At 38.4% G+C, this 109,164-nt stretch overlaps 2 protein-coding genes and 1 long non-coding RNA gene across 6 annotated transcripts; 2 read left to right on the forward strand and 1 right to left on the reverse strand.

Annotated features, from left to right (window-relative positions):
• The first annotated feature begins 6,024 nt into the window (after window positions 1–6,024).
• On the forward strand, window positions 6,025–60,650 carry SLC9A3 (solute carrier family 9 member A3). 4 transcript variants are annotated; one of them, XM_027743905.2, is made up of 17 exons: window positions 6,025–6,719; window positions 29,562–29,864; window positions 34,438–34,598; window positions 36,595–36,673; window positions 37,512–37,689; window positions 38,557–38,777; window positions 40,688–40,890; window positions 41,690–41,779; window positions 43,517–43,587; window positions 45,494–45,623; window positions 48,439–48,554; window positions 49,103–49,232; window positions 49,773–49,949; window positions 50,516–50,591; window positions 52,284–52,397; window positions 53,721–53,964; window positions 56,311–56,611. In XM_027743905.2, exons 1-17 carry the CDS (start codon window positions 6,530–6,532, stop codon window positions 56,312–56,314), a joined length of 2,487 nt encoding a protein of 828 aa, XP_027599706.1. In that variant the 5' UTR covers window positions 6,025–6,529; the 3' UTR covers window positions 56,315–56,611. The 4 variants fall into 4 exon arrangements, with proteins under 4 accessions (XP_027599706.1, XP_027599703.1, XP_027599705.1 ...); XM_027743902.2 differs by lacking the exon at window positions 53,721–53,964 and having other exon boundaries at window positions 56,311–60,650; XM_027743904.2 differs by lacking the exon at window positions 56,311–56,611 and having other exon boundaries at window positions 53,721–53,968.
• Window positions 60,651–64,939: 4,289 nt separating this feature from the next.
• On the reverse strand, window positions 64,940–67,036 carry LOC120323844. Its single transcript, XR_005564739.1, has 3 exons — window positions 67,006–67,036; window positions 66,791–66,904; window positions 64,940–65,770 (listed from the first exon to the last, which is right to left on the reverse strand). It is a non-coding gene; the product is annotated as an uncharacterized LOC120323844 (long non-coding RNA).
• Window positions 67,037–87,688: 20,652 nt separating this feature from the next.
• LRRC14B (leucine rich repeat containing 14B) lies at window positions 87,689–91,400 on the forward strand. Its single transcript, XM_027743907.2, has 2 exons — window positions 87,689–88,593; window positions 90,109–91,400. The coding sequence occupies exons 1-2, from the start codon at window positions 87,689–87,691 to the stop codon at window positions 90,752–90,754; spliced, it is 1,551 nt and encodes a 516-aa protein (XP_027599708.2). The 3' UTR covers window positions 90,755–91,400.
• The last annotated feature ends 17,764 nt before the right edge of the window (window positions 91,401–109,164 follow it).

Raw genomic sequence — 109,164 nt, forward strand, 5'->3', positions numbered from 1 at the left:
AAATCAGAACCATATTAAAATCTTCCAAATCATGATTACGGCATTCACCTGAAATATATGAGATTCAAGGTTATGTCTTTGCATTGAATTAGGCAGATTATTGACATTGTCAGGTCTGAAGTTTTTCCTTCCTTAGTGGCTTTGGCCAGGAATGCCATTCTGATCATGTGAAAACTTCATAAAGAAATATTCATAAAAATATGTATGTTCTGCTTAAATGTTTTGATTTTTATAAGCTGGAATTAGCTAACAAAACTCCCCACTACCTCTGATGCATCATTCTTAAATAGCAGCAGCTTTTAAACTAAACATCAACAACAAGGAAGTACCACCTGCTATTTATGTATTTTTTGTTGATAAAATTGCCATAATCAATACCTCAAGCAATAAACTGTGTTGGCAGATTTTGTTTATATCATAATTAATTATTTGACTCTTTGGTTTATGTGATTTAAGTTCAAAGTAATTGTTAATTATTACATGATTATTGCTGCATATCAGCCAAGGTTCACTCTTTTTGTTACCACAGTCTAGATAAAGAAAAAACGTGCTCTCACAAAATCTCAACTGCCTTCTAGAAATATGTCAGAGGAAACTTCCTTTATGTGCAATGACAGAGGAAAGGCTTACATTGGGCCCTTTGGCATTGAGAAGCATCCTGAAGGTGGGAACAGCTTTAAACTATCAGCAAATCCAAGATGCTTAGAGAAGCTCTGTCCCAACAGGTTACTGAGTGCCCTCAAGCCCAGGCACACTACAGGGTCACTCCTGCTGGAATAAGCTTTGTACTGCAAAAGGTAGGTTAATTTACTCGTGTTGCTGAGTAAACACTGGCTAAATCATCCACATCCACTCCACGGCCTACCAGTAGAAAAAAGTATGAATTGTTACAGGGCAGTGGCTGCTGCCAGCTGTGCAGAATTCAGCACTTAATTCATGGAGGGTAGAGAGAACAGGAGTCAGTTTGGAGAGGCTGGGGGTTGTCTCCACCTGTCGGTATCACAGCTGATTTTGAACAATCAAGATATGTGCCTGCCAAAATAGGAGTACTGGGGATGGTGTATTGACTCTATAGCTGCCTTAGGTGAAATCAACTGAATTTCTTCCTGTGGACATGCACATGTTAAACTAGGCAGTGAAGGCACAAACAATGGATTTCACAAAGGCAAGGTCTATGGAGAATTTAGGAAAAGAAAAGATTCCCACTCCATAGGCCAGCCAAAAATTACGATGAAGAAGCATCTGAGCCTAGATAGAAATCTAAAAAATAAGTGTAAAATTATCGTGCCAGCAACTGAAATTATTCTACTTAGCTGCCTTTGTTATTTAGGGATCATTTGCTTTTTACCTGAGAAATTCCTCTGTTTTGGTTTTCTTCTCAGGTTAAGCTACAGAAAACTGAATACCTGTACACAGAAACAATTCCAAGATGCAACTTTACTTTCTTTTTTTTTATCCTCTGAATCTCTGAAATCTGTGGTTGTGGTCTCTGTCAGTCTTCCCCCAGGTTTTTTTAGCACAGAGCAAAATGACAATTGATTTTTAATGATCAGCAAACACACTCTCCCTTATGACTAGGAAAACCAGGAGTCACTTGTGTCTTGAGTCTAGTATAAGCATTTGTGTTGGTCAGGCTAATGTAAGTACCTGGAAGAAGGATGTGTAGTGAAAGATGACAAAGCTGAATTTGAAGGGATAGAGAGAGAGTCATTGTGGGACCATAAGTATTAGGGTGAAACATCACACACAAATTAAATTTTGAGTGTTTCTTAGGTCTCACTATTTGGGATTTTTGGTGAGTGTTGACAGAAGACATGCATGAAAAGAAAGGAGGGCAGAAATAGAGAGAACAGAGAAGTAAGAATGGGATACCAAAAACATGGGAATGAGAAGAATACAACAGGGAAGAGTGGAAGATGCCCAGAAAAGTCCTAATATACAACAGAATAATTTTCATTGAAACTGGAACTGAAAGAGTACTTTTAATACACCTATCATTTTATAAAAGGTTTTGTTTTTTTCTCTGAACAGAAATGATAAAAAGTATCAGGTGTCTGGTGCTATGTAACAACTTATCTCCCTGTCCCATTCCTTTTTCCCTTCTCATTAAACTGCCAGCTCACACAGACATATAGTCCCTTATAGAGTGGGCTTTCCTTAATGGGGGTCATAGGTGGTATCAGTGTTTGTGTTAGTACCACCCCACTCCTACTAGATTAGATTCTAATGTAATATAAGTGTGGGAGCTCATTAGAAGCAGTAATAGCAACAACAACAACAACATCAAACAAGAAAAGTATCACAAACTGCCTGAAATGTCTGCCAATTTCAAAAAAATTGACTGAAAATGAGGGTTCTGGTAAAAATGCCCTCCACTTACTCTCTTTAAATTCAGTCTTGTCTTGAAATGAGCCATGAAAAATCCAGCTAATTTCCTCCGCCACTCTACTTCTCGGCCAAAACCATTTTCACCTACCTCTTTGATTAATTCATCCTTACCCTAGCCTTCATTTTGTTCACTTAAACTGGTAGTAATGTGTGAGGGATGAATTAATACATTGCTTCTTAATGTGATTTCCAAGGCTTATATTAGTAATACTGTAAAATAGTGCTCTGTAACATCTCTTAGTCCAGCAGTTATTTGTACAACTCCTTGCAGTTTAAAATTGCACAGCTGCACTAATTTCACTTGGAGAGTGGTTGGCAAAATGCCAGCTATTGAATCAAATAAATTCATTATAAATTCATATAGTTCTGCGTTCATCTGCATATAAACCACATTAATTTTCACCAAATCATAGTTATACTGGTACAATGCTATTCACAAAAATTACTGTTCTATTTATACTGTTTTATTTATACTATGTATACGGTTGTCATTATGGCATAAAAATATACACTGGAACTATATTCCTTTCAAATCTTAACCTGCTTATCATTTAATAGATATTAACATAAAAAGTGTACATTTCCTTGTAGAAAGACAGGAATGACAACAAATGATTTATGATGGTTTGTATTGCATCAGGAGATTTTTCAAAGTTCACTTGCCAAATCTTTTCTGTTTAGATTTATTTATTTTCCTTCATGAAAATTCTCAGTTTGACAGGGTTGTGCTTCTTAATTTCATTTCAGCTTAAACAGATTTGTTTCAAATGCTAATATTGAAAGTTAATTGTAACTTCTACCTCTAAATTAACACAACTGAAATATTGTGTGTGCTTTCTAGAGGAAACTGATATAATTTTAAGGATTTCTTTTATTTTTTTTAGGAGTTGTTTTAACTTTGTCTTTTACCTCAGCTCTGAAAAAAATTCCCAAGAAGAAATCATTACAGGACACAGAATACCTGAAGGGTATGTATAATACTAATATAACACTTATAGTAAATAGAAATCTTCCTTGTGCAATCTTTCTGAAAGTCGGGAAATAACAGCTGTTGTGTGATATGATATCTTTATTGCAAACATAATACTCAAGTTAGTGCTTTTCATTACTGATACAGGATGAGGTCATGGGAGACTACATAAGGGATTCCATAAAGAACACACAAGAAAATGGAATCTATTAATAAATACATAAATGCAAATGTCTTCTTGTACAACTACATATTTTGTACAAGTTTGTGTGTGCTCAGTAAACTCTTGGTATAGCATGTTTTGATGTATCTACAGCAGATTCCTGATTGTCAGTTCCTACCTCTGTCCTGTCTGTGTCCTACTGAAATATTAATGAATTGCACAAGAATTCCCTGATATCTACAGTCATTTGATACCAAGCTGACTTAAATTCCATAAGCAGTCACAGGTACACTTTGAACTACTAACTTGTTGTTGTTAAGCAAAAATAATGTGTTGGCATTTTAACAGTGTTGTAAACCTTGTTTTGGAAGGTTTTGTGACAAGCAAAATTATATACTTTTGTAGCAGTTTAGACCAAGGCCTTAAAAAAAAATCTTTAGAAATGCTAAAATTCCCACAACGTCTCTTTGAGGTAGATTGATGGGCGTTATACTTTCAACTCAGGGGCATATTAACAGCTTTTCTGTGCTTATGCGGTACCTACCACCTTTTTTTTTTTCTCCTAGTAGTGGTCTATCTACACCAGCAAACTCTGGTTCCTATTGTCATGGGTAGAACCCCGCCTAAGGGCAATCAGAGGCGTGATCTCAGCTGCAGCTCTTCCATAGGAAGTGTAAGCCTTTGCTTATCTGTAGAAAAGATCCACTAGAGAAGGCTTTCTCATTTTTGTAGCTCTTCGGCAGGTATTCTTGATCTATGATATGTTTGTCTAAACATTATGGTTAGCTTCAGCACTTTCAATAGAAAGATTTATTTCCAACCCAGTTATCATTTTGTGGAACTAGATTTAGGAAGAAACATGAATATAAGATAGGACACTGGCAGGTGTGGTGCTGTTTTATCATCTCAAGCTGAAATGTTTGATTGTGATGTGATGGTACTTGGAATAAGTTGTGACAATAAAAACAGTGCTGACAGCTTGTCGCTGTTCATGGTTCATGGTTCTCTTAATATCAGCAAACAGAATTGATAATAACAACTACTACTATCGACAGGGCTCAGCAAAAGGTTACACAGATGATCAGCTGCTACTTACTTCCAGCTGTAGTTTTCTCTGTCTGATGGCTATGCACAAAAATGTTACTCTCACATTGGCTAAAACCATCTATAGAACGTTTACAAAACTTAAGAGCAAATCTAAAAGACATTTGAGTGCCCAAGTCATGCTCTGGAAAAGATAAAAAAAGTGTAGATAGGATTTAAGTTGTTAGACACTGAAGTATTTTTCAGGTCTTTGTCTGCCACATTTACTGAAGGTAATGAAGGTATTTTGTTGTCTGTCATGCTTCCTAAAAAGAGTTGCCAATTCCATCTTCAGATTGGTTCCTACTTCAAAAAATTCCTGCATAATTTCCTTTCCCATAAGTAATGAAGAAGTGGAAATAAACAACCCAAGATGTTTCATTATTTGAAAAGAGATCCAGTCCAATTTGAGGCCCGCACTTGCTTTGAGGTAATAATATCAACATTTCATGGAAATTTATAATTTTAATTAATCAGTTAATTGATTTATAGAGTGTCTGCACAGGTCACTTAGACTATGAAAAACTATTTAGCTTTTCTCCCAAGTGACTGAAATAATCAAAATAATTTCTCAGTCTTTCAATCACTTTAAATGAAAGCTTTATCCTGTTCATTTTTGACCTCCTGATAGAATCAACCACCATTTAAGTAAAAAAAAAGGTAGTGTTTTTCCACAGAAAGTCACAGAAGCAGTAGACTGCACGTGAGGCCAGCTGGGTTGTTTTGGAGCACACAGTAGAGGAGAGGAGCTGCTTCTGCAGTCTGTGGAAGGGTACCCTCAGATCTGCCCACTGGGAACACAATGGTTTGCTGCCTTTTTACCGCAGAGTAACGATTATTATGGGTCCATCTGCCTACAGCACATAACATGGATCATGCATGGTATCAAACAAACGCTATCAGCAAGAAAACAGGTTTTAGAGGGAAAGTGAGAACCTTCTAAAAGGTCTCACGGTGTAATCATTCGGAAAAAAAAAAAAAAAAGACAAAAAGAAGAGGAGAAGAAGCCAGATAGTGTTTTTAATATAGCACATCTCAACAAGCAGCTCCATGCAGACCTAAGTGGAAAGCCAAACCTTGCCTGCTGGTGTCCTTTCCCGGAGCACCGTGGGAAGAGATGCTCTCTGGTGGACAGAAAGAAAAGCTAGTTTGAGAAACCTGCTGCTGTGCCCTCGGTGAGCTAGATGACGCTCAGGAGGGGACTCAAGGCTGAGAAGCGGCAAAGAGTGCATTTCATCTGTGACAACCTGCCGGGAGAGTGAGATTGAGGAAGGGAGTCTGACCCATTGCCCGCTCATCCAAAGCGCCCGAACGGAGATCTGTGGATGTCCTGTGCACCCGGCTGCGGACTAGGCGCGGACCCCGGGCTCCCATAGGACAAAGTGGCGGGAGCGCCTCAGCCTTGGCTCCGAGCGCCAGCAGCTCCGGGCAGCTCCTGTCCGCTCCCGCCCTGCCCAGCGCCGCGCTGGGACGGCGGGCACAGCCCCGATCCCGCCGCCACCCTCGCACAGCTCTCCGCCGATCCCGCCGGGTGCTCTGTCAGTCAGGGCATCGCCGTCCCCGCACAGCAGCCTCTGCGGGAGCGGCGGGAGGCTCCGCCTCCGGCCGTCCGGGAACAGCCTGATAAAGGCAGGTGCGGGCAAGCAGCGGGACCCCAGCTCGAAGCATCTGCCTGTGCGCGGAGCCCCTGACCCGCCCTTGGCCACCCCGCGCAAGGCGATACCCGAGCCCGCCGGGGCAGCCGGTGCGGGACGGGACGGGACGGGACTGGAGCCTCCCGACGCCGGCCGCGAGCGCCGCTGTCCCGCCGCCTTGAGCCGTCGGGCGCGTCTCTGCGAAGGGACAAGGACCTCGCCCCCAAGGACCTCCGAAGAGGCGGGATTTCTCCGGGAAGGGGAAGCAGGATTTTGTTGTGTGGCTTGGAGATGAGGCAGGTATCTGGAGTGGGGCTCCTCTTGGGGCTGATGGCTCTCCCAGTGGCGCTGGGACAGAGAAGCTCGGAAAGCGCTAAAAATAGCAACCAAAGCTTTGCCATCGTCTCTTTCAAATGGGATCACGTCAAGGAGCCTTATATCATTGCACTCTGGATACTTGTGGCCAGCTTGGCCAAAATCGGTAAGTCCGGAGTTATATATTAATACATGTCCTCTTCCTTTCCCTTCCCCCTTCCCCTTCTTGCACCCAACGTAAATGAGGAAAGCTTGTCATAAGTCCACTGACCCGTTTTCAGGGGGTTTACTGTACTCTGTCCTGATTTCATAATACAGCCTTACACAGTGCTTAGTAGGGTGATTTTCACCTGCCTCAAGGTGTTACCTAGTTCATTTTCACCGCCCAGACTGTGTCTTCTGCATCTGTCTCCTTGTAAACCCTTGCAATTCCTAGAGACCTTTCATTCCTGTTGCTCCCGGGAAAACTTTTTGCAAAAGTGAAACAGAAATCGAGGCTTTTAGCTTACACAATACCTGTTCCACTTTACGGTGTGCCATTCTCCTGATTATGATTGTTAGCTCTATCAGCTAGTAAAATCAAAAATAAACACTATAAACTACACGTATGAACGTAGCATTCTCAGCTTTGAAGTGCATTGCTGAATTAGTGAAAGAGCATGGTTTATAAAGGTAATATGTATTATCAGACCATTTGATGTAGGTGAAAAAATACAAGCTTTCGAGCACACAGAATTTTCTTCAAGAAATTAGAATCAATGAAAAACAAGGACTTAGCCTAAATTCAGTATAGTTTAAATGAATTTTTATTAATGCTCTAACTCTTGTGTCCTGAACTTTGTGACTCTTCTGAAAGCAATTTTATATCAATAATGCTCTTTGCTGAACTAGAAGAGTCATCGTTCAATTGGAATGTATTTTATTTCATATATGCTGTTGTTTTCAGACCTTTTACCTTGAAAGTTGAAAAGGTAAAAAGACTTCCAGTTTGGCTAACACTGTAAATGTAATTTCCATTTTCAAGAAATCTTCTCTATAATCAGTTTCAACTCAGAAGGTCAGCTGAAAATCCTATTAATATTTTTCTGAACTTGTACTCTTAGTACTAATTTGATGTACCAGAATCACATTCTACAGATTTTACATGTCACAGAGAATGAAAGATGTAAAAAGGTATACTTAGATATATTCTATCTAGCACAAAAGACAAGCACAGTAAGACTTGCGTGGAAAATGCTGTTTCCAAATCCAAATAAAACATTTTAAAAATTAGGATTAAGTTATGTAAAAGTGATACCGTACAGCACTTTTCAGCAATATTTGCATCTTGGGTTTCACTTGATTAACCATAGATACATAACTAAATACCTTTATCTGAACCTTTATCTAAACCATGCAAATAGTTTGTGTTCAGATGGTTGCTGCAGCACCTAGATTACATAAGAACCAGTTTTGTTTTAATTGACTTTTATTGATGGGTTATAGCAATTAGAAAGCTGGGGAAACTGCATACAGGAAAAAACTGACAACACTGAGTCACTATAAAATTGTGCAGACTAAACTAATAAACAGGCTACTCATTTGAACCTTCTTTTTGTGATACTTTTCTAAATAAGCATAGTTATTAAGGCAGCTTTGTGTTATTTAGCCTTTGCTGCTCTGTACATGTGCCACAGTTGTACAGAGTAATATTAGTACTGCACAGCTATATCAGTGTGTCTCTGAAACCCAGTGAAGCTAACAGAACAGTTAGATTGTACTCTATTTATATTACAATGGCCTGGATTGAGATTCATTGTGATTAAGATGAACCATTTTACCATGAAGTCCTCAATATAAACTCTTAATAAAGTACTAATTGTCAGGAGCTGAATGGTACTGATTCTGTTTTAAAGTTCTTTGTACTTCTTTCAGAGATGCACAGAGCATGTCACTTACTAGTAGATAGTACCTATCATCAACTCCATCACTTTTCTTCCCCGAAACTCTCAAGCTTCGTTCCTTTCTCTCTTCACATTTGTGTTTGTGATTCTATACTACTCTGGACATTTTCTCTGAAGAAGCAATGGACAACTGCTGTATTCCCCTGAGAGCCTATGAATGCTCCTGCTTTCCCCACCGGTCACAAATAACACATAGACAAGCAGGAATGTACATTCCCTTTCAACAGCTTATTAATGGAGAAAGCCTGAAGGTGTTCATAAAAGTCAATGAGAAAGGGAACTGAAAAAACACAGCTTGTCACCTTTCTATCTACCTTGGTGTGTCAAGGGTTCTGGAAAGTAGGTCAGAAATCTATCAGAAGATTTTGAGTGGCAAGAATCCTCTGCTTGTTCAAAGAAGATTTACATATCTGAAAAGGAGACAGAAAAGAACAGAGAAAGAAAATACAGAACAGCTGCCCTTCAGTCTCTTGCTTTACTACCTGAAGGAGGGCAAAGGTAGTGCTGTCAAAATGCTGTTTTTGCTCTGGGTTTTTCAGCAGGGGAGGAGCTGATCTTATATACTCAAGTTCGCTTTTCCACGGCTACAGAGATTGAGAGAGCTGTTTTACTAGTGGATGATAGGCAACTGGGTCAGCAGAGAGTGTTCTGGGAATTGCAGTTGGTAACTGGGGATAAATGTATACAAGAATACTTTACCTTCTCTTGCATTAGAGTAGCCTTAGGTGTTCTGTGTTTGTTTTGTTTGTTTGGTTGTTTTTTTTAGTTTTGTTTTTTTCATTTGTGTGGAAGTTTTTTTTGAAAAGTTTCAGTTCGTGGTGTCATATGGCTTGGGGCTGTATTTATTAGGAGATTCTTACAGATTTTCTGAGGTTTGATGTTTATGTTGTGTACATTCAGAATGCAAATTAGTGCTGACAAGGTATTCTGCAACATAAACTATTGTGTGTGAAACCCCATAAGCATCCCAAATACATGAAGAAGTGGCCTAGTGTTTTGGGCTCTGTGGAAAGGAAACTGCTATTATAGTTTACTTTAGTTTAGTTTTTGGTCAAGTCTAAGTATTGCTACAAATGAAACTGTGGAAGAAGAGTCTTCATACACTTGGCTTTCATGCATAATAGGAAATAAATTAATTTGTATCTCCTATGAAACTGCTGACGCATCTTGGTGTACTGTTTTACATATTATAATTGATTTGATTTGACCCTCTTCATTTGAAATGTTCCAACTCATCATTCTTCCACTTCAAGTGGAACTTTCATAAGGTTCACAATGTTCCATTTTGGCTAATGGTCTTTATTTCCTCTTTTGATAGGCTTTCTTATCACTATAGATGTGTATCCACATGGGATAGGGCCAAATAAACTACTCACAGGTGTAAATCTAAGCCAGAAAAACATCTTATCTATGTGAAGAAGGTACATGAGGTACAACTGAGAACCCTCCTAGTGGACTTTATGTGTCCACTTCCTGATACCTCAGCTTTCCAGGTGAAATAAGAAATACCACTGAAAAAAACCCAAACAAACATGCATTTATCGCTATAGACTAGGGCATTTCCTACCAAAACTATGCAGGTAGAGGGTGTACCATTTTTAACCAACATGCGTACAGAGTACAGTTCTAAGACGAAAGACGTGTACACTGACCAGACTTGCATATGCTTTCTGAATTCACTTTGTCATGTGCTCTCCTCTTTCTTTATATGTCTTTCATGGAACATATCTTGAAAATAATCTTTTAATAACAGACCTGTAGAAGATACAAAGAGTGTCTTGGCAGAAAAATCTGCTACAGAAAAAGCCAGAAGTAGGCAGGAAATCAGAAAACAGCTGTGGAAACAAGTGGAAGAAGGAAAGGAATAATGAATCCAGGAGCTAAAATTAGGTAAGAGAAGAAATAGTTTAAACACTAAATATTGTAGACAATTTTTTTTCTTTTCTGAGGATATCTCTCGATTGCAAAAAAAAAAAGAAAAAGGAGAAAGAAGAATGCTTTCTACTTGGGGGTTATCCAGTGCATGCTTCTCTACTTGTTCAAAATCCTAGGTAACAGAGAAAGATTGTATTTATATTTTCAATGGAGGTTATGTTGGGGAACTTGGAAAATTCCTAAATTCCTTCTTGTAGTTTAAATCCTTTTGTGTACTATAACATTTTTATGACATTTTTTCAGAAGGATAAGCAATTAGTCCCAAAATAGTAGTAGTAGTAATAATAATAATAATAATAATAATAATAAACTTACAAAGCAGTCTGTCTGTCTGTCTAGCTCCCTGGATTTGCTCAATATGTGCAGATAAACAACTAGAAGAAATGGTGGGAGAGTGAGTGACTGTGAACAGGAATGAAGAAGGGTACAAAGCCTTTTCACTATTTGAGGCAAATGTCCTGCCAGCAGTTTTTGTTGGTATAGTTTATGCTGCATCTAAGAATGCCACAAAAGCTTGGGGTTTTTTATAATTTCTGTGTATTTGTATGTATATTCTAAAGGCTTTTATATTAGAAATTTGAAAGTGGGAGCAAAATGTGAATCCAGGACAGTGGGTAAATCCGTCTTCAGGAATGCCACAATGCTTTGGAGGAGGGGGAACAAGTGATTCAATAACAATGAACAAACATTTAGGAGAAAGCTGGTGAAGATACTGTGTCAGATGGACTGGTTGAGTCCATTAGCTCTTGAGACTCCAGGAGGGCATGATCTGCAAAGCACAATGCATCTCTAAACTTAGAGATATGGATCCCTACAAACACACTAGTTTCTGCATGCCTAGGCTCCTTCACATTGTCTCAAAGTACCCTGAGAAAGGATCTGTTTAGAGTATTTTGTGAACACAAACAATTGCTGTGGAGAATTTTAAGCATGTTAGGGATGGGCTAGGGAAGGAATTGTGAAATGCAGGTCTAACCACCCATCTAATTTCGACTCCTGGGGCAATATTTTCTTTGAAGAAATCAATAACCCTCCCTCCAAAGCAAACTGTCAAAACAAAAGCCCATTTGACTCCAAAGTTTCTCCTCCTGGCATTCTAGGCTACTGATAAGTGTCAGTTACAAAGCGAAAATGATTTAGGGTATTGTTTTAATGAAACAAAATGTGAGAATTGCTCTTCTGTTGCCAATTCTTCAGTAAATAACATCTTTAGGAAGAAATGTTAAAGGATGCTTAGCAGAACTTTATTGGTTGTATTCAACTGAAAATGGAGTCAGAAATTAAAACGGTAAAACGGTGTGGATACTATCAGACCCTGTAAAGTTTAAACTACCAGCCTTTCCCTGATTGTAGTGCTTGTTAAAAACTGCTTTCATTAGCAAGTGATAATATGAAAAAAGGCTTTGCATTGTGATTTAGGAAGTCTGAATTGGCTACCTTCCCCTGTTCTGAACAAGATAAGGGAACATCTTTTACCTTTATTGTGAAGTCAGTAGAAGCTGGAACAGGTTAACACACTTCTAGTGGAGGCATATGCATTTCCTTCCTGGATATACATAGAAACACTATAAATTTGTGCTGGCAACTGTGTTATATATCTGTGATATATATATCTGTGATATATTGGAAAATGCTGTATGTCCTTTTGCAAAGTGCTGTCTGGAATACCCGTGATCTAGGAATGTTAAGTACTGTAAAATCTCTGCCTTCTAAGGAATTATCTTTTGTATCCGACATTTTATATATCTTAGGCAGCTGAAAAGAACATTTCCAACATAGAATAATAGCTTTGCATTTCCAATGCTAGGAACAACTGTGTAAGCCATATTTTTATTGAGTTTAAGAACTGTAAGTGCATGCCCATTCCCACGCTTTATTTCCATTTTACTCTTGTACCTTACTCATCCTTTTCCTCTACTTCCTATCTCTCTGAAACACACATCTCTCTTCCTCCCCCTCCCCCTCCAAGTCTTGCAAGTCTCAAGTCTTAATTATTTAGAGCAGGGAAGAAGATATCAGGATAGTATAATTTGACAAGATTCAGATTACATCCCCTGACTAATAGCAAATGTACAATGGCAACTTGTGTGAATTACATAAGAAAACAATGGCATTTTGAGAATGGCCCTGAATTGAATACAGTTCAGGCATGCATACCTAAGAAAGGATCTCTGCCATCAATTACTTTCAGGCACCTGTGTGCAAAGTGCTCGGCGTACTCTGCAGAACAATGGAATCCTTTTAATACTGTAATCTTGGGATTTTTGAAACCATTGATTTACTGTCTTCAGAGCTAAAGCCACTTATTACTAAAAGTGATCTACAGACCCCCGAAGTGACTGTAAATCTCCCATGTAGTAACGCAGCAGACCACAGTCCTGCAAGAAATAAGGGCAAGCAGTATATCCTTTCAGGTGTACACAGGTTCTTCAAGCAAAAGGGTCTCTCTTTGTTTTTGTGGGCCTTTTTGAGATGCTTAGCAGGGAAGCTGCAATGTAAATCCTGAATTATTACTTTGTTTAACTCATACAACCAGAAGCCAATAAAAAAATCAGTGAGTTTCACCACCAGTTTGCTTTAAGAAGTGTTTTGAATTCAAATACAAGACTTCTTTTCCCCCTGTTTACCAGAGTTTTAATTGCTCTGAAGTAAAGGGGTAATGGATTGCTGAGTTCTTCTGTATCTTTCTTATGTCTTGCTCTATTCCAAGAGGAAGTGTTCAGTCCAAAGTCATAGAAGAATATTTCTTATCCGAATATTCCGTTTCCTTTCAGGAAAATGTCTCTGTGCTCTGTGTTTTCTCATCTCTCTGTAGCAGTGCAGTTAAACTAATGTCCCAAAGAACTAGAGGCTCTAATTGTTCTTCAATTTGCTAACAAGTGGCAGCCATTTAAAACTAGAGACCATGAAAAGAGTCCTGGAAAACCACGGAGCATGGCAGATTGGCTGTGGTTAATATTTTGATTGCTTTTTGTAAAGCAGTTTGCAGAGTATTCACCCCTATGAAAGGAGTGACTTGATACCCCATTGGCTGCTATGTAAAGCACTGTAAAGTCATAAATACTGAAAGTACAGGCTGACAAGGAAGAGCTGACTGAGTTGGAATGCAAGACATCAAGTGGAAACACTTTTAATTAAGGCGCGAATATTTAATGTTCATTCATGGAACAAGAAAACTGGAAGGTATTCTGAAAGGCCTGCACAAAACCAGAGTTTTTAAGTAGATGGATCTGGAGAGTTTTTTCCTTCCAATAACTGAAAATAGAAGCACTAGTTCTGGATTCACTGATATGCGCCTAGGAGAGAAGTTCTGCATTTGTCTATTGAAAGAAAAAAAATGCCTTGGCGTTTTGTCAAAGCTGAATGTTAAAATAGCAGTAATCACACACCAGGAAAGAAAATCTCAGTGTAGATTGTATACTGATTTTCAAAAACATGTGGTTATGATTTTTATTTTCTTCAATTACAGTTTTTTACAGATGGAAAAAAAAGTAGAAAGGGAAAACTTTATGGATTCATTCATTTCCATAAGCTGGGCTTTGAGGAAATATTAAATATTCAGAAACCTGCAAAGGTCTTGAACAAGTAAGATTTCATGATGAAAATCTCCCAGGTGCGAACAGATTGTAAACTGATGGAGAAACTTGTTAAACACAAAACTCATAGTTAAAATATTCTAACTCCTTTATTAAAATAAATATTGTTACATTGTTTTGATGGTACAGTAGCATTCCAGGGACTAGGTGACACAGATTGGTATAATATGGCTTTTTGTTAATATTATGTTATGCGAATGTTAATACTGATATACTAACAATTGTACTGGAGGTATAGTTGTTATGTGACCACATATAAAACTAAATATAGTTGTAGTATGGAGGTGTTACAATCTTCCTACTCCAGTGGAATATCAGAACTGCTGAATATTTGGAGGAAGATTTTCAGGCCTTGGCAGCATAGACATTCTGGGGATGACTTTGGGACAGTAGTGAACTGGGGAAAAGCGATCTTTTAAATTGGGTTAGTCTGTGTTTAAAGCTGAAGTCAGTGATGCACTGCTCATGTGATGTAACTTGTCTCTGAAGCTGATGGATAGGGAAAAAGAACACAGGACTACATGCATTGTGTCCTTTAACACAGACATCAGCTTGATATTTTATTGGATACTGGAACTCCTATAGATTTCACAGAAATCATGGAATAACAGACTCACAGACTGGTTGAGGTTGGAAGGCACAACATCTGGTTCAATGCCCCAGGTCATCTAGGGTGACTTACTGCTGGTTGCCCAGGATCATGTCCAGACAACATTTGATTATCTCCAAGAAAGGAAACTCCACAATGCTTCTGAGCAGCCTGTCCAGCGTTTGGTCATGCTCATACCCTCTGCCAAGCTGCTGTCCAGCAGGATGGCCCTCTGCATATACTGGTGTATGGAGTTGTTGCTCATCAGGTGCAGGACCTTGCATTTCTCCTTGCGAAACTTTACAAGGTTCCTGTCAGCACATTTCCCCACCCTGTTGAGTCCCTCTGGATGGTGGCCTGACCCTCTGGCCTATCAGCCACTCCTCTGAAATCTGTGTCATCAGAAAACTTGCTGGGGGTACGCTCTTCCCCATCATTCAGATAATTAATGAAGATGTTAAAGTGGACTGGACCCAGTACAGACCCCTTGGGTACACCACTGGTTAACAGCCTCCAACTCTACTTTGCACCACTGATCACCACCCTCAAGGCCCAGACATTCAGACAGTTTTCAATCCACCTCACTGTCTGCCCATCCAGCCCCTACAATACCACCTCGAGGGGCTGCGAGGCTTTTGCAGAAGACTGTGCCAAAGGCTTTACCTTATTGATGGCTCAGTAGACACTAGTCGATTCTCTCCTCTCATCTTCCAGGTGCATCAGTTCATTGTAGAGTTTTATCAGATGGCTTTATGAAGCCATACTGACTACTCCTGAGGAATTGCTTGTCCTTCATGTGCCTGGTAATGGTTTCCAGATTTAGTTGCTCTATCAATTAGTTCTGTAGATCCTAGTCTTTAAATTAGCAGTGTTCACACGTGGATGGACCTTTATCCACATCCTACGTGGTTGAAGTAAGCAACACATCTGCATGCCGTAGGTATACTTTGATTAACTGGTGCAAAATTGCACACTACCAGAAAAGAGAAGAATACATGGTGGCCATATAGTGGCCACAATAGTCATGCCATCATGAATTAAAGAAAGGAATGACAGGGTACCAGTATAAGGTTTATCTATCCTGTAACCTGGGTGCTTTCTGGTGAGAATGGCTTCAATTTCCTGTTCCAAATGGCTTCCACTCATATGTCATCCACTCTTCTCTCTTTCCTTATCTGATACAGTATAAGTTTCATCTCTTATTTTAGCCAAAGCTTTTTCCAGGATGAACTGATATTCTAGTGAATAGTACTACTTGATGGAAACGTGCAGTGAGATCTATTAACTGGAAGTACCAAGCTCAAACAGAAGCTAAATAAGTCAGCAGGAAGATGTGTAAACCTGGAGTTGGTGGTTGTAGTGTACAGTGTTTCCTACAAATCTCTCATCTGCACACAACTGTATGCCAGAAAACACAGCTCTGTAGTTCTCCTCTGTACTGTGCAGGTATTACTTCTGGGTCTTCCACTTGCAGCACTGGCACTTTGAAATCCTATTTCAGTTTCTCTATTTCTAATGGGATTTTTCTCAGGAAGGCTGCCCTTGTTCTTCTAAGAAAAGAACCCTAAAGCAAAAAAAAAAAAAATAACACCAAACCAACCAACTGAAAAAAAAATTTATTAGAAATAAAGAACATAGCAGATTCAGAAACTACACTATTTTATTATTTCACAGTGAGATAGATACGGCATTGAAGTCAGTGAAAAATAAACATTTTGTAATTCACCTTCACTCCTTCCTTGCTCAAGTTAATTTGATCCTCTGCTCTGAGGATGAGGTTATTACACTTCACACGAGTCTGAAAAAAATGGACTGTCACATTTTTCATGGAGTTAAGGGGAGCAGCAATTAATTGATATATAATATACTAATCTTATGTTCTCTAGCTTTTCACTAAACAGAAGTACATCTTGTTTTCATGTCTTGAATACTTGTACTGAAGAAAATGGTAATTAAGTGAAAAGCCAAAGCTTTTTCTTTAGGAAAATCTATTACTTTTGAGCACTTAATAAAGCAACTTAATTTTTCAGCCTTTCTTAAGGAATAAAACATGTTTGGCCTTACTAAACCCCATAATTTTTAAGGCATGTTCACTTGAATCATGCTGTTTGGTGTTTGAAAGTATGAGGATATAAAAACACCAGGAGGAAGTATGAAGTTTCCTTCTGTTTATTGTGATTTATGAGTAAAGATTAAAAGTAGTCCAAGATAAACCTGCCACTGTAAGTGGAAATTCAGCTCCTATGTGGGTACGGAAGTACTTATGTCAGGAAAGACCTACGCAAATGTAAGGATGAAGGGTATTATAGCTGTATTTTCCTCTTGGTGCCTGGTGTAACACATGTTGTTTATCACATAATGGAGGATCCTAATGTGTTGAAAGTCAGTGTATCTTGTCTATATGCCCTCATCTGATAAATTTTTTCTGATTGTAGGCAAGTGAAGAAGTACTGAAGCCAAGAGTCGGGTTTGTTCTGTAGTACCTAAAACACAGTGTCCTGGTTCTAGCCAGGACAGGGTTAATTTTTGCGGTAGCCAGGAGGGGGCATAGCTAGGACCTGGAGGTTATCCTCTACCACCTCACATCATTTTCCAGGATGGTGGAAGGGCTTCCATGTAGGGTTGCAGAGGGAGCAGTTGGGTGTTGTCAAGGGTTTTCTGTGGGGAGTGAGCAATAACATTTGAATCATTCACCTTTTTTCTTGTATCCTCTTTCAGTAGTATTGTTGCTGTTCATTGTCTCATTTTATTGCTGCTTTCAGTAAATTGCTCTTATCTCAACCTATAATCTTCACCTTTTGTGCCTCCAGTTTTCCTCTCCAGCCCACCGAAGGGGGAATGAAGGGGGAGTGATGGAGTGGTGTGTGCTTTGGAGTGTTTCAGTGGGAACACTAAATTGGGGAATACCATTCCAAAAACACAACACACAGTATCCATACCTGGCTTGGTAAAGAGCCCCATACTTTGGGAACTGCTTATCAGTTAAGGATATGATAGAAATGTAGATAAATCATCAAGCAGGTTCAGCTGCTGAAAAACTAAACACTCATAACAGAAATGAAAATTCTAAAATATATCCTGTATATCACATGCTTACTTAAATGCTAGTGAACGTGGCAGAAAATGGAAAATCCATAAATTTAAGGAAAATTCAGCTGAAAATTGCCTTCTGTCTTGACACTTGTTCATCTTTTTTTGCCTTCCTGTCAGATCTAACAGCATATTCAGGTGCACAATTTCAAGAGATTATTGGAAAAAACAATATTAGTAGAAAATTGTGGAGTTTGACTTTTCATAACACTTTATAGTTCAGAACAAAAGAAGGACTTAATCCACTAACATTTTTTATTTCACAGTTGGTATGAAGCAGTATCACTTCATCTAGGTCTTTCTCTCAGATTGACGCTTTTCCATTCCAGCACTCTTTTTCCAGAACTGACCCTGGCATTTACATGTACATGAAGATGCTACACTAATCCCTTCAGAATTAAATCCACATATAAAATTTTTATTCAGTTATAGGCTTTCTCTCATTTATGATTTATCTATGTGTAAATAATTGAACTCCTTTTATTGGACATGACTCATCAATGTGCATTCATGGCCCAGAAAGCCAATCAAGTCCTGGGGTGCATCAAAAGAAGCGTGGCCAGCAGGCTGAAGGTGGGTGATCCTCTCCCTCTGCTCTGGTGAGACCCCGCCTGGAGTACTGCATCAAGGTCTGGGATCCCCAGCACAGAAAAGACATCAGTCTGTTGGGTTGGGTCCGGAGGAGGGCCATGAAGATGATCAGAGGGCTGGAGCACCCCCCCTATGCAGACAGGCTGAGAGCGTTGGGGTTGTTCAGCTGGAGAAGAGAAGGCTCTGGGGGGACCTCATTGCAGCCTTTCACTACTTAAAGGGTGCCTTTAAGAAAGATGGGGACAGACTTTTTAGCAGGGCTTGCTGTGATAGGACAAGGCATAACGGTTCTAAGCTAAAAGATTCAGACTACATATAAGGAAGAATTTTTTTATGGTGAGGATGGTGAAACACTGGAACAGGTTGCCCAGGGAGGTGGTTAGATGCCCAGTCCCTGGAAACATTCAAGGTCTGGTAGGATGGGGCTCTGAGCAATCTGGTCTAGTTGAATGTCCCTGCTAGTTGCAGGAGGATTGGATTAGATGACCTTTAAAAGTCTCTTCCAAGCCAAATCACTTTATGATTCTACTGAGGTCTAACTCCTATATACTTGGTAATAGAAGTCAAAAAGAGACACTAGTGTGGATAGTTTAGTTACATTTGATTCATACTGAATTATTACTGCTCCCAACATTTAATTTTTTGCATAGATATTTTTAGGAATCTATGCAAAATCTTTTTACTATGTTGGAAGGGATCTGACTATATAAAGGACACTTACTTGTACAAAGCAAAGAATCCCATGTATCATAGAACAGAATCGTGTTTCGTTTATGCATGTGACCTCTGGGATGTTTTTTACTTAGGGAGGGATTTGTATCTGGTTTCTACCCTCCCTTTTTTACTTGAAATAAGCAGTCAAGTAAGCAAAAGGTTTGAGTTGTGAGCTACTTCAAATACAACTTTAGCCTGTTTTGTTCCCCTCCTTTTTCTTTCTTCACTGTGGAAAATCTAATCTCCTCATGAACTTCCTTTTGCATGCTAACCTTTCTCATTTTGCCTGAGTATGCACTACAAAACACAAATGCATAACTGAAAAAAGAGCTGTCTTACCACCTTCCTTCTCCATTTCAAAACATAGGAGCTATTTTTGATGTACTACCTTTTGCAGTATAAGGACACTAATTAAACTATGGTTCTTCCTGCTGTTACCATCATGTACTTCACCTCTCAAATGAGATAGTGAAGGTATGAGAGTTAATGTATTACTTAATCAGAGAAGCTGTAAGGACAAAAATCAAAAGCCATGTTAAAGCACATTGAATGATAGCAGTATTTCAGAGCCTTTTGCAGGAAAAAGTTAGATGATATAAACTAAGTCCACCTTGCTCTTCTTAAATCTGAGGGAAAATAAATCACGTACCTGGATTTCTGAGCAAATTTACTTTCTTATGGGCAGGAATGAGTGCATTCAGTAACAAAGCATGTGATGTCTTCTGTTCTCTACTTCCAACACCCCTGCCATGGGCAGGCACATCTTCCACTAGACCAAGTTACCCATGGCCCTGTCCAACCTGGTCCTGAACACCTCCAGAGATGGGAGTCCACAAACTCTCTGGGCAACCTGTTTCAGTACCTCACCACCCTTATGGCAAAGAATTTCTTCCTAATATCAGTTTAAGGCCATCCTCCCCCTCGTCCTATCAACATACTTGAGTTTCTGAAATTACATACAAGAGTTGTAATCCATCATGAAACTCTTCTCTTAGTTGATGGAGACTCCTCCAACATGAACTCTCCCCCCACATAAGGCTCTGGAAAAACTTCGAAGCTTTTCAAGGTGCATGGTAGTATTTACTTTCAATGAAAACTAACCAGGCATATTTTGTTAGTTCTCTGAAATTAAGGTTTTTTCAGTTTTAAGCAAGAGCTGCTTGACATGCTTACTTATTTTACTGCTATAATCAGGAATACTTCCACTGTAATTCCATGCTATTGCAGTTGTACTAAGTAAAATCTTGCCAGGGTGGAACAAAGGGGACAGGAATGTTGCCAGTGCTTGAAAAAAAAGTACTGTCCTATGCCATGACTTGGAGCAGCCCTCATAGCTATTCCCTCTAGACCCTAGGCTTTAATTATGTCCCTCTTGCCCTTCTTAACAGGAACAATCCAATGCCTTGCTAGAAGCAGTACAGGGGAAGAAGAGGAAGTCCCTGTAGTATAGGGACGTATTCAGAATACCATATTGGTATTCGCTAAATTATTTCTTCTTCATCTTCTTTTTCTTCTTTGTACGGTAGACATGAATCAGGGAGAAGAACTGGTTCTGTTTTCTGTTCAGACTTTGGTAATTCCTTACACAATTTATCATGACACCAGAACAACTGTTTCCATATATTACTAGTACCGCATTTCATTGCAGTTTTTAATCTGCATGAGCAAATGCCAAAATATTCCCATAGGGAGACCTATATTTCAATTGATTTATCATATTAAAATGAAGGTTAAAAGGAAAAAAAATCTAAAATTCATACTGAGAAATGAGTTAACTCATTTCTTTATTTAAGTCATGTTAGTGGAAAAAGGTTTGGCATTTTAAAATAAAAAGATTGCTTTCACTATATGTCAATAAATTTCAGTGAATTTTGAAGACAGTTTTAAAACTGGAGCAGTTGCAATATACACCATTAATAGAAAGTAAATTCTACCTTGTTTTCATGCCCCTAAATGCTTTTTCAATTTATACTGTAATATCAGCTGGATTTTTAGACCTCAGACAATAATTTTTGTCATAACTACCTTAGTGATCAGAAAATAAGTACTAAGTCCGCTTACAGTTATTGCTGACTCTTTAACATGTAGTTGGAAGAAGTAATGACAGAAATATGCTGGTTTTATTCTTTTGTATATAGAATAGTTCTAGTATGTAACATCTTGAACTATACTTCTTTATATTTGTGTTCAGTATGGAATATCATGCACTGACAGCAGCCTAAACACAGAAAATTCATAGTAACCCTTAACTGAGTTCAGTCTGTGAGGAATATTAACTTGAGCAAGAAGATTGTCTTTCAGACTTTAATACCTTTGGATAGAGAGTGAAGCAGTTTTATGAATCTTTTGCTGTCCTGTTTTATATCCTCTACTATACTTCAAGGTGTTTCTAATGTGTACTTTGCTCTCATTTTGAAATATTATTTTTGACTGTTCCCATTTTTCTTTCAGTGCCATTCAGTTCCATAAGGGCCAAATGCTACCACACTTGCACTGCAGTGGGACTGCTCCTTCAAAAAAGAACTATTTGGCATAATTATGATAAACTGTACCTGACTCTTTTAACTTCATTATGTTCTAAGTGCTTATATAGGTAATAGTTGCTTACTCACACACTTCTTTGAATTTGACTTGAGGCTATCTTATTATGTTATGACCTATCAGCTGAGAACATTGACCTGTATGTTGGTTGCATTTTTAATTGCTAACATATTTTGTTAATCGTTGGCCTCCAAAGAACAGCAACCTAAAATCTCCTGCTTAATGAGCTCATTACAATGCTGTATGCTTTGTAAATGGTGGTCATTACATATGTGACAAATAAAGCAAGCTTTCTTGAGCTGGATTGAACCAAACTCAAACCAGTTCATCTAAACAAGTTAAACATGAAGGACTTTTGAACCTTGCTTAGGAAAAATATGTCCAAGACTAAATATAAATAGTATTAATAGTCATGTTCATGTAGTATATTTTAAGACAGTACCCAAGATCCAATACCAAAAATGTTTTTTATAGCTTGTTACATAATACATGTATATTATACCTCTGAATTTCTTCAGATATAAAATAACTCCAAGATTTTTCAATAAATCTTTCAATTTTTGCTAGATTTGGTAAAAGTCTAAGGTACTGATTCATAAAATAATTTTGAATTTGCCTAAGTAATATTAATTAGAAGAAATTCATAAAAACTCTTAAGGGTTTTTTACCACTTGTATATAAACAATTCAAAATGGTAACATCTATTCACAGTTCTTGCAGAATACTGTTGTTGCAAGGTCCACAGAACAGAAACTAAAGGAGTATAAAATATGCTAGCAGACTCCTGACCAGGAAAAAATACCCCAAGCACACTTTGTTGATAAAGATTAGAAAGGCAAATATAGGCAATAATGATCAGCTTCAGTAATGACGAGTCTGCTCAAACACTTCCTGGACAGACTAGAAATGCAGTTTCCCTAATGCTTTGAATCCTTGCTTCAACTGAATCCCTCTTAGGACACAATAGAAGATTTTTTTCCTTGATTTAGGCCTAAATTCATCCACTAATAAGATAGAGGGCATAACAGTTTCCAGGTGGGTAATGTAAGGATGAGATAAAAGTATGAAGGATTATTTATCACTCATAGGAAGTCACTAGAATTTAGCTTTTGGACTGATCTTATGCAGGGTTTTGGTTTTGCTCTTTTTTTAATTTACCACTGCATAAAGAGGTGGGGCATCTTACTGAAGGTTTCTGATGACACATTTTTGTAGGCATTACCAGTATTCATGTAGATCTGGCTATTGTACAAGAAAAAACATATAAACTTGAGGAGTAGGGAAGGGATGAAATTCAGTAATACCATGGGCAGTTTCACTCAGGGGCCAATGACAGGAACTGGCATGAGGTTGTGAATGAAAAGAGAGGTGCACATCTGTACAAAGTGAATACACGGTGACTATGAGTCACCCACGTGATAATGAATCCAGGATGTAGCTGAACTATAGATTGTGATAGGAAATTATTAATGCTGTTGGATCTGCTTCTATGACTCATGCAGAATGCAGTCTATATTTCTGATGGCTCTGAGTCCATAAAAGTGAACTCAGATTGAAATAGAGAGCTGAAGACTGAAAATAAGTGGTTTGGTTTAAAACAAGCAAATACAGACAGTGTGTTTTTCTCTGTGCTTATATAATAGGAAATGAAGGAATTAATAGTAGGGGAAAATAGCTATTTAAGAAAATTGATATCACTCTCACAAAGGAAAATGGATATAAAATAGCTGTGAACAAGCTCAGGCTAGAAATCAGAATGAAGTCTCTAACTTTGCGATGAGAGCTGGTGGTGTGCCTTCACATGGACTTAGCTGGAGCAAAAATCCTCGGAAATGAGGATCATTAAATAATGATGGTGGGATAATGAAGGCCTGGCCACACAACCAAATACCTCTTCTAGTACTTATGGTCCTAATTAAAATTCCTAGATACTCTGTGCAGGCTACATAAGCAACTGTTATTAGTTGAAAGGTATGCCTACGGCTATGCAGGCAAGAAATGTGATGTTTGGTAATGTACAAAACTTAGGAAGTCAAATAATGAAAGAGATCTTTAAAAAGAGATCTAGTACAACTGAGGTCAATGCACAAAAAATGAAAAACTGGTGCGTCACGTGAAAATAATAAAAGTTACGAGGATAAAGCAGAAAATGAAAGATCTAAGAGTATAAATAAATCAAGGATAGCAAGTCCAGGAAGTTTATCAGAGGACTAGTAGTTGTAGGTGGGCATGACTGTTGAGAAGGGAACCATAACAAAAGATAAGAGAAATAAAAATACATCAAACTTCATTAAACAGGAAATTGTATCAAAAACTTTCCCTTAGTGAAAATTGGAGTAAGTAGAGATTACACTTATCAGCAAAACTTCTGGAGAAATTTGATCTTAAAGTGGTAGCATGGAGCTATGGAGCAAGAGAGTGGCCAGGCATGCATGCCTTCTAGGGATGGTGGAAGCAAAATGATCCCTTCTTGAAAATGCGTGCTTGGTGTTATATTTTAGAGGATGTGCCCATTCTTTAATCAGGTAAACCAATACAATAGGAATGGATTGGGACTTTCTGGAGTCTTTTGAACTTCTTTAATGTCCAACTACAACTGATTACAGATGATACAATTTAGGTTACAAATTGACCTATACATACACTTTGAGCTATTATACAAGCAAGATGAAGCAGATTTTTTGCCATGTCTACTCTTGGATTTTTTTTTTTTTAATAATAACATATATCTGCAGAAGACACCACTGAAAAAGCTGCAGAAAGGGTAGAGCTAAACGGTTTTTGAATGGAATTCCCTTGTTATAATACTGATAAGATAAGAAAAATTTCATGCTTGCCAGTCAGAGTCCAACTGCCGGAAGATGTTTAGAAGAAAGAGTTCCCTTTGGGCAGAATATTCTTCTGTGAAACTTATCATGTCTTCTATAAGGAGGTTTCTATGTTGTGCCGTTACAAAAATCTGATTCTATACTGCCTTGGAGATACTATTAATTGTATATCTGAAAAGTGAAGAATCACAAAGGAATTTGCAGCATTTTGTTCTCACTTTGGTCAGCGGAAGGGTTTTCAGCAGTTACAGAGAATCAAGTCTTGGATCTCAAATTTAAAGCACTCATGGCTTAGTTTAGTACAATAACTTTACCTGCATAAAATAGACTAATAGCGTGCTGTCAGTGGATATTTGACCCACTAACAAAAATACAAAGACCACACAAGAAAATAACAAAAGACCACATACCTCCCTCTAGCAGTGATAGGAGGAGCTTAGAAATGTTTGCAAATTCATATCTATGCTTTCATGGAAACTATGGAAATTATAAAGCTGAGAATCTTTTAATTTTCTAAATTATTTCGCGACTCCTTGGATTTTATCCAAAGATACATGGAAAAGAAACCTCAGCAGAGAATTACTGTCATTATTCCTGATTTTTCTGAATGACATGTTGTGTACTGTGCATGTGCAGTAGGTTTTGTGATGGATTGGAACAATGATATTAGCTGAAAAAATATTTCGTGTTTTCAGGGCCTTGGTTTTACACTGTCAAAGTTAATGGAAATGTAATTATTCACTTGAAATAGTGCTGAAATGACTGCATAAATCTTGAAATTTAGCAGCATTTTTAACAGGTGGTTTCAGATTTTCATTTTTGTAGTGCTGTATTTTCTAAAGGTGGTAAATATACCTTGAATTGTTCATTTCAGCTGGAAACAAAGCAAAAAAATCTAGAACTAAAGCATTAAAATGTTTCATTTGATAAGTAAAAATCAGTATTATCTAAAAATAGGTTTCATTAGAGACAATTTGGAAATAAATATGTGAAAACTCTACTTCAGAAAATTTTCTTTGTTTGTCTACAAATATTACATTACTTGAGAATGAATTGTACAATAACTTTTCATTAGTATTTTTAAATTTATTTCCCTTGCTATTTAACCAGTCTTTCTGTCTTCATTTCATTGAGTAACTGAGAAAAATCTTATTTTGTTGAATCAGATCTTGCAAAGCAGTCTCAGACAGCCTTAGAAAGGAAGAGAATTCACCGAATACTGTAAATTCCAGTGAAGAATTTCATCTAAGTTACTGTATTTTTAAAAGACCATAAACCCCAGCTTACTTCTTAAAGTATGTTTCATTCTTTGGCTCAAAAGAAACTGGTTCCAGCCAACAAATAGATTGCTGATTTGTTTGGTATTTCTCATCAGATAGGTTAAATGCCATAGTACCTTTTTGTGGATCTCAAAGCAAACATCTGAAAAAAAATCACAGAATGTTTATACCATGCAATTGTTTCTTAATTTTGTAGAAAGCTTCTAATTAAGCAATGCTCAGCCTGAATTTAAACAGTTTAACCACTAGCCAGTCCAATCCACTTTCAAACCAGGTTTAGCATGTACTGGATGGAAGGCATATGTTTAAGTTTTTCATTAATACTGTGTCTAGACTTATGTAGATGAATTCTAAATGCTAAATGTTAAAATGGTAAATGTTAAAACTTATAGATCACAAAATTGTCCTGTGCACTGTTATTCCTCTTACGCCATGGACTGGCTACAATTTTTGTTTCTTTACCCTTTCCCTCTCCTCATTAAAACATATTAATGTACTTTTCCTTATCAATAGCAGTGAAAATAGACTTAATTTCATCTCTTGGTTCCTTACAGAGTAATTTATATGAGCAGCACTGTATGCTATCCTTCCTGATATTTTTAATTTCTTTCATAACAGAATCAAACTAAACTCCTTGTCTATTAGGAGTTTTCAAACTGTGTTGGATTGTATTTTACCCTTCGGTCAGGTGAAATACCTCCTCATGCTATACATTTAGATGTAATTAAAGCTTCCAATTCTACTTTGTCATGGGGACATAATTCATTTGGTGGGACTATTTTTGGATCTCTTCTAGGCAAGTAAAGGCAAACTTCATGAAATGAAAGTACTATCATTAGGTGAGTTTGTAACACACTCAGAATGTATTAGGGACATCACTTCAGGATAATGAATTGTAAAAAAACATTAAGGAGTGAATTTGGAATTAATCTCTGTCAATTTTCATACATGTAATAATTACTCATCATGCACAATCTTGATTAAATATATTTCATGCGCATAGCCAAAAAACCCCATTAGTTATTGTAAGTGCAAATATGAACTCAAACATCAATATAAGTTCCAAGTGCATCTTAGTCTAAAGCTATTTTATTTAATTTCATCAGTTGTGGTATTTTCCTTTTATCTATTTCTATGTTTATAGACATGTTTCTGTTAATCATATGGCATGCTATCTGCCTGAAGAGCTAGCTAGGCAGTTATCTTAAACGAAAGAGAGTCTAGTTTTCAGATTTTGCTTGGGTCAAATGCAATAATGAAAAGAATCTTCTTAGAGGCTCATTCATGCAATGACTTTCCTGTCCATGGCCCTCATCCCTAAACTAACAGAGTGGAAGAATTTATGGCTGCTAGTATTAAAATCTGGTACAGATAATCAGTCAATTTGAGTTAAAGGGAACACAGAAAGATATGATAGAGCTGATTCCTGGGGAACATGTGATTTATAGGTGGAGACAATGTTATAACCAAAATCAGATTGGCTTCCCAGCATTCAAAACTGGTTTTGGTTGTAAAGGGGAGAATTCTATAGAATATAAATTTTTAGATGGACAAGCTTTCCCCCCTCCCCAAATGCCTAGTTCTAAAAAATCTTCACAAGTTTATTTTAATTTTTTAACTTTAACATCTTGTGGTCATGGCTTATCTGCTGACATGAGAGTAGGAAAAACAGACTTTAGTTAGTAAGACTAGCTCAGCAACATTCATTTTCAGGGATAAGGAGATAATCCCTACTCTGTAAGGTGATAAATTAGTTGATAATTCACTGACTGAAAATTCAAGGAATCAAGAATGGCTAGTAGGAAAGATTTTTGAGAAGTTAAATGCTGCAATTTATACACATGGAGTAGTAGCTAGTTTGTTTTTCTTTATTTCATTTCTTCTCTCTTTTTCTTTTTTTTTCTTTTCCTTAATGCAAACCCAATTGATTTTATAACAAAGAGAAGAGATGAACTGAGAAAACCCACAGTGTTTGTTTCTGTGAAGTGTTATTCATCTCTTGATTACATGACACAGATGACATGGAAAACTGGCATGGTTTAGTCTGCTTCACTGAATGCAGTTTGTTTTCATGTCTGATTGCTATTGTATTAATCCTACTTTTTAGCTGTGTTCTAAGATGGCTTCGTTTTCAAGTCTTGTCTACAAACACTCAGGAGCATCTACATTCATGCTCATTGTTGGTGTAGACAGGCTGTTATCATTTTTCCTTTTATGTTTTATATTCTGATGAGACCAGGGAGGTTATACAGCTTACAGGAACCATGTTATTGTGGGGTTGCTATAATGATGGATGATGCGTCTAACATTGACTGTATAGATGCAGCCAAGACGAAAGCAGACAGTTCAGGAATGGGGCCCTTAAAATCTAAAGGTAACTAGTAAATGTTTGACTAGGACAAATACTTGGGTGGGAAGAAAAACAATGGTCTTTCAGTAAAGTAACCCGGTCTAAGATCTCTACATGATCATGGGAAAGATTCTTCCACTATGGCTTAAGAGTCTGGAAATCTTAATGATAGGTTCTTGTCCAAGCTAGTTTTGAGCTAAATTGCATTAGCATTGTAACAGCTTCAACACAGCTGATGTTCAAACTAGGAGAAAGTTCACTAAAGTGAAACTCACATTTTCAACACAAAGCTATGTAAGTGAAGTCGCATTTATTGGGTCAGTATCACAAAGTGGGTTCAGGGTTCAGGTCACCTGGGACACATCATTACTTAAGATAAACTGAAGAACAAGCTCACAGAAATCCCAAGAAAGTCAATTAAACCATCTGTGCTTCCTTATTATCAAACACTTCTGCCACTTCCTCCTATTTCATATTCCATCTGTTTTTGTAGAATTGACTTCTCTCTGTTCTTCTTTCTGCTTTCTTTTTTCTTTTATCTGACACCTAACAAGGGCATTTTAAATATATGTTGCTACATGTGTTTGCAGTCTTAGTGGTGTTTCTGTCACTTTGAAAAGTCTGTTTTTACTGTCTGGTTGTGCCGTCTTTCTGTCTCTTTAGATTCACTTATGGCATTCAGTAATATTCCCTCCCTCTGATTATTGGCTATATTAATAGTTTTACCACATCATACCATTACATGTTTTTCTATGAGAGATACCATTGACTGCTTGTCTCTATTAACAGATTTGACATATTACTGTAACACACAGATTTTGAGACACTTTATACAAAAGAAAGTAGGCTGTTGCAGAACCATTTTGCATGAATATATCTATATTTGAAGGCACCACTAAAGGCCCCATTCCCTCAGAAAGCCTTTGAATTAACTGAAAACTGTATTACGGAGGTTTTGAGGAAAAGGCTCAAAACGGATCTCCCAGGATATGAGCTTCATTTTGCTCCTGCTGAAGGCTACATTATCAGAATAGTCTATAAATCTAAAAAGAGTTGTCTTGAAACTTGTTCTTCTGTCAGCATTCTTCTCCCAGCTTCCAGTATGCCTGTTAGTACACTGATCATTTCTAAACAAATTGTTAGGTCAGATGTGTATTTTTAGATACAAAAATAAACAATAAAGTCATATATTTCTAGCATTTCCACCATTTCTTTTCAGTCTTGCACTTACTGCTTTGCATAGAACACTATCTTTCCCTGAACAGATCTTGTATGGAGAAGATAACCCAATAAAGGATAATAAATGTTAATGAATATTGTTTTCATATAAGTTAAAATACACTGGATAAAATCTGAAAATCAATCTTTATTTTATTCTGTAAGTGGCTTTTTACACCGTCTGTATCTCATGCATTCCATACACGCTTTTGGGTCTAAGAACAATGAAAGCAAGAAGTTTGTGTGAAGTCAAAACTGCCAGCTAATAACAGTTGTTGCTCAAATTGTTTCTCCATTTAATTTCTGACTCATTGTTTTCCTTTTTCTTTGCAGTTTTCCATTTGTCCCACAAAGTCACTCGGGTGGTTCCAGAAAGTGCTCTGCTGATTGTCCTCGGTATTGTTCTTGGTGGCATTGTATTGGCAGCAGATCACATTGCCTCCTTCACCCTGACACCAACTGTATTTTTCTTCTATTTGCTGCCCCCCATTGTTTTGGATGCTGGATATTTTATGCCAAATAGATTGTTCTTTGGAAATCTTGGCACAATCCTTTTGTATGCTGTCATTGGGACAGTTTGGAATGCTGCCACAACTGGTTTATCTCTCTATGGTGTCTATCTGACAGGAATAATGGGTAAGTTTGATCTATGAAGGCACTACTGTATACCGACTGTTAGATGGGTGATGATTTACAACTTAACAACACTTTCCAGCAGAAAAGTTCAATTTTGACAGGAGCAATTTGTAATATCTTTACGAAATTTAACAATGACCTGAGAAATCTTCCCTGGAGACAGCACAAAAGCGGCTTGAATCCATGTCTCTCATGCTGTCCTACTCTAAATGTGTGTGTACACTCTCAGGGTAAAGCTCAGGATTCTTTCTGCTAATGGACGTCTGGACAAAAATACACAATGAAGGGCTTGTTTCTTTCTGCTGTGATAGAAACCTCAAAAGTTACTGTGAAACGGAAGTACCTTCCTTCAGTCAGCTTTAATATTAAGTAAGGAATGGTTGCTGAGTGGGTATATATGTGTGACACATTTCCACATCTCTTTTTTGTCTTCTGAGCCTGGAAATTGTAACTGAAGATTTAGAAATTTTAGACTTACAGAACGAGGTAGCAGATGTCTTACTGACAGCAGATGTCTTACTAAAAAAAAAAAAAGGTCATTTTAATGAGAGCAGTCCAATGGAGTTTGAAAGGGTGCAGAATTTCCCAGACCACAAATCCAAAAAGTGAAGATTCCCTATTGCTTGTGCTTTGCCCAAAGAAACTGTGGATGCCCCATCCCTAGAAGTGTTCAAGGCCAGGTTGAATGGGGCTCTGAGTAACCTGGTAACCTGATCTAGTGGAAGGTGTCCCTGTCCCCCATAGCAGGAGGGATGGACTGAAGGGCGTAAGAGGTCCCTTCCAACACAAGCTGTTCTATGATTCTAAGATGCACTCTATCTCAATTATTCTATAATAAAAGGGCACAGAGCTGATAGAACAGGCCCAGAACAGCAGTGCTTAATCTGTAAAGTCTTGTTCTTTGGAGACATGTTATTTAACTGCAGATAGTTGTAATATAGACAGCTATGGTAAATTTAGCTTACATTTTATATATTTACCTTACTATAACTCACATTTTGGAAGGAGCATTTTTTTTCTTTAGAAGTTACAAAGGTGAGAGCTCAGATACAAACACTGTTGACTCTTTATACTGTGTCTACAATATCACATTTATAAATAAAATCAGGTTTTCAGGAACAAAATATATGACAGAAGGATGTTGCTATTGCAACATAGTGGAAAGGATTTCTTTATTTAAATATCCAAGATGCTTCAAATAATTTTAAAAATACCACCAAATTTATTTTCTTAACATTGTGTTCTGGGAAATATAATGAACGATAATTACTTTGATATAAATCATTAAAGGAAAAGGGATTGATCGCTTTATAACGTGAAATGGAAAAGTCAGGTCTTTTCAAAAAAGTTTGTTTTAATTGAAAAATTCTCCTATCTCTTCCTCTCCTCCCAATGAGTAAACAACTCTGATCTAACTGCAAAAGCTGGATTTGGTGTCTACATGTTCTGCTTCATCATTATGCAAATCTTTTAGTGGTAGTGTTTACTAGAACTCTGAGCTTACAGTTAAACAGTAGAATCAGCCCTTACCACAGGTCACAGATAAAGCTCTACAAGACAAATATAGGGATGTTAGCAAATGCAAACAATAAACTGACATGGCTGATGAATTTAAGTTTAGAAAGACCATTAATTGGTATACCGTGGGGACCTGTCTTTGCCACGACAACATAGTATAACCTACTAGAGTTCTAATTTCAGCTATGAAAAAGGCCAGAGGAGGCTGTCCCTGATTCAAACTGTGCCATTCTCCAGCAAAGCTGAGCAGGACTTTAAAATACCTACATGACACATACTCGCTAATCCACTAAATACATTATGTTGACCTCCAAGATGTCAATAAGTTCTAAGCACCATACTTTGTGATAAACCTTGCTGTTGTTACTTACTTGCTGAAGCTAGGAGAATGCCGAGTTACTCATTTTCTAGTAGAGTCTGTAGTAGCTTCTGGTTGAAGTTCTATGTCGTATTTTTGTTTCTATCCTACTTTTTCTATTGACGTGAATAATGCTAAAATATTAATATCATTAAAATGTAGAAATGTAAATCCACTACAGACTAAGATTAATAAAAACAAGCGACTTTCAACTTTGCCATTCAATGGGCTTGTAGTACTGTCCAGCAATATAAGGGTGCATAATCCAAATTAGATTGCTTAGATTTCCTACATAAATAAACAAAAGCAACTCTTTGTTTGCATTCAATACCCTTGTAGAAAAATAGAGACGGTGATAAGGACAAAAAAATCCTTCTTTAGAAGTGAAATGAAAAGATTAGCACCTTAACTGTTAACTAATAGTCATATCAGTCTGCTTTCCCAGAATAGGAAGAGTTACCTCATCCTAAACCTTTCTGGCTGATTGTACTGAACTGTTCCCCATCTGCTGGAGAACTAACACGTGCAGTATTGTGGAATAATTGTGACTGTGACTAATGCTTAGAGTAGTTTTTCCTGTACCATCTAGGCCATAGCTGCAACATGCTGAGTGTGTCTAGAAGTCTTAAACTGAGCCCAGCAAACTTATCTTGCTCAGGTGTCGCTGCTGTCAGCAAGTCACTTGGAAATTACTTGTGTTATTAGTCTAAGTAAAAGTCTGATTCAGAAACTCCATGCCTCCTGACAGTGCTTTGTAGGAATTACAGATGTGTCCTAATCTCCCCATAAATATTTGCTCACTAGCTTTGTAAGTCTTCAAAGAATGTACCAATGATTATAATTGGTAACACATAAAAAAGATAAGCAATCTCAGTGAGCCAATTTATTTTAAAACCTTACATTCTATTATACCCTGACCTCTGATAGTTATTGTCATTGGACTTGTTCCTTCCTTAAGCATGCCAGAGAAGGACAACATTTGGTGGAATCATTACTTAGATTCAGGTTCAAGGCTATTCTCAGAATTTTTGGCACAGACTTAAGATCACTCCTTCAACCCCACTCTCATGCTGAAATGGGTAGATTCAGTCCTTCTTCACGACCCAATATGTCCAAGAGTGAACAAGACTATTTATATTTTTGAAAATATGAGGTAGTCATATATCTGTGCAAGCTATGAGTTTCTGTTTTCAGGGCCTTACCAAGATTCCCATACATTTTATGGAAGACATTGTAGATGCTCTGATTGGCGGATAGCAGCTAAGAGAATATATACATCTGCAGCTCCATCAGATTATTGGCCATTGTCACATATAACAGGCTGTTGTCTACTCATGTTTCTGGCTGCCCATATAAGTATCCTTTCCTTGAGTAAATATGCCCATATAATTTTGTATCAAAAACATTTGGAATCTAGTTTCTCTTTCAATTATGATCTAAGCACAAAACATTTTGAATTTGAAAAATTACTTCATAAGAATACTTTCTAGAGGAGTGGCCATGTTGTTCTGGAAGTACCTTACAGGCAATATTGATCCTGTGGCTACGGTTACTGACTATCATTGCCTGACTCGTGCTTCCAAACCATTTAATCAGATGAATTTCTTCTTTACTTATAGAAATCATGCCTAATACAACTATAGATTAATTTTGGGCATGGGCCTCTGCACTGCATTCTAATGAACAAATTCTCAATATGTTCCTTCTTTGCTCTTCCTCATATAATTTTAGCACCGTTACTTCTTAATGAACCTTGCTTACTCCTCCATCCATTAATGAACACAAAGGGAATTTTACTGTTCTATACTATTTCAGAAATCTTTTCCCCAGAAAAAATGACTGGGGATTCTACTACTCCTGATTTCATGAAGAGGGTAAGCTAATCAAAGAGATCTTTGTGGTTCTCCCTTTTCTCCTTCTTTTAAAATGACAGTGATGTTTGTCTTGGTCTGTTTGCATAACTGAACAAAATAACATTAATAACTAAAAGAAGGTTAAAAAAAAATACCCAGTTACACTGTTGCCAGAGTTTTGTAGTTCCAAAACATTGTCAAAATTCCTAAGGGGCCACAACACAAAGATATTGAGGTACATTTTGGTCCTTCATCTGTTTTTATGGTCGACTTGCAGAAAATTTAACAGTGACCTCATGAATCCTAATTTGGAAACAAGTGGCTTAACTGCACCTATCAATAAATGCCTACTTGAATAAGGAGGCCACAATTGGTGTTCAACTGCTCTGAGTGTAATTAAGCCCCACTGAAGAAGTCAAATTTGACCTGTGACATGAACAATCTTGTAATGTTCACTTCAGAAGTACTGGTATAGTCCTCTTGACATCTTGTGAGTTCTCAGTTACCCTACGATAATTTACTTAAGTTAGACAAACCATACCACACACAGATACAAACTCAGTTTAAATATGGGAGCACTTTGCTGTAAGAACAGGCCTGTACTGGTCCTGCTCCCAGAAACAACTTTGATCCACATGGGCCAATGCTGGATCCAACAAATTTGTAGGAAACAAGATGGCACAGTACAGAACTTCTTAAATAATGTCTGTACCATACTTTCCAGTTGATACCTTAGGATCCCTATTTTGAAGGATTTGACATTATCTGTAATATCACAGTCTGTCATTACTATAGATAATACAGAGCTGATTCTGCTTATTATTTGTTTGCTTTGTTTTTGAAGGCAAACTGAACTCTGGAGTGCTGGACTTCCTCCTCTTTGGCAGCTTAATTGCTGCTGTGGATCCTGTAGCTGTTCTGGCAGTGTTTGAAGAAGTCCATGTCAATGAAGTTCTATTCATCATTGTTTTTGGAGAATCACTTCTGAATGATGCTGTAACTGTGGTAAGTAAATTATACATCCCCAAGTCACCCAAACTCTAGGGCGTTTCTTCTGAAATGCGTTTTACCCTTAAAAGAAATACTGTAGTATCTGTGTGTATCTACTCATGGGCTATTGTAGTGTAGCTCATGGTGTCTTCTGTCTTACTTATGAATCCTATATTGTGAAGATTAGATGTTTCAGCATGAAAGCTATTTGGAGCTGGTAAGTGACATAAAAATACACAGTCCTGGGCTGGACACTTCAAATGAAGTTTTAGGGACGCATGTTTTATTTGCCTTTGCTGTTCAAGTAGGGTTTTTATGACTTAATGAAATTAGTTCCAAGGATTTTAAGCCTTTCTTTGCTGTTGTTTTTTAATGTACATAGTCTTTTCTGCATATTTGTGTTATGCCTATAATTTCTATGCGTACCTCATTTAGTGAGAAAGAATACTCACCAAAGTGTTTATGCCTTCTCCCTCCGTTTTACTTCAATCAGATATTTATCAAACAGATATATAACAAAGATCCGATTTGGAAAAACTTGTGTGACATTTTCAGATAGTTTCTGTTTTGTTTTGTTTTGGTTTTTTTTCAAACATGTTAATTTTCTTTTTTTATTTAGAAAGACTTTAATAGACTTAAAGCAACTCAAATTTCTACTGATATTTTTATTTTGATTGAAACACCTTTTCTTTTCACATAAAATTTTTTCTTACAATAAAATAGTCGATAGTTTTGTAGTGCAGTGTTAGTGGACAGGGACCAGAAAGTCCCAAGGCAGAAAGGTGCTGTGCAACCAAGTTGCTATACAGCTTCAGTTCACTTTTGGATCATTTCCTGTTTCTGCTCCTGCCTGTCTCCAAAGGAGGGTAAGACATGTTCACTAGGCTCAGTTTCTTAACTTTTTGCAACCAAGGAAGCAAGGCACTGCAAGGTCACTGGCTGCAGCCTAATTGTTCACACGAATTTGAAAATGGCTTTCAGAGAAACCTAATTGCCCTTTGATATCAGTATCATTAGTAGTTTTGGGGTATTGACAGGAAGAAATATTAAAATAAACCTTTGATGAACTCAAGTATCAACATCACTGGCTTTCAGAAGGAAATGAGTTTTTGTTACTGCGAAATGAACATGAACACTCACTCTACAAATAAAAGAAAATTTGATTCATTGAAGGAAATCTAGAAGAGAAGAGCAAGCATGATCAAGAGTCAGAAAACACAGTCTATGAAGAAATTTGAAACAAGTGGAGTTCTTACCTTGAAAACGGAAAGCCTGGAGGACAGAAGAAAGTAGATGATATGGCATTCTTTAAACATGAAAATGTAAAAGACTACTGTTACAAAGCAAAGTAACCTGTACACTGTGACTGGGTAAATATGATAAGAATTATCAAGGTTAGTTGCAACAAGGAAAGCTGAGAAAGCCATAGTAAAGTTCTCCTCTGTCACTAGAGGAATTAAGAACAGATTAAACAGGCATATGTCAAAAATGATGCTCATACAAACCTCATTAGGCAGGAGTATGAATCATGTTATTCATTATTTTAAAAGCTTATTATTTTAAAAGCTTTAATACAATTATTGCAGTTCATTCTCTTTTATGTACAACTTATATATGTTCAATATATTTCAATTTAGTCTCATTATTAGCATCTTATTATCTTATTTATCTTATACAGGTGATTAAATAAATCTGTCAGATATCTGGATTTTACAGTGAGAAGTGCCTTAGAAAACACATCTCTATGTAACAATCCTTCTTATCAATAGGAAACACTGAAATGAGAAATGGAAAATTGTGTTTTTTTCTTAAAAAAAAATTGTTTCTTCTTGCTCCACTGCGTTTTCTCCATTTTGAAAAAATATCAAATCTGCAAAGTCTTCTCCCTCCACACAGAATTTCCCTCAACCACACACTGTTTCAGGATTCATAATGTTAAGGCCCATAATGAGATTATTTTAATAGGCTCAATTCAGGAGCAATTATTAAGTTAGTCTACTTTTCTTTTCAGGTCCTGTACAATGTGTTTGAATCTTTCGTTGCAATAGGTCCAACGAATGTGACAGGAATTGAATGTCTCAAAGGCATAGGTGTGTAGAATTCAATTCTGTATCTCATATGTGATATATGTGCATATGTAGTATTTTAACAAAATATTATTAATATGCTATTGGTAACTGCTATTTTTCAGCCCTTTTCATTATTACTCATATTACCACACTAGTATGGCATAGACAAATGTCTTCAGAAAACAATTAGATAAATATTCCTGAATATTTGGAAAACTTAATCAGATAGATCTGTTTTCTTTTGAGGAGACTCAACAGATGTGGAATTCATTTGGTAAGATCACCAAACTTGATATTTTCTTTGTATTTAATAACATGTCCTTAGTTTCCGCCTATGCTCTCCCTCCCTGCATTCCAGGAAAATCGAGATTGTGTATAGGCATTCTCACTCCTTATCACTGATTGCCATCCAGTAACGTTTGCCAGTGACTATCAAGAAATTTTATTTACCTAAAAATAGAGTCCCTATTTCCCATTCCAAGCATGACATGGTACTTACTACATTATCTTATGAATAAATGTTTTAACAATGACTTTGACATATTCTAGAATATGCTTTTGTGAATACATTTGTTTACAGAACATGGGAAAAACCAGTATAAATTAAATGTAGTGTCTTTTGTATAAGGCTAAAATGGTGAGGCTTAGAAGAAAGTAACCTTGATTTTCTACAGAATGCTACATTCACATACCAAATGCTCAAAAGTATTTCCTGTTGTTTCACTTTAGAAATAAATTTTGACATGTCCTCCAAAATTTTCTCTCATTTACTAGCCACTTGCTGTTAGGTCTGTGCAAGAGAATGAATTCAAACCATTGTATTTTTACTGTTTAAGCTGTGTTAGGTTTTGCTTTTCAGTGTCGTTCTTTGTGGTGAGCCTTGGTGGGACACTGGTTGGCATTTTCTTTGCATTCCTGCTCTCACTGGTCAGTCGTTTCACCAAGCACGTGAGAATCATTGAACCTGGATTTGTGTTTATCATTTCCTACCTGTCCTACCTCACAGCAGAGATGCTGTCTCTTTCAGCTATCCTGGCGTAAGTTTCTTTTTATTGCTCTCTGGGAAGGGGCTGAGAAGGAAATATGTTTTTTAAAAATATTGAAAGGAAGGCCTAAATTATATAGGACAGCTATAAATATGACACTCACGAAGCTTATGCTGGATAACACTATTTTCACACTGCAGTAAATTATAATTTGCAAATACTGTTATTCAGCCTTGAAAAGGAATATATGTTTTCCAGTATTTGCTGTGCAACATGAGAACTCCTTTACGAAATACAGACATGACTCTTCCTTCTTAGTTGTTAATAATACTTCAGTCTTAACAGTTGTCCATTTGTATTGACATCTTTCCCTATAACGTGTAACCAAAGCAATATTTTTCTATGGCATTATGTGAATGTCATTATTCACTGCTCTCTCTGACTTGGCTGGTCTGCTAAGTTTTGCCTAAAGTTTGCCTGTTTTGGCTTGAGTACCCCTGTGATCTCTCTTCTTTTAGTACTCATTGACTCCTGGCATACCTTTCTTCTCAGTTTTGCTTATCATGTTTGTAGATGATACAGTAAGTATATCCAAGATCTAAAAATCTTTCTGCAAAGAGGTCACTAGTTTATGTCTAATGTAAACAAGATTTAAAATTTTACATGTAAGACGTATGATAATCTGAAGAGAATTAAAGTCTGTTGTGATCTAATGAAATGCTGTCTTCAGGCCTCTTGAGGTTATCTCAGAATAAATGTTTGAGATATGCTTTTTACCTAGACTAGACTCCACAAGGGTTCCTGAGTTTATTTTTTCTTAGAAATTAATGGTGGGTTTTTATCACTATGTGACAGACAGATGGAAATAATATTAAATGTTGCAACAGATATTTTCTGAAAAATCGCTTCTTTTTCTAGGATAACCTTCTGTGGCATTTGCTGTCAGAAATATGTCAAAGCTAACATATCTGAACAGTCTTCTACAACTGTAAGATATACCATGAAAATGATGGCCAGTGGAGCAGAAACTATTATCTTCATGTTCCTGGGAATTTCAGCTGTAAATCCAGATATCTGGATGTGGAATACAGCTTTTATTCTGTTGACTCTGGTCTTCATCTCAGTATATAGAGTTATTGGTAAGGGGATAATCTTATTCTTGCACTGTGTTGCTAATGCAATCACATATTCTTTATACCTCTCCCTACAAAATTTGGAGTTCTAGGCTTGTTTCTTTTAAAACATTACCTTTATTTTGGTTGAATTTATGGTTCAGTTTGGGTTAGGAGAGTAGATCTCTGCAGTAAGCTTCATCATATGCTGAAAATATAGCAAGATTTCATTTTTGATGATGTGTGAGGATATGACTAGCCCAGCAGCTAACATGAATCATCCAGTGGCTAACCTTTGCTGACCCAGTACATGGTATTGTCAAAATCTCCCAGTGAAAAGGACTTTGTTCTTTAACAAAATATGTGAATCCTGTCAGCCATATCGTTCCTTCAGCTCTTTCAAATTTGGTAATAGAGAGATTGTCTTAAACTAATTTTATGGTTGACTTCAGGTTTTAGACACACAGTGATATCGGACCATACATTAATTACACTGCATGGTCTCTGGCTTAAGAAATAATTCTCAGGGACTGATAAAAAACTGAGCAAATAAGACTGTGGCAGGTAGTGATTACCTGCTGTCAATTTACCGGGGTTATATAAGTTTGCAAACATTTCAAAATACCAAAAATGACTTGCCCAGCTATGTACGTAGTTCTACTGTAGTTTTGCTGAAGTAACAAAAAAGGCATAGAATGAAGCACTTGTAGAGAGTAACACACGTAGTGATTTGGTGTATGTACTTACACCTGGGAATAAATTAAACTGGTTTATTTGCCTGTTTGTCTTGACTTAAATTCAAATAACAGGTTACATGTCTATCTAGCTGGCAAGTTTCCTAGACTCTGTGTTCTTATTCTGTCTCAGAGGTTCCTGAGCTGAATGAAGTGTCTAGCCCCTTGTCCTCCTTTCTGAATAGTCTGTAAGCATTGTTCATTTAGCTGCTTCTCAGTAACTGCTAATGTGCCTGAGGTGTTCAAAAGAGTTTTCAATATCTTGTCTTTGACACTGTTTGTATTCCTGAAATAAGTATTCCTGAAATAAGTGTTTAACTATCCTGTAATAAATGTGCTCAACAATTAAATAGTAAATATTCAGCAATAACAATAAGCACCCATTAAAGTAATTGATCTTAGACATTGGCAAATTACTAAATACCTGATGATACCTCATGCAATTGCAGCTCTCATACCCTGAAGAGGTAGATTGGTGGCATGAATGGATTTTTAAGAGTCCCTTCTTACAGTGACCAGACACTCTTCCCTTGGCACAAGTTCAAAGTTCTCTAAAAAGAGAAATATCTGTTTTGCATTGGTTAACAGCACTGGCATGCTGCAGTGGGACATGCGTCCCATGCCACTTGGAGGAGTGGTGAAGCTGTTTTTCCTCTGTATGGTGGGAGCTCTGGAACACATTGGGATAACTAGAACTTTAGGTCTCCTGAAGCAGGCAGCATCTCACCTGTATGTCTGAAGACAGTGTTAGCATAACTAGACCACCCTTCCTAAGACAATGACATAAACATCCTCTTTAGCGATTTGTAAAGGGTACCACACTTAGTCCGTAAATCAATGCTGTTTTAACCCGTTTCTATTAAATGACCATGTGAATATCACTGGTTATGGTGCTAGAAATTCTATTCTTTCTCAATGAATTTCAAAGATCAGGATGCAGCAGAACTTGCCCTGTAGTGCCTGTGCTGGAGGGCAGCACTCTCAGAAGAAGAGCTGCTGGTTCACAGAAGCAGCTCCATCTAATTCCTTTGACCTGATGTAAAGGAGAAGGCACCAAGTGGGCAACATAGTGCTACAGAGGGGGAAGTGGATGGAGTAGATTGTTACGAAAGTGGTGTGGTGGTACCATTTCTGTTACACACGGTTGGGATATTGACACTGCACAAGAGTATTTCTAGACATGCTGACATTTGTTTTTTACAGGTGTAGTTTTACAGACATGGATTCTCAACCGCTACAGAACGGTCCAGTTGGAGATAATAGACCAGGTGGTGATGTCCTATGGTGGACTACGTGGAGCAGTTGCTTTTGCTCTTGTTGCACTTCTGGATAAGGACAAAGTGCATGACAAAAACCTGTTTGTCAGCACAACTATCATTGTTGTGTTTTTTACTGTTATTTTCCAGGTAATTTAACTACTTAAGCATGCTTCTTGCAAGGAGAAGGAGTCCCCCAAAAGTACTGAATGCTTAAAGCAGTTCTCAGCTGAAGGTTGCATATGGTTTCACTGAACTGAAAGAATAATTGAATTTGTAATTTTAGTAACAAAGATCCCATTTTATGTTTTCATATGGGACCACATGGGACAAAACACAATTTCCTCTGTGCTAAAAATTGTTCAGTCTTAGCCACTTAGTATTAATAGTGCCTAGTTAATATCTGATTAAACATCCTTCACCTCATATGAATAACTATAGGGAACAGTCCTTTTAATGGGAAGATAAGTCATTAAGCTGATCTACCTGAGTCTCAGTCCTTGTTTTATTATATTTAATAGCAGTGGGACAAGAAAGTATTTAACATCCAAACAAAATAGCACTTTCTGGATGAAAAAGCATTAATTTAAGTGGAGATATGTCAGTATATAGCAGCTTCTAATTTTATCTGAAGTGTATTACAGAAAGTTTAATTGTGGACACAAACTCCTGATATGTGGAGAAAACACCACAATCAATTGTAAAAAGAATACTTGTATACTTCCAGTACCATATTTTTACTATAGAAGTTGTTGGTTTTTGTCTTTTCAAACCTTTGTAACAGAAGCTGAGGGTACAGCATTTTATCTTCTAGAGAGGACAGAGATCAACTGAGAAAGTATGAGAACCACCAAGTAACACACAAATGTGCTCTATTTCTCTTTAACAACACCAGTTGGAGGAAAGTCTAGGAAAACTCAAGTATTTATTATCATGTTTCAATCCTTAGGGACTAACTATCAAGCCTTTGGTACAGTGGCTGAAAGTGAAGAAAAGTGAACACAGAGAGCCAAAACTGAATGAGAAACTTCATGGCAGAGTAAGATATTTTAAAATAAAACTATGGTGTCTTTTGGGTGTCTACAGAGCATCTTAAGAGAAAACAAAAATATTAGAGAGAATTTCTTTCCTTGGAAGGGAAGAGGCCGGCAAATTTCAAGAGCAAAATCCTTCAAACATTTCAAACATTTCAAAAGGTATTTTTAGGTTACTATTTGTCTCCTCTGAGGGGATACTCAACTGAAAGTTCTGATCTTTCACTTGAGAATTCAATAGGGCTGAGAGTGCTGGGGAAACAGCACAAATTGAATATGCTTCTTTGTCTTCATTTAAAAGAGGATAATGTTTGATTGACGACTGCTAGGGCAAAGCATGTGCAAGTAAGTTTATTTTTCCATCTTACAAGCTGTTAATGTCTGGAAAAGGTATGAAAAGCAGGCTTTGTAGCTTGCATGTTACACAGAAAGATAGTCTGCTACCCAGTACAGATTAATTATACACTGAAATTCCCGATCAATGGCAATAGTTTTAATGCAGTGTGAGTGCTGTGTGTTCCTGCATTTCTTTACCCTTTTAAAAGATTTTGAAACACAATCTCTTCCAGTTCACTTTCACACAACATTATAAAATTCTTTTCCAGTAAAAAACCCCATGTATTTTCAATACAAATATAGGTTATAGGATGGAAGACTATAGACAGAATCATCAAGATTGGAAGAGACCTTCAAGAACATCTAGTTCAACCATCAACCCAGCACCACCATAATTACCCCTAAACCATATTTCCAAGTGCCACATCCAGATTCCTCTTGAAACTTCCAGAGACGGTGACTCCACTACCTCCCTGGGTGGCTTATTCCAATGTCTAGCCACTCTTTCAGTGAAAAATGTTTTTTGATATATAGTCTGAACATCCCCTGGCTTAATTTAAGACCATTTTAACCTCCTTTCAGGTAGCTGGAGAGAGCAATAAGGTCACCCCCTAAGCCTCCTCCAGACTAAACAACTCCTGTTCCCTGAGCCATTCCTCATAACACGTTTTCTAGACCCTTCACCAGCTCCAGCACCTCAATGTCCTTTTTGAAGTGAGGGTCCCAAAATTGACCACAGTACTCAAGGTACAGCTTCATCTGTGCCAAATATATCACCCATGTTGTCGCAAATCTAGCATCTGTATATTCTGCAGTAATCACTCCAATGTTCAGAGTAAAATGTTCACAACCACATGCAGAAAAAGACCAAATTGTACCTGCAGCTGCCTTGGTTTGAATCAACAATTATAAACCTTGGATTTCTATCAGCCATCTAACATAATCAGGACAAAATTTTGCTCTAGATATTAAAAGAATGATGCCTACTTCTACTCTGAGGGGAGTATGGATTCCTGAAACATCTAAAAAGACACACTAGGGAAATTGTTCAACTGATTTAATCATTGACACTAATAATGGCTGATGTACTTCATAGGTCAGAAATGGAGATGGCAAAATGAGTCAATAAAAAGTTTTAAAACTGAATGTTAAAATGGGGGTCTGAGTACCTTCTTGCTGAGAACATTGTAATTCAAGAATAGTTAGTGAATTTATAAAGAACTGGTTAGAAAGCTCAGGACCTTTGAAGAAAAGCTTATAGTAGTTAGTATTTCTGTAAATGGGAAATAAATGTGCTTAACAGCAATAAAATTATTCTGCATAGTCACCTGGTCTAACTTAAAAAAAATTTGAGCTATTTTCTATTTATGCTTTATTATTTCTTAACCCCACTTTCACTTTCCTAGGCCTTTGATCACATTCTTTCTGCTATAGAAGACATTTCTGGACAAATAGGCCATCATTATCTGAGAGACAAGTAAGTAGTAACTAACTTGGAATGTTGAAATACTGCTAGGAAATCTTATCTGTACATTATCACTTTTTAAGCCTGTGAGTTTAGGGAAAGCAAGGATGTATATGTAGTTTAAGAGGTTATATACTGAAAATACTGGAAATACAGCAAATGTGAAAACAGTGTATTTTTGTCCCCTTACAACTGGAATCTGTTCTTTCTCTTCTACAGTTCAGATTATGCCTTTGCAGGTGCCTCAGTTCACATTCAGGAGTCAGATTCTCTCGAGGTTAGAGAACTGGCTATTTGTACAAGTTTTAAGCTAAAATGTTAATGTTGGTACTTTTCTGTAATACTACATTTCATGAAAAATATTGATGTGTGGGGGCATTAAAAAACCTCAGCTACAGCTGGGCTAGCTGCTTATCCTATTTCTACAAAGGATGTGTACAACATCTCTGAAAGTAATGGCAGAGGGTGCTTTAAAATGACTCTGATAGTTTCAGCCTATTAGTTTGACACCAATAATGAACTGTTCCCCTCTGTTTATAGCTGATTCGTCTTGAGAGAAGCAAAATTACTCAGCTGACAGATACATCATTTTCTTTAAAGCACATGTGAAGAGTTACCATTATGATGGGCACACTTCCACATCTAGATGAATAAGTGTGGAAAAAAGGACATTAAATCTGGACATCTTTAAGAGTGTTATTTCAGGTTAGGCTGTTCTCTTCGTGGAGTTAGGTCATTTCATAGGTGCAGGCAGTCACAGTTTTGACCTGCTAACCTCTTGCTGACTCAACATGCCAGTTCCAATCCCAAAGCCATGTGGCTGTGCTAGCTTTCTGCAGAGCACTCCCCTAACCCTTCCTGAGAAGCTGAGTCTATTAGCTTAGGCTTAGCATTATGCTTATGCAACTATACAACTACTAGGCTGGAGCTAGATTGTAGTGGAACTTAAGCAGAATTACTCACCTGTTTGCATCCAGTTATAGGGACAGTCTCTTTCCTTTCCTTTTTCTCTTCATTCATTTATGTAGTGAAGAATTTTCCTGAGGCATTCCAGACAGAATATCTTCTTTCTTTTGGTCTAAATTTGTAGTTTACTTTTGGGCAATGAATTTCAGTGGGCTATATATAATATGGGAGAATACATCCCCAGTTTTGAAACTGCCTTGAAGATGGAGCTGTATCTTTTAAGTGGTAGATTAGAGTTTGACTTCTTACATGTCAGAAAGGAATCTCCTTGAATAACAAGGAGTAGCTTAATGTAGATTCATGGTTGAGTGTGTGGTTTGGTGACTAATGTATTTTGAATGAGACCATCTTAAGGCTGCCTTTTGGACTCTATATGCATGAAAGTGTTTCCTCGGAGTAATGGCAGCTCCTGCCACCCTCACTGATGGTGACAATCTTGGAAATGTAAATCACAGAAAACACACATCACTACTATTCCCCAGAGCAGAGTACATCAATGGTATGAATAAGGCCCTCTGGTAGAGCTTTTGGAGGAGCACCGTTGTGATTTGATTTTCTAGTCTGACTGTCCTACAATACAGCTGGGGAAAAGCAGATTATTTTCCAAAAGAGGGAAGAAAATTAAGTATAATCAGAAGCAGAAAAATAAGGGAGCATGATCTCCTAAAGTATAAAATGTCTTACTGAATTTGAAATGGGATACTATAATCGTAGCACTCTTGTTGTAGTAGTGTTGGTAAGTGAATGGATTAAATGCTTTGTGATAGCTGTACAAGTCTGTAGGAGGCTTTTCATTAACTTTACATGCTAATTGAAAAGCTTCAAAACACGATCACGTGTTCATCATTTTTTAAAGAGTGTTTAGCTCAAAAAATATCATTTATGCTAAATTAAAAATGCTGTGAAACTAAAATTGCTTGTTGCCATTAACACGGTTTGTTTAAATTATCAGGTGGTCCAATTTTGATAGGAAATTCCTCAGAAAAATACTGATGAGAAGGTCTGCTCAAAAATCAAGAGACCAAATCCTTAATGTTTTCCATGAACTCAACTTGAAGGATGCAATTAGCTATGTGGCTGAGGTACTTATGAATACTTGTTGACATATTATAACATCACTTGGGATTTGATTTTTTAAAATTTATAATATAACCTAAAGTTGATATATTGCAGGAGATGTCTAAAGGAAAAATATTTCCATCTCTATCTGCTTTTTTTTTTTTAAATATGTTTTGAATCTCGGTGTTACCTTTTTGAGGAGCTGTAGTTCTCAGTATTATGCCTGATCACCAAGAATTAGTATATTGTACTTATGTCAGTGTACTCTTCTGTTGGATTTTACTGAATATCTTTGTTTCTATATTTACTACATGAAAAAATACTGGAGGAATATTGTCTTTCTGAATGTATCAACAGAGTCTGGCTCCTGCAGAAGAGTGGTTCTATGCAGTGACAAATCTAATTTGAAGAAGCTTACTTCCAAGTGGTGTGGTATATGGCCAAAATAGTGGACTACTAATCTCAATCTGCCAGATCATCATAACACAAAAAAAAATAAAAAGTGGGAATGGCAACTTTAATTCTATCCCCATAATCTCCAGCTGAACTCTTTTTCACAGCTAGGTGATATATGAGTTAATTTCCTTAATTTAAATAAAATAAATTATTACTACAACTGATAATACTACTGCTACTAAGATATTTTTTTTTTTTTAATGAGCTACAGCCAGGTGAACTTCTCCCAGTGGAACATGTAATTTCAAAGATTGAATTCAGAAAACAAGATGAAATTCATAAATTATGTTAGTGTGAAAAATGGGGAGTGGTTCAAAAGACAAGCAAATACTTCCTTTTGAGATTTTGTAAATTACCCATTTGGTTTTCAGACCATCTGAGCTCAAAAAATAATTTACTTTCTTGTGATGCTTTCTGAGTCACACCTCAGAGGCAGAAAGTTAGATAATACTTTGATGTAGATGAGCATGAAACTCATGTTCAGATTAAGTGTTGAATTTATTACAGTATTTCCTCTCTTTAACAGATGCAAAGGGTTGTATCACTAAACCATGCAGATTTAGCACCAGAATTTTTGACCAATAATGTCTTCAATTCCACATAGTATAGTCAGATTGCCAATTTTTTAGGAAAGGAAACACAAGAAAACTGACTTTTGCTACCTTAGTCCAATGTTATTTCTATATATTGTGTCTTGCAGATAAATTCTATTGGTGAATGTTTACTGATGTGATAATAATAGACAAAGTAATTAAAAGTTCTCCAAGCTCTACAGAAGTTTTGCAACATAATTTCTTCCAGCGGAAATTAGTTACTAGTTGTGAATCCTAAAGTCATTTCACTTTTGTCACTTGAATATTTGCTTCAGTGAAACACTGCTTTAATGACTTTTTCTTGACTTTTCAAATATATCTTTGCACTAAATATCTATTAATTACAAGCTGATATTGAAATTGAAGCCGTTTCTTCCAGGACAAGTAAAGATCTGCTTTCCCCAGCTGCTTACTTCTCACTTGCAAGAAACTGAGGAGTTTAAAAACAATTTTATATTTTTTCCTTTGTTCAGCTCTGCTGTTACACTGCATCTATATAACAAACAGGAGCTTAAGAGAGTTCAGTGTCAACCTAAATAAATTCCTTACAGTTGAGAGAGGAGAACCTAAGCCAAGCAAAATAAAAATAATCCAGAGCAGGTGAACAGAAGAGATTTAAAATACTTACAGTTCATAACTTGTTCTGGCTAAAATTCCTCCACTAATGATACGGTATGATGTATATATGAAACATTAAACTTGATTTGAAAAGAAAGTCAGATTCACTTAAGAAAATGGATGGAATGATGCTGTCCCAGAAAGTAATTTTATTAATCTCAAGTTTTCTGCCTGCAGAAGCCAGAGTGTACTGCTTAATGTCATTAGTCTGATCCAACACATACTGTAACATGTACATGGGCTACCACAGCAAAAGAAAGCATTTATTTGATTTGCTCTATGAATATCAAAATGTAAAGAGAACACAGTTCAGCTAAAATTGGAGAAATGTACAAAAAAATCTCTTTTAATGTTCTGCAAGAGAGATGGCTTTTCTTGATGTATTCTTTATTACTCTTTAAAATGTAGAGACCTGCTATGCGATTTCTCTCTGCCGTACCTGTAACAAATGTGGATAGAGCCTTCCCAAATCTTCGTTTGCAAAGCCTGGCCTTGATGATACTTCAAAACCGTAGATGGGTTCAGCCTATGTAACCACAATGTCACCCAAAAAATACCTTTCACCTAAACAAGAGATTACATAAGCTGCAGGGAGATCTGTGATGACATAAATCTGAGTTTTTCAAGCAGTTCACTTCTGTACGCTAGTTTTAGAACTGAAAGAAAATCTCAACCCTTCAGTATCTCATTCTGACATGCCATAGCCTCTTTCAAATAGCCTTGTAGACTTCTGTCACCACTTAACGTTTGCTGCTTCCAGTCTGGTACAGAACAGAAAACTTAGTCTTTTATTTTTGAAAATGTTACTGTTAGTGCAGTGATGCGTCAATCCATAGAAATCTATATGTATATTCCTGTGCACTTGGCTTGAAACATGGTACAAAGTAAAATTGCAAATCTATTGAGGCCTAAGAAGTCACTCACCTCCTCAAAATCAATTTAAAAAAGTGGAATAGTTTTACTCCTGGTTTTGTTCATGGGGCTAACGTCACTCAACGTAAAGAAACCATAAAACCAAAAAATGGTTTGTATTTGTTACTGAAATACAGCTTTTCCCATGCCTCTTGTGGCGTTTGAGTGCAGCAGTCTCACAAATTATCAGTATTTTCTGACACACATTTTGTCCTAGGTGTTTACAGCTGTAATATGTCTTGTTTCTTTCTGTGACCAGGGAGAACGTAGAGGTTCATTGGCATTTATACGTTCTCCAAGCACAGATAACATGGTGAATGTGGATTTCAGCACCCCACTTCCAAGTACTGTGGAAAGCTCTGTCTCTTATTTACTGTAAGTAATGTGGACTGATGGGAATGAGAGGAAATTGAAACAATGTTTAAAAACCCGAAAAATGCAATTTACAGGGGCTTCATTTGCTACTTTTTTAAAACTTTAATTTATATTTTCTCTCACATAAAATCAGTATACATGGATTTATATTGTTGCATTTTACACACAAACAGTTTTTTTCAGTAAAAGCTGGTAAGATGAAGCAGACGTCCATTTTAGAGTTGTTTCATTTGCCTTTGGTTCACCAGCTGCTCTATACATGGCTAGATGTTATTTCTGTATCTGCTCCAGAATAAGTCAAGAGAGAAGTGAGGAAAAAAATCACCATGTGAAATTAATGCTACATCCACTTGACAGAAAAAAACATAATGTTTTCACATTTCCCATTAGGCATTTGCTCGCTCATTTCCATTTAGCCAGTTCTTACCCTTCCTTTTCTTTTTAAAAAACTTCATCTTCTTTTCTCCCTCTTGTTCCTCATCTTCCTGCTTATTACCCCTCTTCAGCAATTAATGATTTTAAAAACTGCTGTTTGTTCTCTTCTTCAGGAGAGAAAAAGCTGGACCAGTTTGCCTCGACATGCAAGCTTTAGAGCAGAGGAGGAAAAGTATCCGGGACACGGAAGATACACTTGCTCATCACACCCTACAACAGTATCTGTATAAACCCAGGCAGGAGGTGAGAGCAAAAGGCTAGCATTGAACTGTTTTCTAATCTAAAACTAGGAGGTATTATGAACCAAAACTCGGGAGAGAAACTCAAAAGGAGACAACTCGCTGCAAAATCTGCACCCTTGAGGAAGATGGGCTCTTTGTCTGCGTGCTTTCTCACTTGAGAACATGCCTTTTTAACACAATTAATGCCTTTGAAATTAGTACCTTTGAAATCACTGAGGCCAGTGCAGCGCAGAACTGTGTCCAACATAGGTTCTAATCAGGATTAAATGGGGTGTATCGACTGAAGCAATTCAGATACTTACAGGGAGAGGCTTACTTTGAATGACAGTCCACTCTTACGTACTTAAGATTCTTGGACTTACACCTGTTTCATAGAGAAGAAAGAAAAACAGAAGTTTCATTAATGCCTTCAGACTAGTTTTTGGTTCATTCTTTCCTATGGAGTTGTTTACATTTCCGTGACACTGATTGAATGCATTGATTCAGGGCTTCGAGCTGTATTTCTAAATAAATGAATATTGTCTTCCCTTCCTGGCCACAGCACAAACACCTGTACAGTCGACATGAGATCATGCACAGTGAAGATGATAAACAAGACAAGGAGATTTTCCATAGGACAATGAGGAAGCGCTTAGAATCTTTCAAGAGTACCAAACTAGGAATAAACCATCCCAAGAAGCTCAATAAAATCCACAAGCGAGACCGGGGCCAAAAAAGGGTAAAATACTTTCACAAGGACCCAGATAAAGCCACCTATTATACAAACTAAGGGGTGGGGAGGGCAGGGAGGACTCTGGAGGGTCCTATGTCCTGCATTTATCTCTGTCCTGTAGAACTTCATGAACTTAAAGGACCTAAGCAAGAAGAGATTAAACTATGAGGTAACTCAGGGGGCATCTTCTCACATTCTCCTTTTCTCTACGTTTGAGACTCTTCTGGGTGAGAGGTTTCTGATCACTTGGAAAACAACAGACCCTGAACCATGCTACAACACTGTGGGGAGATTTTGCAGGATAGAGGTAGCAGAGAAGCACTACAGCATAGAGCATTCAACCAAATTGATATGAAACTAAGAGGGAACACAGAGCATACAAAGTTTCTTTTTTGACTCTGTACATACTATCAGCATAGGTGGGAAACTAATGGCATTCATATTGAGTCTCAAGCACAGATTACAACAGATTTCAGGGTTATGCTGCTGGACTCGTCATTTCAAAGGATGGCACTGCCACTGCTATTTGAAGACACTGGCATTTTTGGTCGCTTTCTTTGCTTTCTTTTCAGAGGAACAGCAGTGTCATACCAAACGGAACCATTCCTTCAGAAAATCCAGTACAAGATTTTACTTTGAAGGAAAAAGGTAAAAAGATTCTTAGATGATTTTCATTAACTGCATTTTACCAGCTACATTACTAGTAAAGCATCACTAAAAGTTTTTGTGATATTCAACAGTGAAACTGCTATTAAAAAGGGGCTTCTAGTAATAATTTAGAACTCAGAGTAGTGATCTTCTCCATGCTTAAATGTAGTGTCTCTATGGTTTAGAAGTGATTTTTCTAGGAAGTTGGATGACAAACATAATTTTAATTGGCCTTTTTACTCACATTTTTAAAATACCACATTTAAATTTCGAAAACAAAACAATGTAGTGGCTACAATACTGCAGTGAAATGAACTTTCAGCTTCCTTTTGGATAAGGTGCACAGAGCTTCTAACATTTTTCTTTTTCATCACAGCAGGATATGTCTGCCCAGGATATCAGCCATATAAAATTGAGCAGTTGAAACGACATTCTAATCTGAGTTAAAGTCCATTGCTTTAGAAGGGTCTGAATCAGATTTGAGGCTAAGAAAGCATGTTAGTATTCAAGGAGAGCATAGCTTTGAAAGGATCACAGAGCCAGAGACCAGTTTCAGTGCTGAGTCACCCTTCATCATCAAATCTAAAACACAGGTCAGCCTTGAAATTGTAATCAGAAGCTAACCAGTCTGGGGAGTATTCCTTGCAAAAGTTGGTTTTTCATGTAAAGCCCCAAATTCTTAAATATTTTAGCCACTGATGTCAGCCACAGCAATATGTGATGGATGCTTATATGTTTGTTATATAATTATAAAAATAATATGTGTCACTTTAAAACACTTCAAAATGTGGTTAAAAGCCACTGAACTATCTTTTATTTGTGTTCTTTCCTCTGTTTATGCCTGCAATCCCTTCATGTCAAAGAGAACTCAAGTGAAATAGAGAGGGATTCATCTTTTCTTGATAGCTCCAAGCAAAAATATTTTTCTTTATGCATCTTCTTTGAACCATTTACCGAGTGTTATTTTTCTTTTACTGACTGGGGCAGTACAGGTTGGCTTCCTAAGTGTAATTTTCTCAAACTTTTTTGCATGGGAAAAGATTCCCAAATATTTATTAGTAAGTCATTCAATGTTGTCTTATTAAAAAACTCTGTAAGATGTCATCATCTACTTAAACCAAAAAAAGCTTAATTGTAAGACAGTCTTAACAAGTGGTTTAGCAGCTATTGCAAAACTTATTCTAATGCAGTAAAAGCAGCAATGACCTCATTAGATCTAAAATTAGTCAGGATACAAATGACCTTTATAAAGTGATGAAAATGCAGCCACTGCTCATTGTGGTGGGGCTTTTGTCAACTCATGAGCATTTAAGTCACAGAACACAGCAGGAGCAGTGGTGCCATGTCATATGTTGGTGTGTTTAAGTTCCAGGAAGGCAATTCTGTTAGGCAAAAGTTTGGCTAGAGAGTGAAATCTCTTTTTATCACAGCACCATATGTTAATGCAAGCCAGAAACCTGCACTGAGTTTCTTGATATAATTGGTATCTAAGCTGAAACCTGTATATACATTCACATTTCAGTGCCACAACTGTTGATTAAATTTTACCCTTATCTAGATCCTTGTTAAAGATGTATCTGATAACTATGCCAGCATCAAAACAGCATGAAATAGCATTTTCTATCAGAATTGATAAAAATTTCTAATCAAATTGGACTTTCTTTCCCTCCCCCTGCCCCCTCTCCCCAACAGATTTGGAGTTTTCTGAATCAGAAGAAAATAATGATTATGAGACTTTGCATCTGGGCAAAGGAGTTGATTTCCTGGCTAATGTGACGCAACAAAATTTCACAGATAATCCTGCCGGTAAAACTATTTATTACCTACAAAGGTTTTTTTTCTCAATTTTTTAAAAAATTATTAGAAATGCTGATGATTTAGCCTGGGTTTTTTTTGTTGTTGTTTGCTTTGATTTTATGTGTTCTATTTGAAAATGTACTTGCTTAATATTAATGTTAACATAACAAGTTTTGGATATCTGGATGTATGGAGAATATCAAATTTGCTACTGATAGAAGTTGTGAACATGACTACCTAAACCAGTTTTAAAACCATTAATTATTTCTAGCAACAGAAATTTTAAAATTGTCTTACCTCAAAAGAGCAGTCAATATTAGTCCTTTGGAACTGCCTTCTACTTGCGTTGGAAGCACTTCATTGTGAGAAATTTTGTTTTTCTTATTTCAGACAAGATTTCTCTTAAATTCACAGCTCCCTCAGATTCTTTACAGGTTTACAGAAGTCACTGAAAAGAGCAGATTTGCAACATTTCTGGAGCACTCATTGCACTTGATTTCCAGCCCTGAAAGGCTCCAAAATATCAGCTTGGAAGCATATCACTATATATAACAGAAATCATATAATATGATTTATAAAGTTTTAAACACTTTTGTGTTTGAATTTTTCAGCATGACATTGTTTGCTTCATATGTAATGTGGTGCATATAGTGAAGAAAAATGCTTGTGTCTGTACTCTTTTGGCAAACATGCTGATACAGTCTTCTCACTGTTTTGTGGCAAATTCTATGTTTGAGTATGTATAAAAACACCCAGAAATAAGTGGGTGGCAAGATGCAGGCCTAAAATGTTTCTGTAAAAGCATTACAAACTTGATAACTCTATTAACAGTCTCCTGTAGCTTACTTTTGACTGTTTCATGGCCTGTTTTAGCTACCTCAGACAAATCTCATTCCTTTATAGAGTGGTGAAGTTGTTTTGGGTTTTTGGGGGGTTTTTTTGCATGTTGTCCCATCTTTTCTTTCTTTTTTGTGGATTTGATAAGAATTTTCTGCAGTTATTTTATGTTGTGCTTTTTTTTTTTAATTAAAATGTTTGGGCTGATTTCTTCTTTTATTGATTTCTTTTTTTGTCTCCAGATATCCCAAACATAACTGCATATGGGATATAATATCCATTTTTTCCCTTTAATAGAAATCCATATATATCTAGCAATAACCAAGGTGTATGTGTGTATAATGGTCTGTGTATTGGCTTAGTCACACCTATACCAGTGTGCATCAGCGTACTTTTTTCCACCAACAACCATCTCCTTTACAAAGCATCTTGCTGTATTATCAAGATATTATTTTGATTAATTTTACTTGTCCCTTGTGAATTTTTTGTTTTTAGGAATTGATAACCCGGTATTTTCAGCTGACGACGATCAAAGCATCTACATGAAATTCTCACCGTGGTTATCTAGTGAAGATACGGTGGTACCATCACAAAGGGCCCGAGTGCAGATCCCATATTCTCCAGAAAACTTCAGACGACTTGCTCCATTCCGGCTCAGCAATAAATCAGTAGATTCCTTCCTTCTAGCAGATGGCCCAGAGGACCGACCCAGAACTTTTCTCCCAGAATCAACACATATGTAATATTTTAAACAATGTTACCACCTTTATTTTTAACCAGCCTTCTTATCAATCCTGACTACTGAGAAATAAACTTACTTTTCTGATTTTTCTTCTTCTAGAATATCTATCTCCTTCCTGATTTCTTTGTACAACTAAACATCTTCTATTTTCCTCCAACTTAATTAACAAAACGTCTTTCGATTTTCCTTCTGCAGAAGAGCTGTTCAACTATTTGGGGTCCAATGCCTTGCTATTTTTACAGCAGATAATGATCCTTCTCTTTGTTTTGACTTGAATATTTCAAATGCCAGAATATTGTGCACTCATTTTCAAGAGGCTTCAGGTTTCTTTGTTAGTGCTAGATGATAAAACTGATACCTGAATTCCCTAAATGGAGTATGATTTTTGACTGTTTTGCTAAGAAGCCTTGAGTCAGTTCTGAATATTTGTCCAGACTATTTACCCAGTGCCCAGGAAGGAAAATGGCACCACTGCTACAATACAAGTACTCAGTGACACTACTGATGTATCATTACATAAGAAAGGAGTTTAAAATGAATCATGTTTACTAGAATGTATCAGTTCCCTTTTGTGGACAGAGATAATTACGCCACACTATTGTGGAGAAGCAGTATTCCAGTTAGAGCTTTATCCTTAAATTATGAGTTTATCTTAATCCATATCTTATTCTGAAACTAGAAAGAGGCTTAGCTTTCTGATGCAGTGAATAACTTCTTGCTTCTAATGTGTTAGAGGCTTAGAATTAAACTTACTCTGGATTTAAATGAGTTGCCCTTTAGTTTTAGATTTAAACTAGTTGCCCTTTAGTTTTTGCTGTGTGGAAATTTTCCATACCATAAAAAGCAGCCTTTACTTCTATAATCAAGTTGGGCAATGCTTCAAATGAGTTTGGCAGGTCACAGTTCAGATATCGTAATTGAATAGAACACAGGGCATTGCAGAGATTGTGCAATGAAATGCTGAAGTTGGTGTCATCATGAATTCACTTTTATGGAATACATGATCACAAATTTATGTATGAGTGTCCTCTGTACATCAACAAATAAATGTGGTAAGGGGAATGCACTTCTGTAGTTAGTTGATGAAACTTTGTTCAGACAAAGACTTCAGGATAAGAGTGAATGCTGCTAATCTTGACTTGAGAAGAATTTCATAACCTTTTGAAAAGAAATAGAAAAGGAAGACCTATTTTTCTTCTGTTCTGGCTTCTGTCCTTTCAGAAAATGTGCTAGTTTAAGTGAAATTAGAGGAAACAGACCACTTTCTTTACTGAAGTGGCCTGTGGGTCTGTGTTTGGTTCTAGTACTCAGTTCCTTACTAATGCATCTTGGCTTATTTTTTAAATGATGTTTTAAAATAAATACTGGATTAAAGAACTATGAATTACAGTCCAATATCCTGATTAAAAGTGTGAACAATGAGCAACACTCCAAGAGGAAAATTTCTCCTTGACACTTATCCATATTGAAATTCTCTTTATTTTTTCTTCCTCACTGAGAACATTGTCACAGAATATTGACATATGACTTGCTGAACATTTTCTTGCTAACCTTTGTTCTTTTCCTCCATTCAGTTGCCTAACTTATCATTTACTTTATTATTAGGAAGTGGTATTTTTATGTTCTTGTGCAGGTAACTTTTACATATCAAAATTACTGGATTTTTTACTGCTGCGTTTCTTAACAAGTGCTTTGGAAAGTTAGATTTCCCAAGCTAATAAACTTAGACCTTGATTATTCTCAGAAACAGTCCTCTGAATGATCTCCTTAACAAAATTCTCCTAATAAGAGAATGATATTGAAATTTCAATTAAAAGTTTTTAAAAAATAATGGAAACTGAAAGCCAAGAGTTAAAAGGTTGTTTCTTTACATATCTAACATATATCAAAAACTGATCATAGGTTCTGATCAATAAGAAATTGACTCCCTGGAGATACTCTCTGCTACTTCATTGAAAGAATGTAATTTATATAAAAAAATTCTGAAATATTTCCTTACTGAGCATCAGGACCAAGCGTTTCAAGATAAAGATACACTTTAGTGCCCGGAGGATGGCTCCATCTCCTTACCTATCTGAAACAGCTAGTCGTTCATTACAAACACTGAGCCAAGTTTTGCCTGACACTCAGTAAGGATAAGAAGTTTAATTAACTCTCTTTAGGTTGTCCAAGATAGAACTGGGTATAGAGTAGAGTTTTTCAGAAAAACAAACAAACAAATAAACTTAAACCACCCCCTTTCATAAGACTTTCATAAAAATAGCCAAAAGCAAAGCCCAATAGCCAGCATACTAATAGATAAAGTATGTACTACAAATGTTTCTATTTATTTGTGTTCTTTAGGTGATATGGACCACGATGTTGAAATGACAGAATACTCCTCTTCAGATGATCAACTAAACCAAAATGGAAGTGTTTCAGTGAATCCCCTCCACTTCTTCCCCTCTTGTCTTCAAATGCCTTGGACCCAAAACTATTCTTCACTGGAAAACAGAGGGAATATATCTCTTTCTTCTGTCTCTGAGTATATAGCTTCATGTGACCCAAATGTACCTGATCTCTTCTGGGAATCGGGTACAGATACGAATAACAAAGAGACAGTAAACTCAGGTTATTGTTCTGAAGTTAGCTACAAGTCAGAGAATTCACAAGAAGAGAATTCTCTACTTATCTTTGAAGGACTGGAAGACTCTTACCTGAAGGAGCCCCAAGAGAAGAAAATGTTGCTTGATGTGCAAGGAAATTACAGGTCTGCTGCAGCCAGACGTGTACAAAGCCGACGCTCTTTTCACAGGCCAAAACCTCTGCAACACCCTAAGCTTCAGAAGCTAGCATCTCTTCCAGCATCTTGCCATGTCCCTCCACATTCTTTGGAACAAGAGGAAACACAGTTGTGAGCCAGGACTTACTTGAAAGAAGAAGATGAGAGAGAATCACTTGAACAAAGGGCTTCTGTAACAATAGAGAGCAACCTATTGGTTCATAGGATCTGCTCTAGAGTAGATGGAAAGGGAGTGGAGTCCTGTGATGTCAGAAACACTGGAGCTTTTCTGCTGTACTTACATTTTTAAGTTCTTATTCATAATGTAAGGGTGCATAGTGAGGGGGAAATATGACTCCTTGTTATTTTTTCATGTAGACTGTTACAAATAATCTATTATTTTTGGAGGGCTAAACCAAGAATCTTTTCAAATGGTAAATCGTTGTTGTTTTTTTTACATGGAAATGGTTTATTATGCCATTACACCATAAATACATTTAAAGAACTAGACTGTATTTGCTTCTTCAGTAATGGAATTAAATATTTATGCTATATGAAATTGAAGTAGGAGAAGCAAGTGGTTAACATCTTCCCTGCTAAGTCTACTCTGATTGAAATTGATTGGTGGCTTTTATAAGTGCAAACTAAAGAAAAACATTTTCCTGCTCTTGAATATTTGTGTCACTGAGTAATAGTGGGATATTGACTCTCGTGGAAAACTTTCCAGGGAGAGGAAAGTCCTGGCATCTTGAAATTTAATCAAGTACTCCAGGAGGGCCAGTTCCTTCCTTCACCTTTATTCCCTCAACTCAGTAGCACTGGAATGAAAGAACACCCAGAATTAGCTCAGCATTTTAATTTGTGTGGTCACAAGCGATTCATTTCATATTCTTAATTAAACTACTCTATTTTAAATAGCCTCACTCAGATACGACTGTAAATATTTGTCATTTTTACTGCTGCTTTGGAAGACACCTTCCAAATACTTTTAGATTATTCTGTTAATTTATGTATCACTTTCAATAGCTGATCAGGATAATGGTTTCTCAGATGGTATTCTGAGTTTTGCCACATGGTTTAAGTGCCACAATGACTCAGGATGTTGACGGTTCAAAGTATTGTACAGAAGCATGTGCATATATATATACCTACCTGTTTGTGCTAGGCACGTCCTTTATTTTTTTGTATGTGGTTTTCTGTTAAATTGCTTAAGATTGCACTAGACCCTTATTGCATATGAATTAGATCTACATCACCTTGAAGATAGCTGGAGACATCAGTGAAAGTCAACTCAGATGAAGACTAGATAAAAGTGAAAACTCTGAGACCTCTCATAGATGCGTAATGCTACATGCCAGCGTATAGTCCTCTGACTTACGTGTATTTTGCCTTGGAAGATTCCAGTCCTGAAATTTTGGCTTGAAATCTTCAGTGGTATAAGTTGCAAAGGTTCTATAAGAGCAATAGAAGGTGAGTGTTTGGCCAATTCTGTGATCCTAATGTGTTCCTTATTTCTGTTTTATATCCGTGTAAACCATTTGTAAATGAACTGAGTCACCTTCAGGGTGATATCTGATTTGTTTGAGAGTGGATCCTGGACAGAGGCTTTTCCAGTAAATTTTACTTTATCTATAGGAATTAGTGATTGTTTCACTCTGCCTGCCCTGATTTTGAATGGCTTCGAGGTGATTCTGTGTCAGATGTCAAAATAGAGGTTTACCCAGACACCCAAAAAGAGTGGAGCAATGTGTGAAAACTCATGTTCACATCTTCTTTCTATTTTTGTCCTCTTTGCTAAAAGAGGTTTGACTGGTGCACATTGCAAAGATGTGATGGCAAATGTCATATATAAACCTAGACAGACACAAAACACACATGTTTAGAGATTAGATACAGAGAAGTGGTTCTTTTGATATCAGCTCACAAGCAGCTGCCTGTTTGGCAGTCATCGTGGGCAATGGTGCAAATCAATTGGAAAGCTTCATCACCCACAGCTAGTCTTGTTATAATTCAATAATGTAAATACAATTTTTGTGAACTGAGTACATACGGACATATTATTTTGGTGAAGTAGAGCATATTAATACTGTTCCAGATATTACAATTGGAACAATTTTAGTAATTGGCATATATAACAGGACCATTACCAATCCCAAATATTAGGACAGGTAAAGTGCAATGTGCCAAAATCTACCCTTCAGTCTCACAGCATAATGCTGAAGTACCAACACCAAAATTGGCAAGATGCTCATCAGGTGTTGGTTTTGAAATAAAACTTTCATTTCTTATTGCTTTTGTACAGAGGTCGTTGCTGTGCCGCAGTCAGGAAAAGAACCACACTGTGGACTGCCTCTTGCATGCTTGTTAGAGGATTCCCAGTCTATTTGTGTACAGGCTACCTCAAGGAAACGTTTTTAAATTGTCATCAGCAGGTGGCAGTTTTCACCAGATAAATGTTGCACAGACAAGAGTATGTAATTTTGAAAATCACAGGACACACATTTTTATTGTTTTTGTAATCTCTTATGCTAAACAAGAAAGGATCAATAAACACCACTGTATTTACAAACACAGCAGCCTGTGAAAAGCCAGAAGGATCCTGTATGCTTCTGAGAGGGTTGTGGGTTGTAGGAGTTTTATAAAACAAAGAGGAACATCATGCCGTTTTAAACAACAGAAAAGGAAAGACATTGTATATAAAGGGCTTACCTCTCCATTTCAAAGGCCCTAGGCATTTTCTATATGTTGCATCACTATAGTTAAACAGATGAAGAATAAAATGGGCCATTCTGACAGCAAAGAGACCTTTCACTGGAATATCTTGCATAATTTCTGAGGCTTTTATGCCTCCCGAAGAGGGTTTCTAGTAGAATTGTTTCTACAGCAAGGCTTTGTTTGGCGTAGTTCCTCAATTTGAAATGTGATGAAAAAAACTTTCATGTCCCCAATTTCCACATTGAGAACATACTCACAGCTAGAATATAATGGATTATAGTTCTTGGAGTTTTTTCAGGGCAATTGTTCCCAATGTCTACCACGGTATATACAAAAAACAGGTTATAAGTGTTCATCATCTATTTCAATTGTTTTTCCCATACTCTTTGATTGTACTTTTACATTTCCCGTGGTATATGTACCTGTGGGTTCAATCGTTTGGTTACTTCTTCAGCACACTTTAATCAATAAAGCATCACTAATTTCTATTACAGCAACATAGATTCAGAGCTGCTGAGGATCTGGCTTTTTTGTTTTTTTACCCTTGTTTATTAGATTGGAATATCAGTTCACCTCTGGGGAGCCCAGTTAATTTCTTGCTTCCCTAAAACTATCTCTAAATTTTTTTTGTGACATTTGCTGTCAAAGAAAGGCAAGCGGAACATTCCACAGCTGATATTTATTGAACAAGTAACTATGGCCTACCTTGTTGCAAAATGATGAAATGAAGAAATATTTGATGTTTCTTTTATATATTTTACTCCATGAACAGGGTTCTTTTTAATGATGTTTATTATGCTGCACTATGACCTAGCAATGTTAAAGAAAAACCCAGAAGTGTTGCCTGTATTGAGATGAATTCTGTCTCTCTGAGCTGTGAACCTAGTTATTGAAATATATGAAGTTATGTTTTACAAATATATGGTCTATTCAGAGATTTATGTAACAAAGGTTGCAAAATAATCACGTGCCTTAAACTGTCACTCCTTGGAGTGCTGTTGTTTGGACATACTTGTATGTACTTTCCAAAAGGTGTCAACTTACTGCATATATTTTTAAATGAGTAAAGATGTTCTGCTAATGTCTTTATAGAGGTGTTTTAATAGTATATCATAATGAGAAGTTTGACAATAAATTATATCACTTTGGTGGAATCACACTCCTTTGGCAACTGATTTAGAGAATCATTTATTTATTACATTTAGAAAAGACTCCTCATATACAAGACTTCTGAGAAGTATGCATTTCTGCTCCCAAATCATAGTTAAAAAAGACAATAGAGTGCTGATAATTCATGTAATTTATAAAACACAAATCATTAAAAGCAGCAACAGAAGCTGTAGAAGATCTCCTGGGGCTCTCTCTGACAACTATCATACTTTTTGTATAGTTCTAGCCTCACAGTAGAGAATGATAGAATTCCCATTGACTTCATAAGGCAGTATTTCCATCTATAGAACAGAAGGGCCCATATTTTGTCGTTATATATAGAGATGTCATCATAACAACACTATAATTTAAATTTTACATAAATGTAATATAGCATCTCATTATTATTATGCACCTGGATTGGAGCAATCCAACATCATAGAAGCAAAGATTGGACCAGTCTTAGAAATGATTTAATCAGTTTCAGTAAAGTTTTAGAAAAGTGAAGTGATAAACACAAAACCCTACCAGCTATAGGAGGTATTCATAATTTTATATATTTATATATATAGTATATAAATATATACTATTTATAAGGAAAGGAGCTTTTCAGACCCATTGGTGAATTCAGCAGTGCTTTAAGGAAGCACGCGTGTCTATGCATTAAAGGGACCCTGAAAGGCAGTATAGCTGTATTCATGGCTGAAAACAAATTAAGAAAGTCTGAAACAGAAGGATCGGTTTCGTTCTGCTAAGATGAAAGTAGCTAAGAATGGGAAAAAAACATATGTGGGCTAATTATGTGCAGGTGAATGTTCAAAATAGAAACAATGAAGACCGATATGGGTAAAGCTGACTTCAAAGGAAGATAATGTAGACATGTGCAAAAGATACATATCACCTGTGTAATAACCATTGCTTAATTCCTTCCCACACGTACATATTTTCAAATTTTAACTCTATAATGAACAGTTTTAGCTGACAACTTAATACTAACATTTCCTTCAGTGTAAAAGTACTAGAAATGCCAGTTAGTGTAGTTACAAATAATCCTGAATTGACAACTCAAACTGTGAGAAAAAAATTCACAGAAGTTGTAGCAAAGAATTAAAACTGTTGCTACCAAATATCTGCAATAAGGTCCCAAGAAACGAAGTGATAATTACAAAACTTGCTATCGTCCTATACTCACTGTCTCAGAACATTATGGAATAGAGAGCGTTTCACCCAGGAAATAGAAATGAATTTTGGTCAGAAGACAGAAAAGACTGAAGTGACCAGTTGTAGGGCATGGCCAAAAGAGCATACTGACAAGCAATCCATTTACATGCAACCTGTCCCTTAAATACCCTTACATCTCTATCTTCTTACACTCTTTTACCTCCCAAACACCTTGATCTCCCCCTTTCCCTGTCTGTTTCATATTAAAAACATCTTATAAAATGTCTTGCAGAATACCAAGCTTTATCCCATAACCAGTAACCCTCCTTGGTCTGTAAGGTGGGTTGATCTTGATGGCTTTCACCACACAGAAAATGGAGTCCTTCTGTGACTGCCCTGGAAGAAGCCAGATCAGAATGTTCCAGTTTCTCTACTTCAGTTATAAAGTTTTCCTGATGATCACTGTCCCTCTGTGCACCTCTGTCTCTGTGAATATGAACTTCTTGTTTCATAATCTAACAGTTTCATTCTAGATTCTGGGAAAAAAAGGTTTTAAAATTAAAAAGATTTTCTGTTTTTACTTTTGTATCACATGATTCAAAATCTGTGAACTGATCAGGTTTTGCCTGCGATAAGTGGTATTTTTTATGTTGCTGGGATTATCAAGGTAAGTAGAGTTACCTGCACCAAACTGGTTTCTGCAAAAAATTAGCTGATTCTATCAACCACCTGACATGCATAAAGAACAATAGCATCATTACAAACTGGCAATTATAATTTAGTCAATTGACCTCTTCAGATAAGAGTTTCAGTAACACTATTTATCACATCAGTCCAACAAACTCCCACTTCCTTTGAAATGTTTAAAAGCTGGATCAAACTTATAGGTAATGTACAACCCTAAATTTAATCAACCGAACACTGCCTAAATTTCTTGAGTATTGAAGCTATTCAGGCATTCTGAATCATAGAAAAGACCCTTAAGATCATTGAGTCACACCGTTAGTCTAACACTTCCAAGTCCATCACTAAACCACGTCCTAGTTATCACATCTACAGATCTTTTAAATACCACTACAGATGGTGACTCAGCCACTTCCCTCGGCAACCTGTGCCAGTGCTTGGCAACCCTTTCAGTGAAAAATTTTTTCCTGCTATCCAATCTAAACCTCCCTGGGGAAACTTGAGGCTGTTTCCTCTTGTCCTATCACTGAGGAATGAGGCCAGAATGCTGAGTTAAGAGATGTATGAGATATGGATATGTTGGGGAGCATCAAGTGTAGGATGACTGTAAAGTCTCTTGCATTAACATGGGTAGGTCTGTTGTAGAAATATATTACACATGACAAATAGAACACCCAAAGTGACAATGAAAGAAGATCTGTGTTAGATTCATCATACGAGTGATTCCTGAACTTTATCAAACAGAAAGCCTTGCTTTCTTTCCCCTTCTGTGGTGACATCTGTGAAAATCAAATCTTTTTCTAACTACTTTACTTGCCTTCCGAAGCCTGCAAAACAAAACTCTGAAAATGAATTATCCTAAATAAAGGTTTCTTCTAAAGCAAGAAAGACCTCTTAAGAAAGATATATATAAAGTGTTTAAATTTTCTGTAGTGAATCAACCTTTTGTGAATTTAGAAGAACTTGAGCTAGTGGAGACTTCAAAGACTTTGAAAAATAGCTACGCACTTTACATATCATAAACTACCAGATCCATATACTGAAATGCTGAGTGCTGGTCTAGAGTCAGAATCTCTGATCCTATTGCCCTTGCTATTGGAAGTCAAGGGTTCAGGTGTCACTGACCATAGGGAAGATGCTATAATTGTAACAAAGACCTAAATAAACTAGATGTTCTGGAGTATCGTAAAATAGATTTTTTGGCTGCATTAGCACATGAATGGTCTAATAAGAGATGTAAATGTGCTGAAGAAACAGCTGAAGTAAAAACACTTTTATTATACAAAAGTAAGCAAAATAGTGAGAATATATATAACAATTACCATATGGATACAAAAACTGGCCTAATTTGGAGAGAATGCAATCCATTCTTCCTGTCCTGCAAGTGCTTTTACTGTACTTAATCTAATTTCTACATTGCATAATTCCTTCTTGTTTTGAAACAAATATACATTTCTAAGAAACTCTAATTCTTATACAAATCTTTAGGAGACAACCTTGCGTTGTGAATGTTTCATTTCTTTCCCAAGCTTGCACTGTAAAAAATGTAGACATTTTTTCAAATGGCAATTTTGAAATTACATGAAAGTGGTTTTGTTCATGGTTTTGCGTAATGTTAGAACTGTGCTTAGTTCTAACATGAAATAGATGGGAGTACAGAAGTAGTTTAACCTATGGTATATCTTCCCATGCAAACACTGCCATTGTGCAACTAATTTCATATGGTGGAAAAGCAAGAGCTGACTGTCTTCTGCTCTTTTATCCTCTCCCATATCTTGAAACATGTAGCTAATTTCTTCAAGAATTTCCAGATCATATGGTGATTCCCACATGAAAAGGAATCTGAATGAATTTTTCTTGCTATATAGGTCTGATACACTCTGGATAGGCCTAGAAGAAAAAAATCTATTATGGAGGAAGGTCTGGGCCTTTTGCTATTCACCTATACATTAGGTGAATATGTGAAGAGGCAAGCACACCAAAGTGACTACATTTTTGGGAGTAATTAATTTTAAGAGTGCTAACCAATAGACCCTTCTCACTAGTTTTTACTAGGATTCCTAATACCTGTAGCTGTTAGCAGTAATACCAGTTTGCAGGAACAGAATACTGAGTTTGAACAGCCAATGACCAACAGATCAGGTTACAACAGTTTGTAGTAACCTTTGTACAACAGAGTCAGAAAAGGAGAAAAAAAAAAAGTCCGTGACTGAACCGCCAGAATTACTTGGTGCAGAATTTTCAGCTTAAATATCTGTCATGAGAGAATCCAGACTCTCGTCTACATTTTTGTCATACCTAATGAGAAAATAGTAGCAGACTCCAAGTATTCACTGACCCATCTCAGCTATAAGTCCATTTCATATTACATTCATGTTCAAACATCCTTGAATAAGTAAATAGGTAGCAGTTACACATAAAGAAACTACAGACATCTAGATAATGTGAAGAAATGAATACTTAGGCTTTTCTGCAAATAATAGATCTAGTTCCACATCTTCATTAACAATGTATTTCCTTTCATTTTAATGTATCTTTTACTTCACAATGACCTGTAAAATTTGGCTCACTTTTAATCATGACAAATATGTATTGGCAATCCGGATGGCTATGCAACCAGATCCCTCAAAAAGGGAATGTTGCACAAGCACAGAGTATAGCATATGACAGGTGTTAGCAATCCATGGACAACATAGTTTCAGATAAACGCTTTGTGAGTAGCTTTATGAGTTTACGTTTCAGTTTGCCTGGTGAACACTTAGAATTTTACTACAGAAGACTACACGGAAAAAGGCAATTAGATCAGATTGCTAGATTAGATTAGATTAGATTAGATTAGATTAGATTAGATTAGATTAGATTAGATTAGAAGAGTTACTGGACCCGGTGCTCACGATGCAGACGAGCTGTTTAAAGTGGTTAAGCTTGGAGGCAGCCTGGGCTGTAGCCCGGGACCGGCCGAGCTGCCGCTGGACCGGAGAGGCGGGATTACCGCCCGAACAGGGCATGCGGACGGACTGCGCTAGGTTCTGCAGGGCAGGGCAGGTCAGGGATGTTCTGGAGCCTGAGCCTCGCCGGGATGCTCCGCGCCCCGCGCTCCTCGCTCCGGAGCCACTCAGCCCGCGGGCGGAGCCGCTTCTCCGGTGCCGTGGGTGTGGGCGGCATCCTGGGGTCCGGCCTCGGGTCACCCAGCGCTGCCACCCCCTTGAGCATCCGCCGCTCTCAGACCTCGCACTGCCCGGCATGGTAAGTCCCGCTGCGTGCTGGGGGGAGTTCCTGACTCAGAGCTCCGCTTGGTCTCCTTCTGCCCGCCCGGCTGCACCTCTCTGGTTTCTGCGAGAAAGGCGCAGAAAGGGTTGGAACGAGCAAGTTTTAGGAAAGAATTTTGTTCTAGCTGGCAGGATTTCAGACCTACAAACCTCTGTCAGAAAAAGGGACGGCAGAGCTCAAACTGCTCCCGTGTTCCAGTTTAGCAATTTCCCTAGACAGTGTTCTCCAGGGGCTTTCCAAATATCACCAGCTGGTTTCATCTGGGCTCCCCATTGTCCTGTTAGTTATGACAGTTGTGTTCATACCGAATTGTTAGGCTTTCTCCTCTATTTCTTTCACTAGCATGAGTATAACCTCACTGATAGCTACAGTTTTACGTGAAATATTTAGGAAGCTGTTTGCACTATGGTACAAAGGCCTTTTATTTAGGAGGGAAAAAGGCATACTTTCCCCCCATGCTCCAAGTGCTTGATGGAGAAATGGACTCAGATTATAATACTCAAATACCACCACATACTATGATTATGATACCACATACACACACAAACAATGTGACCTCTAATCTTTATGCTGCTATGGCTAGAAAACAAAGTTCTCTTCACAAGCCCCTGAAAGGTATACTTTGGGGAATTAGCATCCTGTGTTAGCATCTGCAAAAACCATTGCTCACCAACTGTTAATTAATACAATTTACTTCTAGTCCTCTTAGAATGAGAGAATCATTTAGAATGGAAAAGATCATGAGTCCAACCATAAACCTAACACTGCCAACTCCTCCACTAAAACATGTCCTGAATCACCATACCAATGGGTCTTTGAAATACCTCCAGGGACAGCAACTCAGCCACTTATTTCCCTGGGCAGCCTGTTACAGTGCTTGACAACCAGTGAAGAAATTTTTCCTAAGATCTGGTCTAAACCTCTCCTGGTGCAATTTGAGGCTGTTTCCTCTCACATGCTGTCATTTGTTCTTTGGAAAAAGAGGCCTACACCCACCTTGCCACATCCTCCTTTCAGGCAGTTATCCGGAGTGATAAGATCTTCCCTGAGCCTCCTTTACTCCAGACTGAACAGCTCCCTTACCTGCTCCTCACCAGAGTTGTTCTCAGGACCTTTAACCAGCTTCATTGCTCTTCTTTGGACACTCTTCCTCAGATTTAACATAGAGATTCAAGTCTATTAGTTCTCACCTTTAAACTGTGAAAACAAAAAAATCAGAGCATGCCATATCTTGATTTTTCTATATTCCGTAACTTGGCTATTTGCATTTTAATCTCTTTTCCCCTTTGGCAGATTACCCAGTCTTTCCATCTCATGCCCACAGGTTTGAGTAGATAAGAGCTACCTCTTTTGCAGCTGCAGACTACACACCTTCAACCAGTATAGATAGATAATATATTTTTAAGCAGCAGACCAGCGTGTTAATAATTCACTAAACTCTCAGTAAAACACCACAGCTCCTTTTGACTCAGAAGACTTTTCTTCACTGCAAGACTCCCTTCTCTGCCTGAAGCTTTTGCATTCCACGGCTCATTCTAAACTCTCCTTGTCTTGCTGAGACTTGATAGCAATGAAGTTTATTGATCATGGCGCTTCATTCTCTATTCTGAAGTGATGCAATCATGAGATAATCACTTTCCCCCTCCTCCTTTGCTCTCTTTCTCATTTGGACTTTTCAGTTTTTATAACCTCTTTCCAGGTAATAAGGGATCGTATGTACATGATTACTTTCATTCAAATTACCCAGATTTTACAAACCTTTTATTTTTAGTGTCTTCTAATTACTTGGAAAATGTCTACTTTTAAAAACAATCTAAAGTTTGAACTGTTAAATTGCAGTTGAACTATACCAAAGATTTAGTATATATAGATTAATTCAAAGAACTAATCAAGACATGCCAGAATTTATAGGGTTTTTTTTCAAAACTAGCTAGCACTACTTTCTGCATAGTTTATTGTACCACTGCATAACAAATCCTCTTCTAAAAAGCCAAGAGAATTCTTATAGAAGTTGGAAAACTGATGAATTATGAGCAGAATCTGTCTTCCCTCAGGTTCTAAAACACAGTCCTAGCCAACCTAAAAGAAAAGAAGACACAAACAAACTCTTCTTCTTTCTATTCTGTAATTTCCTATTACTGACCACAATATCTTTGTTTTGTGGAGTATCTCTAACAGTTACATTTGAGGACAGTAAAAATTAAAGGGAAATTATTAATTTCACTTTGTGTACAGTCTACCCATTTCATTTCAAGGAGGTTAATTATATGGAATTAGAAGGCTTTAGATACTAGTATTCACTGAATGTTCTTAATTACTTCCTTCTTAAAATTAGCACAAGAAAAACAGAATCATGCACAATTGTCAGATTTGTTGTTTTGCTTTCACAGTAAATCTAGTAGATTTAGATTGCACCAACATTGCTATTATTATAAGCAACTTAACAACAACAAAACTATTGTGATGGAGCTACTTGTTATTGTCTTTATCAGTGTCTATTACTAAAGAAATGTTACATTTATAAAGTGAAATGTCCTTCTTCCTGAGTGTGCTGCTTTGGTGTGCCCATGATGTCCAGTGACTAACAAGCAAATGCATTATGATATGAAAAACCTATATTTACCCTCCCCTTTCTCTATCACTTTGCCTCTAACCTTTCCCAGATGGATGGAGATCTTTTAGCTCCTGACCAGGCAGTGGAACAGCTATTGTATGGTTATTGCTATCTCTCTCCTTTTTTTTTTTTTTTTTTTTTTTTTTTTTTTTTTTTTTTTTTTTTTTTTTTTTTTTTTTTTTTTTTTTTTTTTTTTTTTTGTTTTTTTTTTTTTTGTTTTTTTTTTTTTTTTTTTTGTGTGGTTTGGTTTGTTTTTTTTTTTTTGTAACTGAGAAAGTTACATCAGCACACAACACGAGGTAGGAGAAGAGCATTTTGCAGCATTTGGAAGCAGTTACTCTAACCTGGGGGAGATGTGTGTGATTTGGCAGTGAGGAATGTCTCCTGGGAGCACTTAGTGTTTATGAAATTGAATAAAGAAGGGTGGTGTAAGCTGAAGGAAACGTCAAGTGAAATTTAAAGTGACATGGATGTCAGTGCTTTGCATAGTCTTGCCCAAGTGCCATTTATGCAATCTTTTTTTGTATTAAAATTGGAACAGAGGAAGTCTCAACATGAATCAACAAGCCCAAGCTCCAAAGACAAGTGATGATAGCTGTCTAGGTATAAAGGTACTTTGAATGCAAGTGCTTTCAGCAAATGTGTGTGGCCATAAAACTTGAGACAACAAGTATGTTTATAGATGTTAGTGATAATTTTCTGATTATGATAACTAATCAAGAGGTTCAGGTAGCATTTGGTAAATTCTGCATTTTGCATCTATGTTTTCTTTCTTCCAGGAGAGACAAACAAAACAAATATGATTAAACACTCACATTTTTCAAGAATAACTTGGTCCCTGTGTATAAGTTATGAGGGAAGGGGCAACACACCATCCTTCCTTCTGCCTTTGGCCCTCAGCTTTAGAACAGAGCACATTCAACAGGGTGTTTCTCATTTTCAAAAAAAAAAAAAAAAGAGATCCTCACTCTTCAACTATAGCCATTGTTTTTTATTATTAATAGAACTTTGCATTAGGCTTAACAGGTATGACAATGAAGCAGGAAAATATGACAGTGTTAGCTGCATACAAGTTTTTGAAAAAGGCTTTGATTGGGAGTCATTTCAGTAGATGAAGATTGCTAATCAACGTTTTATATGTGTATCAAATTTGAAATAAAAGAGCAGGTGCATTTACTGTTATTGGTTGGAGAAAAGCACATGATTCCCCGCCCCAAAAGTTTGTGCATTAAGTGTGCAAGTAAAATAATGCCAGAAAAATGCTTGAAAGGAAAAGAAAGTGCTTTTAGTATCCAAAAACATTGCTAATCAAGAGGAAGTTTTAAAGAACAGACAAATTTGTTGATCTGTCAGGTTGCATTTTTTTTTTTTGTTTTGTTTTTTTTTGTAACTGAGAAAGTTACATCAGCACACTGATGTAACTCTATTGCTATATCCCCATAAATTACAAAATATTTTAAGTGTTCAGTGCTTATATTTTGCTGTCTGATTCAGTGTATATTTTAGCTATACAATACTTGCCATGAAGAAAATTCAAGCTCTTTTTTTATACATTAACTAAAATAGAAAGGATACCTGTAGTGTTTTCCTGTGCGGTTACAGGGAAACTCAGCAGCTTTGACCTTTGTCTGGTACATAATGAGGAAGATAACATTTAGTAAGTTTAACAAATCTGTCATGCCTGTTGAGAAACATTCTAGGTATAGCAATACTTGGTTCAGTGGTTACACTCTTTGAACCCTCTGTTTAGAATCAGTTCAGCATGGGGGAGAAGTTAAAGTTCAGTAGATAGTTCAAAAGAGAATTGGAACATTTTGAACTTTTTTTTGAGTTCAGCAGTGTCTTGCTATGAAGACTGAACTTACCAGCCTGTTTGTCTTTGAGCTTTAATCAGCAGGTGAACCAAGTTTACCTCCTACTACTTTGTCATCTACAGATTTCTTGGGGCAGTAAGTGAATCTTTAAATTGTGCTGTGCATTTGATAGTGTTTTTTCTGCTTTTTTCATGCTAGCAGGTAGAAGCAACTAGACATCCTTGTAGAAGGGACACTAAGGAGACCAGAAAAAGTCAGGCAATCAAAATCTAGTTTTCTCTCTCAAAAATTATTTCTATTTTGTGTATTTTCAGAGTTCAAAGTATGTGCTGAAATAGCTGAAAAATTTAACTTAAAATTTAACTTTAGAAAACAGATCAAACTATTTCTTTTGCCTCAAGGGACCTTGCCTTTGGAAAATATTTTCTCAAGATCAAAACTGGTTTTAATGTTCAAGAATAACTTTGTTGCTACCAAATACACAGAATTGCAATTACCTCTGAGATAAATGCAGGCTCTAAGATGCAGCTGATGAGGAGATGGATCCAAAGGGTCTGAAGTATCTGAAGTACTGTACTTAGAGAAAGGCTAAGTCTATGTAGCAGCACCAACAAATGTTTCCCTGACTAGCATTTGGTATATGTCTCTAAAGGTTTTTACTGCAATACGAGGCTGGCATAATCTTGTATCGGTAGAATTGTTGTGTGGAATTTTTTGGCATGCATGCCAATGAAAATAAGGGCAATGTGCCAAAAAGAATTGGGAGGTCTGTGACTGTCTCATTTTCTTCCTGCTTCCAGATGAGTGAGCTGGTGGGAAAGTGAGCTAAAACTGTACCTTTTCCTGTCTGCTCTGTGTGAGGCGGGCACCACTCTCAGGATCGGTGTTTGCTCCTCTTCAAGGAACAGAGATTCTGAAACTTAGCAAATGCTTAGAGGTGATTGCTTCTGGAACAGGTTCTCTTCAGGCTCTGCTTCCACATGAATAACACCATCCATCCCTTTATATCTTACATCAGAAATGTGCAATATAGGAAAAGATTCTGGCATATGCTGTGTGCTGTAAAATATATTCAGATTCTGTGGGACACAACCCTGGGTCACTCTGAACCCTTCAGTCCAGTTTTCTGACTTTAAAACAGCACTTGTAAAACTTATCAGATCGTTGCAATGCCAGACAAAGCTCACTCTTCTGTGAAACATCTGGGAGTCTGGGCTGGAGAATTTATCACTTCCAGCTTGACCTGGAAGTCATGAATTCATTACTGGCTGAATGGCAGATCCCAGAGGGTCGTGATCAGTGGCACAGAGACTAGCTGGAGGTCTGTCACTAGTGGTGTCCCCCAGGGTTCTATATGGGGCCCAGTATTGTTTAACTTGTCCATCAGTGACTTGGATGAGGGAATAACGAGCCTCCTCAGCAAGTTCACTGATGATACAAAACTGGGAGGAGTGGCCAATAACTCAGAGGGCAAATAGCTCTTCAGAAGGACTTCAACAGGTTGGAGAGAAGGGCAGAGAAGAACATTCTGAAATTCAGCAAGGCCAAATGCAGGGTCCTGAGCACCTGAGGAGGAATAACTCCAAGCACAGGTACAGGTTGGGGACTGACCTGCTGGAAAGCAGTGCTGCAGAGAAGGACCCGGATGTCCTGGTGGACAACCAACTGCCCATGAGGCAGCAGTGTGCCCTTGGCCAACGGAATCCTGGGATGCATTAGGAAGACCATTGCCAGAAGGTCAAGGGAGGTGATCCTGCCCCTCTGCTCAGCCCTGGTGAGGTCATATCTAGAGTTCTGTGACCAGTTCTGGGCTCCTCAGTACAAGAGAGACGTGGTACTTCTGGAGTAGGTCCAGTGGAGAGCTATGAAGTTGACTAAGGGACTGGAGCATCTCTCTTACAAGGAAAGGCTGAGAGAGCTGGGCCTGTTCCCCCTTGAAAAGAGACAACTGAGAGGGGACCTCATCAATGCATATAAGTATATAAAGCAGTGGGTGCCAAGAGGATGGACCCAGGCTCTCCTCAGTGGTGCCAAGCAAGTAGGACAAGAAGCAACAGGCAGAAACTGGTGCACAGGGAGTTTCACATGAATATGAAGAAGAATTTCTTTACTATGTGGGTGACTGTGCACTGTAACAGATTACCCAGAGAAGCTGTGGAGTCTCCCTCACTGGAGATATTCAAGAACCATCTGGATGCAAGCCTGTGTAATGTGCTCTGGGATGAAACTGTTTGAGCAGGGAGGTTGGACCAGATGACCCACTGGGGTCCCTTCCAACCCTTTACACCCATGCTGTGATTCTGTGATCAGTTTATCTAAAGTGTCTTAAGTGCCATGACACAAGATGTCATGATGATGTTCTCAGTCCATGCTGCATAACCTGTTCTGTTTCTCAGCAGTCTTAAGATATAAAGCTATCAGAAAGCATCCACAGAAGGGCTATAAAGGGGGTGAAGGCTCTAGAGGGGAAACCGTATGAGGAGTGGCTGAGTGAACTTGGCTTGTTCAGTCTGGAGAAGAGGAGACTGAGAGGAGACCTCATAGCTGTCTACAACTTCCTTGTGAGGGGAAGAGGAGGGACAGGCACTGATCTCTTTTCTGTGGTGACCAGTGACAGGACCTGAGGGAATGGCTTGAAGCTGTGTCAGGGGAGGTTTGGTTGGATATTAGGAAAAGATTCTTTACCGCAAGGGCAACAGGGTACTGAAACAGGTTCCACAGAAAAGTGGTTCCAGCACCAAGCCTGTCTGAGTTCAGGAAGTGTTTGGACAACACTCTCAGGCACATGGTGTGATTCCTGGGGTTGTCCTGTGCAGGGCTAGGAGCTGGACTTTGATGGCCCTAATAGGTCTCTTCCAACTCAGCATATTCTATGATTATATGATTCTATGAATTTTTGTGTGTGGACATTCAACACCATGGGCTTAAAATGCTGGATATCTTGAAATACCTTTTGTATCACCTATTGCATGTTTCGGAAGACTCAATGTTTTCCTTTTTGAATACTAATTTAAAAAAAAGAAGTTGTCTTCATAAAATGCTTATCTCTATGATATGTGCTTTAGAATGAATCGACAGCTTCAGAAACTGGTTTACATCTCTCCACATTCAGAATGTACTTTCAGATCCATCCTTTATTGGATGGCAGGGGGGAACATTGCTTCCAAAGATGAGGAAAAGGCTGAGGTACATAATGCCTTCTTTGACACAGTCTAACAGTGAGACCAGTTATTCTCAGGGCATATGGCTCCCTGAGCTGGTAGACAGGGACTGGGAGCAGAATAGACCCCTGCAATCCAGGAAGAAGCAGTTAATGACCTGCTGAGCCATTTAGACTCTCATAAGTCTATGGGACCAGGTGAGATTCATCCAAGGGTACTGTGGGAGCTGATGGAAGAGCTTGCCAAGCCATTCTTCATTATTTATCATCAGTCCTGGCTAACCAGGGAGGTTCCAGATTACTGGAGGTTGGCCAGTGTGATGCCCATCCACAAGAAGGGCTGGAAGGAGGATCCAGGGAACTATAGGCCTGTCAGCCTGACCTCAATACCCAGGAAGGTTATGGAACAAATCATCTTGAGTGCGATCACAAGACACATACAGGACAACCAGTGGATCAGGCCCAGCCAGTACAGGTTTTGGAAAGGCAGGTCCTGCTTGACCAACCTTATCTCCTTCTATGACCGGGTGACCTGCCTAGTGGATGAGGGGAAGGCTGTGGATGTAGTCTACCTGGAATTCATCAAAGCCTTTGATACTGTCTCCCAGAGCATACTCCTGGAAAAACTGGCAGCCCACAGATTCAACAGGTGCACTCTTGTCTGCGTTAAGAACTGGCTGGATGGCTGGGGTCAGAGAGTGGTGGTGAATGCATCCAGCTGATGGCTGGTTCCCCAAGGCTCAGGATTAGGCCAGTCCTGTTTAATATCTTTATTGATGACCTGGATGAGGGGATTGAGTGTACCCTCAGTGAGTTCACAAATGACATCAAGTTGGGCAGGAGTTGAGCTGTTGGAGGGTAGGAGGGCTCTGCAGAGGGGTCTGGACAGGCTGGATCAATGGGCTGAGGCCAACAGTATGAGGTTCAACAAGGCCAGGTACTTGGTCCTACACTTTGGTCCCCCATGCAGCTCTACAGGCTGGGGAAAGAGTGGCTGGAAAGCTGCCCAGTGGAAAAGGACCTGGGGATGCTGAATACGAGCCAGCGGTATGCCCAGGTGGCCAAGAATGCCAATGGCATCCTGGTTTGTATCAGAAACAGTGTGACCAGCAGGACAGGGAAGTGATATTCCCTCTGTATTCAGCATTTCAAATCCTGTGAGGCCACACTTCAAATCCTGTGTCCCTTCTGGGCCCCTCAGTTCAAGGACATTAAGGTGCTGGAGTATGTCCAAAGAAGGGCAATGGAGCTGGTGAAGGGTCTAGAGGGTAAGTCTGGTGAGGAGTGGCTGAGGGAACCGGGGTTGTTTAGCCTGGAGAAAAGCAGTTTCAGGGGTGACCTTATCGCTCTCTACAACTACCTGAAAAGAGACTGACTGTAGTCAGGTGGGGGATTGGCCTCTTTTCCCAGGCAATTAGCAACGCAGCAAGAGGAAATGGCCTCAGGCTGTACCAGGGGAGTCTCAGGTTGGATATCAGGAGGAAATTCTTCATGGAAAGGTTGTTAAACATTGGAATGGACTACCTGGGGAGGTGGTGGAGTCACCGTCCCTGGAGGTGTCCAAGAAATGACTAGATGTGGCACTTAGTGCTATGGTATTTTCCATCCTAAATAATAGTGTGAGTCTGTGATTCATCTCTCTTACTTCCATGCAAAGAGTGTTAGGACATGCCATAAACGCGCAACATTTCAAACAAACTTGTAAACTATCTTGATAAAGTATTATGTCATTTGAATTTACTTCAGATTAACTTCCCAGTATGATGAAGCAATGAAGTAATTGCAAATAGGTGTTAAAAATTATATGTATCTCAAATGAGAGGAAAAATAATGGATACGTTAATACATAAATGATATTAGGAAAGTTGTCTGCAACTATTCAAAGTGTGTATTGTTTATTATGCAAAACAGGTGTTTCCTTTATCATAGAATCATAGAATCATAGAATAGATTGGGTTGGAAAAGACCTCTAAGATCATCAAGTCCAACCCCTGATCCAACTCCAATTACTATATCATGGCACTAAGGGCCATGTCCAATCTCTTTTTAAAAACCTCCAGGGATGGTGAATCCACCACCTCTCTGGGTAGGCCGTTCCAATGCCTGATAACCCTCTCTGTAAAGAATTTCTTCCTAACATCTAACCTAAACCTCCCCTGGCAGAGCTTGAGCCCATGTCCCCTTGTCCTATTGTTGGTTACCTGGGAGAAGTGACCAACCCCAGCCTGGCTATAACCTCCCTTCAGGTAGTTGAAGAGAGTGATGAGGTCGCCTCTAAGCCTTCTCTTCTCCAGACTAAACAACCCCAGCTCCCTCAGCCTCTCCCCATAGGACTTATGCTCCAGTCCCTTCACCAGCCTCGTTGCTCTTCTCTGGACCTGCTCCAGCACCTCAATGTCCTTCCTGAACTGAGGGGCCCAGAACTGAACACAATACTCAAGGTGTGGCCTCACCAATGCAGAGTACAGGGGAAGGATCACTTCCCTGCTGCTGCTGGCCACACTGTTCCTGATTTAAAAGCAGAATCTGGTTGAAGTGACCTTTTTTAACTTGATATGTCACTGGACCTTTTCTTTTGCTGACAGTGTGAGTAGGAATGCAGCTTTTTTAGTAAACTGGTGGCAAGAGCCATAAACATTCAAAAATAGCCTGAGCCTAGACCATGTGCTTTTGGACAAAACACAAGACATAGATGATGGACTACTTTAAAACTTTAGGATTTTTTTCCCTTGCGAATGTTTTCAGTATTTGGTTTTGGACTTGCCATCAGCTCTGAACCTGGGAAACTTGTTAGTCTGCACAACCCATCTGCTCTTTCTCTCTTTGATCCTTGGAACATGAAATGAAACAAGTTTTTCTGGTCAAATTAGTTCAAGGTAGTCAGCCAGTGTATCAGATTATTCAGCGTCTGTCCAGCTGCCTAGATGAGAATACACAGAGGCAGCAAAACTTTGCAATCAGGAAAGAGCTGTAATTCTTGTTCTTTGCTTTACTTTATTCACATTTCCAAGAAAAACTCTTTTAGTCCTTCACTTGTCCTCTGCTGCTCAGTGTCACTGATTTAGTGTTCTTTTGTGTTTAATTCATATATGGTCTAAAAAGAAAATTCATATATGATCCAAAAAAAATCAGGATATGGGAGTGCACATTCTTCATGTAAGCTCAAAGCAGGAAAGATGACAGTAGTCAAGGTAATACATCATTGAGACTCTTGTCCTGAATTCTCTGAAGAGTTACGGACTGCTACGCTCAGCTTCCCTTTGTTGCAGAAGACTGAGCTCTGAAATGTATCAGGAAGATGAGAATAGGATTGTGGAGCACTGGTAACTATAGCTGCTTTGATGATTGGGACAGAAGAAGCACCACAGACCATCTAAGTGACTTGGAAATGGAGACTGGGGAGGTTACTAGCTATATCCACCAAATGTGGAAAAGTTTGAAAACCACGCCTACTCACATATTCTTGTGCCAGCTAAAATACACAGCTGTACCTCAGGAAAGATGAGCTGTCAGTTCTCTTACTGTAAGGTAGCCATATCCTGTTGTGCAGCTAAGCCAAGACAATCAACTTAAATAAATGTTAAAGAGAAAGATTAGTTAAGTTAACAAATGCAGAGATATAACTGAAGTATGAGTGGTTATTGCAAAAAAAAAGAAAAAGCAACAAATCTACTGCAAATATAGACTTTGGCTCTACTTAGTGCATATAAACTGTCATTGGAATTAAAATGTTCAGAAATGTGACACATTTGCGAGACCTGACTACATATCTTATTTTTGCACACCTTCTAATTTTTTCAGAGCTGCTGGCTATGCCCAACCAGCATAAGCAGTATGAGCAAGGCTTCACTAGGAGGTAAGGTCCTGTCCAGACATTCAGTTTTCATTATTTCCTTCTATGGATGGATACAGAATGAAGTAGCATTATTTATTCTCTTATTTCAGCTTAAGGCAAAAGTGGTTTTCTTGTATACTATTATCTTTGCCAAGATTTCCATGAAGGATGCAGACATTATCTTTGGCCTGGCTTTCTGCAGGTGCTGTTTTTATAATGTATTTTAGATAGTCTGTCTCTCAGCTAATACAGAATTGCAGAAACATGGCAGGATTCCTCAGCTCTGCTGGGTGTTGTATGTTGTCAGTCTGAATTATTTATTGCCTTACTGTGAGATACTGACTATAAAGCTGCAGACCCACAGGCAGATTTCAGTCTCTTCCTCCTTTGTGAAAACTGGGTTAACGTTGTCTCTCTGTGTTCAGAGATCAAAAAGAGCCTTCTCTTGATGATGGATGTAATTGCTTTTTACAGAACATTCTTCTCACCCTTATTCAATAGCTTATTTAGATTTACAAGTATCTTGGTGTCATCAAAGCCTCTTAGAGTGGCCAGCATTATCCACAATTATGCTACATGTAGCTGCCACCCTCTAGTGTTAGTATATATTGCAACAGGACCATCAAGATTGATGCAGTATCTAGAAGTACTGAATTAACTTGGTGAGAAAGAAGGGTGCTGGTGCATTTTGAGAAAGATAGATTTTTAAAGGGCACAAAGACTTCTGCATATTTCTTCTGGAAGGCTATCGTGGAAGTCAATGATGAGTGACATTGTGAAAATAACCAGTAAGATGCCCAGTAGATGGTCAGGCTAAATTAAGAGGCAACACGTGGAAAGAAAAAAAATATCAAGCTTCAGGTCAGTAGTTTAGGTCTCTTGAGCAGTAAACTCCCTGTCTCCTGACTTTCTACTAGTTAATCTGTGGCTGGATCAATGTCAGAGCAACTGAATCTTTCAGAGACTCTTCACTGATTTATACAACGAGTACGTGAGGAGATTTCTTTAATCTTAGAATGCTTACAAAATCAGAAACATGTTTGAAATACACAAGTAATTGTGTATTCATGTATTCATGTAAATAGCATGAATTAATCAGAGGCCTATTATTATTACACAAAGTGAAGTTCTTGCATTTGCAACTTATTAAGTACTTATTAAGGTATCAGTAACAGTGGTATTTACAGAAAACTAGTATTAAAAGCAGTATTGATAGTGATAAATAATATGAATCTTGAGAGGCGTCTGTAGTTCTTAACACGACATCTTTTCTTGATGTCAGTTGGTACTTAAATTCAGCTAAAGATTACATGAAGGTATTGTAATTATTCCTTTTTTTTTGCTCAAGCAATAGCTAAAAGAAGTGTGTGATTCTCCTATTAATTATTTTGAGGTGATATGCTAATGTTCAAGTTCTATGTTTTGTCAATTTCTTGTTTATAATTCATTGAGTTGATTAATTCAGTTTGGTGGGATAAAAGTCCTGGTTAAAAAGAATGGATATTCATTACTTCAGTAAGACAATAACTAATCTGAAAAATAATATAGAGGTTATCTAGGTGTTTTACTTAGCAGCAGGATGTGAGGCAGTTTGTGCCCCCCTTCTTCCAGGGGAATAAGTGGAAAGCATTCAAAAATTCTTCAATCTTTTTTTTTCCTTGAAAGATTGAAACAATAATCAATGTTTGCACATGTGAATGATCTGTAAGGGTAAAGTGAATTACTAGATGAGGTTGTGGTAGATTACGTAAACTGTTAGAGGAGCTAAGCAATTCTAAATTAAAGATTGGCCATCTTTAATTAAGAATCCTTGAGATCTGCAGTTAGTTGTCTAGTTTATTGGAACACAAACCTTCCTGCCTTTTTCTGACTTTTCCTTGTTGTTTTTGCAATGAAGGAAATTTTTACGTAGCAGCAGTTTGTTAAAAAGAATAATAAAATGCCAATGTTGTGAGCTAAAGCAACTTCCTTGTTGTGGCAGTAGTTATTAGCTGTGACTGTTGCATCCCCATCTTCCTGATCCTTTAAGCCCTTATTTATATTCCCTTGCGATTGAGAAGCTTCACTTTAGGTTTACCATTAAAACTCTTTTAATCTGGTTTTTGCTTTTATCTATGTTATCTGCCTGTTCTGTCAGCCCACTTCATTTGACTTCTATGGCTGAAAACAAAGCAGGCTGAGACAGGTCTACTTTAAGTTTTCTGGACTGCTTTTATTATCTTGCTAGCTGTGGGAATATGGCAAAGTTTATCCACCTGATGCAATTCATTAAGTCCTCTGTCCTAGAGGTTAGTTCTGAGAACAGCACTTTACCTGATAGCAGCGGCTGTTGGCAGGTGGAGAGACTGCTGTGAAAAGAGACCAGGAGCATCCCCCATGTCAGACAGAGCTACTTCCAGACAGCTCCAGGATGGACCCATTGCTGGCCAAACCTGAGTCCATCAGCAAAGCTGGTGGCACCTGTGTAATATATATTTAAGAAATGGTAAAATATGCTGTGCTGCAGCTGTGAGAGAGAGGAGTGAGAGTAAGTGAGAGGAAGAGCCCCGCAGATCCCAAGGTCAGGGAAGAAGGAGAAAGGGGAAGGTGCTCCAGGCGCTGGAGCAGAGATTCACCTGCACCCTGTGGAGGACCATGGTGAAGTAGGTATTTCTCTGCAGCCAATGTAGGACCCCACAGTGAAGGAGGCAGATGTACCCTGAAGGAAGCTGCAGCCCATGGAGAGCCCACGCTCCTGGAGCAGGATCTTGGCAGGAGCTGCAGCCTGGGGAGAGGAGACCATGAATATGCAGATTTTTAGGCAGGAGCTAAGACCCATGGGAGTCCCACACTGGAGCAGTTTGTTCCTGAGGGACTGCACCGTGGGGAGAGGACACATGCTGGGTCAGTTCTTGAAGAATTGCAGGCCATGGAATTGTGGTACGATCCCACACTGGAGCAGAAGAAAATTGTGAAGAGGAAGGAGCGGCAGAGACAAACTGTTATGGACTGACTGCAAACTCCAGTTCCCTGTCCCCCTGCGCTTTAGCTGGGGGAAAGGTAGAAGAGTTGTAATTGAAGGAATGATGCTGAGCCTAAGATATGGGATGGGGGAAGGTGTGCTTAGTTTTGTTATTGTTTCTCACCATCCTACTTGATTTTTAATTGGCAATAAATTAAATTCATTTTCCCCAAGCCAAGTGTGTTTTGCCTTTGGCAGTACTTGGTATGAAATCTCTCAGTACTTGGTACATAATCTCTCCGTCTTTTTGTCAATCCACAAAATTTTCCATCTTATTTTCTTCCCCTTGTCCTGTCGAGGAAGAGGAGTGAGAGAATAGCTTGGTGGGGGTCTAGTTTTTTAATGGTCAGGTATGAAAATGGAAGTAATACGGTGTATTAGCTGAAGCTGACAACACATCAGAGAAGATTAAACTGATGTTAAGATTGCCCTATAATGCAGGAAGGATCAGAGGAGAAGAAAACTTTGTTCATAGGACTCTGAAATTACAGCAGATGTGATGAACTGGAAGTAAACTTGTTCTGAGGATATGAGTGGGGCAGTGTAATTTTACTGTTATAGAAAAACATTTTCAGTTCACTGGTGAATGCATATCCTCAACAGACCTTTTGAGAATACAAAATAGGCAACACATGGACAAATCTTGATGCAAATTCACAAAACTGATCTTCACTGCAGCTGAGCCTACACCGGCTTCGTCACGTCCTGCTGAGGCCATGTACTCAATAGCAATGGCCTTATGCCATGTCTTCACACAGAGCACAAGTCAGTCTCACACTTAGAAAGTACTCTGTTGTATCCCATAGATTAGGCATATCCATTTGATAAGTCAGGAGCAGTTTCAACCCTTAAACATCAAAACGACAGATTTTTAAATGTGCTCAAAATATATTCTCCTAACAGGAGACACTGTTCACCAAAAACCAGTACAAACTAAAATATAGGCTCAACTTCAGAAAAACATCATTTAATCTATAGAATGGTCCAAGATTTTAGTACTTTTAAAATTTTTTTAATTTTTCAAAAAAGGGATCTTACAGAAATGATGACACATTTTGATGCTATAACAAGTCTTTTGGCTTAAAATTCCATTTTAAAAACACTTAGCAGCAATATAGCTCATAGGCAAGAATCCAACATGTTTAAGCTCACAAAACATTTGAAAAATTCAACATTAGCTTAGAAGGGACGATATTCTAAGGTACTCTGAACTAATCAATATTAATTTTGTTTTAGAATAAACAGATTTCTGTAAAACTTAAATTAACTTCCACAAACTAACAGCAATTTTAGCATGAATTATTTTAGCATAATGGAATTTACCTGGAATTTACGGGTTGAGGTGGTGTATTAAAGAGACCAAGATGCTTCATGTGAACCAAGTTGCCTTCTTGATTGTATTCTGAGTAGAAGACAGAGAAACTTCTTTCTGTAGTGTCATAAAAACCAGAAGAGAGTATGATATTCATAGTAATGAATTTACTCTAATTTCCTCTCATCATCCCTAACAGAATAAAATTCCTCATTCCATTCACAGTGTGCTAATATTGACTGATAAGGAGGGTGCTTTTAGGCCTGACTGGGACACAGCAATTCAGGTAAGTTAAAACTGCTCGGAGTTGTCAAAACATTTATGTAATCTCTGGTTATATTAGACCTTCTCTACTCTAGCATGATGCAATATTTTTAATCTTAAGGGATTTGTTGTAACGAGTGACTCCTAGTCTAACAGCTCCTCCTAGAACCTGGAACTTGAGAGAGGGCATTTCTGTCCGTAGAGCTACCTGTGGTATTCAAATAGCATTTGTATGTACTAGAGACTATCTTGAACACCAGTACGTTCACAGTTACAAAAGAGAGAAAACTGCAATACTGTCTGATGGGGTGTGCACCCAAAAGAGGTAGAGACTGAATATAATTTTGTTACAAAGTGATTATTAGTTAATTAGGCACAACAAACACTGAAAGTTTAAGGTTAGGTAGAAGTACGGCTAATTATAACAATATATTGTAATGCTGATGCTAACTGGAGGTCAAAGGTTGCATGCTGCTAAACAACTGCTAGTCAGTCAGAGTATTTACCTCTTTAAGATTAATTCCCTTATATATAAGTTCTAAAGTAAGGTGCAGGTGTCTTTAACCTTTGGTAAAAATCCCTGTTGTCTCAAGGGACGACTGTCAGCAAGACTGCCATAGTGTTTGATCCCCTGATGTTTGCAAGATTTTGCAAGGATAAATACGGTATATGATGTAAGGACATTACATGACTTCTGGATCTTACAAGCCCATGAATTTACAATCAAAACTGACATCTGACATCTAACTGCAGTTGGATAAAGTTGTGCATTACCAGCACTTCTGTGTACATGTATGGCTAGACAGGGAGAAACAACCCTGGTAAAATCAGTTTTGGAATTTTAGAATAGCTGAGTGCAATGCATTCACTGCATGCATGAATATATTTGTATGTATAGAAATGTGACCGGCAGAGGTCTGCAAATTCATTCAAGGAAGTAGATGAAGCAGAAGGAAATATTAGTGTTAATAAAAGTAATAGTATTTTATAAAGGGATAGGAGCAGATATGAAGGCACAATGCTTAACTAGATTCTCTTTATTAGTCAAATATGCAGATAGAATGACAATACTATTCCCAGCTAGTGTTTGTTTTTTATTAGGAACATATGTAAATCTGTTTCATATATATGGCAGAAAAAGGACTAGGCTCTTCATTTTGGATTAGACCAAGTTTAAGTTGCTGGCCATCATGGATACAAAGCCAACGCACCTTTAAGCATTTCTCTACACAACCCATACCCAGAGATTGCTTTACTTTATCCTTTTTCACCCAGTCATCAACATTAACCTGCATTAACCTTACTAGCCAGCCTGCTGGGAAACCAAGGTGGTGTTACAGTATTGTCTGTGTTAGCTCACAGCGATCTGGCAAGTGTGGAGTCGTGTCAGTGCTGAGCTTGGCTTCAACTTTTCTACATAATGATGTTAATGTGTTACTTTCAAATGCTTCTACTTTATGGCTGACATGTTGCTACATCTCTGCTTCTACTTTGTCAAAGCTGCTGTCTTTTGTGAAAATTTTCTCATTAAGAAAATTTCTGTTCTGAAGCATTACTTACAATCTGTGTGTGACACAAGTACATCAGTACTGAGGTTAAGATGAAAGGTATGCTTAGAAAGGCTTTTTCTAACCACTCCATGAGCAAAGAAAATGTTATATTAATTCCTGTGCCAACCCCCTCCCACTCTTGTGAGTTTTTTTAATGCATTAATGTGCTTACGTCATTCCCACTAATAGTAAGGTTGGTTTTAAAAAGGTTTTCCTTTTCCATCAGAACAAAATCTCTCATGTATTAGATCTCTCAGCAGTAGTTTGACTGACAACGAGTAACATTTTTCTCTTAAGTACTAGAACAATGAAAAGGAAAACTCTGCTTGTTGCCATATTTATTTTAAAATAGCCAATTATATTGGGATACGGGTGAATTTCCTAAATCTGTCTTGCATGCTTTAACAATATTAGAAAGCTTTTTAAGCTTGAATCACCTCTGGTAGTCTGGTGGAAAGCTTGTGTGTACCTCCTTCTTCCAAATTGTTTTCTTATTTCACTTGAATGTTCAGTATTTCTCAGACCACTGTCACTTTCATGAAGCAGCTCACTTTGGGAGCTGCTTATAAGTATATGAAATGATGTAGTATCACAGATTAAACCCATTCTCTGACATAAAGCAGAGCAATGCATTTTTACCTGTGTTTTGTGATTCATGTGTATTAAATATGTACTGACAGATATTTCAAGTACTGAATTTTAGACAGTGCTGTTTGTACCAATTTGATAATCAAACAGAAAATGTGCAAATGAACTGACTTAATGCCTTTTTGAACTGGATCAGATTGTTCGAGTTATGGAAGGTTGCCAGACTCTCTGAATGTATGGAAGGCTGAGTTGGCCACATGGGTATTAGTCTGGGGCAAATAGAACCTCCACCACTGCTCTGTTAAGTCTCCTGCTTCCCATGCTCACTAGGAACCTCTGTCATCTCTAAGTTACCTATAGATAGCGTCATAATATGCTGTTCCACTGCTGTAGTATCTAGGAAATTAGTCATGACCTGTATCCACCTTTCTGATCATGCTGACCAGCAAGTATCACTATGGGTTATATTACACTTAAGGTGGTCTACAAACACAACCTGGTTTTGTGCAAAGATAGTAGCTTGCCGAGAAAGGAAATATATGGAGTTTTCTTTCACAGACAGAAAAATTTATTGATCACATGCTTGAAGTGCTTGTAAAGCCTTAAAAAACTTAAACTGGAAAATATCCTCACCCAAAATATAAATTTTTGCCCCCAAACCAAATAATATTTGAAATGAAACAATTTTAAGTAGTGTTTCATAGAATCACAGAATAGTTTGATTTGGAAGTGACCTTTAAGTCCTATGTAGTCCCATCTAGTGTTCAAACTCCCTGCAATTAACAGGGACATCTTCAACTAGACCAGGTTGTTCAGAGCCCTGTCCAACCTGACCTTGAATGTTTCCAGGGATGGATCATCTACCACTTCTCTGGGCAACCTGTTCTAGTGTTTCACCATCCTCATTGCAAAAAATGTCTTCCTTACATCTAGACTAAATCTTACCCTCTTTTAGTTCACAAATGTTACATCTTGTCCTATTGCTACACGTCCTACTAAAAAGCCTGTCCTCATCCTTCTTCTAGGCCTCCTTTAAGTACTGAAAGGCCACAATGTCTCCCCAGAGCCTTCTTCATGCTGAACAACCTCAGCTCTGTCAGCCTTTTTTCAGAGAAGAGATTCTCCAAGCCCTCTGATCATTTGCATGGCCCTCCTCTGGACCCACTCCAACAGGCTGATGTCCTTCCTGTGCTGGGGACCCCAGAGCTAGATGTAGTACCCCAGGTGGGGTCTCACTAGAGCAGACTACAGGGAGAGAATCATCTCCCTCGACCTGCTGGGCATGCTGCTTTTGATGCAGCCCAGGATACGGCTGGTTTTCTGTGCTGTGAGTGCACAGTACTGGCTCATCTACACTAGTACTCCCAAGTCCCTCTCTGCAGGGCTGCTCTAAATCCTCTCATCCCCCAGCCTGTATTGATACAGCGAGTTGCCCCAGCCCTAGGGCAGCACCTCACACTTGGCCTTGTTTAACCTCATGAGGTTCCCATGGGCCTGCTTCTAAGCATATCTTTTGGATGGCATCCCATCCCTTGCACGTGTCAACTGCACCACTCAGCTTGGTGTCATCTGCATATTTGCTGAGGGTGCACTGGTTTGCCACCATGTCATTGAGGAAGACTTTAAATAGTACTTGCCCCTGGGGGACACCAATAGTTACTGATCTCCATTCAGACACTGAGCTGTTGACCAATGTTTTCTGGACACAGCTATCCAGCCAATTCCTTATCCATCAAATAGCTCACCCATCAAAACTATCTTTCTCCAATTTAGAGGGATGGATTTTGTGGGGGACCATGTCAAAGGCCTTACAGAAGTCCTGAGAGATGACAGCCGTAGCCCTTCCCTTGTCCACTGATGGAGTCGCTCCATCCTACAAGGCCACTAGGTTGGTCAATCATGATTTGCCCTTGGTGAAGCTGTGCTGGCTGTCTCAAATCACCTCCCTGTTCTCCTTCCCAGGCACAGAGGTAAGTCTGACATGTGAGTAGTTAGCAGGGTCCTCCTTACTACTCTTTTTAAAAATGGGTGCAATAATTTCCCATTTCCAGTCACCTGGGACTTCACCTGACTGGCATGAATTTTCAAATTTCATGAATAGAGGCTTGGCAACTACATCAGCCAATTCCCTCAGAACTCTGGGATGCGTCTTGTCAGGTGCCAGAGAGTTACGTACGTTCAGGTTCCTCAGGTGGTCACGTACCCAATCTTCTCTAAGAGTGGGAGGGACTTTGCTCCCCTACTCCCTGCCTTGAGAGGTGTGGAAAGAGAGATTGTCAGTGAAGACCGAGGCAAACCAATTTTTAAGTACCTCAGCCTTCTCCTAGTTTGTTATTACCAGTTTGCCAGTTGGGTTGTCAGAGGAGTATACTTTCTTTGACCTCCCTTTTCTGGCTGACATAAATTTAGAAGCCCTTCTTATTCCCTCCCTTGCCAACTTCAGTTCCAGTCATGCCTGGGCCTTTTTGACCCTACCTCTATACAACCAGGCAAAATTCCTATTCCTGTATTCAAATAAAATACAACAATAGTGGAGTAGTTTGTCTTGGATCTTTTGGACCACCAGTACAAATATAGTAGGCAAGCAGATAATGAGGTCCAAATGTACTAGATAAACATATAAAAAGTTGTGTATATGCCTTAGTGACTAGCCCATTACATTTTTAAAGGCCATAAAACTATTCTTACAAAAGTTTCAAGCAATTTGTACATTTTTCTTGTCATATAGGGATCAGTTATATTGTTGCCATTTTTGGGATTTAAAAAATTGTACAAAATATTGTAATACCTACATCATATCATCATCATTTGATATATGTGAAATGGAGTCGAAAAACAGAGGAAAATACTTAATACCTTGACAAGTTCTATCTATTTCATCTTACTTGTTTTTTGCAACTCATCTATTTGAAGGCAAAATCAAAATGATACAAACCAAAAGTCTGCAAAAATAAAAAGCTTCTTCAGCATGACACAGTCTAATAAAGATGTCCCTTCCCTGGTAATTTAAAGCATATTTATGTTTTTTCTTTTCCTTTTGATAAAATATTCCATAATGAGTTTACTTAAAAAGAAAAAAAAACCGAATCTTTGAAGTGGGGCATGAATTTTTCACAGCAAAACAGGTGTGGAATTATCTGGAAAATCAGAGTCGGCACAGCTTGAAAAAAGGTCTCCATCCCTCTGTTTGCCCAGCAAAAGACATGAGAAGATACTGTAAGGGAGGTATCCCTCGTTGCTTCCCCTGGAAGGAAGTGCCAAGTTGAAAGAAAGAAACATGCTCTCTGCTTTTGCGATAGCTGGGTGACAGAGATTTTTCTCCTGGCAAAGGGCAAAATGGAGGGACATCGTTGTAGCTCAGTGGCTGTAGTGCCTCAATCCTTCCTTATGGAGAAGCTCTGTTCTAACTCTGGGAAATCTTCCCCATTGAAATCAACATGTGAATCCCCAGCATAGCATCTTCTGTGTAAAAAAGTGGAATACAGATCATGTTATATTTTTAAGTGGAAGTCTGAGTGCTTTTCTCTCATGTATGTGTGCTGCCTTGATTTTACTGTTCCTGCTGGATAGTGGTCTCTATTTAATTGAGTTAGCTTTGTTATAAACATGGGGGTTTAAGAGCTCTCTGACTAATGATCTCACAATTAGGTACTGCAGTGTCACGATACAGCTCCAAAATAGAAAGGAGAGGAACAGCATGTGACTGTCCACTCTGCCTTTCCAGCAAGGCTTCTGCTAGCAGCAAACAACAGCTGCAGACAAAAATAGAAGGTGATAAGCAACTAGAATCTTTAGTTAAATATAGAAGTCATTCTCCACGACAGTAAGGAGTCCAGAGCAACAATGAAGTCTCTCCGATTCCTTAGTGCCGAAGCATTCGTGTCAAATGAAGAGTTTGCCAGGAAGAGTCTCAGCGTTGTTGCCCATAATCTTTTTCCTCTTCTTTTTAAAGCCAGCTACTTACTGGAGCAAGGGCAAGTGATTCATGACTTGGTAGAGAACTGGCCACTTGTTGACTTTAACATGGGAAAACTTTTGGGAGCTACTGTGGACTACCAGGAAGACTTGAGCCATAGAACATGCTCAGTGTGCTTGGAAAGCTGTCTAACAGGGCTGAGAGACTATGTGCTGAATAATTTTTCTCCCTACAGGAAAAGGTTGAAAGTGGTTGACCTGACAGGTATAAAAGATGTTGAAGTTCAGTTTTGTGAGTGCAAGAAGACAATGGGCAGGTGGGCCAGGACGCAGCTGCTCTCCAAGCTTTGTTTAGAATTGGTGGTTTACCTGCAACAAGCACAGTGCAATCCAGGTACATTTGAAACCAGTATTGATGTGCTAATTGACTTGTTTGTTACAGAGAGGAACTATGAGCTGGTCCTGGAGGCCCTGTTGAAGAAATGCTGTTGTCCACTGAAGATCTGCTGTGTAGCATTCAGATCTGACAACCTGACCCTGCAGAAATTCTTCTACATCATAAAACTCACGGATCCCTCTTTGTTGCGCAAACTGGAAATAGTTCACAATGTTCGCTTGGAAATGGAACACTTGGAAATACTCTTCAACAGTATCCACTTCCCTCTATTGATGTCCTTGACCTTGCCAGCACGAACATTTAATGTGCAGAGGTTCACAGCTACAGATGAACAGATGCTTACTAATATTGGAGAAAAGTTGGGTGAAATGACACACCTCACTGAGCTGTGTATGTCATTTTCTATACTCACAGGAAGAATACAGAAACTGCTCAGGTAATTTGGTCATCCTGCTTTCAGTCAGACTGTAAAGAACAGCACTTTGTGCCACCAGCAAGCTGAGAATCTCTGAGAATAAGGGAAGTGAGTGTATCTTGGAGGGTGCGTGGGAAGGGGCAGCAGGAAGCAGGAAAGGTTATTTGTTGGGGAGAATTGGCAGCCAATATATACCTAATGCACTTCGAAGAACAGACTGTTTTTATTAGTCTTCCAGAACCTATCTGGTGAGAATATGCTTTTGGCTACCACATAAAAGAGTGGTACTCAGACAATTTTTATATTAGCTTATGTATTAATCAGCTTGCATTGGCTTTGGTGCAAGACCTGAGTCATATACCAAATATTTTTTAGAGTCTCTAGTGAATTTTTGTCCTCTAAAAAAGATGCAGTAAATATACTAGGATTCCACAGATATTGTATTTTTAGGTGGGCAGGGGAATAGCAGACTTCGATTTGAGACTTTGATTTCAGTTGTTTGTCGTGTCTCTTGATGTCAAGGCAAGAGAGATCTGATGCTTTTCTGTACTGCAAATTAAGCTGATACATAAATATTCATTATGAATTCCTGTGAAAAACTGACAATTCTCAAAAAGATAACAAACTGCCAGTGAGCAGTGTTCGTACTGGAACAGAAAATACAGTTAACTGCATGCTTTTCAGAGCGTCTAAAAAAAAAGGCAGACAAAAGTTTCATCCAGACAAATCACCTTAGCCTAAAATTTCTCCCATACAAGGAGTAATTTTATTTAAAATTTGAGTGGCATACTGCTTATATCAATAGAAATAAATTGCAAGTTTCTAACTTTGATCCAGCTGAGCTCTGTAACAGAAGTCTCACTAAGATTTAGTATGTATGAAAGGGATCTCTTGATTTTCATTTATCAGAACTATTTTATATTCAACTAAAATATCTGAGAATAATCTCACTTATACTTCTTCCAACTTTCTTTATCAGAATATCTCTTTGCAACTGCAGAATGCTACAAAGTGTAAACCTTTCAGGTATTTAAAAACAGCAAACCCTACCCCCCCCCCCCCCCCCCCCCCCCCCCCCCGAAACAAAAGCAGATGTTTTGTTACAATACTGACTGGCTTTCATCTTGGAATTAATCCTTCCTTCATGGAAATTATCTAAATCTCTGGAATTATGACAGTTTTCTACAAGAAGCAGCCACCAATCCTTTTAAGGTAGCAGTGATCTGCTATTAATTCAGCAAGTCATAGACGCTTGACAACATAAAACTGGTTACAAAATAGATACATAGAAAGTTTAATCCCCATTAAAATAGCACAACAGAGTCACATAAAGAAGAAGCTAATTCATGGAACTGATTCCAGAAGGAAAATATACTTGTTATTTTTGGCACATGCTTCTGTTTCTCAAGAGAGGTAAGAAAAAATAATGAATGTGGTAGGTGGCTACACTCATAATATGTATAGTTGCATGTAATTTTGTAAATGTAGCTTTTCAATGTTTTATGCAATAAAACTGTTTTTCCTTTAATTCTGCAGCCCATTAAAAACTCCACTGAAGATGCTGGATGTTTCTAACTGCTCACTGAACCATGCTGATATGGCCTATTTAGCCAATAGCTTCCATGCTAATCACTTAGAAGCCCTGGACCTGAGTGGTCATGATATACCTGAACTTTACCCATCAACATTCTTTAAGCTGCTCAGCCATTCCTCTTCAGTGCTCAGAAGTCTTACCCTGGAGGACTGTAACATCCAAGATACTCATGTCAACATGTTGATTTTAGGTTTAAGCCCTTGCCAGAAATTACATGAGTTCAAGTTTGTGGGAAACCCACTGTCATCCCAAGCACTTAAACATCTTTTCACATTTCTCTGTGAATTGCCAATGCTGAAAAATGTGGAGTTCCCAGTTCCAAGGGACTGCTACCCTATTGGCATCACCTACCCCATTGATGATGCCAGTGTTTGCAGATTTGATCACCAAAAATACGAAAGTATAGCAGAGGATCTTAACCTCATTTTACTGCAAGCAAATAGGGAGGATGTGAAGGCTTCAACACCACTCTTTGGGAGTTATGATGCAGCTGTTCAGGAGACAAACAACGAACTGGGAACTTACTTGATCAAGTCCTTCAAAGAGACTTTAGAAAAGTTCACTACTTCTTTTAACAAAATGAGTTAAAGTTGTAACATAGTGGTGATGATAATGCTCTGTCAAATCAGAAGTTAGTTTAATTTTTCCTGGAACTGCACCTTCAATCATCAGTCATGTATTTTCTTTAATTTTTCAGCTGAATTTATTATTGTTTGAATAGCCTCTGATCACCTGAGTTATTGTAACTTATGATATATTTATTGCATGCACCTTACAAAGCACTACATGCTCACAAGAGGGGAGGACACTTAATAGCTTATTATTTTATACAAAAGAACTTTGTTTCTCAGTATAGCAATAAGTATTTAAGCTTGGCTGATTTCTTATGCAGGTTCCTCTGGATTTGGCAATGAGGCTTGCAGCCCTGCAAAAAAGGCAGGAAAGTCCTTTCTCAAGTCCAGCAGGATGTCCCAAAGGTTGTGCACATATCCTTATCTGTGGCTCCTGAAATTAATTTTTTTTTGCCCTGGGCCTTCTGAATTCACCAATCTGTGTTTTATCCAGTACACTCCCAATAGTGGGGGACATGCAACAGCCTCCACGTCCCTGTGCCTCTCTTTCTTGTGCAGAGGCAGGAACAATAAACACAATTTTTCTAATATATTGTGCTGGTGAGGACTAAAATTCCATACCAAGGAGGTGGCAAACCAAGCGGTTGGCTGACAGGAGAGGATGCCACCCCACCTACCCCAGAAATATAAAGCAGGAGTCTCCTGGTGCTCTTGCAATGTGTATTTTAGAATGGTAGACCAGGACAGTGCTGCACAGCCATGCTTGTCATGTTAGCTGGTAAGTGCCTCAAGCCACTCCCTTCTTGGCTGGTAGAATGCACCCCGCTGCTTTCAAGTGCTTTAAAGAAAGCCTAGGACAGTGGTAATACTGAAAAAAGAAGAGTGTTGAAAACATACGTAAAAAAAAGAAGAATCTAATGTCAGTTTAAAAAATGAGGAAAAGGGACAAGGCTGGTTGCTCAGTAACTAGAAGTTCATCTGTGTACAACACTGCCTTCTTCTGTCAGGACTATGTGTTCTGCTACAGACTTGCAACCAGTGTCAGGAAGAATCACATTTATTTGTCAAGCTCCAGTGTGAGAAAAGTATTAGAGTGACAGAGTAAACAGAATCCCAGACTTCACATATGCTGTGTTGGAGCATAGGTGAAGGGGTTAACAGGATATCAGGATACAGAAGTAGGGCCACAAAACACACATCTGAAGAGTACTCTAACGGGGGATGAATGGTAAAGAACTGTCATAGTCTACTTAGCTTCTCACCTGTAAAACTAGAGACCTGGTTAGCTTCTAGGTAATCAACAAAAAAGAAAAAAAAAAAGAAGCTCAGGTTAATACCCACTACTCTGCCATTAAATGTAATTTACCAGTTCATGAAAACTTGATCAAACAGCACTGAAAGTGAATGTTGCAGCAGCAGTTGAGGTGTCATTGCAGTATTAAAGATCATTATTAAGATAACAAGGACAATTTATTTGAAATAATACTGGACTTCATCATCTGAGGGTAAGGAAAATTTCTTCATTAAGGCAGTGCTGGTTTGTCAAGCTTTCTGTTTATCCACAATAAGAATATGCAAGCAACTGCTAACCTAATTTACAAAAAAAGAAACCCAAAACAAAACAAAACAAAAAATTAATGGACTGAGTACCAAGCAAAGCTTGCAGGTTCCAGAGTGCATTTAAATGATTTTTTTTGTTGTTTTCTTATGTTCATCTTTCTAACATGTTTTATTGATTAAACATAAGATGGTAAAATTGAAAGTGAATGGACATGACCTGTTTATGTTTACAGATCACTAAAAAAAAAAAAAAATAGTAATCTAAGTTGTCAACCATCTGTGATTCAGAAAATACCAGAGTTGGGTTCCACATGGCCTTGCATATATTTGGACAGAATTCCACATGCTCTTTTGTTCTTGCCTCTACTCTACCTTTTCCTCCCTCTGACCTTGCCATTCTTTTCATCCTAGAGTTAACCCATGACTTCTCAGCCAGACCTAAGTAATTTGAATTTTGCTATGCAAATTATCTACTCCTTTGGGATGAGTAGTGGTACTTCCTCTTGCTGGGAGGGGACACTCTTTGTACTGTAGCTAGAAATGTGTAGTGATTCCTTCACCTCCATCCTAACAGGTTATACCTGGAGGTGAAGGTCGGCCGTTTTGGAACATACTGTGTTACAACAGGCAGTCCCTGCCTTTTTCAGTACACACAAAACAGACAGCTCTTATTTCAGAATATTTAGATACCTTACAACGTCTGCTGTCTATGCAGCTCTCTCTACTTTCTCCTTGCTTAAGGCCAGTCATGGTCCACTCTTTTATTTTATTTCCTCCTTTTTCTGCACCCCACAAAGTCTTGCCCATCTTCCATTTTCAGTCTCCCATCTATATGCAGGGTCCTGGGCCAGGAGAAGTATGTAGAGACCATAGCTTTTGTTTTAGTGCCAAGTTAGAGGATCACCCCTATATCTATTTCAAATATTCCCTTTGAGTATGGAGTGCATTGCATTACAGAAGTGGTGTCCATGCAGCACTTCATGCAGCGTAGCAGTGAATGACTAACAAAGAGTTGGAGCGCATGAATACACGTGCAGAAAGGTTTTGGATCCTCTTCCTGGGAAACCAGCTGTTCTGCACAAACATGCACACATGTTTAAAGTTTTGTGATCTTCTAAAATGCATTTTGCTGGAATTGAAGCAGAAGTCTTATTGTCTACATTTGCATGTTAAAATTTTATTGCAAGAAATATAGTATATAGAATGCATAACCTATGTATCAGTACTTTGAATACTGTTGAATCCAAAAGGCCAAACTGCTAATACATGAGAACTATTTTGTTAACACCAAACTCTATTTCCCTTAGAAATTCTCAAGATAAATGCCACATTTTGGGCAAGGAGGGATTTGTACACTTTTGGAATGGAATCAGATATTCTTTAAGTCACACAGTTGCCAACTCTAGAGCCAACTTTAGCGCTTTAGCTCTTAGATATCCCATCTTTGTCTCTTTGGTTTCTTTCTTAATTATGGTTGTTACTGTTGGTTTTAAATGCAGGTCAAACTAGCATTTTGGTGTTGGCCTGACTTCCAGCAACAAGGATTTGTGCTATCTCTCAGAAGAGTTCCTGTATCTCTTTTGTCCCAGCAGTTCTGATTATGGTTTGGGCCTACTCTTTCTTCCTTTTTCCAATGTGTAGAACTGTGGGACTTGGAATTCTGCTATTAGAGAAAAAGGACTAATGCTACAATGACCTAAACATATAAAGTTACCTTCTACTTTGCAAATGCAGACAGATACTGACTGAATCCTGCCTTGAGTCCCCTGTCTTCCTGTATGTGACTACTATCAGCTTCACTGGGTTCAGAACTGAGTGGATTCAAGTCCATTTGTCCTGTCTATCCAGAAAACTGTCTAAAGCCTTAACAACATACCACCTTGGGGTAGAGACAGTCTTCTAGGCTCCAGTTAAGTCCGCCCAGCAGGACAGGAGTTGCCACAACACCAAAACCACACAGATGTCAATGGAGTGGAGATGTCTGTGTTGTGAACAAAGGTGTATTCAATACCCTGCTACAACATCTGCTCATGGCGTTCCTTTAAGTGTCTGAAGATGAACACTTGAACTCCCTTGAGGTTTATTTGCAAAAGACTCAGAAGAGATGCATGTAGAAAAAATACATTGAAAAAAATCAGGATAAAACCAACACCATTCTCACCATATTCAAGCAAATGTTCTAAACACAAAACACAATAGTGGGTATCATAAAGAAGCTAAAGGCTGACTTTTTGTTTGAATAAAAAGAAAAAAAACTACTAAATTTATATTTATTCACCATACTTAATTTGATCCACATTTTATTCACCAAATAGTTTTTTTTTATTTTTTAGCATGTTTTCATTTCCTTAATTGAGACATACATTATTCAGCAGCAGTTGCTTCTAAATCTTTCTCTGTGGCAGGGTGAGAATTGCCAGAAGAGCTTTCTGCTGTTGCAATTGCTAAGCTCCCCTATTCAGTAACTGTGCATAGACCAACTTCAGTTAAATACTTAGTACATAGCGTATAATGATTCTACTTTGACAAACTTTATGAAATTGAAGAACAGGTAAGAAATCTCTATATACTGCACCAGTTATTTTCCTGATTTGGTCTACCAATTTGTGACCACAGAATTTGAAATTGAAGGACAGACCTTTGCTACTTCTGATCTCTTCATAACTCGTCATATTATGTTTTGGCCACACAAAGAGCAGTTGAAAGAAGCAGTGGGAAAAAAAGATGACAGTCAGATTTTTACTGTGGAAGAAGCAGCACAGCAGCTATGTGCTTGGAGATTGCTACCTGAACAACATAGAAGCCTATTAAAAGAAAAAGGCAAATAAACACAACTGTTGCAAGAAAGTTGTCATTAATGAAACTGAAACAAGCTTCTTGATATAATCCTACACCTTCAAATTAATATTCTTTTGATCAAAAGTTGAGAGCTACAAGTCAATTCTTCTGAAAAAGTATGAGCTTTGCTTACAAAACTCCTCTCTCTCTCTCTCCTTAAAACATGCATCAGTCAACAATGGAGCAGGACTGTATGAACTACTCTTGCAAAGAAACAAGGGAAGGAGTTGCTGCTTCTCTCCATACTGCTTTCTAGTAAAAATACACTGTGAAAACTGTTGTGTGTAAGATAATAATTTATGATCGAAATTTAAATCCTCTTTCAATGAATGCGTGGCCATATGTCCAGATCTGCCTCTGTTTAATCCCAAAAGCTACAACTGTAAGCATTATTTTCTAATTCTTTTTTTTAATAGTCTTATACCTAGACGAAGCAGCTTTAGTTTTGAAGAAAACAAACACTTCCTATTGAATTAGTCCAGAAAATTTTGCAAAGTGATTATATAGAGCTTTTAATGGATAAAGGTCTAGTTACAAAGGCCTTGGCAGTTGTTACTTTTGCCTTTCTGCAGTAAAGGAACATAATCAGAGTTATGGAAATATTTTCCACCCCTGGAGATGGACTTATTAACCTTGAGCAGCTTAACTTTGAACTAACAAAACTGTCAATTTTTATGAGCTACACATGTGCTATGCCTGAGCTTAGCAGCTTACTTCTAATATATACTCAATTACCCACAGGAAATGGGTCTGAACCTGTAGTATCTCCCTCGAGAAAGCTGCCACTTTTAATGTAAAATTATAAAGAAAAATAATATTGACAGTTTTTTTCAAGTTTCTCAACAATTTCACAGCATTCATTTCAGAAAAAGCCAAGAAATTGTTGCACGAAATGAGCAATAAAAAGCTCAGTGCAGGTGGATGCATCATTCCATGCAGATCCATGATGTTACTGACAAAACCACACCAAATGTTTTGACTCTTTATGGTAACAAAAACAACTTTCAAACATGCTCTAAATGTGAACTCAAGTATTTTTTTAATCTTTTGCTGGCTTCCTGTCAGCCACGGGAGTCCTGGTTTGCAGCTTGCAATGCAAACAACAAAAATTGGGTCAATTTGCTGCTGGAGAAGGTGAGGAGCAAGGGCTGGGGCAGGGGAAAAAGGGAATAAGAGCTCAAAGGAAAGACATTAAGGAGTTCACAGCAGGAAAAAGCCAGCCCAACAACGTGTCCCACATAATTTTGTGTTTATCTGCAGCCAGCAACATACTGTGACTAAACTTGGGGTTTTTATCCTGCACAGGGAACAGTAAACAGATCTTTCATGCCAAAAACCTCTGTGGGAAATAGGTAACCCAGTTTTGCAAGAATTTGTCCAGCTGCAGCTGGACAGGGAGGAAAAAAGGCCCCCACAAGGGTTCTGCTCACACAGACACACCGGCAGGAACGTTTGGCTTTGAGGATTTTGGAATATTTCAGCTATGAAACAGCAATACTGAAGATAAATCCATACTGTAACAGAGACCCAAACTGCATCCCAACTCCATGCTACATCCAAAACCCAACAAATTCTGAGTTGTGGTCTCTGCTTCTTTGCTAAAAACATAAAACTGGATAGATATGTAAATCCATGACAAGCTGGGTGTCATCAGCTACTGCCTGTATCATGGTTCTCTCTTCCCATAAAAAGCCTAAAAAGCTAAACCCATAAAAATGTTACATCTTCCTTGTAGGAATGGGGAATATGGAGTAAATTAGAGTCAAGGTGATTCTGAGCCCAATCAGACCTAACCTGTGTCTGGCAGATGATATCAAGAAAATGCAATGAAATAACCTTCAATACTACTACTACTACTACTACTACTACTACTACTACTACTACTACTACTACTACTACTACTACTGCTAATAATAATAATAATAATAAAATAATGCAATGCAGACAGCCTGCAGATGCTTAGTGAACCAGGGCATTTACCTTGACATTGCAGGAGTGTCTCCAAAAAGGGGTTTTTGCATGCGACTCAGTCACTTTGGGCCACAAAGAGGTGAAGGGAAAATTTGCTTTAGTTAGTTATCAAATGGGTAAAGATACCATCTCACCTGCAGAAAACTGAGGAAAATGGTCCTTGGGCTCTGTATCAGAATGGAAGTGTTAATTCCCTGATTACTCAGGGAAATTAACTTTCTGCAAAAGCAAAGAGGAACCAGGGAGGAGCCATGTTTGAGGGCTGCTCATGCTGGGACAGGTGAGCAGCACTGGTCTGACAACTCTGGGCAACACAGACCTCCAGTTTTTACCAGTCAGGTACAGAGCGGCCAAAAACATCAAAATTCTTCCCTGTTTGGTTTCTCTGACAGGTCAGGGCCAGGAGGATCATCTCAAGAGATGAACAACGACTCAGTCTCCATAGCAATTACTCACTCTACCAATAGCACCACCAAGATCACCGATGTGCAGCAACAGGGATGGCTCCAGAGATTGTTGGGCATGTGACATTATTTTGCTCGTGAATTTTGGCAGAAAATGTCAAAAACCTCCTCTCTCCTCAAAATCCAAACCCATTTCTAATCCTGCTGAGGATCAACATGGTGTTTCCTCTTCACCTATGCTAACTTTAGCTTTTAATTAATCAACAAGTCATAATAAACTCAGTGAAGGCAACATAATTAGCTAGCCATAGTCCGGCAGCTCATTTCCCTGAAGTTCCTAATTCACCTTCTGCAGGTCCCAGGGAATTCAGAGACAAGTTTTAGTACCTCCATGATGGAAAATGCAAGTGAAATGGGACTGAGGTTAAACACCAAGCCACTTACAATATTTAAAGCTCTGTGTTTTGATATTAGTATATCAATTTCTAATGGGAGAGTGGGAAAAGGAGGCTAAAAGGTAAAAAATAAAAAGCTGATGCTCAAAGTTCAGTGGTTTGTTGGGAAATATGGAGCTCCATACCAAGATAGTTATAAAAAGTTAAGAGTGTGGTAACACTCTTGCTTGTGCTGCCTATCTGCCCAGTTTTGAAGTAAAACATTCCAGTGTACTACTAGATGAAATTTAGCTACTTCTGGGAAAAAAATCCTCATCCAGAGGGTGTATTTTGAGTATTTCTCCTTCTTACAGAGAATTAATTTAGCTTTAAGCTGCTCACATTGTGAAAAACCAAGGATAAAGAAATGCTGAGTCACAAACTGTTTCCTCCAGGCTCTCACTCACACTACACTGGACTTGATTTCTAGCCTTCAGACTCTTACTCAAGAGATACACAAGTGTAAGTTCTAGCTTCCATGCTGTTACTCAGGACATACCACACAGTCTGTGCACTTGTGCACGGTCAGGAAGAGATCAGACAAGCACATTGCTTAAAATGTCACATATTAAGGCTCTGAAATAAGGAACACTTGACTTTGAGATGGGATGGGATAAGAATTTGTATCCAAATAAAATCAGGAGGCTGCTGTGTGAACACCAATTCACTGCTCTTCCTTCTCACTTCCCTCTAATGCTTTTATAAAAAAGGGGAAAAAAGCAAGGACTTAGAGACACCAATTCAGTGCTGTTCCAGTAGCAATGTCAGTCTGTGTTCTAATCAGAAGACTGCAGGAGCTCAGAGATCGATTGTGGTGGACGCTGGGATTTGGATGACAGTAAACTAAAAATCAACTGATTATTTACTTAATGTCTTAAAAATTACTTAAAACTCCTTCCTCCAACCTCTCTTTCCTTCCACTTTCTCCCTGCTCCCCCCCAGCATTGCAGGGTGATGGGGAATGGAGATTATGGTCAGTTGTTCTTTCTGACGCTGCTCAGGGAGAGGAGGCCTTCCCTGCTCCTGTGGAGTCCCTCCCACAGGAGACAGTCCTTGACGCACCTGTCCAGCATGAGTCCACCTGTCTCAGTTTAATGAGACTGAAGTGTTTTGCTAAGGAAGATGAGTTATGAGGAAGACCAAATTCCTCCCTCTAAGCAATTGTAAATCAGAAATTAAGAGGTTCCAGCTGAGGAAGTACGGAAAAAAGGAAAAAAATGACAGCCCTTTATTAAAGGATATATGTGTATTGGCTGAACAACAAAAGAACACAAAAACAACTAAACAATAATCCTGTACCCAAAAGAATCCCCCTCAAAAAGGGAAACAGTTCATTACTTTCTGGTTCTTTGGTGCAATTCCAACCACGGCCAGCAGGGGGCGCTGTTGGATCACTGGAGGAGCAGACCCTGCAGTTGCTCGGTGCTGGCCAGCAGGGGGCGCTGTTGGGCTCTGGCAGTCGCCGTGTGGGAGAAGCCGCAATGGAGATCTTCCCTCCACACCAAGAAGGGGAAGGGGAAAGGGAAAAAGGGAAAGAAGGCGAGTTCTTCCCACAAAACTCAGGCTGGCTGTGGCTGGCTGTGGCCGGGATTTCCCCCCCTTTGTCAATGAGCACAAACCGCTGCCAAACACGGGAGTGGGGGAGGGAAAAAGCTGACCTCCTCCCCAAAAAGTTCCTCTACAGATGGGTCAAACCTCTCCAATGAAGTCTGAGTAGGTCTGGGCTGGGGGCAGAACAGGGCGCAGACAAGCCGGGGCCAGAAAACAGTCCAGGCTGAGAACAAAATGACCTCAGAGCCTTCCAACACACACCTTGCCTGAGTTAAGGCAAAAGTGGAGTGCCTTGCCATTTTCCTGAGGAGAAAGAAAAAAACTCCACAGGTCCCCCCCAGTCTTCTGAGGGCTATCAACCTGGAACGTGGGTGGTCAGCCAGTTCTTTTGAATCACCCTAGGCAAACCATCCTCCCCCATTCAACATCTTTCTTTTACAGTGGGGCAGGGGAAAGAAAAATTCTTGCTTGGTTTTTTAGAACAAGTAAACCTATGACACCACCCCAACAACAGTTCTTCCCGTGCTGTCCTGTGGGTCACTTCTTGATGGGATACAGTCCTTCACAAATGAGCTGCTTCACCATGGGTCCCCCACAGGGGCCAGAAGTCCTGCCTGGGAAAAATCTGCTCCACTGTGGGCTCCTCTCTCCACAGGCTTCAGGTCCTCGGCAGGACCCTGCTCCATCTTGGGCCTCCCACAGGGTCACAGCCTCCTTTGGATATCCACCTGCTCCAGCATGGGCTTCTCCATGGGCTGCAGGTGGGTTTCTGCACCCTGATGGTCCTCCATGGGCTGCGGGGGCACAGCTGCTCCACTCTGGTCTGCACCAAGGGCTGCAGGGGCCACAGCTCTGGTGCCTGGAGCACCTCCTCTCCTTCCTTCTGCACTGACCTTGGTGTCTGCCTTGCTGGTCTTATGTTCTCACTTCGCTCTTCCCTGGCTAGAATTCTCACTGCCCAGTAGCTTTCTGTTCTTAAATATGTTATCCCAGAGGCATTACTATCACTCTTGATTGGCTTGTCCTTGGCCAGAGGCAGGAAGCCTGTCCTGGAGCTAGCGGGCATTGGCTCCACCAGACAGGGGAAGCTTCTAACAGCTTCTAACAGAAGCCCCCCCCCCGCTACTAAAACCTAGCACAGAAACCCACTACATCTGTGGAGCCTACTTACCCTCTTGAGCGTCTTCCTCCACATGTGAAGCCTTATTCCGCAGTCATCCCAGAGTCCCCCTGAAAAGACTGTGATTCAGAGTCTCTTTGTGATGCTAGAGTCTGTTACGACCCGCCCCAGGAAAAGGGGAGAGGGGGGTAACTCAGGTTCCATCAAAAATTCCTCTGGGGTGGATTACAGCGAAACGACACTAAATAATCGGTGTATGAAAACATATATGGATAAGATTTATTTTAACAATTTTGAATCAGTAGGTAAGTTAACATTTTTGGGTGCTGTAACCTTTCTAGGGAGGAGAAAAATGCATAGGGGAGAGAAAGACAGGGTGAGAGTAAGGGAGAGCAAGAAAAAAAAGAAGATGAGATAATCACCACCCACTGGATCCAGCGATGTCTTGATCCGCAGGTGGTGGGGGGAGAAGGAAAAAGCAAAAACCCCCGCCAAAATCCCAAAGTCACCAGTCAAAATCCATATACTTAGCACCTCCCCCAGGGCGGGGAGCCGTCCCCATAGGTTGGCGCCCCCTGTTTTGGCGCGGAGTCCACGAGGAGGGCGTGGCAAACTCAGCTCTTCCCGCCTTTTCGGGTCTTGACATCTTCTGCACTGAAGGAGGGGGGGGGATGGGCCCAGTTGCCCACCAGAAAGTCAAAAGCCTGTAGAAGTCTCCCAGAATGCATAAATCATTAGCTGTTTCAGTCTCTGACAGAGTCCATCTCTGAAGCCTCCTTCTGGGGAAAAGCCTTTGTCCACCTTTGGAGGTTCCTTCCTGTAAGCAGCCTCCATTCCCTGTGGGAGCCTCCTTCCCCTTGCAAGCCTCCTTGTACTGTGGTGCCTGAGTCCCTGTTTGAAGCGTCTGTTGTCTGTGATGCCGGAGTCCCTCTGTGTTGGCAGAGTGCACCTGTGAAGCCTCCTTCCTATGTTTTGGGTGAGTATCTGTGAAGCCTCCCTCCTGCGATGAGCCTCCTCTCCTCTAGAACCTTGTTACCCTCTGATGCCAGAGTCACTTGTTGAAGCCTGCTTGTCCAGTGAAGGCTCCTTCCCATGTAAAGATTCCTTCCCTTGTTTCTCCTTAGCCAGCATGACCTTCTCTGTCATTCTTCCAGGTTCTGAGGTTAAAGATAGTTCGCTGTGCTGATATTGATCAATTGTACCCAAGAAATTTTTACAAAGAAATCCTAAACATAATTTTAATCTTGAGGTAGAATGTGGAAACTTTATGGAACATCACAAGATTGTAAGTGGAGCACCACTGTCTGTAGGAGGTGTGTCCAGGGTGCAGAGGATGCACCGAGGGCGGGGAAGCCCAAGGGACATGCGCCAAAATAGATAACCCCATTGGTCACAAGGTCACATGGTTTTAAGGGATAAGAAGGAGCGCCGAGTTTGAATAAACCTCTTTGATTGCCATCTCATCAAGGAGCTGAGTCCATTTATTTATTATATAAAGACTCCACGCTACAACTCTCTGTCCAGAGCAAAGGTGGATTATTTTTCTCTCTGTGAAAGATAAGTAAATCTGCACCTTTTTCCCAACTTGAAAGTATTTTAATTTCCAGAACTGAGAATATTTTTTCGCACATCTAAAAACATATGTCAGCTCTTGGAATTAATAATGAAAGAAGATGGTAGTTTTCTTTTTTTATTCCTTTTCAATCTTCCAGTCAGAAGTAGTTTTTTTTTCTCCTAATACTTCTGCTGTGAACTGTGGGAAATCATGCACTAAGCCTCTGTCTTTTCTGTTTCCACCCCCTTCTTCACTGGGCTAAAGGTTTCTCTTGAGCCTGATATCCACCATACAGCATTGGTTTTAATTCTTATAGCTTGTTCATTGTAGGAGTTTTTACAGACTGAAAGACAACCTTGGTTATGCTTCTCATTATTTTCATGGCAGAGTATGTTTTGGAAGGAAAAAGGTGTGCTCGTTGTCAATATGTGTCCTGCTTTGGAAAACATCCCCTGATATCACACACCTCATTCTTCTTTTGTATGTGGTCACTATCGATCCTCATTCTTAAAGTTCTCACTTTCATTCATCAACCAACGTAAAGTATTGTTTCCTCTTGGAACATTTTGTGTCTTTGAAAGTGTTTTTAGAGCTGTTTTCTGCAATGGTTTGATATTTTGGTGTGATGTAAATAAAGGCAGCTATTCACCAGTGCAACATGTATATTGGAGCACATTGATGTGGCCCCAACACAGTGGGAATGCTGCATGAAGTTCTTTCAGTATTTAAGTCCAGTGCGTCTGACTGAGTTTTAAAAGCAATATGCAGTGAGGCATGGCTACTTCCTCTACTGTGATGTTGTTCTCTAGGGTCATTCAAGATCATGTTCACAAGGCCTGATTCCTGGATATCAGTACAGAACAAGCTCAAAATCTAGCTGCTAAACACAAAGGGAAATAAGAAATTAACTTTTAAGTATTTCCTTACATTATTTTTGTGCTAAATCTATTTACTCCTACTTTGTTTTAATTATCAAAACACTAATTTTTTTTAACGTTTGCACAGTAGAGGGAGCTGGAAGTTTAAAATACGTATTCAGTGTGTAACTGTTGCCTGTAAAGATGAGAAATGTCAGTGGAATAACAAATGAGGTTTTAGCATTGCAGGAAGATGATGGACATTTATTCCAAGCCATTAAGTTAAATGAGTCAGAGGATTTTAAGTCAGTGGTGTTAATGGTCTTACCTGGGAGCACTACCATGAGACAGCAGAGGCTGCTCAGCCATATGCTTTGCAGCTGATTTTATTAAACTACAGCTGGCATTGGCTCCTTGATGCTGTTTGTGTTCAGAAATACTCATTTAATGGAAAAATTTAAATATATATATTTCAGTTACCTTTTAACTAAATAATCTTTCCAGATTCTGTAAGTGTTGAGGTTTTTTTCTCCACCTTTGTATTTTAGTTGCTGTCAAACTCATTTCAGTTGAGCCTGAGATTCAGTCCATTGGAGCTGCCAGTATAAAGGCACATGTACTTGCCCTTGAGCCTATTTCTATGAACACAATCTTCTCCCATCTCCATTAGACTAAACTATTTACGGAAAACCCATTTTGATAAAACCAGGCAAGGGAGAGGGTGCATGTTTAGCTGGTCTGTTAGAGTTGAAAGAAAGTGTTATCTCTTGCTGTCCCAGAGCTCCAGGCACCATGCACATCCTAATGAAAAGTCCCTCAGTCAGTGTTTATTTCCAACACACATGAGAATCATCAAGAAACCCTCTAAAAAAAAGCCCTGTTTTCCTCACTGTCCTTTGACTGCGTTAGAAAAATTACCTACTTGGCAGGAACTCTATCTGATCCTGCCATTTCAGAGGCATCTCTGACCACATGCAGAGAAATATAGAGCAGCACCTCTACTCTGGTGAGGGTAGAACTTCTTTTAAGCAATTCACCTGAGGCTCAGCTGCTTTCTTAACTGCACAGAGGGTCCAGCTTAACTTGGTGCCATTTGGGGCACATCTGCTGCATGGTCTCTGCTGCAGCATGGCCTCTCTGCATGGGAGCAGCAGAGTATAGCAGAGGAGGTGAGGAGACCTCAACACACAGCTTGAGCACATCATTATACCACATCTGACCAAAGCTGCAATGACGTCTGGGGGTGTGAGTTCTTGTGGCTCTTACAGTTGGGGGAGAGTAATTTTTCCTTCATATCCCTTGTTTGGGAATTAGAGAGATCTAGTGGTAATGTAAATGTACAAAGGTGTCTACAAAAGGCAGATGAGGAACAGCTTTGAAGGATCTTTTAAGTGAAGACAGGAAATTTGAAAAAAAAACAAATTTAAAGCAGTAGGACTTCCTTATTGTGGTGAGCTGGTGGGAGTGCCTGACACTGATGGCAAAAGTGTTTATTGTGAATTGAGTTAATACAGGATGTGACAGAACGAGAGCTCTAGCTGCATGGACAGTCACATCTCAGGCAAGGGGAGAGAAAGGCACAGAAAAGATCAACACTTTGATTTGTGAGCTTAAATTTGTAAGTGGCACTTTGGAAACAGAATATGGCACTTTTATATCAGATCTGTGTTGTTGTTACCTGTATGATTCAAAGAGATGGCTTTATAAGCAATTATTTAATCACAATATATCATTTACTCTTCTGTTTCTTTGCAGGTGACTGCAGGAATGACAGTTTAGGCTGTTACCACAGGGTGTCTCTCCTTGGTAGAGTCTGGCATTCTATCTGCTGTGACCCATATAGTTTTCCCTGATGATAATTAATTTCTCTTATCTGGTCAAGAAAATTCCCTTCAAAGGATTTCTTTGATTGAGGAAATTCATTAATATGATCTTGAGATAATATTAATGCTTCTTTGCTTGAGTCTTCTCAGTTACTCTTTGAACAGCACATTTTTCCATAGTTTATTAAGGAAGATTAGCATCTTTTGAAGTTTACTTTAATGGAAGACCTTCTATCAATTAATTAATATTTTCTAGGTTCCAGAAAAAAAAAGTAGTTGAGAAAAGTAAATCTGTGTATTATTATTGCAGGAAACATCTGTGCCCACCTCTTAGCACAGATTTATGTAAACCCTCGGAAGGGTTCACCCAAGGAATGATCTCATGCTCAGGCTTCCTGAACCCATCTCACAAACTGTCATACTCATAATCAGCAAAACAGGCAAATGAAAGAAATGTTCAAGAAATTAAGGTCCTTTTGGCTCTACGAGGAGCAGTTAAAAGGTGTGATTGTTAATAGTTCCCACGAGATGGCTCCCGAGGTACAGAAGTGATGCAGTGCCCAGCATGGATTAGGTTCATGAGCAGCAACTCTATCATGTCGTAAAACACTACTGCAGAGAACAACAAAACTATAACTTTAGCCCAGACTCCACCGAGGATAAACATTACCACGGGGAGCACATACACCGAGAGCGGTGTTATATAACGTGCCTGTGAGCACGTATGCAAATGAAATAACATGGTGACCAGCAGCTACTAAACCAATACAATTGTTGCTTATAATTAATTTGTTTTAACATGCTCTGATCAGGTCTGTTTTTATCTCAATCCTCCGGGCCCTATGTTGGGCACCAAAAATGTCTGTCATTGTTTAACTGCAGCCCTAACTAAGTACCACACAGCTGCTACCTCACTACCCTTGCCCCAGTGGAGAGGAGAATTGGAAAGAATAGGTAAGCCTTATGTGTTAAGATAAGTACAGTTGAATAATCAAAACAAATTAAAATATACTATTACTACAACTAATGATAATGACAACTGTAATGGAAAAAAGAGACAGAGAGCAATAAACCCCAAAAGAAACAACTGATGCATTGTACCGTTGCTCACCACCCGAAGCCCAGCCCTTCCCCCAGGAGAGATCAGCCCCTCCCAGCCAACTCCCCCCAGTTTATATACGGGGCATGACGCTGTATTGTATGGGATATCCCTTTGGCCAGCAGGTCAGCTGTCCTGGACATACTCCCTCCCAGCTTCCTGTTCACCTGCTAACTGATGGAGCATGGGAAATTGAAAAGTCCTTGGCTCAGGGTAAGCCCTGCTGAGCAACAGTTAAACCATCAGTGTCTTACCAACATGAGTCTCACACTGAATCCAAAACACAGCACTGCACCAGCTATGAAGAAGAAAATTAACTCTATCCTAGCCAAAACCAGGCCGGATCTTTTTATTTATTTCTTCCAGAAAGGAAGAAATGTTACAAGAAATCTGTTAAAGGAAATTTATTAATTTAAGAGATGGAATTTCTGTCTCAACAGATGAATGCAGTTTTTCTCACAAGCTCAGTCATACGCCTTAACTTTATTCAGAATTAGAATAGCAATGTTCTGAAGAGTAGAAAAAAAAATGAACAGAGTTGGTTCCAACAGAGGAAGAGCTGAGACATATGTGCAGAAGACAGAACAAGTTTAAACTATTTGGAGGTAATACAATCTTTTAAAAGTAGTTGCCTAATTTATGGTGTGAACAGGTTTTTGGCTTTTGATTAAATATTTATGTTTTTTTTTCTCCCAACATGTGCTTTAAGCACTTTTGGGTAATTATAATTATGTTTTTATTTTGAGCTGTTCTGTTTGGAGTTGTTTTTGAAACTCATGTTTATTTGAAGCTTTGATGGATGTGAACTTTAAGTCTTGGTTTTGCTTTTGGGCTGGAGGAGATTTCATATTTTCTGATAGCTCTCACTTCCTCCACTGTACTATGAAGCACTGTACTATGCTTGCTAGAATCAGGCAGTAAATTCCACCTGAAATCATTGAGCTGCAACTAATTAATCAGCCAGCTGATATAGTAGTTGGAAACGCCAAGTATGCACGTGTGCCAGTGGTACACCACCTGCTCTGCCTGTCATCCACTTACTCACATCCTTCCTTTGATTTAGAAATCTCTGGAGGCAAAGGTAAAGATAGCTCACCTTTGGAATATTTTATGTCTGTATCTACCAACAAAATAATTGCCTATCTCAGTTAATCTAGATTATTTAAAGCACTTTTGCTCATCTATATTAGTTGTTCACTTCCCTTCCATGGAAAAATTTAGTATCCGGTAAATTTGACTTGTTATGGTAACTATTGTTATCTCATTTTGTTGTTTCTGATCTTTTCTAAATTTAAAACAAAAGGAATTGATGGTAAGAAATCCTGAGTAGGATTTCACTGGTAATTCCATGAGATGCAGAAGACTTTACTATTAGAGTCAAAAACAGTGAGATATTTTTACAGCAATTTGATTAAATATGAAGGGCTAGATATTCTGTTAAAGGTAAATTTATGAAGAATAAAACCTTTCATAAAAGTTAAACATTTTAAAAGATAATATTTCTTCCTGTCTGTATTTTATACTTTGATTTGAGGGTAGATATTATTCCGTGTTAACTAATGCATAAACACACAGTTTACTTTTCTTAGTAATAGTAGGAATTTCCTTAAAATTTACGTTAATTCTCAGTGAATCACAAATTGAGCACACCCATCTCAGCTGCATACACTGCTGTTTGATATAGGTCAAAAAGAGTGAGTGCTACCAAGATAAATCTTCAACCCACTGTTCCCATCCATGTCCTGTTTTTATTTTTGTGCTGCTCCAGATGTTTGAGACACATCATTTTCTCAAATGAGAGTTGTGGTCACTTGGCACACTGAGATATTCTCTGTCATTTGAGGTTAGTAGAACCCAAGCAGATGCTGTCATTTCTGTAAGTGCAATAAATTCAATTAAACCTTCAATTGATCCACTCATAAATGAAAATATTAGTTTCATTCCTATGTGGGGGAAATAACTGGTCTCCTTTACTGAAGTTATTTGGAAGGAATCCCAAGACTTATGAAAGTATTTGATCAAAGGGTGAAAAAACCCTTATGAACATTTGAGATCCCTGGACAGATCTATGACAGAGACGGAAAACACAAGCAAAGGTGTTTTCTGACACATCACCTTTCTTTCCTTCCTTCCCCTTTTTCAATGGCAGTGACAATCAGTGATGTGTTTTAAGCACACTGCCAATGGATTTTCTGCAAATGTCTCATATTTACTGTGCATTTTGTTTCAGTCAGGGGAAAGGGAGGTAGTACTAGTAAAGTGAATGCGTGACACTGGGGAGAGCTCTCTAGGTATTCTCCTCGAGTAATGGAAGCTGGGGCTCTGTGCCATGGCACTCCAAGGGAAATTGGCCAAGTAAAACACTGCAAGGCAATATTTGTGCCTGCTTTCACAATTTACATGATTTGTAGCACATGCTGTGAAATGTGTCTGTGCAAGAGGTGTAAGTGGTCTGTGCATGAACTGGGGTTGCCTTGGGGCTGTAAAGATGACAAGATTAAAATAGAATGATTTATTATGGTAGAAATCTAACTGTGTGAATGCAACAGTGAGTTGAACTCAGCCTTAATTAAAATGTTGAGGGTTTGTTTTTTTTTTTTATTATTTTCTATTTTACTTTAGAAGGACAACTATACTAGAAATTAGGACTGGATAATTAGAAATGTTATGTATTGCACTCATTTTGTGCCACCAAATAACATTTTATTTACTATGGTAATATTTTCCATCTTATATAGTGCTGCATTTTTCCACGGAATGGAAATTTATGGGATTTCTTATTTAAGAAGTGTCCTAGGACCTGTCTTGCTCAGCCCTAAAGCCAGTCCTTCATGCATCTGGGAAGGACCATTATTCTGTTTTCATGGTAAGGAGATGCTGGTTCATAACTGAACTGATCAGAACCTACATGGGGATTCAGAAGTCCTGGGCTCAGACTGAATTCAAATAGGCTTTGCTGCTTTCTGTTGTAGGTGGGTTTATGTTGCTGTCTCACCAATCTCTGTGGAGTCAGCTGAATTCCAATGGTTATAAAATGATCCTTCAGGTGGCTGTAAGACTACTGGTAACACAATCCTATAATATCTCAGACTTCAACTCTGTAAGATTTTGTATGAAAATAACTTAAACAGTGTTATTATTGCTACAAGGAAACAAATAAAGATGTGTGTTTCCATCTCTCTTTTTGTACCTTTCTCCCTGACTTTCAAAGCTG

The sequence above is a fragment of the Pipra filicauda genome, unplaced genomic scaffold (assembly GCF_003945595.2).
Source record: "Pipra filicauda isolate LSUMZ 115617 unplaced genomic scaffold, ASM394559v2 scaffold356_size1356884_pilon, whole genome shotgun sequence".
Lineage (NCBI taxonomy): Eukaryota > Metazoa > Chordata > Aves > Passeriformes > Pipridae > Pipra > Pipra filicauda.

Excerpts from the sequence above, each read along its gene's own strand:
- SLC9A3 (XM_027743902.2), top strand. The coding sequence starts at position 6,530 with ATGAGGCAGGTATCTGGAGTGGGGCTCCTCTTGGGGCTGATGGCTCTC. Across the intron at positions 43,588-45,493 it reads CATCATTATCTGAGAGACAA|GTGGTCCAATTTTGATAGGA; the intron begins GTAAGTAGTAAC and ends TTAAATTATCAG. Across the intron at positions 52,398-56,310 it reads TTTCACAGATAATCCTGCCG|GTGATATGGACCACGATGTT; the intron begins GTAAAACTATTT and ends TGTGTTCTTTAG.
- LRRC14B (XM_027743907.2), top strand. The coding sequence starts at position 87,689 with ATGAAGTCTCTCCGATTCCTTAGTGCCGAAGCATTCGTGTCAAATGAA. Across the intron at positions 88,594-90,108 it reads AGAATACAGAAACTGCTCAG|CCCATTAAAAACTCCACTGA; the intron begins GTAATTTGGTCA and ends TTAATTCTGCAG.